The sequence below is a fragment of the Ornithodoros turicata genome, chromosome 1, assembly GCF_037126465.1.
Source record: "Ornithodoros turicata isolate Travis chromosome 1, ASM3712646v1, whole genome shotgun sequence".
Lineage (NCBI taxonomy): Eukaryota > Metazoa > Arthropoda > Arachnida > Ixodida > Argasidae > Ornithodoros > Ornithodoros turicata.
In genome coordinates this window covers 68,764,936-68,909,114 of record NC_088201.1, presented here as the reverse complement: position 1 = coordinate 68,909,114, position 144,179 = coordinate 68,764,936, and the positions used below count along the sequence as shown (strand labels likewise).

Genomic DNA, 144,179 nt, shown 5'->3' with positions numbered 1-144,179 from the left:
CAGCAACCGGAGGATATCGCCGCAACATAGGGCACGCCACGTCCAGCGATGAGAAGGGTCTTGGAGGATACCGTACTACCGAAGCCTACACTACTTCCAGTGATGAAAATGAGGAGGACGAGTATGAACTCAAGTAGATTGATTGGTCGATTCGGCGCACACGCACCGTGTGTCTGTCTTCTAATAAATCTTCGTCGATTCTGACATCTTTGTGTGACTTGTGTTTTACTTGATCGTGTTGTTGGTGCCTTTCGTTTTGACTCGTGTTTGGGTTGGACGTCCTCTATTCTTCAAGCTATTGGATTTGACTGTTTGTTTATTTCCGTTTGTTTGTTTATTTCCGGCTATGCCTTTCTTGCGTTACCTGACTTTCCCCTGACTCGCTTCCTTCTTGTTCCTTTCTTTTGTGAAGTTGTGAACCCACATGCTCTTGAATCTTGTTTGGATTATCGCCTCCCTGATTGAGGTGATTCAGGAACTTCATGCAATATCCGTATCCATACAGAAACCAAATTGCCTACAGGAGTGTCTGCTAATTAGCGGGACATTTTAGAGAGTCTGGACATTCGGAACAGTCTGTAATCTTCCGGGACACTCAGCGCAAATTTGGGACAATTAGGGACAACGAAGTTGATGAAAACCAAATGCAAACTGCTTGGCATATGCATTCTCGTAGCTGGCACTGTTATCGGGACACTTTTCGAAATCGGGACATGTCCCGAAAATCCTAGCTCTACTCATCATCATCTATGTGTATGTATGTGTATGTGTATGTGTATGTATGTGTGTGTGTGCGCGTGCGCCCGTGTGTGTGTGTGTCCCGGCTATTGTGAACGTGGAGCCTGTACTACATCCTAGCGTTCGGCCGCAATAGGTGCCACCACGGTGGGCGGAGTTTTTTTAAAACTCCAACTTAACACACCATGCGCAGTCATGAGCAATGTGGAGAGAAACAAGAAAGAATCACAAGATATGATATGAAAATAAAATGGAGAATGTGGCGCTCATGAAGCAAGTCGGCTACTCCAGTTCGATTAAATATATCCAGTAAAGTAAATAAAATGATAGTTAAGAAATAATAATCGTGTCTATCATTGGCGAACTCACGATTCACTGTGATGTCTTTAACGCTCACATGATGTGATTGACCACCACGTGCAGCACGACTGCAGCTTCAATATCGAGGTACCTTCATAAGAAAGCCTTCATTGCTATAGCCTTCATTAACAGGGTGTGCCCTAAACATGCCGTTTTCGCCGCTTCCGGTTTGGAGCCAAAACAACATCCGGTTTCACAGCAAACACGCTCTGCGCACACCACTGTGCCGATTCATACAGTTATCGCTTCTGATTTGAGGAGAGAGAGAGGGTGGTATACGCCTTTATGTGGCTAATCAAATTGCCACAAAAAGGCGTAAGCCTCCCGTTTTCAACAAATCAGGAAAGCGAAAGATATTATTCTGCATGGCGGCTGGTTCCGTGCGTCCTTAGTCGCCGAAGGACCGGAACTCTTCATGGAACCGGAAGTTGTGGCGGGGGCTTGTTTATATTTACCCGAGAATGTCATGTATGGGCCTGTTTCACGACATTTGGGGGCACTCCGAACCGTATTCTAACCGTAAGGTCCCACTTGATTTCGTATATATTTTGCCAGGATATGACCCGATGTTAGGCCTTTCATCTAACGCAAAAACTTCTTCTTCAAAGGCGTATACTGCTGATTAGCGCGTTAAAACGCGGCCCCACTGCGTACGAACGTGTCGAAGATATCTACAGCCAGAGCAAGAAGCGTCGAAGTTTGAACGAAGTCTGCGTGACAGAGCATGTTCGTCGCTTTTTATACGATACAGTGTTCCACCTGTGCGCCTAAATTTGCGCTCGGAGTGCTGTCAGGTAGGTATACTAAAGCACAAAAAAAATGCACTACGATATCTTTTAAAACTCAGGATGTGTACATGGTAAAATTGCAACAATCGAATTCAGGGCTGGATCTCTCGATGTTTTGCACGGAAAGTATTCGAACGATTAATTTTACCAATGTTGATCATCATCTGCGATGAGCGTCTAAGTATATATAAAAAAATCATGAAAATTGAGGAGGTCCATAGCACCTCCCTGTCTGAGCTAACGTGGAACCGTCCTAGAATTATGTTCTGGCTAACCTTTTCAGTGACTTCCATCTTTCAACAGTCTAACCTAACTGGCAACGAGTTCCAACTTCTATCTTTGTTCTATGTAACCTCTGTTAAGTGAATATTTGTTAAGTAAATAGTACATATGCGGGACTGGTGGTTATATACTTTCAATGTAACACTCATTTTTTTCATTGCTGGTGAAGTGAAGCATTAAAGAACCCATGTATCTTGTGTCTATGATGCAATAAAGAGTTTTCTACAATGACATATTGATTTTCTTTTTAAAAATCGCGCAAATTAACTCTTGTTTGGTGGGTAGGAGGTACCCGTAAGTGTGAATTGCCTGCACCTCGGGAAATCGTTGGGGTACGATACAGGCTGCCGATAACGGACCATTAACATCCCCGTGTTGCAAACCGTATGCCGGGCCATGGTCGGGAGCCGACCCGGTCGGATCGGACGCCGCCAGCGCGCCGACGTTGGGTCGTCGCGCTGTGCTGCCTGGGTAGCAATGTACAGTGTATCTTACGACGTGTCGCTGTCAGCATCGTAGGATTTTCGCATGGAATGATAAAAGATATTAGAGGAAGAAGAACTCGAGGAGGAGGAGTGACTTTGCGAGGGCAACAACATAGGAGGTGCGCCAGTGTTGCCAGCGGAGCAAAACAACCTGGAGCTATGACCTTCTATGCCGGTAGCAAATGAAAGGTGCTGGGGAAAAAAGCGTCCACCAAGCAAATTCAACCCTAATCTGCAAGGTATCAACGCCGCAAAATGCGTTGTTACACGTTGTGAAACAACATTGTGTCAAGGGTATTCGCGTTTTGCATCACATGTAGGTGGCGCATCTAAACTCCAACATGGCGGACGTATCCAGGTTGTCGCTTAGTTACAATTTTGAGATTTCTAAACTGCAATGTTGATTCTCGATGCGTTGAAGGCCAACGAGTATTAAACGCTGCTCATATACTGTTTGCAGGCGTAACCGAGTTGTCCAAAGAACAACAACAACTTTATTTTTGACCTTGGAGAGTGGGGAGTTTCATCGCCACAGGCGATACTCTACCCCATTGCTGGCGGGAATGTGGGGAATAAAATAACGAGCCCCTTCACAATAACGATCGAAGTCCGATGGTGTCCAGAAATGTCAAACGAAGCTTGTCCAAAGAGAAGCCTATAGTTGTCGCGTATCATTTGCGATGTTCCGGCGTGTTAGATCAACCACACTTCGTGAAGGTGAATTTCACGTTTACCGGTCGCGAGACCGAAATAGCAAGCAGCGAGTGTCCTGCGCTGCTGCAGGAATGTCAGAGACATGGAAGCCCACGCTGATACCCTCTTACAGATAAGATCTTCTAAGTGTGTAGCGCGTGTACGAATGTAGTCTAGAATTTACAGGGTAATGTTGCGACACCCGTGCGTCACCTGTGCGCATGTATTTGGGAAACCTTAACGAAACGTCGCATCCTTTCTGCATTATTTCCCAGGGGATTTGACGGGCTGATTCAAATGCACAGTTACAAAGCTGACTTGGTATGCGCTTTCGCGCTATCCCTTGGGCTTCCTTACACATAATGGCTACTCAAGTTTGAAACAAACCTATTCTGTATTGCTTCCCTTCCTGTCCTGAGCTGCACAGAAGTGTGCTTCAGAAAAAAAAAAAAAGGAAGAACATTAATCAGATATGTAGGCAGTACCGCTGCAAGAGCTCTGCCACACACACACACACAAGGATTGCTGATATAACAGGTCTGCTGATGTTGAGTCGCTCAGTCCATCTCTTCCGAGGTATTCCATGTGTGGAAAGAAGAAAACGCGGAAAGACAAACTGCTGTCCCTTCGGTGCGCAAAGTCGAATTGTGGCACAGAACAAAAGTCGTTTGGTTTAGTTTGCAGGGCGATGTGTGCACTCTTTCCTTCATCCATGATTTCAACAGCAGAATACAGGTGCAGCTCAGCGACCCATGCGAAAAGCAGCAACTTCTCCGCAAGTGAACGCGGGGTCGGCCGTGAGAACCTGGATCGGCTAGTCCCGCGAGTGTCACCGCTGTGTGGCGTCGATTTGGCGAAAAATGCGAATACAGGGCAGATAACGATATCATTCGAGATGATGGTTGGCTAGGAGCGTGCTACGCGGTGAAGTTCATTTTTAAGAGCGTAGGATGAAACTAGAAAGAATGTCGTGCGGAGATTTGAAATGCCCGTTGTAGAAGAAAAGTAAAACCTCGTGGAAGTTTCGGTTTCATATTCACACTTGATTCACCCATCTCAGTGCCGACGTTTCGTAACCGAACATGCTCCTTGTGGGTAACATCCCCTGACTCAGGAAATCTACCAACAACGAGCCTGCACCAGCTTGTTTGCATTATTTCTTAGGCCTCAAAACTCTTCTAACCTTTCTGGACACAATAGGAATTGGGCCCTCACTATGAGGTGACTCATTATTCCATTCCCCACTTCACCACCAGCAATGGGGTATATGGTATCGTCCCTGGCGATCGAAATTCCCCAATCATCGTCATCAATTAAAGTTATTGCTGTTCAACTTAAGAACAACATGCCAGTGCAGAGGCGCCATCCAATCCTCCATAATCGCCAGCAGAGCATGAATGTAACACATTCACTGAGGAAGGACGGTGTGAACAGCTGCAGTATATTTTATAGTTTTAAAGTATTTTAGCTGATCACAATGAATTACCAAATCAGGAATATCTACACGCAACCATGTACCCTGGTATAGAGATTGGGTTCGATTGGGAATAACTATACTCTAAAACGGGGGGGGGGGGGTAATGGCAGGATCGGCTAGCCGTTGTTGGCCACACAGAAGTGGGCGTCGTCACGACAATAGCAAAAAAAGAAAGAAGAAGACGGATGGAGGATAGAGGATGAAGGACGGAGATGCGCAGAGAGTGCATGAGTTCGTCGGGGAGAGCAAAGTGTTAGATGGGTCGTTGAGCAAGACCTGCCTTCTGCAGAAAGAGAATAAGGTTTCTTGCTTTAGCGGAACGTTCGGCAGAAGAACCACCGGGGTAGAGGATGTCCGCTAGCGTGCCCGAGTTGGAGCGAGGGAGATGGGCTTCGCCCGCAGAATGGTATGCTCGACAGTCTCGCAGGATGTGTTCGATTGTTTCAGGTTGTTAACAGTGGCCACAGCAGTCGTCACCCCTAGACCCGATCTTGATTAATAGTTGAGAGTTGGTGAACGCAGACCCAGTCCGGAGCCTATGGAGCATGGAGCTGTATGCTACAAGGAAGGTTTTTCGTGGGAAGAAGGGGGCGATGATGGTGCATGATGTCCCGTATCCCAGGGTGGCGCAATTCAACAAGCTGCTGAACGGCCATTTGCCTGTCAGTGTCGTCCGGAGTTGGCAAAATATTGCTGCAGCCCAGGTGTGCCGAGGACGCGAGCTGGTCCGCCCTTTCGATCGTTGCCGCCGACACTGACGTGGGACGGGATCCATTGGAAGACGATATCGCCTCCTGTTTGTTTATGCTGAGCGCACGATCTTCTGATGCTTCGCGCTAAGATGTTGTCACACATGGGGTTCATCACGTCCCATAGAGCGCTTGTCGAGTCTGTAAGTATAGGGCTGCCCTGGCGGAACCTCGCACCTGGACCGCAGCAGCTGCGTGCAGGAGAGCCTCTAAAAATAGGGCTTCACCGCATACCACGCTCTGCGCCAATCACTGCCACGAATGATAGGGTTATCGCTTCTCATTCAAAGAGAGTGGGGGCGTATGCCTTTTTGTGTCAATTATCATATATCCAAATTGACACAAAAAGGCGTATTATATCATTCGTGCCAATGGTTGGCGTAGAGCAGGCTATGCGTTGAAGTTCTGTTTTTGGAGTGTATGCCTTGTTGGACCTCATGGATGGGTAAAGCACGGCAAACGTAGATCACGGTGCTTTTAACGTACCGCCTGCAGCAGCAATGGCCGCCTACGCGTGAACCCGTGGCGAGTAAAGGAAAACAGGAGTGTTTGCCTTTGCCTTTCCCGCTAATAATAACATTGGGAGTATATTATTGTAGTAATTAGTATAGTATATATATTAGTAATAATATTGGGAGTAGATTCACACCTAAGGTAAAATACTTTTGCTCTAGTATTATTAGATCTGTATGGAATTTTGTGCTGCGAAGCATCGCAGCCACTGGTTCGAGACAAAGCTTGCTGATCACGGTTTATCACATCTGCAACAACAACAACAATACATGATGGAGAAGTGATGATGACATGGGATGTTTCCCAAACATTGTCTATGTTTGGGAAACATTCCATGTTATCATCACTTCACACTCATCACTTCAGCTCTCCCGTTGCCAAGTAAGCTCAAGAACACGTAATTCATTGATTTATAAGGGAGTGGAAGAGCGTCCTTTTGCGCTTCACCACGACCAGCCGCGACAAAAATATGCAAACCGAAATCAATTAATTACTGAAACAAATGACCCGCTTCGGTGGCAGATTTGTCTCTAAAAGGTGTCCACTGAAGGGCCCAAGAGGAGTAGTACCCATTTTAATGCCGACGGCGCCCTGTTTTAGAAGTTTTTCACTGACTCATTTGAATTTTTATTTAAATAATGAGTGCCTCCCACTCATTCGCACGGTGCGCAGCTTGTAGGTGGCATCGTACAGATACTTATAAAAAAGAAAGTTCATCGATTGGCGCACCCGTTCGCGAATTATTTAGCCCGTGGATTTAACTGAAGCACCCTGTATATGTAACCAAGAGTGAGGCTAATTTAACATTAATCTCGTAACCAATCCACGGCTCCAGACTGCCCCTTAGCTAGCAGGGAGCTTCAGTAGATCGGACTAGTAGTATGACAACGATACGATCAAGAAAGCTGTTAAGTCTAATTAAGTCCAACAATATGATGTCAGCCAGTTCAAAGGAAAAGCGCGATTGGCTTATGACGTTTTCAGAACCCCTCCCCCCAGCCCTCATCGTTGAACACCTTCCGTTCTGCTAAAACTCCCTCGATGTGTGCTTCCGGGTGGCGCCATATACTTAGGGAGTGACGCCGGTATCCCCCCCCCCCCCCCCCCCCTCGAACTGACCTCCGACCAATTCGGGTTGAACCCGATTTCTCCACGAATTCCATTCACTATAAAATCATCAAGTGTCGTTTCGACTGAAGACGAACAAAGGTCGCCACGCGTAACACATGTACGAATAGGTCACTTACATTCCCACAAATACACCCATATGTGTCAGCACTGTCTATGCCTTCAGGGATTAGCGCTGGTAGGTCACCCACAACAACAACCAAAAAAAAAAAAGGAAAAAGAATAATGAAGGACTTCATAGAAAAGAGGAGAAACAAATGCACCCGATAAGTCCGAAAAGTGCCCCTCGCTCATTTGGGGTTAAAATACGACGTTTGGCATTCCAGCGCCAGGGGCGACACGTACAGGGAAAAGGTCCATTATATCTCGATTTCTCCCCGAATTACAGATTTCAAAATTGCGCCCGATACCCCCCCCCCCCCCCCCCCCCCCCTCGAATCTGAGAAGCATTTGCCCCGGGAAGGTCACTCCCTACATATATTCAGTCATCGATGTTGCGAAAAATGGGTGCATTCTGCGATCTGCGCTATACGTGCCCTTCTGCACCTCTTCCGGTTTGTTGCCAAAACGGCATCCGGTTTCCCAGCAAACACGCTCTGCGCCAACCCCTATGCCGATTGATACAGTTATCGCTTCTTATCTGAAGAGGAAGAGTGCCGTATACGCCTTTTTGTGGCAATTCAAATTGCCACAAAGAGGCGTACGCCTCCCATTTTCAACAAATCAGGAAAGTGAAAGCTATCATTCTGCATGGTGGCTGGTTCCGATCGTCTTTAGTCGCGGAAGGACCGGAAGTCTTCGTGGCAACGGAAATTGTGACGGGGGCCTGTTTATGTTTACCCGAGAATGTCATGTATACAAGGCAAGCATTTTCTTTTTGTGACCAAGTATGGTCGACGGGACCTCCGCCACTCACAAGGTTTTCCAGACCAGCCGCGTTGGCACGCCAAGGCTGTCCTCGATATGTCGCCACCTCCAGAAAAAGAAATCGTCAAATAACGAGATTACGCGAGCAATACGACGCCTATTTAAGTTTCGCACCATCCGGATCACAACGCGATAACCACGGGAGGCGCCCCTTCCTCAGTTTTCACTGAGCCTCCTTGACCAAGATTTCAGCAACGTGAAACGGAGAAAATTATCTTCGTTTGTTTGACTCTAATTGAAGGAAACGTAATCGCAAAATTCACTGTCTTTTAGGTCTCGGTGGCTGTAAGGGTGCACTCTTAAAAATGAAATTCACCGCAGAGCACGCTCCTAGCCAACCATCATCTGTCACAAAAAAGGCGTACGCCTCCCGTTTTCAACAGTCAGGGCAGATAACGATATCATTCGAGATGTTGGTTGGCTAGGATCGTGCTATGCGGTGAGGTTCATTTTTAAGAGTGTACGAACCGCAAAAAGGCGTACGCCCCTCCCCCTCTCTTTTCAAAGGGGCTAGGGGTTAGGTGCTTAGGGGTTCAAAACCTTGAAACGGGGTTAGCTTGGGGATATCCATGGGCTCTTATAGGTCTGGTCCGAGCGGCTGGAAAAGACCGATAAAGTGGTATTAGATTATCTTCGTCCAAAGAGTTCTACCGAGAGAACGACGATTCTCGAGGGGACCAAATCAAGCTTCAGAAATTACAACATTACATATACATATGCGATTTAGAGTTTACTTTCTGCCTTCACCAGTCATTCTAAAGTGGTGGAAGGCATACTCTACCGTTTATTCGGTGCTTGAATGATGCTATTGTTTCTTTGCTTTTTGTTTTTTTTTTTTTTTTTTTGTTTTTTCAGTTTTGTTTTCTTGTCTACCTTGCTCCCGGTCTAAGTGCGAATTATTTATGCCTATTTTAACCTTCGTTCAAAGTGGTTAAAGTAGCTTTTTTTACTTCAGATTAAGTATTCAGATCTACGTGATTCGATTTGACCTGTCCAGAAGTGTGGGTAGCTCGCGTTTCTTCGCGACTCCACATTTTCATGCTCTTCCATGTTACACGTCGAAACAGGCGGTCAAGAAAGACAAGCTACAAGGGCTCAGGAAAACCATCCTTTATTATAGGACCAATCTCATTGTACTGGTTCTCTTCCCAGCCCTTGGTCGCTGGTTTCCCGCAACATGTCAGTCGTCTTCCCAATCGTCCTCGTCATCCGTTTCTTCGGGGCCTTCAGTTTGGTAGACGAAGGGATCATGCGTTTTCCGATGACATGAACCACTCTTGCAGACTCCGGGTTCTATGCCATACTGCGCAAAGGCAATTAAATTCGAAAAGGTATATTGAGCTTCGCTAATCTCCGGGTAGGGAGCTGGTGGTATTAAGTATGGCGGTAGTTTCTATATTATGATTCTCGATTTCCATATCTCATTGTCGCTCATTTTCCTGCGCAATGTTTTCACGGTTGCGTTCATCACACACAACTGTTTTCACGCTTCATTTACTGAAGGAGCGACAACAAGCCTTTATGGTCAGTAAAGTATGTCGGGAAGGCGAGGCACTGCAGCTCACCTTCTCGACGGATGCACACTCGTTTCATGTTTAACATACGCCTCGAACCGTTTTGTCTCTAACCATCTTTAGAGTCACTAACCATCTCTACGGGCAGCGTGTAGCAGCGGCCGTGAACAAGCCATCCGATCGGCACTCTTATCGAAAGCCTCCGCGTCACGGAGTGACATCAACCTCACTCATTCTCTTACAGGTTCTCTGAAGGAGTGGCGGGTTTTCTAGAGCGCCATCTACATCAAAGGCCTCCCTCGCGCCCTACTGCTCTGCTACGGTCACGAACGCTCGTTGTTGTTGCGTTGTTGTTTTTCCCTCTAAAAGCGTGAGTGGGTCGCACAAAACAAAATAGAGGCGAACATAGAGGTGAGCGCGGATAACATTGACAGTATGCGCGCTCGCACCGTACCCGCGCATATAAGATCCGCATCCGCAACCGCGCTAGTTGGCACAGGTGCAACCGCGCGGATATTATGTATACCGCACAACCGCAGTCATTGTATCTGCAGGAAAAAAGTTGACATGACGATCTTACGACTAGGATATGCTGGCTGGGTAGTTGGTGAACATCCATAGTGGGCGCACCAGCAATAAAAAGACAAACACGGGAGACAATACGACGTCTGCTTGCTCTCAACTGAATGTTTTACTGAAAGGAACACATTTTAAATAGGGGAGATCGGGGAGAGTTGTCACAGTTTTTACTTCTGACTTTGCTGTGAGGAAAGGGCGTTCGTCAGGCTGATGAACCAAACGCTGGATTTTAGCGCGATCTTTTGGCTACACAACGCACGCATTAAACTAAAGCTGGCTTTCAAAAATAGTTTATAAAAGACATTTGCGCGGAGGTCGTCAAGTGTGAGAATACGCCCCAGTAGCGGGAGGTTGTCACACGGGTTGGGGCAGGTTGCCTCAGCTGCACTTTCTCGTAATCTTTATTGCGGAGGTGTACCGAACGGAATACCATTGGAAGTGCATATAGAAAACAGACTAACTGAGAAGAGAAGAACCTATTATCTTAAGCCATACATTTTATATTTCCACGACTGTCTTAGCTGTACAGGATTCATGCAAGCTAGCCATTACTGGCTGGTAGACCGCCATTGTAAATGTGAGAGAGCGGCACTAAATTATTACACGATCTCTAAGACGTACTAAAGGAGCTACTGAAACACTTTCTCGCGGATATAGTTTGCGTTGTCAGTTGCTCTACCAGTTGAAACACGTGACAACTTACCCCACCTCATATGGGACAACTGGCCCCAACACCCGCAATGACTTTACCTCAGCAGTGGAGTTAACTGCAGAACGTATTCCGCTGAAAATCCGTGAAAATATTTCTGAAAGTAGAATAAACATTGCGAACACGTGGATTCTTTAGAGCCTTAGTATGTGCCGTGCAAAATTTGAAAATTGCAAGAATGGGAAATTTTACTTATTCGTGACGGACACAAGTCTTGTGCTGTGCGCAGCTTGCCGCACTTTCCATGACAATGAAAGTTTCTTCAGTTAGTGGTTGCTCCTGCCGCTAGCCAACAGACAACGGGATCCGGACAAAATGTCCCCGGATAAAACGGCCCCGGACAATATGTCCCCGGACAAAATGTCCCCGGCTGCCGTCCCTCACTGCGAAATTAAAGTTCCTGCTACATAGTCGTTGCTAGCTTCCGTGACAATAGATGTTTGTTTTCATTAGGGATGTGCCAACCGAATCCGCAAATCCACGAATCCTCGAGTCCTACGCAGGGATTCGAGATTCGCGAATCCGAATCTCAGTGCCCCAAACGACGAATCGAATCTTTCGAAGCCACCAACCAGGTTTGTTTGTTTATTTTTCAAACTGGCGCCTCCGGGGTCCGCCGAAAGCCTCATTGGCCGACAGACGTTTTCTTGTTTGTTTGTTTACATTGCTGTGAACTGAAAGAGCTCAGGCAGGAACTGTTACATTACAAGTTTAAAAGTAACCTGGTGTTGCTTTTGATTGTTGCTTAGTTTTATGCAAATAATCCACACTCGAGAATTTATGCATTTCTTGTAGTCGACGAACAACATGTCAAATAACTTACTTTTAAGAAGAACTATATGGGTATATTTTCTCCTGAAGTCCGTGGAGGTGCGTCCTGGGCCGACTTCTCTTAAGGGGATTTAATTGCCTTTGTAGTGCCGTTGTTAGGTTCCATGACAATAAATGTTTGTTGTCATGCTGTCTGTAGAAAATGTGCGTCGTGGGCCGACATCTCTTAAGGGGGTTTAATTCCCGTTTTATTCGGCAGCCCGACTACCCCTTTGATATTCCCCGTGCCTCCCTGTTAGTGATGTACTGCTTTGTACGCACAATCTTCACGAGGCATGATGCTACCGAACAAGGAGGCAAATAAATCCCTTTGAGAGAAGTCTGCCCAGGACGCACACTATATCCACGGGGTAGCATGAAAACAGACATATATCGTCACGCAAGTTACAAACGGCTATGTAACAAGGACTCAAATTTTAACTTTCATTTCGCAGTCAGCTGGGGACATTTTGTCCGGGGACATTTTGTCCGGGGACATTTCATCCGGGGACGTTTTGTCCGGGGATATTTTGTCCTACACCCACAGACAACTGACCCCTTGTGACAACTTTTCCCGGTCCTCCTCCCGGTACAGTCGTCCTGTTGGCGTCGCTCGTGTTTGTCTTTTTGCTGCTCGTGCGGCCAGTATTGTTATCTTACAAACGTTTTCACTTTTCAGCATGCGGACCACTCAGGAACGTTATATCATCCACAATTTTTCAATAGCATGCAGTAAAAGGTACGGCAATTCAAAGTATGACACACTTCGACGCCATATTGGATTCTTTGCGTCTCTTGTAGCTTCACCTGGGGGACGTCGATAGAGACACTAACGCTTATGTGCGGCTGAAATGAGGATATCCGCGCGAACCGCTTTTATCCGCACTTTACCCGAGCGCATTTCGAAACGTTAGATTTATATCCGCAAATAACGATGTTCTGCGAAACCGCACCCGCGCACACCTCTAAACAATAAACATAGTACCAATGGGCAAGCGAGGTTCATTATCTAGGCAATCGTTGGTTGAACCCTGGAAGATACCGTGCGTGCAGCATGTCGCCACACTAGGCAGACAAACCTTACGTGTAACATCACGGCATCAATTAGAGAGTTTTAGTATCCCGGCCATAGGCTACCGGTGGGGCCGGTATTGACGTCATGCCTTCTCTGCGCAAGCGCGAGCGGAATACCGGCCTCCCGGTCCTACCGGCCGCCGGTCGGAGGGGCGAAATACCGCGCAGCCTACCGCCAGTGTACCGCTCGCTTCACCGGCGAGATCGACAGCAGCGCCGCCGCTCTCCTTCCCGTCTCCGTGCGTCTCTACCGGTGAAATGTCGCGGTAGAGTCGCACTATACTAAACGAGCCTGTTATACCGAAGCCGGGGACTGCGGTAAGCAAGTCCACTGGTAGCCGCGGTAGCCTACCGGGCACCGGTAGCGGTATACTAAAACTCTCTATTATTATTAATATACCGTGTAATCACACGAGCGACATTTCCCAGAATACTCCAGTGGAAGATGCGAAATACGTCATAGATTTATGCTGCCACGTAAGCGAGAGCGTTCAAAGCCATGTCTTTTCGTTGCAGACGACAGGAAAAGATGTAGACGGTGTCGCCTGCTAAGTACGCACTCCCGGGATTTTCCCTCTGGTTCCTTCAGTTGTATATCGTTTGTCGAATTTATTATATGAATGAATGAAAAATAAAACATGAAAAATGAAAATGATTGATATTTGGTGAGTTTTAGTGCACCGTACGCCATCGCCTTTGCATACTAAAGGGTGACGGCGTACGATGCACTAGAAGTCACTATTCCGGCACAATGCGAGTGCTCAGCATAACACGCGGCGCAACCTTTTCCTATGAGCATTTTCTTTGTTATTTTTTGTTCGACTAGGATATTCCGTGAGGATGTCATTCGTGTGAATACGCGGATACGAGCCAACACGAAGGAGTTCAGACAGTGGCGTCACTAGGGTGGTGCGGGGGTGCAGTCCGTACCAGGTGACGCGACAGAAGGAGCTGACGCGCCGCACCCTTATGGTCGCTTCTTCTCTTTCTCTGCAGCGCATCACGCAAAAACAATACGAGGAGCCTGTAGCTCTAAAGAGCTAAATGCGCCGGGAAGAGGCGGAAAGAACATATGCTATCCGCGGATATGCCGTTAGGAGATTGACACACACGTACACACACGTCCGCAAAGGGTGACTTCTGTACTGCAACTAACTTTCAAGTTCAGAGAAAAAGGGAAAGAGCCGGGAACACCAACAAGGGATGGAATCCGACACGATGCGTGGGAGCGGCACAGAAATCGGAGAGCAGTGACAGTTTCGTTAGCGGGTGCGCGTCCCACGTGACAAACGGCCTCTAAGCAAATACATAGACAAAAAAACAACGTTAGGAATATGTGCCAGGCAGGTTAGCAGGAGAAGAAGAAAACGAAAGAGCGGTTTTTCTCCAACAGAGCCCGCTGCGAACACGTGATTTTTTTTCTTTTGGCGTGTGGTATGCTATTTCTTTATCGTGTGCCGACTGGTGTGGAAAGGGATCAACTATTTGGGGTGAGAGGGTTTGACGGAAGGAGCTCCCACACCGGGTGCCGCATACCCTAGTGACGCCACTGAGCCCAGATGAAGTGCAGATACACTTTAAAAATAGAACTTGATCGCATGAGATGCTCATTTCTATCAAGCGCTGAGAATGACATCTTTCGGTCTTCTGAATGTTGAAACGGGAGGCGTACGCCATTCTGTAACATTTTGCAGAGGCAGAGTGTTACATAAATGGCGTACGTCTCCTCATCCTCAGCAAATCAGGAGACCAAGCGATATCGTTCTGAATTATGTTAAGCCTTCTAGAGTGGAACTATCTGCTTTCTTTTTTCTCGTGCCTCCGTCCAACCCCACCTAGAAACAAAGCCTGATGGCTTAATCGACGTGACGTGGCGTTTAAATGTCCGCCAATTACGACTGTGGCCCTAGCAATGGAGACGAATCGCCATCCGCCGCATGCAGCCCGTGTTCGGAAAATGCCGCAAAACCGCGCACCCTGCACTGTTAAACCAGAACTTCGCCATATAGCACACTCCTATATAGCCAACCACCATTCCGAATGACATCATTCTGGGTCCTGATTTGTCGAAAATGGGAAGAGGCGCCTATCTGGGACACATTATACATGTCCCAGGTGGGCGCCACCCCCTGTTTGGACAAATCAGGACACAGAATGATCTCATTCGGAAACCGGAATGATGGTTGGCTAGGAGCGTGCTATGTGGTGAAGGTTGTCGGTACAACGGCAAGCCCTTTCACCATCACCACCACTTTGTCGGTTCAGCACGATCACAGTGCAGTTTACACAGTACAGAAGGCTTACCGCACATGAGAGGCCGTCCTGGTAGGTTCCTAGCTGCCAGTCGCCATTTTGAAAGCACCAGAAGTTACAGTCAACCCTTTCCGGCTGCAAGAGTGTGTCAACGCTATACGGATCAACGTAATTTTCCAAGTGTGTCAGTTTCCGTCGAAAAGAAAAGGGTGACCGTTTCCTTCAGTTTCCTTTTTCCACACTCTTAAAAATGAACTTCACCACGTAGGGAGAGTACCAAAACGGGAGGCGTACGCCTTTTTGTGACACTTATGCGGATATGTTAATTGTCACAAAAAGGCGTACGGCCCGCGATTTCCACAAACCAAGAGTGATAGAGGTATCACTCTATACAATGGTTGGCCTTCAGCTTGCTATGTGGTGAAGCTGCTGTTGCTATGTGGTGAAGCTTCTGATGATAACGGGCAGCAAGGCTCAAACGCCGCAGTTATCTGAAACAACAGTGCGGAGGAAACAGGAAAAGGCGGGGTCACCGTTTTTTTTCCCGCGGCTCGACGAAAATTCTCCAGTTATTATGCTGCACGAGAGAACGCGGCTCACGATATCCAAACATGTAATTCATTTTTCTTCTATCGAGTGTGTTTACGAGTGTATTAAATATCAAGTATGCACTTAATCGTGTGAAACAGGCCCCGCGATGTGCCTTTGCCTCAGGCCCCGCACACCACTAGCACCGGCCCTGCCTCTAGCCAATGACGGGCCCACTGAGACAAGCTCGCGAGGACCGGTTGCGGGAACATCGCGATGACCTCGTGGAGCAATCCAGCACTGAAAACATAGTGCGCACAAGAAATAGAACATTGTGGGCTTTTGAGACGGTTCGAACTGGCTATCGTGGAATTGACAAGTGTAGATGTTTAGCATTCACCTCACCTCTCGATATTACAACAAAATCCATCAACAAAATCCTATGTATAAGCGTCCCGCATTTTGAAGGGTTGATGGTGCGCGACGTCAAAATGACGTGTGGCTATTGTTGCCAGGGCATCGCAAAGCGGGGCATGAGCGCGAAAGAGCGCAGTGAATATTCGGTCGGTTCGGACGCGTTATTTACTTTTTTGCGACAACAATTTTTGTCGCCGTCAGCAATCACCGTCGACAACGTATCACAATGCATTAAAAGAAAGTTTGCCTTGCGTTCCTGTTAGTGCCCCTTTAACAGAGAACTGAGTACGCCTCTCGAAACGACGGTTCTTGCTTTTAAAAAAAAACTATTACCAGTGTAGTAGGGAATATATCTTGTGAATGAGGGTAAATACGACACGTGCTTTCTGTAAATAAAGTGACGTTGGCTTGACAAAATTCGGAGTTAAATTCAAAAAATTCAATTTTTAGCGGCTGAGAATCTATCACAGTGCTCGTATGTCACGGCAAAAGTGTGCTCAAGATAAACACTGTTGACCTTACAATTTTCAGGCAAGTCGATTTTTTAACACTTTTTTCTGACACGTTATGTAAACTCCCTGCATATTGGCATTTCAGCGGCAATTGGATCTAGTACTTTCTGTTTTCCGACAAGTGTGGGAGCACTGTAATCTTTTCCCAGTAGTATTAACCTGTTTCCAGTTGCATGTCATGACCCCAGGGAAATGCATGAAAATCCGCCTTTTTAAGGCACACTTTGCAGAGTCTCTAGAGTCAAGCGGGCATACTCTCTTGCGAAGAACATCCGACTGGACGGATAACTCACTTGCAAAAACGGCATCTGGGCTGCTCGCTCAGATTTTTATGAAAAGTATCTATCGTAGAAAAGCAAACACGCTGCAAACAAACATTATTTGCAATTGGGTCCTCTGTCTTACATGCACCTGCGCATGATCTTGTGCATGCATGTTCTTGTGTCTGTCTATGTCTATTCCGTGTTAGCGCCGCGAAGCAACTGCATGTTCTTGTGGAAATTAAATTGAATTGAAATTACACCAGTACTAAAGTGATAGGAGTAGCCTGTCCCGAATTCGTCGGGTCTCACATCTCCATATTTTTATTTTTAAATCAATCACTAAAGTGATAATGGGGCAGATGTTCCACGAAGCGCGATGAGAAAAATAAATTATCACTGAAGGGCTTCCACTTTGTTCGTTCCATTTTCCAAATAACATCTCATGCTACACCTTTAGGTATTAATAAGATTCCAGTTATGTTCTCCGTCAGTCTGTGTTGGCTGCGGTGTTTGATTGATATTTGCCCTGAGTGTGAGTTGCCTGCTACAGCGCAACTATTATAAGAGATATTTGTAATAGTGGCCTGTTGGGAATCATTTTTAGAAATAATAATACTAATTGAGAGTAGATTTACACGACCGTAAATCTTAAAACCGTAGTAAAAAAGTAAATCTGTTAAAAGCGATAAAACCATAATGCCAGGATTAAAAAATGACGAAGGACAAGTCAAGGGAACACACGCATGACACGAACTGAACTGTCAACTAAGGGTTTATTCCGGCCAAACCATGATCTTTTAAATGATTTCCCGTCTTCTCTGTCTGCACGTGCACAGGTTAAAGTCTGGAGTTGGAGTTGGACGGACTAAAAATAATACGGAGAGGTTGAACTTGTCACCTGACAAGTTCTGCTACTCCGAGAAAACAAAACAAAAAGCAAAAAAGAAAGAAAGAAAGATGACTAGGCTAGGCTGTACGGCGCAGTGCTCACGGGCACATGACCGTCAGAGGATCGCGCCACACAGGAACCAGGGCGTCACGTACAGATGAACTAGTACTGAACATCAAGAGAACAACTTGAGATGAAGCCTACGAGAGCCTTGAATGCGGCGTCTCTCTGGTTGGCGTCCCACGTCCCCAAGACCTTCTCTATGGAGAAAGCTCCGTTGTCCAGACGAGTTAGTGCGGCCCGCAATGTCTTGCGTTGGGACTGATGAGGTTTAAGTCTCTTTCTCACACACACATAAATGAATGATGATGAGATAGAGCTAATGCCGGCCGGCAGGCTAGGCGCTGCCGCAGTGCCTATTATAGATAATGAAAGATGATAATGGAGATGGTAGTTCAGCTGATCAAAGCATGGTGGAGAGGCCGGTTGGTGACATAAACGCTCAGAAGTGACGGAGACCTTGATACACATGAGTGGGACTGGACAAGGGGCCCAGCACCTTGCCGAGGGTAAAAGGGCGGTGGTCGACTGGATGCATCCTGTGCTGCAAGACCTCGCATTCCCGCTGGTAAACGGGGCAGTCCATAAGTAGATGGTGTAGGTTAGTGCGTACAGTGCATGTGGTGCAAAAGTCTGACGGCGCGCGGCGACGGCGCTGCCTCATAACTGGTATAAATGCAACGTTCAGCTGCATGCGGTGAAGAAGGGATGCGTAGTGTCGCGGAAGGCTAGGAGGAAGGGACAGTGAGAGAGACGGATCCACGGCGTGGAGCAGAGAGTAGGATGTCATGTCGTGCAGAACTCAAGTGTTATCTACCTGACAAAAAATATGTTCCTGAAAAGTATGATATGCAAGGTTCTCCTAAGCGATGAAGGCTCCATGTGGACTGACAATGTAGTCTATGTACAAGATATGAGGACCAAATGCTCCCCGAATAACTCCCACGTGTTGTCGAAGGATATGTTGTCACGGCACAGCGGGCCTGTTACCCTACCTCGGTTGAAGACGTAGTTTTGAAGACGCCCTTACCTCGTAATACCTCGGAAAATCTAATCGCCGCCGAAAACGAGAAACCTTAATTATCACATAGACAAGTCGAGATCACAAGCATAATTTTTCTTCAATATTCCTGATTATAGTGATGTGAATAATTTCGCCAGGATTGAATTCATTGACTCAGGCACTGCGTGCCATTTGTACTGCGTCAGCTTCAAATATCAAGAAACACTTACAGGCCGGTCTTCCTCTGGACATCGAACTTTGTACTCAGGGTTTTGAGCGAGTGCCGCTATTGCTGAAATATAATAACCTTCTATAAATCGCTACAAACTATCATAGCAGGTCAACAGACAACCTACCTCCTCTTAGGTTGCACCCAGTGAATGCAGGAACATGCTTGCTGTTATTAGTTAACTGCAGTCGTGCTTACATGAGTGCGACAGAAGCGCATCGTATTCTCTCATGTGAACGGGATAATTCGCTAGAAAGGCGCATCGTGTTCAATCCGCAAATCAATCGCATGAGAGGATGGATGCAGTAAGTGGATACGATACGTTTCTGTCGCTGTTATGTAGCCTGGCTCTATACTCCAGAAACAGAATTTCGTCACATAACACGGGGAAGGCCCAGAATTGCACATAGTCTAATAGTGTTATCACTTCTGATTTGAGGAAACAACGGGGACTAGGCCTGTTCGTACCCATTAACAGAAATGCAAAGGGTCCTAAAAAGGCGCACGCTTGTCATTTTCTAAAAGTCAGGAGAGAGAACGATGCTGTTCGAGGTGATTGGTTGGTTTGGAGCGTGTTATGCGGTGAAGTTCTGTTTCTAGAGCGTAGGCGACGCTCGAAACTACATACTGTAGAAAGCTTTGCATTGGCAAAGCTACCCTTCACGTCTGTTACTGTCCGGCTTTTCAGGGAAGAGTACAACAACAACAGATATATTCTGATGATACAGAAAGTCTGCTTACTCGTCGACGTGAAGTAACAACTAAGAGTCAGCCAATTTGGATCGTCTTTTCAACGGCCGTAGCCAATCACGAACGTGCTTTCAGCGGTCGTAACGATTAAGACGAGCCACCGTCGGCTTCATGGGCAGCAACTGTCGTCTGCGAATTAACGTCCCCCGTACTAAATGGGAAAAGAAAATAAAGCGCAACATGGTCTCATATTTTTCTCAAGACTGATTAAAGCGTGTTGCAGATTTAGTCTACAGGTTCGAATTTGCGAAGTTAACTGCAATCATTTGCGAGTTTCGCAGAACGGCGAATCGCGGTAGCAGATGAATTCTGACCTTATATATCGACGTAGCGAAGGAGAGAAAGGAGGCAGTAAGCAGGCCTTCTGTATCTAGGTGGCGTTGGTACAACGCTCATAACATAATTTTTGCCCATCTCAAACAATTATTCAGACACGGCACGACAAGAAGATCAAGGGTGACGTAATGCCTACTTTGTCTTTTGCAGCACATATGACAGTACGTTGCAATTTCGACTCTTTCATACTAGAAACTGAATGTAATCCTCCCTTGTAACCCCTACCACACGGGCAGGTCATCTTCATTGGTCATTGAAACTAACGATCATTGAATATGCGTAGCGCCCCCAAGTGTGTATCGTGTCACCCTGTCAGGGAATATTGCATCTGATTCTCTTTGAGAAGTTGACACGTGATACGCTAGGTGGCGCAACGCACATGTTCAATGGCCATTGATTTCAATGATCATTGAAACCAATGGTCATTGAATGTGCGCGAAGCGCCCCCAAGTGTGTCTCATGTCAACCTGTCAGGGAATATTGGAGCAATGCTCTTTGAGACGGTGTCACGTGACACGCTGTAAGGTGATATGCACATGTTCAATGTCCATTGATTTCAATGCTCATTGAAAGCAATGGTCATTGAATATGCGTCTAGCGCCCCCAAGTGTGTCACGAGTCAACCTGTCAGGGAATATTGGAGCAATGCTCTTTGAGACGTTGACACGTGACACGCTATGTGGCCCTACGCACATGTTCAATGGCCGTTGGTTTCAATAATCATTGAAACCAATGGTCATTGAAAAATGGGCGTAGTGCCCTCACGTGTATTAACGTGTCAACCTGTCATGGAATATTGGACCCAATGCTCTTTCAGAAGTTGACACGGAACACGCTTGGTGGCGCTACGCACATGTTCAATTGCCATTCGTTTCAATCATTGATTGACAATTGAAGATCGTTTGACAGGGGTATGAATGCGGAGACGGATAAGTCACGCTGCGGCTTAAGGTGTGTACTTATCATTATTAATTTTGTCACACATACACCTGTAAGTGATAGTAGCAGCTGGCCCTCGCCTGCTAGGGCCAACTTCTCTTCCTTCCCTTTTATCCCTCTCTCTGTAATGTATTTTTATTCCGTGTTGGCCCCGCGAAGCAACTGTGGCTATAAGTGACGTACACATGTGGAAGATGGAGAGAGGATAGCAGGAAGGAGGTGGGGGAAAGGGGATTAGTATGCGTCCTGGACCGACTTCAGGGGGATTGTGCCGACATTCGTCTGGAAAGTCTTCGGAAAACCCAGGGAAAACCTCAGACAGCACAGCCGGTGGTACGATTCGAACCCACCACCTGCCAGTCTTCAGCACGACCTTCGCTAGGTACTTAGAGCTTAAAGCAGCGAGTAGTAATTTCAATGGAATGTTTACAAAAATGTAAAGTAGTAAATAAATGCCCATTAAACACGTTTACATAGCGTGCATCATTCGCAGTTTACGGTCATATTTTACGCGCAATGAAAGCGTCATGATGGTGACTGGTTCGGCGTGGCATGAATGGACATTGTGATATAATGCTTAACCAATTTTTTCTGGCTTGTGGGCATTCTATTTTTATGTGCGTCATATCATCCTCACCAATCTATCAATATTCGAACGCACAAGTAAACGCTCGCCACCCAAGTGAGGGTGACATTAGTGAGTTTTAGTATATCGCACGCTATCACCTTTGCGTACGCAAGGAATAGCGCACGAATACTAAAACTCACTAGTAGCTCGCACGTTCACATACCGCCCAGCCGTCCCCCAGTAAAGGCTAGGTCACATGGCTAATATGCAAAGCAACGTACATATCAAGCCCAACAAACAGGAGTGGACAAAAATAGTTTCAGTTAACGCTGGCTCTATTGAGACCATATTTAAACGAATTTCAGACGACATACATAAGACGTAACTTCCATTTCGTAAAATACTCATGCGTACAAGTCGTCGAGGCTACAGCAATTGTCCGGAAAACGGTAGTTCATGCTATCATCGGGACATCAAGTACATGGTTTGTCCAGAGGTGAAATGGCTGAAATCATAAGCTGAAAACTCACCAAATAGCGTTATATGAACGACGACTACCATCATGTAGTGATGCTTGCTACGACATTTAGATGAATGATTCATTTACGCAAACCCCGCCCATATGCATCAACATCATCACCCCCTTCCACACACAAACACACATCCACCAATCACATCACACATCCGCCAACCATCATCACCAATTAAACTCAATTGTTGCCGGTAGCGAAGCCCCCCGGATGTGACCACATTAAGCTGTCCACAATGTGATGGGATGATTACTGTATTGTCTCAGTACAATAAATCGTGTTTCCGCAAGCTTTCATACACATTTGCGGAAATGGCATGCACAATGTACTGGAATGCACATAACATGTTTGCAGGAATGACATGACATATCAACGATACAACAATGGTTTTAGATAGGTAACTAGAGACCGGATCGTTCGGCAAAATCCCTATTTTTCTTTGCACTCCTATCATGTCTATTTAAAGTAAAGAGTGTTTCACCTAGCGTATCAAAAAATATATTTAAAAATCTACTTGCCTGAAAATTATGGAGCCAACAGTGCTTATCTTCGGCGAACTTTTGCCACCCAGGCAGCACAGCGCGACGACCCAACGTCGGTGCGTCGGCGGCGACCGACCCGACCGGGTCGGCTCTCTATCATGGTCCGGCATACGGTTTGCAACACGGGGATGTTAATGGTCCGTTGTCGGCAGCCTGTACCGTACCCCAACGATTTCCCGAGGTGCAGCCAATGCACACTTACGGGTGCCTCCTTCCCCCCACACGAGAGTTAATTTAACAACAAAAACCAATATGTCACTGTAGAAAACTCTTTATTGCATCATAGTCACCAGCTACATGGGTTCTTTATGGCAGCAATTCACCAGCAATGGTTGGTTAGTTGGTTCGTTTTAAGGAAAAAATCAAATGGAGATTTTGGCCTCGCTAATGTGAGGCCCGCAACTCCACATCACTTGCACCAGTTACTTTGGTGGAAAACTCCTTGAATGATGATGCCAATGAAGGTGAGCAGGAGGATGGCGACGATGATGCTGATGATGATGATTAGTGGTGGTGGTGATTAAGACAGAAAGAAAGTACACACACACTGAGATGTCACGTGCAGAACGCGCAAACACGCAACACGCAAACAGTCGAACAGCAAAACCCACAAAACCCACATAGGCTCAAAACTTGTTGTCTGCATCAATGTCCCGGAAAAATTTCACTATGGCGGAGAACGCCCGGTGTCTGACACTGTGATTCCAGGGCCCAAGTAATTTGGAAACGCTGAGCGGACGGCCGTCCACTGCTGCCAGCTCCGACTGTAGAAGGCGACGAGTTTCAGTGTATCGTACGCAAGACACCAAAATGTGCTCTACATCTTCCACAACACCGCACATGGAGCAGTTTGGGGAGGCTGCTTTCCCGATCATGTGTAGAAAGCTACGGCTGTATGGGACCTTCAGACGAAACCGGTGGATTAGGGTCTCCATGGACCGAGGAAGCGAGTCTGGGATCGCGAAAGAAAAGTCTGGTCTATGTTGGTCAGTGGCGGCCTTCCAGAATCACTGTGCCACAGGTCTCTGCTTAGTCTCTTCGCCAAAATAGACAACATTAAGCGGGTGTCAGAGGGAGTAAAATACACCTTACGAACCGGACCGGACTGATGTGCCCGGGAATCCGCTGCATCCGCCGTGTCATTCCCAGGTATGCAGGAATGGCCACGGATCCACTGAAGGATGATGTCGTGTCCTTGTACTACACACGCGTGGTAAGTCTTAATGGCCGATGAGCGGGAGATGCGCACGCAGTGACCGAAAATGAAGAACAAAAGAGTCGCGCAGCCGAGAATGCCAGGAAGGGACGTGCGAAGCGTGCCGCCGTTACACTCGCCCAGAAATGCGCATCAAAGAGCACAGTGATTTTAACAAGAAGTGAACGCGTTTGCAGGCGAATCCCTTGTTTCTACACGAGACCTATGGCAACCTATGATCGTTTGCTGTTGCGCCGCACGCGAATCGTGTACGGTCATAGCGCAAGGACAGCTCTTCATCCGCTGCAGTGCTATCGCATTTCGTACGCGTTTGGCAGTGCGCCGAAGAGTACAATGATTTTTTTTTTCGGAAACAAAACATGTCGGATTTTCCTAATTTCGTCACAAAATACACTCCCTACTACAATAATAATAGCGGCAAAAAAACTTGCGAAATCGAGTACCACATATGAAAGCGCTATCGTCTATATCAGTGAATACCCTTTCTGGTGTGCTCAAAACCCTTCCAACAAACGAACGCATGATCGGTACCTTATTTCGTCAACTCGTCGCTGAAGCTGCACTATTCCTTTGGTATGATTAATGCAGAGTTTTATACCTGTACGCTATTGCAGCAATTTATACTATGCGCAAAGTCGTCTATTCCTCAATGTTTCCTTCCCGGACATGTTACATGTCTGGCTCATGCCACACCAGTGGGACTGCGGGGTGCCAGTATGGCTGAAGTGTGGATGCATGCCAGTGTGGCTGAGTGGTTGATCCACGCCAGTGGGACTGAGGGGTGCCAGTATGGTTGAAGGGTGGATGCATGCCACTGTGGCTGAGTGGTGGATGCACGCCAATGGGACTGAGGGGTGCCACTATGGCTGAAGGGTGAATGCATGCCAGTGTGGATGAATGGTGGATGCACACCAGTGGGACTGAAGGGTGCCAGTATGGTTGAAGGGTGGGTGCATGCCAGTGTAGCTGAGTGGTGGATGCACGCCAGTGGGATTGAGGGGTGCCAGTAGGGCTGAAGGGTGGATCTATGCCAGTGTGACTGAGAGGTGGATTCACGCCAGTGGGACTGAGGGGTGCCAGTAGGGCTGAAGGGTGAATGCACACCAGTGGGACTGAGGCGTGCCAGTATGGCTGAACGGTGGATGCATGCCAGCGGGACTGAGGGGTGCCAGTACAGCTGAAGTGTGGATGCACGCCAATGGGACTGAGTAGTGCCAGTATGGTTGAAGGGTGGATGCACGCCAGTGTGACTGAGGGGTGCCGGTATGGCTGAAGGGTGGATGCATGCCAGTGTGGATGAGTGGTTAATGCATGCCAGTGGGACTGAGGCGTGCCAGTATGGCTAAAGGGTGGATGCATGTCAGTCTGGCTTAGCGGTCTATGCACGCCAGTGGGACTGAGGGGTGCCACTATGACTGAAGAGTGGATACACGCCAGTGGGTCTGAGGGGTGGCAGTATGGCTGAAGGATGGGTGCATGCCAATATGGCTGAGTGGTGGATGCACGCCAGTGGGACTGAGGGGTGCCATTATGGCTGAAGGGTGGATGCATGTCAGTGTGGCTGAGTGGTGGATGCACGCCAGTGGGACTAAGGGGTGCCAGTAGGGCTGAAGGGTGAATGCACACAAGTAGGACTGAGGGGTGTCTATATGGCTGAAGTGCGGATGCACGCCAGTGGGACGGGGGTGCCAGTATGGCTGAATGCTGGATGCACGCCAGTGTAGCTGAGTGGTGGATGCACGCCAATGGGACTGAGGAGTGCCAGTATGGCTGAAGGGTGGATGTATGCCAGTGTGGCTGAGTGGTGGATGCACGCCAGTGGGACTGAGGGGAGCCAGTATGGCTGAAGGGTGGACGCATGCCAGTGTGGCTGAGTGGTGGATGCATGCCAGTGGGACTGAGGGGTGCCAGTATGGCTGATGGGTGGATGCATGCCAATGTGGATGAGTGGTGGATGCACACCAGTGGGACTGAGGGGTGCCAGTATGGCTGAAGGGTGGATGTATGCCAGTGTGGCTGAGTGGTGGATGCACGCCAGTAGGACTGAGGGTGCCAGTGTGGCTGAAGGTTGAATGCATGCCAGTGTGGCTCAGCAGTGGATGCACACCAGTGGGACTGAGGGGTGCCAGTATGGCTGAAGGGTGGATGCATGCCAGTGTGGATGAGTGGTGGATCACACTCCAGTGGGACTGAGGGGTGCCAATATGGTTAAAGGGTGGGTGCATGCCAATATGGCTGAGGGGTGGATGCACGCCAATGGGACTGAGGGGTGCCAGTATGGCTGAAGGGTGGATGCATGCCACTGGGACTGAGGGGTGCCAGTATGACTGAAGGGTGGATGCATCCCAGTGGGGATGAGTGGGGATGCACACCAGTGGGACTGAGGGGTGCCAGTATGGCTGAAGGGTGGATGCATGCCAGTGTGGCTGAGTGGTGGATGCACGCCAGTGGGTCTGAGGGGTTCCAGTATGGCTGAAGGGTGGATGTATGCCAGTGTGGCTGAGTGGTGGATGCACGCCAGTGGGACTGAGGGGTGCCAGTATCGCTGAAGGGTGGATGCATGCCATTGTGGCTGAGTGCTGGATGCACGCCAGTGCAACTGAGGGGTGCCAGTATGGCTGAAGGGTGGATGCATGCCAGCGTGGCTGAGTGGTGAATGCACACTAGTGGGACTGAAGGGTGCCAGTATGGCTGAAGGGTGGATGCACGCCAGTGTGGCTGTGTGGCGGATGCACGCCAGTGGGACTGAGGGGAGCCAGTATGGCTGAAGGGTGGATACATGCCATTGTGGCTGAGTGGTGCATGCACGCCAATGGGACTGAGGAGTGCCAGTATGGTTGAAGGGTGGGTGCATGCCAGTGCGGCTGAGTGGTGGATGCACGCCAGTGGGACTGAGGGGTGCCGGTATGGCTGAAGGGTGGATCTATGCCAGTGTGACTGAGTGGTGGATGCACGCCAGTGTGACTGAGGGATGCCGGTATGGCTGAAGGGTGGATGCATGCCAGTGTGGATGAGTGGTTAATGCATGCCAGTGGGACTGAGGGGTGCCAGCCAGTGGGACTGAGGGGAGCCAGTATGGCTGAAGGGTGGATGCATGCCAGTGTGGCTGAGTGGTGGATGCATGCCAGTGGGACTGAGGGGTGCCAGTATGGCTGATGGGTGGATGCATGCCAATGTGGATGAGTGGTGGATGCACACCAGTGGGACTGAGGGGTGCCAGTATGGCTGAAGGGTGGATGTATGCCAGTGTGGCTGAGTGGTGGATGCACGCCAGTAGGACTGAGGGTGCCAGTGTGGCTGAAGGTTGAATGCATGCCAGCGTGGCTCAGCAGTGGATGCACACCAGTGGGACTGAGGGGTGCCAGTATGGCTGAAGGGTGGATGCATGCCAGTGTGGATGAGTGGTGGATCACACTCCAGTGGGACTGAGGGGTGCCATATGGTTAAAGGGTGGGTGCATGCCAATATGGCTGAGGGGTGGATGCACGCCAATGGGACTGAGGGGTGCCAGTATGGCTGAAGGGTGGATGCATGCCACTGGGACTGAGGGGTGCCAGTATGGCTGAAGGGTGGATGCATCCCAGTGTGGATGAGTGGGGATGCACACCAGTGGGACTGAGGAGTGCCAGTATGGTTGAAGGGTGGGTGCATGCCAGTGTGACTGAGTGGTGGATGCACGCCAGTGTGACTGAGGGGTGCCGGTATGGCTGAAGGGTGGATGCATGCCAGTGTGGATGAGTGGTTAATGCATGCCAGTGGGACTGAGGGGTGCCAGTATGGCTAAAGGGTGGATGCATGTCATTCTGGCTTAGCGGTCTATGCACGCCAGTGGGACTGAGGGGTGCCACTATGACTGAAGAGTGGATACACGCCAGTGGGTCTGAGGGGTGGCAGTATGGCTGAAGGGTGGGTGCATGCCAATATGGCTGAGTGGTGGATGCACGCCAGTGGGACTGAGGGGTGCCATTATGGCTGAAGGGTGGATGCATGTCAGTGTGGCTGAGTGGCGGATGCACGCCAGTGGGACTAAGGGGTGCCAGTAGGGCTGAAGGGTGAATGCACACAAGTGGGACTGAGGGGCGTCTATATGGCTGAAGTGTGGATGCACGCCAGTGGAACGGGGGTGCCAGTATGGCTGAACGCTGGATGCACGCCAGTGTAGCTGAGTGGTGGATGCACGCCAATGGGACTGAGGAGTGCCAGTATGGCTGAAGGGTAGATGCATGCCAGTGTGGCTCAGTGGTGGATGCGCGCCAGTAGGACTGAGGGGTGCCAGTGTGGCTCAGTGGTGGAAGCATGCCAGTGTGGCTGAGTGGTGGATGCACGCCAGTGGGACTGAGGGGTGCCATTATGGCTGAAGGGTGGATGCATGTCAGTGTGGCTGAGTGGTGGATGCACGCCAGTGGGACTAAGGGGTGCCAGTAGGGCTGAAGGGTGGATGCACGCCAGTGTAGCTGAGTGGTGGATGCACGCCAGTGTGACTGAGGGGTGCCAGTATGGCTGAAGGGTGGATGCATGCCAGTGTGGCTGAGTGGTGGATGCATGCCAGTGGGACTGAGGGGTGCCAGTATGGCTGATGGGTGCATGCATGTCAGTCTGGCTTAGCGGTCTATGCACGCCAGTGGGACTGAGGGGTGCCACTATGACTGAAGAGTGGATACACTCCAGTGGGTCTGAGGGGTGGCAGTATGGCTGAAGGGTGGGTGCATGCCAATATGGCTGAGTGGGGGACTGAGGCGTGCCATTATGGCTGAAGGGTGGATGCATGTCAGTGTGGCTGAGTGGTGGATGCACGCCAGTGGGACTAAGGGGTGCCAGTAGGGCTGAAGGGTGAATGCACACAAGTGGGACTGAGGGGTGTCTATATGGCTGAAGTGTGGATGCACGCCAGTGGGACGGGGGTGCCAGTATGGCTGAACGCTGGATGCACGCCAGTGTAGCTGAGTGGTGGATGCACGCCAATGGGACTGAGGAGTGCCAGTATGGCTGAAGGGTAGATGCATGCCAGTGTGGCTCAGTGGTGGATGCGCGCCAGTGGGACTGAGGGGTGCCAGTGTGGCTCAGTGGTGGATGCATGCCAGTGTGGCTGAGTGGTGGGTGCACGACAATGGGACTGAGGGGTGCCACTGTGGCTGAAGGGTGGATGCATGCCAGAGTGGATGAGTGCTGGATGCATGCCAGTGGGACTGAGGGGTGCCAGTATGTCTGAAGGGTGGACGTATGCCAGTGTGGCTGAGTGGTGGATGCAGGCCAGTGGGACTGAGGGGAGCCAGTATGGCTGAAGGGTGGATGCATGCCAGTGTGGCTGAGTGGTGGATGCATGCCAGTGGGACTGAGGGGTGCCAGTATGGCTGAAGGGTGGATGCATGCCAGTGTGGATGAGTGGTGGATCACACTCCAGTGGGACTGAGGGGTGCCAATATGGTTGAAGGGTGGGTGCATGCCAATATGGCTGAGGGGTGGATGCACGCCAGTGGGACTGAGGGGTGCCAGTATGGCTGAAGGGTGGATGCATCCCAGTGTGGATGAGTGGGGAGGCACACCAGTGGGACTGAGGGGTGCCACTATGGTTGAAGGGTGGATGCACGCCAGTGGGACTGAGGGGTGCCAGTATGGCTGAAGGGTGGATGCATGCCAGTGTGGCTGAGTGGTGGATGCACGCCAGTGGGTCTGAGGGGTTCCAGTATGGCTGAAGGGTGGATGTATGCCAGTGTGGCTGAGTGGTGGATGCACGCCAGTGGGACTGAGGGGTGCCAGTATCGCTGAAGGGTGGATGCATGCCACTGTGGCTGAGTGCTGGATGCACGCCAGTGCAACTGAGGGGTGCCAGTATGGCTGAAGGGTGGATGCATGCCAGTGTGGCTGAGTGGTGAATGCACACTAGTGGGACTGAAGGGTGCCAGTATGGCTGAAGGGTGGATGCATGCCAGTGTGGCTGAGTGGCGAATGCACGCCAGTGGGACTGAGGGGAGCCAGTATGGCTGAAGGGTGGATGCATGCCAGTGTGGCTGAGTGGTGGATGCATGCCAGTGGGACTGAGGGGTGCCAGTATGGCTGATGGGTGGATGCATGCCAATGTGGATGAGTGGTGGATGCACACCATTGGGACTGAGGGGTGCCAGTATGGCTGAAGGGTGGATGTATGCCAGTGTGGCTGAGTGGTGGACGCACGCCAGTAGGACTGAGGGTGCCAGTGTGGCTGAAGGTTGAATGCATGCCAGTGTGGCTGAGCAGTGGATGCGCACCAGTGGGACTGAGGGGTGCCAGTATGGCTGAAGGGTGGATGCATGCCAGTGTGGATTAGTGGTGGATCACACTCCAGTGGGACTGAGGGGTGCCAATATGGTTGAAGGGTGGGTGCATGCCAATATGGCTGAGGGGTGGATGCACGCCAGTGGGACTGAGGGGTGCCAGTATGGCTGAAGGGTGGATGCATGCCACTGGGACTGAGGGGTGCCAGTATGGCTGAAGGGTGGATGCATCCCAGTGTGAATGAGTGGGGATGCACACGAGTGGGACTGAGGGGTGCCAGTATGGTTGAAGGGTGGATGCATGCCACTGTGGCTGAGTGGTGAATGCACACTAGTGGGACTGAAGGGTGCCAGTATGGCTGAAGGGTGGATGCATGCCAGTGTGGCTGAGTGGCGGATGCACGCCAGTGGGACTGAGGGGAGCCACAATGGCTGAAGGGTGAATGCCTGCCAGTGTGGCTGAGTGGTGGATGCATACCACTGGGACTGAGGGGTGCCAGTATGGCTGAAGGGTGGATGCACGCCACTGGGACTGAGGGGTGCCAGTATCGCTGAAGGGTGGATGCATGCCAGTGTGGCTGAGTGGTGGATGCACGCCAGTGGGACTGAGGGGTGCCAGTATGGCTGAAGGGTGGATGCATGCCAGTGTGGATGAGTGGTGGATGCACACCAGTGGGACTGAGGGGTGCCAGTATGGCTGAAGGGTGGATGCATGCCAGTGTGGATCAATGGTGGATGCACGCCAGTGGGACTGAGGGGTGCCAGTAGGCTTGAAGGGTGGGTGCACGCCAATGGGACTCAGGGGTGCCAGTATGGCTGAAGTGTGGATGCATGCCAGTGTTGCTGAGTGGTGGATGCACGCCAGTGGGACTGAGGGGTGCCAGTATGGCTGAAGGGTGGATGTATGCCAGTGTGGCTGAGTGGTGGATGAACGCCAGTGGGACTGAGGGGAGCCAGTATGGCTGAAGGGTGAATGCATGCCAGTGTGGCTGAGCGGTGGATGCATGCCACTGGGGCTGAGGGGTGCCAGTATGGCTGAAGGGTGGATGCATCCCAGTGTGGATGAGTGGGGATGCACACCAGTGGGACTGAGGGGTGCCAGTAAGGTTGAAGGGTGGATGCACGCCAGTGGGACTGAGGGGTGCCAGTATGGCTGAAGGGTGGATGCATGCCAGTGTGGCTGAGTGGTGAATGCACACTAGTGGGACTGAAGGGTGCCAGTATGGCTGAAGGGTGGATGCATGCCAGTGTGGCTGAGTGGCGGATGCACGCCAGTGGGACTGAGGGGAGCCAGTATGGCTGAAGGGTGGATGCATGCCAGTGTGGCTGAGTGGTGGATGCATGCCAGTGGGACTGAGGGGTGCCAGTATGGCTGATGGGTGGATGCATGCCAATGTGGATGAGTGGAGGATGCACACCAGTGGGACTGAGGGGTGCCAGTATGGCTGAAGGGTGGATGTATGCCAGTGTGGATGAGTGGTGGATGCACGCCAGTAGTACTGAGGGTGCCAGTGTAGCTGAAGGTTGAATGCATGCCAGTGTGGCTGAGCAGTGGATGCGCACCAGTGGGACTGAGGGGTGCCAGTATGGCTGAAGGGTGGATGCATGCCAGTGTGGATGAGTGGTGGATCACACTCCAGTGGGACTGAGGGGTGCCAATATGGTTGAAGGGTGGGTGCATGCCAATATGGCTGAGGGGTGGATGCACGCCAGTGGGACTGAGGGGTGCCAGTATGGCTGAAGGAAGGATGCATGCCACTGGGACTGAGGGGTGCCAGTATGGCTGAAGCGTGGATGCATGCCAGTGTGGCTGTGTGGCGGATGCACGCCAGTGGGACTGAGGGGAGCCAGTATGGCTGAAGGGTGGATGCATGCCATTGTGGCTGAGTGGTGCATGCACGCCAATGGGACTGAGGAGTGCCAGTATGGCTGAAGGGTGGATGCACGCCACTGGGACTGAGGGGTGCCAGTATCGCTGAAGGGTGGATGCATGCCAGTGTGGCTGAGTGGTGGATGCACGCCAGTGGGACTGAGGGGTGCCAGTATGGCTGAAGGGTGGATGCATGCCAGTGTGGATGAGTGGTGGATGCACGCCAGTGGGACTGAGGGGTGCCAGTATGGCTGAAGGGTGGATGCATGCCAGTGTGGATCAATGGTGGATGCACGCCAGTGGGACTGAGGGGTGCCAGTAGGCTTGAAGGGTGGGTGCACGCCAATGGGACTCAGGGGTGCCAGTATGGCTGAAGTGTGGATGCATGCCAGTGTTGCTGAGTGGTGGATGCACGCCAGTGGGACTGAGGGGTGCCAGTATGGCTGAAGGGCGGATGTATGCCAGTGTGGCTGAGTGGTGGATGAACGCCAGTGGGACTGAGGGGAGCCAGTATGGCTGAAGGGTGAATGCATGCCAGTGTGGCTGAGCGGTGGATGCATGCCACTGGGGCTGAGGGGTGCCAGTATGGCTGAAGGGTGGATGCATCCCAGTGTGGATGAGTGGGGATGCACACCAGTGGGACTGAGGGGTGCCAGTAAGGTTGAAGGGTGGATGCACGCCAGTGGGACTGAGGGGTGCCAGTATGGCTGAAGGGTGGATGCATGCCAGTGTGGCTGAGTGGTGAATGCACACTAGTGGGACTGAAGGGTGCCAGTATGGCTGAAGGGTGGATGCATGCCAGTGTGGCTGAGTGGCGGATGCACGCCAGTGGGACTGAGGGGAGCCAGTATGGCTGAAGGGTGGATGCATGCCAGTGTGGCTGAGTGGTGGATGCATGCCAGTGGGACTGAGGGGTGCCAGTATGGCTGATGGGTGGATGCATGCCAATGTGGATGAGTGGAGGATGCACACCAGTGGGACTGAGGGGTGCCAGTATGGCTGAAGGGTGGATGTATGCCAGTGTGGCTGAGTGGTGGATGCACGCCAGTAGGACTGAGGGTGCCAGTGTGGCTGAAGGTTGAATGCATGCCAGTGTGGCTGAGCAGTGGATGCGCACCAGTGGGACTGAGGGGTGCCAGTATGGCTGAAGGGTGGATGCATGCCAGTGTGGATGAGTGGTGGATCACACTCCAGTGGGACTGAGGGGTGCCAATATGGTTGAAGGGTGGGTGCATGCCAATATGGCTGAGGGGTGGATGCACGCCAGTGGGACTGAGGGGTGCCAGTATGGCTGAAGGAAGGATGCATGCCACTGGGACTGAGGGGTGCCAGTATGGCTGAAGCGTGGATGCATGCCAGTGTGGCTGTGTGGCGGATGCACGCCAGTGGGACTGAGGGGAGCCAGTATGGCTGAAGGGTGGATGCATGCCATTGTGGCTGAGTGGTGCATGCACGCCAATGGGACTGAGGAGTGCCAGTATGGTTGAAGGGTGGGTGCATGCCAGTGCGGCTGAGTGCTGGATGCACGCAAGTGGGACTGAGGGGTGCCGGTATGGCTGAAGGGTGGATCTATGCCAGTGTGACTGAGTGGCGGATGCACGCCAGTGGGACTGAGGGGAGCCAGTATGGCTGATGGGTGGATGCATGTCAGTCTGGCTTAGCGGTCTATGCACGCCAGTGGGACTGAGGGGTGCCACTATGACTGAAGAGTGGATACACGCCAGTGGGTCTGAGGGGTGGCAGTATGGCTGAAGGGTGGGTGCATGCCAATATGGCTGAGTGGTGGATGCACGCCAGTGGGACTGAGGCGTGCCATTATGGCTGAAGGGTGGATGCATGTCAGTGTGGCTGAGTGGTGGATGCACGCCAGTGGGACTAAGGGGTGCCAGTAGGGCTGAAGGATGAATGCACACAAGTGGGACTGAGGGGTGTCTATATGGCTGAAGTGTGGATGCACGCCAGTGGGACGGGGGTGCCAGTATGGCTGAACGCTGGATGCACGCCAGTGTAGCTGAGTGGTGGATGCACGCCAATGGGACTGAGGAGTGCCAGTATGGCTGAAGGGTAGATGCATGCCAGTGTGGCTCAGTGGTGGATGCGCGCCAGTGGGACTGAGGGGTGCCAGTGTGGCTCAGTGGTGGATGCATGCCAGTGTGGCTGAGTGGTGGATGCACGACAATGGGACTGAGGGGTGCCACTGTGGCTGAAGGGTGGATGCATGCCAGAGTGGATGAGTGCTGGATGCATGCCAGTGGGACTGAGGGGTGCCAGTATGTCTGAAGGGTGGATGTATGCCAGTGTGGCTGAGTGGTGGATGCAGGCCAGTCGGACTGAGGGGAGCCAGTATGGCTGAAGGGTGGATGCATGCCAGTGTGGATGAGTGGTAGATCACACTCCAGTGGGACTGAGGGGTGCCAATATGGTTGAAGGGTGAGTGCATGCCAATATGGCTGAGGGGTGGATGCACGCCAGTGGGACTGAGGGGTGCCAGTATGGCTGAAGGGTGGATGCATGCCACTGGGACTGAGGGGTGCCAGTATGGCTGAAGGGTGGATGCATCCCAGTGTGGATGAGTGGGGATGCACACCAGTGGGACTGAGGGGTGCCAGTATGGTTGAACGCTGAATGCACGCCCATGTAGCTGAGTGGTGGATGCACGCCAATGGGACTGAGGAGTGCCAGTATGGCTGAAGGGTAGATGCATGCCAGTGTGGCTCAGTGGTGGATGCGCGCCAGTGGGACTGAGGGGTGCCAGTGTGGCTCAGTGGTGGATGCATGCCAGTGTGGCTGAGTGGTGGATGCACGACAATGGGACTGAGGGGTGCCACTGTGGCTGAAGGGTGGATGCATGCCAGAGTGGATGAGTGCTGGATGCATGCCAGTGGGACTGAGGGGTGCCAGTATGTCTGAAGGGTGGATGTATGCCAGTGTGGCTGAGTGGTGGATGCAGGCCAGTGGGACTGAGGGGAGCCAGTATGGCTGAAGGGTGGATGCATGCCAGTGTGGATGAGTGGTGGATCACACTCCAGTGGGACTGAGGGGTGCCAATATGGTTGAAGGGTGGGTGCATGCCAATATGGCTGAGGGGTGGATGCACGCCAGTGGGACTGAGGGGTGCCAGTATGGCTGAAGGGTGGATGCATGCCACTGGGACTGAGGGGTGCCAGTATGGCTGAAGGGTGGATGCATCCCAGTGTGGATGAGTGGGGATGCACACCAGTGGGACTGAGGGGTGCCAGTATGGTTGAAGGGTGGATGCACGCCAGTGGGACTGAGGGGTGCCAGTATGGCTGAAGGGTGGATGCATGCCAGTGTGGCTGAGTGGTGGATGCACGCCAGTGGGTCTGAGGGGTTCCAGTATGGCTGAAGGGTGGATGTATGCCAGTGTGGCTGAGTGGTGGATGCACGCCAGTGGGACTGAGGGGTGCCAGTATCGCTGAAGGGTGGATGCATGCCACTGTGGCTGAGTGCTGGATGCACGCCAGTGCAACTGAGGGGTGCCAGTATGGCTGAAGGGTGGATGCATGCCAGTGTGGCTGAGTGGTGAATGCACACTAGTGGGACTGAAGGGTGCCAGTATGGCTGAAGGGTGGATGCATGCCAGTGTGGCTGAGTGGCGAATGCACGCCAGTGGGACTGAGGGGAGCCAGTATGGCTGAAGGGTGGATGCATGCCAGTGTGGCTGAGTGGTGGATGCATGCCAGTGGGACTGAGGGGTGCCAGTATGGCTGATGGGTGGATGCATGCCAATGTGGATGAGTGGTGGATGCACACCAGTGGGACTGAGGGGTGCCAGTATGGCTGAAGGGTGGATGTATGCCAGTGTGGCTGAGTGGTGGATGCACGCCAGTAGGACTGAGGGTGCCAGTGTGGCTGAAGGTTGAATGCATGCCAGTGCGGCTGAGCAGTGGATGCGCACCAGTGGGACTGAGGGGTGCCAGTATGGCTGAAGGGTGGATGCATGCCAGTGTGGATTAGTGGTAGATCACACTCCAGTGGGACTGAGGGGTGCCAATAGGGTTGAAGGGTGGGTGCATGCCAATATGGCTGAGGGGTGGATGCACGCCAGTGGGACTGAGGGGTGCCAGTATGGCTGAAGGGTGGATGCATGCCACTGGGACTGAGGGGTGCCAGTATGGCTGAAGGGTGGATGCATCCCAGTGTGAATGAGTGGGGATGCACACCAGTGGGACTGAGGGGTGCCAGTATGGTTGAAGGGTGGATGCATGCCAGTGTGGCTGAGTGGTGGATGCACGCCAGTGGGTCTGAGGGGTTCCAGTATGGCTGAAGGGTGGATGTATGCCAGTGTGGCTGAGTGGCGCCAGTATCGCTGAAGAGTGGATGCATGCCACTGTGGCTGAGTGGTGAATGCACACTAGTGGGACTGAAGGGTGCCAGTATGGCTGAAGGGTGGATGCTTGCCAGTGTGGCTGAGTGGCGGATGCACGCCAGTGGGACTGAGGGGAGCCACAATGGCTGAAGGGTGAATGCATGCCAGTGTGGCTGAGTGGTGGATGCATACCACTGGGACTGAGGGGTGCCAGTATGGCTGAAGGGTGGATGCACGCCACTGGGACTGAGGGGTGCCAGTATCGCTGAAGGGTGGATGCATGCCAGTGTGGCTGAGTGGTGGATGCACGCCAGTGGGACTGAGGGGTGCCAGTATGGCTGAAGGGTGGATGCATGCCAGTGTGGATGAGTGGTGGATGCATGCCACTGGGGCATAGGGGTGCCAGTATGGCTGAAGGGTGGATGCATCCCAGTGTGGATGAGTGGGGATGCACACCAGTGGGACTGAGGGGTGCCAGTAAGGTTGAAGGGTGGATGCACGCCAGTGGGACTGAAGGGTGCCAGTATGGCTGAAGGGTGGATGCATGCCACTGTGGCTGAGTGCTTAATGCACGCAAGTGGGACTGGGGGGTGCCAGTATCGCTGAAGGGTGGATGCATGCCACTGTGGCTGAGTGCTGGATGCACGCCAGTGGTACTGAGGGGTGCCAGTATGGCTGAAGGGTGGATGCATGCCAGTGTGGCTGAGTGGCGGATGCACGCCAGTGGGACTGAGGGGAGCCACAATGGCTGAAGGGTGAATGCATGCCAGTGTGGCTGAGTGGTGGATGCATACCACTGGGACTGAGGGGAGCCAGTATGGCTGAAGGGTGGATGCACGCCACTGGGACTGAGGGGTGCCAGTATCGCTGAGGGGTGGATGCACGCCAGTGTAGCTGAGTGGTGGATGCACGCCAATGGGACTGAGGAGTGCCAGTATGGCTGAAGGGTAGATGCATGCCAGTGTGGCTCAGTGGTGGATGCGCGCCAGTGGGACTGAGGGGTGCCAGTGTGGCTCAGTGGTGGATGCATGCCAGTGTGGCTGAGTGGTGGATGCACGACAATGGGACTGAGGGGTGCCACTGTGGCTGAAGGGTGGATGCATGCCAGAGTGGATGAGTGCTGGATGCATGCCAGTGGGACTGAGGGGTGCCAGTATGTCTGAAGGGTGGATGTATGCCAGTGTGGATGAGTGGTAGATCACACTCCAGTGGGACTGAGGGGTGCCAATATGGTTGAAGGGTGGGTGCATGCCAATATGGCTGAGGGGTGGATGCACGCCAGTGGGACTGAGGGGTGCCAGTATGGCTGAAGGGTGGATGCATGCCACTGGGACTGAGGGGTGCCAGTATGGCTGAAGGGTGGATGCATCCCAGTGTGGATGAGTGGGGATGCACACCAGTGGGACTGAGGGGTGCCAGTATGGTTGAACGCTGAATGCACTCCCGTGTAGCTGAGTGGTGGATGCACGCCAATGGGACTGAGGAGTGCCAGTATGGCTGAAGGGTAGATGCATGCCAGTGTGGCTCAGTGGTGGATGCGCGCCAGTGGGACTGAGGGGTGCCAGTGTGGCTCAGTGGTGGATGCATGCCAGTGTGGCTGAGTGGTGGATGCACGACAATGGGACTGAGGGGTGCCACTGTGGCTGAAGGGTGGATGCATGCCAGAGTGGATGAGTGCTGGATGCATGCCAGTGGGACTGAGGGGTGCCAGTATGTCTGAAGGGTGGATGTATGCCAGTGTGGATGAGTGGTGGATCACACTCCAGTGGGACTGAGGGGTGCCAATATGGTTGAAGGGTGGGTGCATGCCAATATGGCTGAGGGGTGGATGCACGCCAGTGGGACTGAGGGGTGCCAGTATGGCTGAAGGGTGGATGCATGCCACTGGGACTGAGGGGTGCCAGTATGGCTGAAGGGTGGATGCACCCCAGTGTGGATGAGTGGGGATGCACACCAGTGGGACTGAGGGGTGCCAGTATGGTTGAAGGGTGGATGCACGCCAGTGGGACTGAGGGGTGCCAGTATGGCTGAAGGGTGGATGCATGCCAGTGTGGCTGAGTGGTGGATGCACGCCAGTGGGTCTGAGGGGTTCCAGTATGGCTGAAGGGTGGATGTATGCCAGTGTGGCTGAGTGGTGGATGCACGCCAGTGGGACTGAGGGGTGCCAGTATCGCTGAAAGGTGGATGCATGCCACTGTGGCTGAGTGGTGCATGCACGCCAATGGGACTGAGGAGTGCCAGTATGGTTGAAGGGTGGGTGCATGCCAGTGCGGCTGAGTGCTGGATGCACGCCAGTGGGACTGAGGGGTGCCGGTATGGCTGAAGGGTGGATCTATGCCAGTGTGACTGAGTGGCGGATGCACGCCAGTGGGACTGAGGGGAGCCAGTATGGCTGATGGGTGGATGCATGTCAGTCTGGCTTAGCGGTCTATGCACGCCAGTGGGACTGAGGGGTGCCACTATGACTGAAGAGTGGATACACGCCAGTGGGTCTCAGGGGTGGCAGTATGGCTGAAGGGTGGGTGCATGCCAATATGGCTGAGTGGTGGATGCACGCCAGTGGGACTGAGGCGTGCCATTATGGCTGAAGGGTGGATGCATGTCAGTGTGGCTGAGTGGTGGATGCACGCCAGTGGGACTAAGGGGTGCCAGTAGGGCTGAAGGGTGAATGCACACAAGTGGGACTGAGGGGTGTCTATATGGCTGAAGTGTGGATGCACGCCAGTGGGACGGGGGTGCCAGTATGGCTGAACGCTGGATGCACGCCAGTGTAGCTGAGTGGTGGATGCACGCCAATGGGACTGAGGAGTGCCAGTATGGCTGAAGGGTAGATGCATGCCAGTGTGGCTCAGTGGTGGATGCGCGCCAGTGGGACTGAGGGGTGCCAGTGTGGCTCAGTGGTGGATGCATGCCAGTGTGGCTGAGTGGTGGATGCACGACAATGGGACTGAGGGGTGCCACTGTGGCTGAAGGGTGGATGCATGCCAGAGTGGATGAGTGCTGGATGCATGCCAGTGGGACTGAGGGGTGCCAGTATGTCTGAAGGGTGGATGTATGCCAGTGTGGCTGAGTGGTGGATGCACGCCAATGGGACTGAGGAGTGCCAGTATGGCTGAAGGGTAGATGCATGCCAGTGTGGCTCAGTGGTGGATGCGCGCCAGTGGGACTGAGGGGTGCCAGTGTGGCTCAGTGGTGGATGCATGCCAGTGTGGCTGAGTGGTGGATGCACGACAATGGGACTGAGGGGTGCCACTGTGGCTGAAGGGTGGATGCATGCCAGTGGGACTGAGGGGTGCCAGTATGTCTGAAGGGTGGATGTATGCCAGTGTGGCTGAGTGGTGGATGCAGGCCAGTGGGACTGAGGGGAGCCAGTATGGCTGAAGGGTGGATGCATGCCAGTGTGGATGAGTGGTAGATCACACTCCAGTGGGACTGAGGGGTGCCAATATGGTTGAAGGGTGGGTGCATGCCAATATGGCTGAGGGGTGGATGCACGCCAGTGGGACTGAGGGGTGCCAGTATGGCTGAAGGGTGGATGCATGCCAGTGGGACTGAGGGGTGCCAGTATGGCTGAAGGGTGGATGCATCCCAGTGTGCATGAGTGGGGATGCACACCAGTGGGACTGAGGGGTGCCAGTATGGTTGAACCCTGAATGCACGCCCGTGTAGCTGAGTGGTGGATGCACGCCAATGGGACTGAGGAGTGCCAGTATGGCTGAAGGGTAGATGCATGCCAGTGTGGCTCAGTGGTGGATGCGCGCCAGTGGGACTGAGGGGTGCCAGTGTGGCTCAGTGGTGGATGCATAGCAGTGTGGCTGAGTGGTGGATGCACGACAATGGGACTGAGGTGTGCCACTGTGGCTGAAGGGTGGATGCATGCCAGAGTGGATGAGTGCTGGATGCATGCCAGTGGGACTGAGGGGTGCCAGTATGTCTGAAGGGTGGATGTATGCCAGTGTGGCTGAGTGGTGGATGCAGGCCAGTGGGACTGAGGGGAGCCAGTATGGCTGAAGGGTGGATGCATGCCAGTGTGGATGAGTGGTGGATCACACTCCAGTGGGACTGAGGGGTGCCAATATGGTTGAAGGGTGGGTGCATGCCAATATGGCTGAGGGGTGGATGCACGCCAGTGGGACTGAGGGGTGCCAGTATGGCTGAAGGGTGGATGCATGCCACTGGGACTGAGGGGTGCCAGTATGGCTGAAGGGTGGATGCATCCCAGTGTGGATGAGTGGGGATGCACACCAGTGGGACTGAGGGGTGCCAGTATGGTTGAAGGGTGGATGCACGCCAGTGGGACTGAGGGGTGCCAGTATGGCTGAAGGGTGGATGCATGCCAGTGTGGCTGAGTGGTGGATGCACGCCAGTGGGTCTGAGGGGTGCCAGTATGGCTGAAGGGTGGATGCATGCCAGTGTGGCTGTGTGGCGGATGCACGCCAGTGGGACTGAGGGGAGCCAGTATGGCTGAAGGGTGGATGCATGCCATTGTGGCTGAGTGGTGCATGCACGCCAATGGGACTGAGGAGTGCCAGTATGGTTGAAGGGTGGGTGCATGCCAGTGCGGCTGAGTGCTGGATGCACGCCAGTGGGACTGAGGGGTGCCGGTATGGCTGAAGGGTGGATCTATGCCAGTGTGACTGAGTGGCGGATGCACGCCAGTGGGACTGAGGGGAGCCAGTATGGCTGATGGGTGGATGCATGTCAGTCTGGCTTAGCGGTCTATGCACGCCAGTGGGACTGAGGGGTGCCACTATGACTGAAGAGTGGATACACGCCAGTGGGTCTGAGGGGTGCCAGTATGGCTGAAGGGTAGATGCATGCCAGTGTGGATGAGTGGTGGATGCATGCCACTGGGGCATAGGGGTGCCAGTATGGCTGAAGGGTGGATGCATCCCAGTGTGGATGAGTGGGGATGCACACCAGTGGGACTGAGGGGTGCCAGTAAGGTTGAAGGGTGGATGCACGCCAGTGGGACTGAGGGGTGCCAGTATGGCTGAAGGGTGGATGCATGCCACTGTGGCTGAGTGCTTAATGCACGCAAGTGGGACTGGGGGTGCCAGTATCGCTGAAGGGTGGATGCATGCCACTGTGGCTGAGTGCTGGATGCACGCCAGTGGTACTGAGGGGTGCCAGTATGGCTGAAGGGTGGATGCATGCCAGTGTGGCTGAGTGGCCGATGCACGCCAGTGGGACTGAGGGGAGCCACAATGGCTGAAGGGTGAATGCATGCCAGTGTGGCTGAGTGGTGGATGCATACCACTGGGACTGAGGGGAGCCAGTATGGCTGAAGGGTGGATGCACGCCACTGGGACTGAGGGGTGCCAGTATCGCTGAGGGGTGGATGCACGCCAGTGTAGCTGAGTGGTGGATGCACGCCAATGGGACTGAGGAGTGCCAGTATGGCTGAAGGGTAGATGCATGCCAGTGTGGCTCAGTGGTGGATGCGCGCCAGTGGGACTGAGGGGTGCCAGTGTGGCTCAGTGGTGGATGCATGCCAGTGTGGCTGAGTGGTGGATGCACGACAATGGGACTGAGGGGTGCCACTGTGGCTGAAGGGTGGATGCATGCCAGAGTGGATGAGTGCTGGATGCATGCCAGTGGGACTGAGGGGTGCCAGTATGTCTGAAGGGTGGATGTATGCCAGTGTGGCTGAGTGGTGGATGCAGGCCAGTGGGACTGAGGGGAGCCAGTATGGCTGAAGGGTGGATGCATGCCAGTGTGGATGAGTGGTAGATCACACTCCAGTGGGACTGAGGGGTGCCAATATGGTTGAAGGGTGGGTGCATGCCAATATGGCTGAGGGGTGGATGCACGCCAGTGGGACTGAGGGGTGCCAGTATGGCTGAAGGGTGGATGCATGCCACTGGGACTGAGGGGTGCCAGTATGGCTGAAGGGTGGATGCATCCCAGTGTGGATGAGTGGGGATGCACACCAGTGGGACTGAGGGGTGCCAGTATGGTTGAACGCTGAATGCACGCCCGTGTAGCTGAGTGGTGGATGCACGCCAATGGGACTGAGGAGTGCCAGTATGGCTGAAGGGTAGATGCATGCCAGTGTGGCTCAGTGGTGGATGCGCGCCAGTGGGACTGAGGGGTGCCAGTGTGGCTCAGTGGTGGATGCATGCCAGTGTGGCTGAGTGGTGGATGCACGACAATGGGACTGAGGGGTGCCACTGTGGCTGAAGGGTGGATGCATGCCAGAGTGGATGAGTGCTGGATGCATGCCAGTGGGACTGAGGGGTGCCAGTATGTCTGAAGGGTGGATGTATGCCAGTGTGGCTGAGTGGTGGATGCAGGCCAGTGGGACTGAGGGGAGCCAGTATGGCTGAAGGGTGGATGCATGCCAGTGTGGATGAGTGGTGGATCACACTCCAGTGGGACTGAGGGGTGCCAATATGGTTGAAGGGTGGGTGCATGCCAATATGGCTGAGGGGTGGATGCACGCCAGTGGGACTGAGGGGTGCCAGTATGGCTGAAGGGTGGATGCATGCCACTGGGACTGAGGGGTACCAGTATGGCTGAAGGGTGGATGCATCCCAGTGTGGATGAGTGGGGATGCACACCAGTGGGACTGAGGGGTGCCAGTATGGTTGAAGGGTGGATGCACGCCAGTGGGACTGAGGGGTGCCAGTATGGCTGAAGGGTGGATGCATGCCAGTGTGGCTGAGTGGCGAATGCACGCCAGTGGGACTGAGGGGAGCCAGTATGGCTGAAGGGTGGATGCATGCCAGTGTGGCTGAGTGGTGGATGCATGCCAGTGGGTCTGAGGGGTTCCAGTATGGCTGATGGGTGGATGCATGCCAATGTGGATGAGTGGTGGATGCACACCAGTGGGACTGAGGGGTGCCAGTATGGCTGAAGGGTGGATGTATGCCAGTGTGGCTGAGCAGTGGATGCGCACCAGTGGGACTGAGGGGTGCCAGTATGGCTGAAGGGTGGATGCATGCCAGTGTGGATTAGTGGTAGATCACACTCCAGTGGGACTGAGGGGTGCCAATATGGTTGAAGGGTGGGTGCATGCCAATATGGCTGAGGGGTGGATGCACGCCAGTGGGACTGAGGGGTGCCAGTATGGCTGAAGGGTGGATGCATGCCACTGGGACTGAGGGGTGCCAGTATGGCTGAAGGGTGGATGCATCCCAGTGTGAATGAGTGGGGATGCACACCAGTGGGACTGAGGGGTGCCAGTATGGTTGAAGGGTGGATGCATGCCAGTGTGGCTGAGTGGTGGATGCACGCCAGTGGGTCTGAGGGGTTCCAGTATGGCTGAAGGGTGGATGTATGCCAGTGTGGCTGAGTGGTGCCAGTATCGCTGAAGAGTGGATGCATGCCACTGTGGCTGAGTGGTGAATGCACACTAGTGGGACTGAAGGGTGCCAGTATGGCTGAAGTGTGGATGCTTGCCAGTGTGGCTGAGTGGCGGATGCACGCCAGAGGGACAGAGGGGAGCCACAATGGCTGAAGGGTGAATGCATGCCAGTGTGGCTGAGTGGTGGATGCATACCACTGGGACTGAGGGGTGCCAGTATGGCTGAAGGGTGGATGCACGCTACTGGGACTGAGGGGTGCCAGTATCGCTGAAGGGTGGATGCATGCCAGTGTGGCTGAGTGGTGGATGCACGCCAGTGGGACTGAGGGGTGCCAGTATGGCTGAAGGGTGGATGCATGCCAGTGTGGATGAGTGGTGGATGCATGGCATTGGGGCATAGGGGTGCCAGTATGGCTGAAGGGTGGATGCATCCCAGTGTGGATGAGTGGGGATGCACACCAGTGGGACTGAGGGGTGCCAGTAAGGTTGAAGGGTGGATGCACGCCAGTGGGACTGAGGGGTGCCCGTATGGCTGAAGGGTGGATGCATGCCACTGTGGCTGAGGGCTTAATGCACGCAAGTGGGACTGGGGGGTGCCAGTATCGCTGAAGGGTGGATGCATGCCACTGTGGCTGAGTGCTGGATGCACGCCAGTGGTACTGAGGGGCGCCAGTATGGCTGAAGGGTGGATGCATGCCAGTGTGGCTGAGTGGCGGATGCACGCCAGTGGGACTGAGGGGAGCCACAATGGCTGAAGGGTGAATGCATGCCAGTGTGGCTGAGTGGTGGATGCATACCACTGGGACTGAGGGGAGCCACTATGGCTGAAGGGTGGATGCACGCCACTGGGACTGAGGGGTGCCAGTATCGCTGAGGGGTGGATGCATGCCAGTGTGGCTGAGTGGTGGATGCACGCCAGTGGGACTAAGGGGTGCCAGTATGGCTGAAGGGTGGATGCATGCCAGTGTGGATGAGTGGTGGATGCACGCCTGTGGGACTGAGGGGTGCCAGTATGTCTGAAGGGTGGATGCATCCCAGCGTGGATGAGTGGGGATGCACACCAGTGGGACTGAGGGGTGCCAGTATGCTTGAAGGGTTGATGCACGCCAATGGGACTCAGGGGTGCCAGTATGGCTGAAGTGTGGATGCATGCCAGTGTTGCTGAGTGGTGGATGCACGCCAGTGGGACTGAGGGGTGCCAGTATCGCTGAAGGGTGGGTGCATGCCACTGTGGCTGAGTGCTGGATGCACGCCAGTGGTACTGAGGGGTGCCAGTATGGCTGAAGGGTGGATGCATCCCAGTGTGGATGAGTGGGGATGCACGCCAGTAGGACTGAGGGGTGCCAGTATGGCTGAGTGGTGGATGCACGTCAGTGGGACTGAGGGGTGCCAGTATGTCTGAAGGGTGGATGCATGCCAGAGTGGATAAGTGGTGGATGCACGCCAGTGGTACTGAGGGGTGCCAGTATGGCTGAAGGGTGGATGCATGCCAGTGTGGCTGAGTGGTGAATGCACACTAGCGGGACTGAGGGGAGCCAGTATGGCTGAAGGGTGGATGCATGCCAGTGTGGCTGAGTGGTGGATGCATGCCAGTGGGACTGAGGGGTGGATGCATGCCAGTGTGGATGAGTGGTGGATCACACTCCAGTGGGACTGAGGGGTGCCAATATGGTTGAAGGGTGGGTGCATGCCAATAGGGCTGAGGGGTGGATGCACACCAGTGGGACTGAGGGGTGCCAGTATGGTTGAAGGGTGAATGCACGCCAGTGGGAATGAGAGGTTCCAGTATGGCTGAAGGGTGGATGCATGCCAGTGTGGCTGAGTGGTGGATGCACGCCAGTGGGACTGAGTGGTGCCAGTATGGCTGAAGGGTGGATGTATCCCAGTGGGGATGAGTGGGGATACACGCCAGTGGGACTGTGGGGTGCCAGTATGGCTGAAGGGTGGATGCATGCCAGTGTGGCTGAGTGGTGGATGCACGCCAGTGGGAATGAGAGGTTCCAGTATGGCTGAAGGGTGGATGCATGCCAGTGTGGCTGAGTGGTGGATGCATCCCAGTGTGGATGAGTGGTGGATGCACGCCTGTGGGACTGAGGGGTGCCAGTATGTCTGAAGGGTGGATGCATCCCAGTGTGGATGAGTGGGGATGCACACCAGTGGGACTGAGGGATGCCAGTATGGTTGAAGGGTGAATGCACGCCAGTGGGACTGAGGGGTGCCAGTATGGCTGAAGGGTGGATGCATGCCAGTGTGACTGAGTGGTGGATGCACGCCAGTGGGAATGAGGTTCCAGTATGGCTGAAGGGTGGATGCATGCCAGTGGGACTGAGGGGTGCCAGTATGGCTGAAGGGTGGATGCATCCCAGTGTGGATGAGTGGTGGATGCACGCCCGTGGGACTGAGGGGTGCCAGTATGTCTAAAGTGTGGATGCATGCCAGTGTGGCTGAGTGGTGGGTGCACGCCAGTGGGACTGAGGGGTGCCAGTATGGCTAAAGGGTGCATGCTTGCCAGTGTGGCTGAGTGGTGGATGCACGCCAGTGGGACTGAGGGGAGCCAGTATGGCTGAAGGGTGGATGCATGCCAGTGTGGCTGAGTGGTGGATGCATGCCAGTGGGACTGAGGGGTGCCAGTATGGCTGATGGGTGGATGCATGCCAATGTGGATGAGTGGTGGATGCACACCAGTGGGACTGAGGGGTGCCAGTATGGCTGAAGGGTGGATGTATGCCAGTGTGGATGAGTGCTGGATGCATGGCAGTGGGACTGAGGGGTGCCAGTATGTCTGAAGGGTGGATGTATGCCAGTGTGGCTGAGTGGTGGATGCAGGCCAGTGGGACTGAGGGGAGCCAGTATGGCTGAAGGGTGGATGCATGCCAGTGTGGCTGAGTGGTGGATGCACGCCAGTGGGACTGAGGGGTGCCAGTATGGCTGAAGGGTGGATGCATGCCAGTGTGGATGAGTGGTGGATGCACGCCAGTGGGACTGAGGGGTGCCAGTATGGCTGAAGGGTGGATGCATGCCAGTGCGGATGAATGGTGGATGCACGCCAGTGGGACTGAGGGGTGCCAGTAGGCTTGAAGGGTGGATGCACGCCAATGGGATTCAGGGGTGCCAGTATGGCTGAAGTGTGGATGCATGCCAGTGTTGCTGAGTGGTGGATGCACGCCAGTGGGACTGAGGGGTGCCAGTATGGCTGAAGGGTGGATGTATGCCAGTGTGGCTGAGCGGTGGATGCATGCCACTGGGGCTGAGGGGTGCCAGTATGGCTGAAGGGTGGATGCATCCCAGTGTGGATGAGTGGGGATGCACACCAGTGGGACTGAGGGGTGCCAGTAAGGTTGAAGGGTGGATGCACGCCAGTGGGACTGAGGGGTGCCAGTATGGCTGAAGGGTGGATGCATGCCACTGTGGCTGAGTGCTTAATGCACGCAAGTGGGACTGGGGGGTGCCAGTATCGCTGAAGGGTGGATGCATGCCACTGTGGCTGAGTGCTGGATGCATGCCACTGTGGCTGAGTGCTGGATGCACGCCAGTGGTACTGAGGGGTGCCAGTATGGCTGAAGGGTGGATGCATGCCAGTGGGACTGAGGGGAGCCACAATGGCTGAAGGGTGAATGCATGCCAGTGTGGCTGAGTGGTGGATGCATACCACTGGGACTGAGGGGAGCCAGTATGGCTGAAGGGTGGATGCACGCCACTGGGACTGAGGGGTGCCAGTATCGCTGAGGGGTGGATGCATGCCAGTGTGGCTGAGTGGTGAATGCACGCCAGTGGGACTAAGGGGTGCCAGTATGGCTGAAGGGTGGATGCATGCCAGTGTGGATGAGTGGTGGATGCACGCCTGTGGGACTGAGGGGTGCCAGTATGTCTGAAGGGTGGATGCATCCCAGTGTGGATGAGTGGGGATGCACACCAGTGGGACTGAGGGGTGCCAGTATGCTTGAAGGGTTGATGCACGCCAATGGGACTCAGGGGTGCCAGTATGGCTGAAGTGTGGATGCATGCCAGTGTTGCTGAGTGGTGGATGCACGCCAGTGGGACTGAGGGGTGCCAGTATCGCTGAAGGGTGGATGCATGCCACTGTGGCTGAGTGCTGGATGCACGCCAGTGGTACTGAGGGGTGCCAGTATGGCTGAAGGGTGGATGCATCCCAGTGTGGATGAGTGGGGATGCACGCCAGTAGGACTGAGGGGTGCCAGTATGGCTGCGTGGTGGATGCACGTCAGTGGGACTGAGGGGTGCCAGTATGTCTGAAGGGTGGATGCATGCCAGAGTGGATAAGTGGTGGATGCACGCGAGTGGTACTGAGGGGTGCCAGTATGGCTGAAGGGTGGATGCATGCCAGTGTGGCTGAGTGGTGAATGCACACTAGCGGGACTGAGGGGAGCCAGTATGGCTGAAGGGTGGATGCATGCCAGTGTGGCTGAGTGGTGGATGCATGCCAGTGGGACTGAGGGGTGGATGCATGCCAGTGTGGATGAGTGGTGGATCACACTCCAGTGGGACTGAGGGGTGCCAATATGGTTGAAGGGTGGGTGCATGCCAATATGGCTGAGGGGTGGATGCACACCAGTGGGACTGAGGGGTGCCAGTATGGTTGAAGGGTGAATGCACGCCAGTGGGACTGAGGGGCGCCAGTATGGCTGAAGGGTGGATGCATGCCAGTGTCGCTTAGTGGTGGATGCACGCCAGTGGGAATGAGAGGTTCCAGTATGGCTGAAGGGTGGATGCATTCCAGTGTGGATGAGTGGGGATGCACGCCAGTGGGACTGTGGGGTGCCAGTATGGCTGAAGGGTGGATGCATGCCAGTGTGGCTGAGTGGTGGATGCACGCCAGTGGGAATGAGAGGTTCCAGTATGGCTGAAGGGTGGATGCATGCCAGTGTGGCTGAGTGGTGGATGCATCCCAGTGTGGATGAGTGGTGGATGCACGCCTGTGGGACTGAGGGGTGCCAGTATGTCTGAAGGGTGGATGCATCCCAGTGTGGATGAGTGGGGATGCACACCAGTGGGACTGAGGGATGCCAGTATGGTTGAAGGGTGAATGCACGCCAGTGGGACTGAGGGGTGCCAGTATGGCTGAAGGGTGGATGCATGCCAGTGTGGCTGAGTGGTGGATGCACGCCAGTGGGAATGAGGTTCCAGTATGGCTGAAGGGTGGATGCATGCCAGTGGGACTGAGGGGTGCCAGTATGGCTGAAGGGTGGATGCATCCCAGTGTGGATGAGTGGTGGATGCACGCCCGTGGGACTGAGGGGTGCCAGTATGTCTAAAGTGTGGATGCATGCCAATGTGGCTGAGTGGTGGATGCACGCCAGTGGGACTGAGGGGTGCCAGTATGGCTAAAGGGTGCATGCTTGCCAGTGTGGCTGAGTGGTGGATGCACGCCAGTGGGACTGAGGGGTGCCAGTATGGCTGAAGGGTGGATGTATGCCAGTGTGGCTGAGTGCTGGATGCATGCCAGTGGGACTGAGGGGAGCCAGTATGGCTGAAGGGTGGATGCATCCCAGTGTGGCTGAGTGGTGGATGCATGCCAGTGGGACTGAGGGGTGCCAGTATGGCTGATGGGTGGATGCATGCCAATGTGGATGAGTGGTGGATGCACACCAGTGGGACTGAGGGGTGCCAGTATGGCTGAAGGGTGGATGCATGCCAGTGTGGATTAGTGGTGGATCACACTCCAGTGGGACTGAGGGGTGCCAATATGGTTGAAGGGTGGGTGCATGCCAATATGGCTGAGGGGTGGATGCACGCCAGTGGGACTGAGGGGTGCCAGTATGGCTGAAGGGTGGATGCATGCCACTGGGACTGAGGGGTGCCAGTATGGCTGAAGGGTGGATGCATGCCAGTGTGGCTGAGTGGTGGATGCACGCCAGTGGGTCTGAGGGGTTCCAGTATGGCTGAAGGGTGGATGCATGCCAGTGTGGCTGAGTGGCGGATGCACGCCAGTGGGACTGAGGGGAGCCACAATGGCTGAAGGGTGAATGCATGCCAGTGTGGATGAGTGGTGGATGCATACCACTGGGACTGAGGGGTGCCAGTATGGCTGAAGGGTGGATGCACGCCACTGGGACTGAGGGGTGCCAGTATCGCTGAAGGGTGGATGCATGCCAGTGTGGCTGAGTGGTGGATGCACGCCAGTGGGACTGAGGGGTGCCAGTATGGCTGAAGGGTGGATGCATGCCAGTGTGGATGAGTGGTGGATGCACGCCAGTGGGACTGAGGGGTGCCAGTATGGCTGAAGGGTGGATGCATGCCAGTGTGGATGAATGGTGGATGCACGCCAGTGGGACTGAGGGGTGCCAGTAGGCTTGAAGGGTGGATGCACGCCAATGGGACTCAGGGGTGCCAGTATGGCTGAAGTGTGGATGCACGCCAGTGGGACTGAGGGGTGCCAGTATGGCTGAAGGGTGGATGTATGCCAGTGTGGCTGAGTGGTGGATGCACGCCAGTGGGACTGAGGGGAGCCAGTATGGCTGAAGGGTGAATGCATGCCAGTGTGGCTGAGCGGTGGATGCATGCCACTGGGGCTGAGGGGTGCCAGTATGGCTGAAGGGTGGATGCATCCCAGTGTGGATGAGTGGGGATGCACACCAGTGGGACTGAGGGGTGCCAGTAAGGTTGAAGGGTGGATGCACGCCAGTGGGACTGAGGGGTGCCAGTATGGCTGAAGGGTGGATGCATGCCACTGTGGCTGAGTGCTTAATGCACGCCAGTGGGACTGGGGGGTGCCAGTATCGCTGAAGGGTGGATGCATGCCACTGTGGCTGAGTGCTGGATGCACGCCAGTGGTACTGAGGGGTGCCAGTATGGCTGAAGGGTGGATGCATGCCAGTGTGGCTGAGTGGCGGATGCACGCCAGTGGGACCGAGGGGAGCCACAATGGCTGAAGGGTGAATGCATGCCAGTGTGGCTGAGTGGTGGATGCATACCACTGGGACTGAGGGGTGCCAGTATCGCTGAGTGGTGGATGCACGCCAGTGGGACTAAGGAGTGCCAGTATGGCTGAAGGGTGGATGCATGCCAGTGTGGATGAGTGGTGGATGCATGCCAGTGTGGATGAGTGGTGGATGCACGCCTGTGGGACTGAGGGGTGCCAGTATGTCTGAAGGGTGGATGCATCCCAGTGTGGATGAGTGGGGATGCACACCAGTGGGACTGAGGGGTGCCAGTATGGCTGAAGGGTTGATGCACGCCAATGGGACTCAGGGGTGCCAGTATGGCTGAAGTGTGGATGCATGCCAGTGTTGCTGAGTGGTGGATGCACGCCAGTGGGACTGAGGGGTGCCAGTATCGCTGAAGGGTGGATGCATGCCACTGTGGCTGAGTGCTGGATGCACGCCAGTGGTACTGAGGGGTGCCAGTATGGCTGAAGGGTGGATGCATCCCAGTGTGGATGAGTGGGGATGCACGCCAGTAGGACTGAGGGGTGCCAGTATGGCTGAAGGGTGGATGCACGTCAGTGGGACTGAGGGGTGCCAGTATGTCTGAAGGGTGGATGCATGCCAGAGTGGATAAGTGGTGGATGCACGCCAGTGGTACTGAGGGGTGCCAGTATGGCTGAAGGGTGGATGCATGCCAGTGTGGCTGAGTGGTGAATGCACACTAGTGAGACTGAGGGGAGCCAGTATGGCTGAAGGGTGGATGCATGCCAGTGTGGCTGAGTGGTGGATGCATGCCAGTGGGACTGAGGGGTGCCAGTATGGCTGAAGGGTGGATGCATGCCAGTGTGGATGAGTGGTGGATCACACTCCAGTGGGACTGAGGGGTGCCAATATGGTTGAAGGGTGGGTGCATGCCAATATGGCTGAGGGGTGGATGCACACCAGTGGGACTGAGGGGTGCCAGTATGGTTGAAGGGTGAATGCACGCCAGTGGGACTGAGGGGTGCCAGTATGGCTGAAGGGTGGATGCATGCCAGTGTGGCTTAGTGGTGGATGCACGCCAGTGGGAATGAGAGGTTCCAGTATGGCTGAAGGGTGGATGCATGCCAGTGTGGCTGAGTGGTGGATGGACGCCAGTGGGACTGAGTGGTGCCAGTATGGCTGAAGGGTGGATGCATCCCAGTGTGGATGAGTGGGGATGCACGCCAGTGGGACTGTGGGGTGCCAGTATGGCTGAAGGGTGGATGCATGCCAGTGTGGCTGAGTGGTGGATGCACGCCAGTGGGAATGAGAGGTTCCAGTATGGCTGAAGGGTGGATGCATGCCAGTGTGGCTGAGTGGTGGATGCATCCCAGTGTGGATGAGTGGTGGATGCACGCCTGTGGGACTGAGGGGTGCCAGTATGTCTGAAGGGTGGATGCATCCCAGTGTGGATGAGTGGGGATGCACACCAGTGGGACTGAGGGATGCCAGTATGGTTGAAGGGTGAATGCACGCCAGTGGGACTGAGGGGTGCCAGTATGGCTGAAGGGTGGATGCATGCCAGTGTGGCTGAGTGGTGGATGCACGCCAATGGGAATGAGGTTCCAGTATGGCTGAAGGGTGGATGCATGCCAGTGGGACTGAGGGGTGCCAGTATGGCTGAAGGGTGGATGCATCCCAGTGTGGATGAGTGGTGGATGCACGACCGTGGGACTGAGGGGTGCCAGTATGTCTAAAGTGTGGATGCATGCCAGTGTGGCTGAGTGGTGGATGCACGCCAGTGGGACTGAGGGGTGCCAGTATGGCTAAAGGGTGCATGCTTGCCAGTGTGGCTGAGTGGTGGATGCACGCCAGTGGGACTGAGGGGTGCCAGTATGGCTGAAGGGTGGATGTATGCCAGTGTGGCTGAGTGCTGGATGCATGCCAGTGGGACTGAGGGGTGCCAGTATGGCTGAAGGGTGGATGCATCCCAGTGTGGATGAGTGGTGGATGCACGCCCGTGGGACTGAGGGGTGCCAGTATGTCTGAAGGTGAATGCATGCCAGTGTGGATGAGTGGTGGATGCACGCCAGTGGGATTGAGGGGTGCCAGTATGGCTGAAGGGTGGATGCATGCCAGTGTGGCTGAGTGCTGGATGCATGTCAGTGGGACTGAGGGGTGCCAGTATGGCTGAAAGGTGGATGCACCCCAGTGTGGATGAGTGGTGGATGCACGCCCGTGGGACTGAGGGGTGCCAGTATGTCTGAAGGGTGAATGCATGCCAGTGTGGATGAGTGGTGGATGCACGCCAGTGGGACTGAGGGGTGCCAGTATGCTTGAAGGGTGGATGCACGCCAGTGGGACTGAGGGGTGCCAGTATGGCTGAAGTGTGGATGCATGCCAGTGTGGCAGAGTGGTGGATGCACGCCAGTGGGACTGAGGGGTGCCAGTATGGCTAAAGGGTGGATGCATGCCAGTGTGGCTGAGTGCTGGATGCACGCCAGTGGGACTGAGGGGTGCCAGTATGGCTGAAGGGTGGATGCATGCCACTGTGGATGAGTGGTGGATGTACGCCAGTGGGACTGAGGGGTGCCAGTATGGCTGAAGGGTGGATGCATGCCAGTGGGGCTGAGTGGTGGATGCACACGAATTGGACTGAGAGGTGCCAGTATGGCTGAAGGGTGGATGTATGCCAGTGTGGCTGAGTGGTGGATACACGCCAGTGGGACTGAGAGGTGCCAGTATGGCTGAAGGGTGGATGCATGGCAGTGTGGCTGAGAGGTGGATGTACGCCAGTGGGACTGAGTGGTGGATGCACACCAGTGGGACTGATGGGTGCCAGTATGGCTGAAGGGTGGATGCATGCCAGTGTGGCTGAGTGGTGGATGCACGCCAGTGGGACTGAGGGGTGCCAGTATGGCTGAAGGGTGGATGCATGCCAGTGTGGCTGAGTGGTGGATGCACGCCAGTGGGACTAAGGGGTGCCAGTATGGCTGAAGGGTGGATGCATGCCAGTGTGGCTGAGTGGTGGATGCACGCTAGTGGGGCTGAGGGGTGCCAGTATGGCTGAGTGGTGGATGCACGCCACTGGGACTGAGGGGTGCCAGTATGGCTGAAGGGTGGAGGCATGCCCGTGTGGCTGAGTGGTGGATGCCCGACAGTGTGGAGGACCGGTTGCGTGACTGCGAGGTAGAGTGGAGGCAATACCCGAAAGCCGGAATCAAGGCCGACTAGGAGTAAGCGGCGTATCGTTCCAAGCCAGTGTTGCACACATGCCCGTGCGCTTCCAATCTGGTGCACAGTCGGTCGCGGTCAGCCGTTCTCCACCATTCAAATACACGTGACTGTGATAGGAGCCGAGTCTCAGTTTGACTTTATTTGGAAGTTCGAATTAATATTTATTTCAAATTCAATGGATTGCACTGATTTCAGACAAGTATTATGTATTACATAATACAAAATATGAGTACTGCAAACCCTCTTGTAGGTAAGTACCCATCAGCTCATTTATTGCCCCGTGCATGTAATAAATGGAAGGGTACGTTGTGTGTTCCACAAGTTTTATTATTGACACAAAGTCACAAACACACATAGGTATGTACATCAAAGTGAGCTACGTGGTGAAAAATATTACCCTTATCGTATGTACCTGCAGATAATGCACCCAGACAGAACCTGCACAGAAAACAAGTTACCACAGTTGATGCAGTGCCACCAAGATATGCACTGTTTTTCCTATTTTCCATGTCCTATTTTTCTTAATAGTGCGACACACACGATGTTTCATTCAGACAGGCAGTGGCTTGTTCCTGTAGCACCCATAGGTCTTGTTCCCTGTTACTCTTCCCTCTCACCACCTGTTACTAATTTCCAACCCTCCCAGCACATGCAGTCCTGACGATTGCTGCGTCTAGACTATTTTTTGCACTGTAAGCTGCCATGCCCTTGCACTGAAATGTAGTAAGTATGCAGAAACACATATGTCACCATAAGAATAGCACAAAAAAACAGTGCAGCCTGTCCCATCCTAATAATGATGTCTAACCAACTTGGCCAATTTTCCTCTTTGTTGGTACAGATATGCGACAGGAAAAAGTGTAGCAACTTTTCCATGCTAAGGCCAAGCGAAACAGGATCCAGCATAGATGAAAAATTACTACTAATGCGAGCACTTTCTGCTAATGCCCATAACATTCGTGACATAAATACATTTTCCTTATAGCCCACACCTAGCTGTCTTTGCCAGCACAGTTGTTACTAGTCTCCAACAGAATCTTCAATTCTGCTTGTGCAACATAGGGAGAAAAGGTCGAAAAGTAGAGAATCTAACAATCCGGTGACAGGGAATGATTTCCGATACCCATTGACATACCCATGGCATTGACATATCACGAGGAGCTCTAGAAACACTGCACAGGTAGACCTTCCCCAAGCTCTTCTGAACCTATTAATTTACCTTCTAATATAATCTCTTATTAACAAATTTTTCCTGCGTGCTCACTATTTCACTGTCTATTGATCACATCCCGAACCTTTTCACTTTATTGAAAATTTAAAAAGTACCCCTTATACCTTGAAACTTCCAATATACCTCTTAAATTTCTGTTCTTTCCAATCCACTTTTATGCCAACGCACATTCAGCATTCACCAACTTCTCCCTAACAAAGCCACCCGAAAGCCAACGTTCATTCATCTTAGTTAAAGGGCCAAGCATTTAGGTTTTTCGTTGACACAAGAAGACAATACGCAATGCACTACACTTTTCTAATATGTACCTCCGACCCTTTGAATATTGGCAGCTCCTGGCCTGAGGTTTCTCTTTCAATATGGGGAGGGAAAGGGCGATGGAACAGGTAACATCACACAAAACTTCGAGGACACTGGGTTAGCTCGTTGTTTCCGCAACTCCAACTTTCCGTTGTTGGATTAGGGAATTAAAGCATAATGTGGTCTGTTCACATAGCGGCCAATTCAAGGGAGGCAATGTCTCCTTCCAGTGTAGTCACCATTGCAATACACAAAAAAGGGTTCATCCTTTCTACGCGATCTGTATTATACAGTACGCTATCGTTATAACGAAGTGACTGGAACCGGGAAAAGAATCACTATTAGTGTATCAGCGGGAATTCGATAAAGGTGGAATTGCCACGAAAACAGTGACAGTAGCTTCGGAAGTGCATGGAGGTGCATTCTGTAGAAGCCTTAAAACAAGCATTCAATCAAACGAGCAAACATTGCAAGTGAGCACATTGCCATCCTTTTAACTTACATGTAATAAAAAATAAACAAAAAGATGTAAGCTAGGTTTGCCATACACTCTAAAAACAGAACTTCACCGTATAACACGTTCAGAAGCAACTCATTCAGAATAATATCGTTCTATTTCTTGATTTGTTGAAAATGGGAGGCGAACATCATTTTTGTGGCAATTTGGATAGATGTTAACTGTCACAAAAGGAGTACGGCCCACTCTCTCCACAAGAAGCGACAACTGAATCATTCAACACAAAGCGTGTTATGTAAAGAACTTCTTGTGTGTGTTTTTTTTCTTTTTTTTATATATATATATAGTGTATGGGGCTGTTTGCCGGCACACCCTTTACCCTCAGCCGAGTTGGCTGGCTGTACACTCCAAGTTATCCTGTTTGAAACGCATGCATTTCCAGGACATCATGAAGCTTTGAATAAAGCGATTTTGGTGTAGCGAGGGTTTACTGCAGTTTATAACCTAGTAGAGAAGTCTGTGGCATCCTTACGATGTGTAGCAAAGACTGTATATCCTGTTTTCACCTTGTAGCTGGGGAGAAAATTCATTTAACCCAACTCTCACCACACGTGCGAGCCCGCCTTTAGGGCAGGCTGTTTGCCAATATGTACAGTATTGCTGCTGTAAGTACTTTCACTGTACATGTCATACGTGCTCCTTGTAAGGGAAAATGTTAAGAATCATGCGATCAGGGCAGATGATCACAACCAGCCGTATGGCGCAGCATCAATGGGTGAAAGTTTGATATCTCTGTCACCATAGACTGCACTGATATAATCCTGCAGTACAATTGCTAGTATTCTTCACCGTTAAGCAAACACTGTAGTAAAAAAATGAACCACACAAACTGATCTGAATCATGACCTGTTCAAACACAAAGTGCTTTGGAGATATAATATGCATGATAGAAAGTGTTGTAAAAGAAAAAACTTTCGACAAAATCACTTTTTCATGTTCCCGTTTGATTGGGATACATTTACTGTAATAGCATAAAAACTATGAAATGAAATGGATTATAGCACATTTCATATTTAAAAATTGAAATACACATACATAGATATATATATTGCGCATTCCAGAGCACCTTCTCCAATTAATAATTTAAATGACAAGGAAGAATATCACACCTAAGGTTTTCCTACTTCATTTTTTTACGCTCCTCAAAGTTTGAGGAGAACAGGCATACATTACAGGGCAGAAAAGATTGTCTAGAGAGCCAACATACAAGCAGACGACTTAGAGTAGACCACCAGCATATTCATCATCTTCGGACTCGTGTACGGCGCCAACAGTTTCTTCACCCTTCTCTTCATCTTCTGGTGGAATGTTAGCTCCTTCTCCTTCTCCTGCCTCCACTTGAGGGACGGCAACACTTTCAGTCTTCTTCCTCCTCGATGTTTCTTCCTCTTGCTTAGCAGCAGCTGCCATTTGTTGTTGTTGTAGGATCCTGGCTAATTTTGCAAACTAAAGGGACAAGAGAAGAGTCTAGTCAAAGCCCATAGAGAGTGACAAAGACAAACTAATAAAAATACTGGTTCAAACACGAGGCATAACTGCCACTTCCATGCATCACCAATTTGAAGCAGGAAAGATGAAGTGAGCACAAATAGTCATGAAAACAGGAAACGAGCACATTACTGAACAACAAACAAAAAAATTTGCAGACGATCACGGAAGGTTTTGCGATTTTCAGTGGCATCTGTTAGTGACTTTTGCTGACGAAACGTTTGACATTGCCGCTAAATGTTACAACACTTTCAGCAACGGTCTACAAATTTGTTCGCAAAATGCTCGTGATATGTTTGCAGAAAGGTAATTAAAGACACAGTTTTCGACACATTTTAAACTGGTTCCTTTATTTCTTGCACGTCAGAGCATACAACCCCCATTGTGAGAAGGGAGGACAAAGCACCTCAAATGCGTACGAGACGTGCGCGACATACCGGCACTACTCTATTTACACAGTAGCTATGGTGGCTTTATGGTCTGAGAAAGGATTGCTGATGATGTTGATGTGGTGAACCGAGTCCATGTTCAGTCCAGTCATCGCGAAATCTATGCAGGTGCCGTTCCGTGTCGTCGGATGGGTGACGTCGTTTGGGAACACAAATCCCATTTGCTCGTAGACGTGCTCCGTGGTAGTCTTGGATACGTCTACGTTAAAGACGCCAGGTACTATCCATAGCGAGTTTTAGCAAATGCGAAGAGCTATATACGATACAGGTAGTTATCAAATCCCGTTGATGTCACCCGCTTCAAAGAAACAGTGTGACCCACCTATTGTGTTTTTGGAATCGTTATCGTGAACATCTTCTGATATGCTAAAACCTGTTAATAGCAAGTGTTAGTAGACCATCGATAATGTCACTGGGAAGCTACCATGCCTACCGCAACCAATGACAGCGTTCCTGACTCAGAATCCCATCACTTGATTGGGTGCGGTAGACACGGTACTCCGGGAGCCACGTTATCAGGGTCTACTAACACTCACTAATAACAAGTGTTAGTAGACCGCTACCGGTAGCCCGGTTGGCTACCGCATCTACCGCACCCTATCAGCAGATAAGATTCTGAGTCACGCTCTCTGTCATTGGTTCCAGTAGGTGCGGAAAGTTAACGGCGACGTTATCAGCTGTCTACTAACAGTCGCTATTAATAGGGTGTATTCGCATGGTGTCAAATGGACGCGATTGGCCGCCATGGTGATGGTGGTCACTTTTTCGGCGCAGCTGCTGAGATTATCTAGCGTTTACTCGAAAACGAAGCCTAGAATGGTGTTTTGAAATCCGGTCGTGTTCGTACCCTTCTTTTATCCCGAAGACACTTTGTCATTGTCGTTCTCACGTTTTCTTTTACGAAAACTATGGTTGCCGCATTGAACAATCGCACAGTTTGTCATCTTTCAATGCCGCTACCACGAAAAGTGACCACCAGTGGGAGGAGCTTACGCACATGCCACGTCACAACGTGACATAGGTGGATACACTCTATAGCGAGTGTTAGTAGACCGCTGATAATGTCCCTGTTAACTTACCGTGCCTACGGAACCAATGACAAACTATGACAGAGAGTTTGACTCGGAACCTTATCTGATGATAAGGTGCAGTAGATCCGGTAGCCTACTGGTAGCGGTCCACTAACACTCGCTAAGGCCCATTTCACACTACCCGTCTTTCCCCTTCGTGTTTTTCACTGAGGCAAATCGGACCCATTGGAATCTACGGAGCTCGATTGCCTCTCGGTTCTATCTTTGAAGCATACGGACAAGAAAAACAGTAGCGTGAAATGGGCCTAATAGAGACATTTAGTATACCGCTACCGGGAGACCGGTAGGGTACCACGCCTATCACACCCAATCAACAGATAAGATTCTGAGTCAAGCACGCTGTTGTTAGGGAGATTTAGGAAATCGTAACCCCCCTCCAATTCCAATTCCTTATCGTTGCCAGTCGAACAGATATCAGCAACGTGATGTCACCCACTCCAAAGGAATCAGGCAATTGGGTTATCTTGTTTTCGGAAACGTTCTCGTGAAACTTCTATGTTTTCCTAAAACTCTCTATTGGTTCTGATAGGTAAACTGACGGTAACGTTACCAACAGTATACTAAAACTCGGTAACATCGTACTGCAATGTACTGTGAACGTGTAACGCGTGAAGCGTACGGCTGGCACGATCCGATCTATGCTAACGTTGTAGTGGATCAGGCAATTAAACGTAGACGGACAAATACAACACAGACCGCAGGCTGGGGCCTCACAAGGCCCAGTTGCATACTTCAATTGAATGATGGCAGCTGATGAAAAGGCACCAGCAGTGGGATTCAAACCTACACCCTCTGATTGCCGGTCAGAGCCCATAGATTCTACCAATTAAGGCCGACCCACGTGGCACATATGTCACACCGTGAAAACAGAGCGCATGATACGCGGTGCCTGACTACGCAGGGCGAACCACATGGTGGTGTAAATATGAGGCACTGCGTGAACGCAAGAAACTGCGAGCTCCCTGGCAACACTACTTCTTCCTCTGCTCCATCCGCGCGATACGCGGGCGGACTGCGGTTCGACTCGCAACTGCGCATGAGCCACTCTTATGCGCAGTGTGAAACACAATCTTCTTGACGCTCTTGGCGCATTCCATTGGCACAGCTGGGTCAAAGCTTTGCCCCAGGAAGGGGCAATAACTGTTCTATTGGCAAAATCGGGGCATGCTTTGAATGTTCCATTGGAGGAGCAGGGGCAAAAAAATTTGCTCCAAGAAGCAATAGTTTATAACCCAGCGATTACCTGAGCGGAACATGACTGAAAAGAGGAGGCATACGTGCGATAAGTGTGGCCATTCGAGCTTTCTTTTCTTTTTTCTCTTTGCCCGTGTATCGCGCAAAGCACGGCACACGGCAAAGTCAAAGATGTCGGCAAGCCAAAGTGTAGTTGCGGGCAGTGACATTGTCTGAAAAAGACTGTCACCTCTGTGCAAAGTCCAACTGTCTGTTGTAATGGAATAGCACTCAGTGCCGCCCGTGAAACAGCTGCGTAGCTCGGACTTGACCCGTTGCACTTCTTGTTCGTCTGGGACGACAGATCGCGAAAACGTAGTTCTGCTCGGAACGACGTATTCCGGTGCAGCAGTTCGAATTAGGTCCAGAAACCCAAGTTCTTCAACAATAGAGTACGAATAAATGCAATGAACAGTGCCATTTTTTGTCAGCAGCTTCACACGAGCATACGTGGCCTTCAGTTTTGGTTTCATGTTTAGGAGCTCAGTAACTTCTGGTATGTCTCTGTCTTTTTGGGTTTTATTGTGTCTACAAACGACAGTTTCACCTCATGCGACTGTAAGTAGCAGGATGACGTTTCAGATGACTGAGCAGAGGCGTAATGGTTGCTTTCGGTGTTTTGAACGTTGCCTTGCAGGCCGTGCATTTTGCCTCGCCTAACCATGTTTGTTCAAAGAAATCCCACAAAATACTCTGCCGTTTTCGAGGACCCGTCTACATACTGGTGTTGTCACGTTCCATTGTCCCTGACTGACTGACATTGTCACTGACTAGCGCCGATACAACGTGCGAAGCAAATACGCGGCCAGCGTCAGTTTCGCAGACAACTTTTTTCTTTCGGTCGGCAGACTGGGAGGCCACGTGACAGTGGCCTCCCAGTGACAGCCGCCGGCTTTACCTGAACGCGCCTTGGAACGAATATTCAAAAAATTATTCGAACTTTCGAATACTTTTCGAATAGTATGACTATTCGATTCAAAAAGCACTTCGAATTATGAATTATTCGAATTATTATTCGAAATTCCGAATATTCGCACACCTCTGGCTAGTTCCATCTCAAATCGAACAAGGCGTGAAATCTTGGGTCTCGGATGAACTTGAAAAAAATATATGTTATAGTTACGGGCCAGCCATGAAAAATAAACGATTTTTAAAAATTCTGCGTCACTTCGTTCGGGAGCTAAGAGAGGAGGAAGAAAATGCCTATCAGAGGTCACTGCCGTCACGTACTAGTTCGAAGGCCTCTTGCAGCGGTGTTTTTTGGCGCAGGGTACTGATTTTTTTTGTGACCACAATAGACATGGTATGGGCCACTGCATTTTCCATGTTGCAGTGATTTTCGTTTATCAGAGAAAAAATTCCAAAGTTGAGCCGTAGCATCAAAAAGCAGAGAATTCATGACCACATTGTGGGTAATCTACACAACCGATAAAGTTGAGCCTTATACCACTGCACTTGTTTATACGGCTATCGAATGGTACTCACCTTGTCGTTGCATACTGCTGGCAACACAGGCTACGCTGGCTCGAATGAGACAACATCTCGGAAAATGGAAAATTTCCGAACGCTTTACCTCAAAAACCCTACTAAAAATTTGCCCCAAAATTGGATATATTGTAGGTGAGTCCATTGACTGCACACAGACAAAAAATGGAAATGCGTATTTTATCTGCATTACTGTGGCATTTTCTTTACGAACCAACGTCACCGAGGGAGAAGAAACGTGGACGTCCCGCCGTGAATGACGCAGAAATCGAATCCTCCAACCGGAGTTCCGAGCTGAACGTCTTGCTGTCAACAAATTGCTCTCTTTTGTGTCATCCTCACCTTCTGCTTCCTAAACATTGTTTCAAACTACAGATAAATAGTGGATTGTGCAGTAGCCTCCACGTTGTTCATGGAACTCAGCACAAGCACTCATGTGCTGTGAGCCCGTGATAGTACATTCTTTCACATGTTAACATATTTATTGCACTTGGGGTCTGCATTGCGACAGGTATGTACAGGATTGACAACTGCAGTACGGTCGCTAGAATTTCCGGTGGGCCCCAGTGCGCTCTGCGCTTCAAAAGGGTGGGGCAAGACTCATGTGTTACTTATTCAAGACCAACATGCAGTAACGTAACATTCGGTACGTTAAAACTGTGAAGTTTGTGCAGACTCCAATATCCCCTTGTACACACACACAGTAATACGACTTGTCTCTGATGCGGTGATGATAAGATAGATGGTCGGTACTAATGGGATTAAGGCACACCATGTTTGCAAGGTTTCGTGCATCGTGCTCACAGGTTGCTTTTCATTATCCCTGTTGTTGCTCACGCGAAATCATGCTCTTTGCCCCTTGACTGGTGTTAGAAAGTATAGCAGCACGGGCCCATCTACGTGAATATCTATGGCAGTATAGTGTACTGCTTGCGACATGGTTGTCTGAAATCAGCACCCCGTGATTTATCCCATCTCAAATCACGAGGTGTTGCAAGATCATTTATTTCGAGTAAGAAACATGTGCAGCATATGGTCCACCTTTAAATACAATATTGGAACAACATTTTCGATGGCAATCAATGAAATATGGGCTGCAGAACTAATGACAGGGGATTTCAGACAACCGTGTCGTGAGCAGTACATCTCCGATGGAGCTAGTGCCCACTTCAAGAATCGCTTTCAGCTTTATGAAATGAAGAGCAACACTACACTGAAGAAATCTGTCCTTTCGGATCCAGGGCATGGAAAGAACGCACAGGATAGTATTGGAGGTGTAGTTAAGCATTCGGCAACTCTTCATAGCCTGCGCTCACCGGCGACAGAAGTCGTACAAAATGCAGCCGAGTTTGTGCATTGTCTTGTCGGAAAAGCTCTCAAGGGTATGCCTTATTAATTTACCGCAGAATGCGATGGAAGAGTTCAGGCAATCGAAAGAAACTGAGTGGAATTGCGTGCGCCCTGTTCCAGGTCTTCGCTCGTCATTTGTATGGGAGAAGTGTGACATGCAAGATACGTCGAAAGTGACTTCATGTGCACATGATCAACATGACCATGTGTGCAACCCCAAGTGCAATATATATTAACATGCGGAAAAAATGTGGTATTCATCTCTCAGGTGCCAGTGCTTACTCTGCAGTCCACTATTTATCTGCAGTCTGAAACAATGTTTTCGATGCAGAGAGCGAGCATGACACAAAAGAGAGCAATTTGTTGACAGCGAAACGTTCAGCTCAGAACTCCAGTCAGAAGGTTTAATTTCCGCGTATTTCATGATGGGCGTCCACACTTGTTCTCCCTCTATGACATCGGTTTGTAAAAAAATTGCCACGGTAATACCGATAAAATACGAATTTCCATTTTTTGTCTGTGTGCAGTCAATGGACTCGCCAACGAATTTTTAGTGGGGTTTTTGAGGTAAAGCGTTCGGAAATTCCAGCGTAGCCTGTGTTGCCAGTAATATGCAATGATGAGGTGAGTACCATTCGATAGCCCTATAAACAAGCAATGCAGCGGTGTAAGGCTCAACCTTATTGGTTGTGTAGATCACTCACAATGTGGTCATGAATTTTCTGCTTTTTGATGCCACAGTAGACTTTGCAATTTTTTCCTGGATAAACGAAAATCACTGCAGGCATTTTCTTCCTCCTCTCCTAGCTCCCGAACCGCGTGTCGCAGAATTTAAAGAAAATGTTTATTTTTCATGGCTGACCCGTAACTATAACATATATATCCTTTCAAGTTCATCCGAGACCAAAGATTTCACGCCTCGTTCGCTTTGAGATGGAACTAGCCCTCTGAAACACTGCGTGTCCCGCTGTGTGTAATTATATTGTGTGATTCCTAAGCAGATTGCTGAACCTCACATGGCCAAAGCAAACCTGAGAAAGCACGTGGGTCACGCATTATGTGAATCCCACTGCTGGTGCCTTGTATTCAGCTGCCATAATTCAATTGATTTATGGTATGCGAGCAGCTCTCTCTCTCTCTGACTATGCGCTCTCTCTTGGCTCAGATCTCTCTTGGCTGATTGGTTCGGATAGGCGAGGGAGTTTTGTGCCACAGACACGGCAATCACCTGAAACCTTCCCGTTAACAGCTGCCGCTGTAAAATAACGTGTTTAAAAAAGTGTCATTTTCGTATTGTATCGGTAAAGATTCTCGTTTTGGTTTCGTTCCTTGAGAAGACACAGACAGCATTTTGTTCGTGTGCTGATGATGATGCCTGTATAGGCATCAAAACATCCAACCTTTAGTCTTGTTTTTTTCTCAGTGTAGTTTATCAATACATGAACATGTCTCCTGGCTTTTGGCCTATCTTCAAGAGTCATTTTAGTATCATGCAACCCTCTCTGGCAGCCCTCGTAATTTAGTGTAAGGAAACCCGCGAAACCAGTGAAACCCGCGTATAACGACATTGAAGGTAATCACGAATTCCATCGTTATATGGGGTACATCGTTACACGAGGGTTGACCTAAATAGCGCGTCTCCGAAATCGTCGCGCGTCACCCCGTGTGTAGCAACAGAAAAAGAAACAGATGCAAAAAAAAAAAAACGCGAAGCTGTGTGACATCGCACTGCCTTGGGAAAAAAGTGACCAGAACTCGTGGAGCGAACCAGGGAACCTATCTGGACAACTTCTGGCAACATTACACGTCACCATTCCGCAAGTTGGCTTCATCTAATGGCTGCGTGCTTTAGGAGAAGCTCGCTTTAGAACACTGTCGCGTGACTCTCAGGTGGAAAGCACGTGCTGGGCCTTTCGAATCATCTCGCGAATTTGAGCAGCATTGGCCAAACACAGAGACACAAAAGCGTTACCACCGACATCGTTCACTGACAGTATTGGAAAATGAACAGTCGCTGTCTATTTTCTTGCCTCAATTTTTATTGTGGTTACATTTTTTTTATACGAATTTCGGATACGATTTTTTTCCGCTGACCCGTGAGATTCGTATCATCGATATTCTACTGTATCTTATCTGCGCGCACAGGACAGCGTCCAACATCGTTATACAAGTACCCAGAACCGCGGTCTCCATCGCTGTATGCCGGTCGTTTCCCCATAGAAACAATGTATACAAGTATTACAATGTATACATGTATTTTGACGGTAAAATCATAAACCATCGTTTTACGAGGGATACCATTAGCCGTGGGTTTTACTGTACTTGTATGCAATAATGACTGATAATTGTTTTCATTCTATTCATGTGAATTTACAGTACAAAATGTATCAAACTTAAAGGGGTTGTGACACGTTATCCCAAATAAACATGGTTATTTGCACGATGCGAACCTGCATTGAAAGTTTCACAACAAAGAGTGTAATAGAAGCAGAGAAAATGGGCACCTCGAATACCAAAGCCCATCCGGCTCTGACATCACAGCCCTCGCCGCCACCAGTGAGGCAGCGCATTAGAAGTCATGTGCTTACGGCTGCCAATGGGAATGGACGCAGCTCTGAGATCTCTGATGTCTATGCTTTGTTCGGGAGTGTGTTCGAGGGCTTGTACCTCGCTACGTACGACACATAGAAGAATAATTCCTCGGTATTCTGGCATGCAGTACAATACGTCCACGATGTAATGAACCACATCTATGTAAGTGTCCCAACTGCACACTGCCCCGTTAAAGTATGCTCCTCGTGGCATGCAAAGGGAGCTCTGTCAAAGGCTAAACTGGCATCAGTACTCAGCAAAGAATTGCCCATATGCATACACGTAAACACAAATTTAGTGTCATTCTTTGTGGTTGCTTTGCTGTGCACATATTCCATCCAACTCTTTCAAGGTGCACTTATGTGCAAAAACAACCTCGGACTACCAAAACACATGTTCACTACATAAAAACTACTGCAACCTTTGATGGCAAACACCTGATACTACGAAGTTCGCTGAGCCGTCAATTTTAAATGATTGTCTTACCTCAGTATCCATGTGTTTAACAAACGGCCTGTTCAGTGCACGTACTATAGCATCGGGATCCCCTTCGTCGTAACCATCCAATAGCTCTGACAGTGTGCACTGTTCTTCACTCTCCATGTAGCTGTAGAAAGAACACCGAATAAGTACCTTATTCCACAAAAAATCCCATACAGATATTTTTGTTTTCACATTGCTGTGACAGCATATGTACTACAGTTAGTACATACGCAGAGGAGTTCTTGAACACGCGACTCGCAGCTACCGGGTCATCACGGGCAAGTTGCACCAGGATCAGCCCGACAGCGAGGCGAGCAGCAGACTTTTGATCTTCACCCTCCAGAAGCAACTGTTGCTGGGCCGAGATGGCTTCTGCGGCTTCATCCCACCTGCACAAGTGCACTTTTATTTAAAGGAGCATGGAAGACACCTCAAACAGATCTTTTTTTGGAACTGTCACGCAAAATATTTCTTTTGGGATGCATGCATTTAGTGGAAATTTAGTTTACAAGAGCGCGCGTAGCAGAGGCGATCTCTACCAGTTTTTGGCATTTTGTGACGTCAGATCAGCAGAGCCCTCTTGTATGCTACGACAATTTGTCTCTGTGCAGGGGAGGGGTAGAGTCTGGAGAAACCACATGACGGTGTTTGTCCACTTACAAGGCAGCAATAAGGGGTAATTTGTAGGCCGGCATGGGTCCACAGAAGAAACCGCGTGCACCTCAACTTTGAAATGTTACCCCCTTATATGGGGGAGGGACTAACGAGGTCGCTCCACGGCCTATACGGGAGGGAGGGAAACTGAGGAGTTGTGCTCACAGCTGATCTACTTGCGTAGCATACTGGTGCAGAAGGAAGCAAGGTGATGGGCCAACTGCTCTGCTTCTGAAGCGGGACAGGTGATGCCAAATACAACCACAAAAAGAAAGGAAGAGAAAAAAGAAGGCACACGCGGAAGGCACAACTGGGCGGATGAGGTGATGGCGCAGACTGGCAGCCCAGGGAAGCAGCTTCTGTGGCCCGCAAGATTGAAAGCTCTCTTGCATCCCAGGATTGCACTCATACTTCTTGCGCGAATATGTATTTCAGGGCTTGTAATTCTAATTTCTACTCCTCTTGACATTTTTCCTTTTTTTTTTTCAGCTCTTCCATGCTCCTTTAACCCTTTCCAGCCAGCAATATTTTTTTTTGTTTGACGGCCATGCCACTCAAAAACTATGCTGAGCATATAGCTGATTGAATGAAAAAAAAGTATTGTAGGTACCAAAGTAGGATCGGATCCAAAGATTTTCGTTTGCTTCATAAGTTGTCTGTTGATGCTCCTTCAATGTCTTATAACAACAGTGATGATTATGTGCAATTGAAAACACACTCTTAGGTGCAGGCTAGGATGCTGTACGTGCACATAACATGCCTCCAAGGGGAAATGGTCTGAACGACATTTGCAACTCATTAGCAAAACAGACAGGCTGCACTTCATCCATTCAGTAAATTGCCACGCAATGATAATTACATAGTCGTGACTACTGACTAGTTGCTAATTAACTATTTATGACTAGTGACTAGTCAGCAGTAACTACTAACCAGTTACTACTGCCTAATTATGTCTAGTGACTACTCAGGGTAGTCACTTAGTTGCTATCCATGTTGGGACAACCAAGGATATTAGTACATTGCATTTTGTTAAGTACTTACTACTACTAGTGATGTCACAAACTTGTCTAGGTCCGAAGTTGCAAAAGTTTGCAAAATTCAAACTTTCATTCGGGAACTTCGAAAACGTTTGTTGTGGTTCGACTGCATTGCACATGTGCATCGGTCTCTTTCCCAAATTCGGAAGCATGTGTTTTAGGTCTTGATATGTTACTACATATTGGTGTCATGTCTATATAATACAGCATGTTTTTTAGAAATTCGTTACAGGATTTTTATTTTTTAAAACTAGCAGAACAAATGATGCCAATACCAAATGCCAAACAATAGATGCCGTTTCAGCAGGTGGGTTATATGGCCAGGAAGACATCCTGTAGGACAGCGTATGCAACTGCTGGACGACTAATTAACTAAAATTCATTAATGAACTTATTAATCATGTACATGTTTTCTGGAAAATATGGGATAGCAGAATTGGAGCCAGTCATTATTCAAATCCATCGTCCTTATTATACACCCTGAGAAGCGAACGTACTTCGAGATATAAATTGCCAAATCTCGCTATGCAAATGAGCCGAAACCAGAACTACGCAGTACTCGAGCACAGAAAGAGCGACAGGCAACCCCGGTGAGAGGGCACGTGCTTTGCAGCGATGGAGCTGATTGGAGTAGGCGCTAATCTGAGACCGCTCTCTGATACAGATAAGATGAAAGCCGTGTTGTTGCTGCGCTCGAAAAGCGCATAGTTCTAGTTGTGGCTCATTTGCTTAGCGAAATTTGACATTTTATATATCAAAGTACATCCACTTCACAGGGTATTTAAGAAGGACGGTGGATTTGAATAATGACTGGGTCCAATTCTGCCATCTCGCATTTCCCAGAAAACATCTAATTAATCAGTTAATTAATGAATTTTAGCTAATTAGTCGTTCAGTTGTTTGCAAATGCTGTCCTATAGGATGTTCGCCTGGCCGTATAACCCACCTGCTAAAACGATATCTATTTTGCCCTGCTAGTTTTTTTAATAAAAATTCTGTAACGAATAAGAAAAAAAAAACACCCTGTATGATGCTGTAAGTCTATCTAGTAAGTCAAAGTATCTTAATACGAGCATTTGCTAGCCAAAGGAAACGCCTAGAAAATACCTGTTATGGGCACCACCTAACGAGCTGTCGTCGTGTGATGCAACGACGACGTTGCACAAATAAACGTCTTCTAAATTTTCCTGTGCGTGCTTTATGTTCTAAACATTCGATTTCAAACTCAATTTTGGCAGTTATAAAAGCTATATCATAACAGCATTTCTAACATTCAATTAGAAAGGTGAAGTATGTGAACCTTGGTAAGTCCATACAGAAATTTGAATGTTCATCAAACCGTGCAAACCTCGGGTTCGCAAAAAGTTTGTGACATCACTGTGTACTACGCATACGAAGGGTTCGAGGCTATGAAGTGCTAAGTGAGACGTCGAGTTTTCGTTTAGCGCGCTTACAACCCGGCACTGTTTATCATGTGCACATTACTACCGCCCATGATGGACGTTATATGTGTGCGATTTCATTTCAATTCAGGCAGGGCCTCACCCTTTGGGTCTTCGATTTTCTTCGTTATTTTTTATGAGATAGCCCCCCTTGTGGCATGAACGTTGGCGTTGGCCCGGCTTTCCGAAACGGTGTGGTTTGTGAGACATAAAATAAAGAGCGTAGGTAGAGAGAATACAGGATTCACATCGCTTTGATCTTTCTACTACGTAATTACCGTGCCACAGGCTATGACCTTGTGTGATATTTATCGTCTCTGACCAGCGGAACATTTCTTTAAAAAATGCAAAACCGTTGCCCGTTCAATTTTGTGCAGTTTTTGTCACCCTGTTTGTACCAGTCATCCTAGTACCATCGTAATAAAATACAAACTAACAAAACGTTAATGTTCGCTCTTTTTAATGGTATGTAGCACATCTCCTGCCTAGCACATCTCCAGCGGGAATTTGCGCCAGAGTTGACATAGGTACGAAAATTTTGTCAAAGTTCATCAAGCACATGCTCAAAAAAGCCATTTTTTATTTGAAAAAGAAAATTTGTGATTCATGACGAATGCTTTGGCTTTATTTGATATAAAATTTAGCTCTGGTAAGCGCTCATGGGCCGAGTTACAGCGGTTAGAATCTGCCCCAGTCCACTATGTTCCTCGAACTGATGTGCCACGTATCGCTTACCGTTTTCCCACCTTTGTCTGCAACACACTCCCGTACAAGCTGACGCTTGAATCACAACACAAGTCCATGTTTCAAATCAGAACATATTGAATCAAGATAAATCTTCCCACCCATCCCCCACCCACAAAAAAATAAAAAAATAAAAAAATAAAGGGAACAAAAGATAACAATGTTAGGCTCCACTGCAGCACACTGACATGTCGAGTGACACAATTTTCATCTGCCTTACATACACATCCAGGGAAGATTATTAGTGTGTGACTTCATTCATAGTTTATGCGAGGAAGACCTCTGATTGTGCACTGCTGTCTAAAAGGCCAGATTCTGGCCGCACGGGCGATTATTCGGTTACTTTCAATACCCAGAACGATGCCACTTCATCCAAAGTGCTCGAACTACATTCTTGCTCAACAAATGTAATTCGAGCTGAAGATTTTACTCGGAAGAGACATACTCAGTGTCAAGTGCAGAAGAAGAAGATCGAGGCTCACTGGGTAAGTCACTTATGGTGTCACAAAAATACCTGGAACAGTTCCTGCACAGCGCATTGTCTTCAGTCACTGGCGTGTGCTTGGCTCAGACCTATCTTCAGTGCAGCCATGTCCAAATGATAATATAGCATAGATGCAGACGAGCTGGTGGAGGAACTCCATAATGAAGAAAGCCTGAGCTATGGGCGAAGACACAAAAACAGACACGACACAACCGGTATGAGCAGTTGTGTCGTGTCTGTTTTTGTGTCTCCGCCCATAGCTCAGGCATTCTTCATTATGGAGCCATGTTCAAACAGGAAACACTCACAAAGTCACTCTGTTTCAGTATGCACTTATTGTGTCAGAGACTATAGCTCGCACAATACACACGCTTGGTACTATAGATGCTAGCAGCCATGGATGATTCGCTGCACTTCACACTCAATATTTCAAATCTCGTGGCAAGGTCACCTTTGATGTGTACCCTGGTCTTTTTCGAAGGCGCAGTCAGACAGGCAATTCTTTTTATTGTACCGGGACTGCACTAAAGAAAACAACCTTAGGTGGTGCCACCAGGCTGTACCACTGTGCGTCTGTGGTCACGAAATAGAGATACATTACTTCAGAGTACACGGCTTATGTTTTACAATTCGAATGAGCAAGCGTGTTTCGGTAAAAATAATATTGAAAAGAAGCGCGCGTTTATAGCAATGCCCATCGCTTTGAAGAGGTATTATAAACATATTTTTGTTGTGCTGTAAACATATACTGCGATGTATTAATTCTCTCGAATCGTGCATTCAGTCATTTTCGCGAGTATTTAATTTTGCGATTCCAGGGCAGTTTCCTTTCGCGGGATAAACGTCACGCTGTGTTCGCGAGTACAATTTTTCGCGATTTTTTAGAGGTCGCGAAAATCGCGAAGATTAATACATCGCGAATAAAAATACGTTTACAGTATTTACACATCATGCACTATCACGTTCCTTATTTTTGATCATGTCAAGCAAGTGCTGAAGAGAGTCCACTTATGTGGTAAGGCAGGTGAAAAATTGTCACTCAACACATCATCGTACTGCAATGGAGCCTATAGCATCGTCATGTCTTGTTCCTTGTTTTTCTTTTCTTTTTTTTTCTTTTTTTGCAAGAGGGGATGTATCTGAATTGAATACGTCCTCACTTAAAACTTGGACTTGTGTCGTGATTCAAGAGTCAGCTTGTACGGGAGTGTGGCGCAGACAAAGGTGGGTAAACGGTAAGCTGTACACGGTACGTCACTTCAACGAACATGGCGGAGTGGGGCAGATTCTAACCGCCGTAACTCAGCTCCAGAGCGCTTACCAGAGCTAAATTTTTGTATATATGAAAATGAAGCCAAAGCATTGACCATGAATTACAATTTTTTTTTAAATAAAAAATTGCCTTTTTGAGCATGCGCTTCGTGAACTTTAACAAAATTTCCATACCTATGTCAACTCTGGCGCAATTCCCGTTGAACGGTGCAAGACAGGAGCCCGTGCAGCGTACCATTAAAAAGAGCGAACATTAACGTTTTGTATGTATTTTATTGTGATGTTATAAAGATGACCGGCACAAACAGGGTGACAAAAATTGCACAAATTTGAACAGGCAACACTTTTGCGTTTTGTTGCTCGAAACGTTCCGCTGGTCAGAGACAATAAATACAGGATGTCCGGTGAGAAAGTGTCATTAAATTTCTAAAAATAGGTTTTACTTTAGAAAATTATGAAACTACTTGGAATACACACACAGAGACTTTTGCCACAGATTGAGGCCGTTTGCATTTGCGTCACGCGTTAATTAAGCAAAGTTTGCTAATTGAACTCGAAAATCAGCCAAGCAGAGGTAACGTTTTTCTTGATGAATTCAGAGGCCAATGGCCATGGCACACTATTCCAACTGAAATCACAGGTTTTTTCAGAAGATTTGTACAAAAATTTGACAGCCGCAAAACCGTCCCCGTGCGAGGTGCGCTTGCTGATATTTACGTTTGTGGAACTTTTCGTTCCATCCAAAAACCTTCCCTCCTATGCAATTATCAACGTGCATGCCGTCAGTCCCCAACCACTGATAACGTCGGTTACCGCCGTAATGCCCTCGATCGGGTGTGGCCGTTTCCACTTTGTCTCGATAAAAGCAGAGCCAGCATTTACGCAAACTCAAATTTCATCGAGCACGCCTTGCCAAGTGACGGTTTGCGGCTGTCCAATTTTTTTAGAATCTCCTGAAAAAACCTGTGATTTCGATTGGAATAGTGTGCTATGACCATTGGCTTCAGAATTCATCAAGAAAAATGTTACCTTTGCTTGGCTAATTTTCGAGTTCAATTAGCAAAATTAGCTTAATTAACACGTGACACAAATGCAAACGGCCTCAATCTGTGGCAAAAGTCTCTGTGTATGTATTCCAAGTAGTTTCATAATTTTCTGAAGTAAAACCTATTTTTAGAAATTTAATGACACTTTCTCACCGGACACCTTGTATATCACGCAGTGTCATATCCTATGGCATGGTCATTATGCAGCAAAAAGGTTGAAGCGATGGCCATTACTGATGCCAAAATAGAGCGCTCCAAAGTGGCGAAAAAAATGCATCTGGGCGAAACCCACATTCTTTCCACCTATGCTCTTTATTTTATATCTCCAGAACCGCACCATTTCGGAAAGCCGGGCCAACGCCAATGTTCATGCCACAGGTGGGGCTATCCCATAAAAAATAATGAAGAAAATAAAAGACCCAAAGGGTAAAGCCCTTCCTGAATTGAAATGAAATTGCCCATGTATCACAATTCTGTTCTTTACTAATTTATACTCTTAACAAAATAAACTCGTGTGCCATCTGGTTTCTATCAGGTTTTGCGTGTTTGAATGATTACATTTCCCCCCTGGAAAGGAAGTCTATGCTGCCTCATTTCTAAAGGCATTACAGATGTGCATCATGACCCTTAAGGCTGGTCACATTGCTACATTTACGCTTGCATGCAGCGGAATGCTCTTTTCCTCACAGAACCAGCTGACGATTTTGCACACGTCGCCCTGTTCACATATTTGCGTTGTAACCATTGCGTTACTCCAATAAACCTTCTGCTTTTCAACTCAAAGCAGCGCACCCACTAGCGTAGCAATGCGCATTTCTCGGATTCGATTGGGCAGATGACTTGCGCTTACGTTGCTTGTGTCCATGGAGTTGAAGTTGGCTCAACTGGCTTGCGGTGCGCCAGCAAAATGGCCTTGCGGAGAGCATCTTCCCGCTTGCATGGCAATGAACCGCCGTAAGCGCAAGTGTAACGCAGCAATATTAACCAGCCTTTAGTCACTCACACACCGTAGAACCTCAACTCATCAGCGTTACAGATGTTGCTCATGTTACATCAGTACTATTTCACTTGGAATGTTCTTGGAGGGACAGTGTCTATAAGCACTTACAGCAAAGCCAGCTAATAAAGTGCTTGCAAATCTTCATCAACTTGATTGGCTGCTTGAGTGGCGAGGATCTGCGTCTACACCACTCCATGTGCCATCTGAACTGAGAGCGCAAGATACACGTACAAAGAACGGAGAAAAAGACAGGACGGGCACTAACTTCCAACTAAGTTTATTGAAGAAAATGAGCAAAAAAGCAGAAACCCTTCACAGCACATTGTCCCTTTCTGGGCGCACGGGTTCTGAGCACACCGGTTCTGAGGAAGATCAGTTCCTCTTCGGTTAGAGATACAGAAGGTGTGCTAACGCATACACCTTGAGGGTTATTTATCTTTTCTGCTTCTATTATTTCCCTTGTTAGTTTAGTCTTGTTTGTTGCGATGATAGCTTTTCCAGATGCATAACAGATGCATAACATCTCGCACCGCCTAAAAAAGATTGGTGAAAGGGCAGGAGCAAGGGTTGTCTTCTCGGCCCCAGAAAAGCTGAGTAAGCTCAGTAAATTGAGTTGTCCCCAGGCTACGCACACATGCAGTACAAAGCACAGAAATCCCTTTGTTCCCTGTGATGAAGGAGTGGTGTATAAGTTACCCCTCACTTGTGGAAAATGTTATATAGGCCAAACAGGGCGATGCATTAATGATCGCTTGCACAAACACCAGAACTATGTGAAGAACAAGAAAAGAGAGGGGTGGTTGGCTTATCATTGTAACACTCATGGATGTGAACCTATCTATCGAGATTGCCATATCATCGCAACAAACAAGACTAAACTAACAAGGGAAATAATAGAAGCAGAAAAGATAAATAACCATCAAGATGTATGCGTTAGCACACCTTCTGTATCTCTAACCGAAAAGGAACTGATCTTCCTCAGAACCGGTGTGCTCAGAACCGGTGCGCCCAGAAAGTGACACATGTGCTGTGAAGGGTTTCTGCTTTTTTGCTCATTTTCTTCAATAAACTTAGTTGGAAGTTAGCACCCGTCCTGTCTATTTCTCCGCTCTTTGTCCGTGTATCTTGAGCTCTCAGTTCAGATGTCTCATTACCAACTAGCCCAATCCTCAACCCTTCTCACTCCATGTGCCCCCCCTCCCCCCATGCTACTCAAACAGATGAAAAAGAACAACTAAACAACAGCTTAGTGAGTGAAACGACACATACTTTTTCAATTTTAGTAGGATCCGCACTGCTTGACTTCGGAAGTCAGCGGCTTGTCGTGGCCTGTCTTCAACCTGTGCAGCCAGTGAAGAATACTATAGCCTAGCAAGTGATGTGGACAAGGCAGCCGAGTCAACACTGCTTACCCCAACAATCTCGCTTGCCCTAGTGAAAAATTCGACAGCTATTTCTGGGAACTTTGCCTCAATTATCCTGCAAAGAAGCACTATTTAGTAACACACAAAAGTGGCACTTACAGTCCAATACAACTGTAATCTCAAATCACTCGACCGCTCCCCACTGTCCCTTTAAGCTTGAAAACTAGCGCGATTGGTTCTTTTACTGCTTTTCAGGGAATGTGAAAAATGCGTCCCATGTAACACTTCATGTGATACATCGAGCAATACTATGGTGTGGTCAAAGCATAGTTTCTGCGACTGTGCAAAATTCTATGACCAAGAGCTCAGCATAGCATAGAATGCAAATGGCAGTAAAACAAAAGAAAACGTTTTGAAAAAAAAAAAAGGTTGGATTAGTGCAGGTGGTCTTTTTGCTACAAACCTGTTTGTTCACTTGCCTTGTTACGGGGAACTTGTTTTGGTGACATCTTGCTAAGAAATCAGCTCGTTGGTTACAGAGAGTTTTTCATAGACTATGTCCCTACATGTGCTGTGTGGATGATTATCAGCAAGTAACTCTGCTGGTAACCATCCATGCAGCTCCCATACTCACTTAGCTCCTCGTTCAAGCACAAGAGCTGCCGTGTCAGGGCTGCGAGAATCGATAAAGAACCGAGATGCCCTGTCGACGAGACTTGATGTCTGCTTGAGGTCGCCCATGTCCCTGCTTACGAGGGCTGCCTGCTCGCACTGCCTTTGTAACCACCAGAAGCATAATGGTCAGTACAGGTTGTCTGAAACTAGAGATACTCTCTCGCTGGTCATACTCACTTTCCAGCTGAAAAGAAGCTGCAGATAATGTTAAGGGCATGCTGAACACAAGTATGCAGTTAGTGTCCTCTCATGATATGTGCGAGTGCAGCTTGGGACAAAAGTATACAGAACGCCTGGGTGTCAGGGCCGGGGGCCTAGCAGCAAACAGGAGAGGACACACATATTGAGATATGGATAGAATAGCCGGTCACTCGTTTCTTATTCTATCTCCTCCTGATAGCTAGCAGGGGGTCGCTCCGACGAAGCAATATGCCAGTGCCGTGTTCCGTAAACTTTTGTCCCAAGCTGTACATGCAGGTGTGCTGCTCTGACAATAAAGAAAATATCCGAAGAAAAATTAGTGTTATAAACACCAATACACATTCTTGCCCTCTTCATCTATGGTCTCGGGTGTGCGATTTTGCAGTCAAGCACCCAAGCATGGAGCACATTTTTCTCAATGATGGGTCGGCTTGTATTTCAAATTGCGACATGCTCCTGTGTAGTCACGGCGCCAAGTTATATCACGGCAGACGCGACAAACGATTCTTCAGGATTGCAAAACAACGTACAAGCGGGGCATTTCTTTCCTGTCATCATAATACTTCTCACGTATCAAAATAATTATTACCCACCCTCACATTAGAGACTTGCCTCACACGTTGTCGTATTCACCTCTAACCAATACCCGTTTTCGATGGCCTGGTTCCGATAAGTGCCTGACTGGAGGGCAAGGAATATTTGACTGACTGATGGGGGGGCGGGGTTACAGGCACAAGTGTTGCATACAAAAGTGTGAACACAATAATTTTTTTTTAAATTGAGATGGCGAGGAAGATTACACGGTTCATCTGTGACACTCCTCCAGAATCATTTTGCCACCCTGTTTTCGTTTTTTGTGTCTGCACTCATGTGTGCAACACGCAATACCTTGCCACCACCCAGCCAACACCACCTAGATAGAGAAAGCCTGCTTACTCGTCGACGTGACGTAACAACTAATAGTCAGCCAATCAGGATCGTGTTTTCAACGGCGGTAGCCAATCACGAATGAGCTTTCAGCGGTCGCAGCCATGGAGACGAACCACCGTCGTCTGTGAGCAGTGATGGAACATCCCCGCGTACTAAGTGGGAAAACCTCAAAATAAAGCTCAAAACGGTCCCATATCTTTCTGATGTCTGATTTGCTGGAAAGCGTGTTGCACTTTTTGTCTACGGATTCATGTCTACAATAGCAGATAAATTCTGACTATACAGGGTGTCCCAGAAAACGTGTCATTGAATTATAATAAAAAAACTACGCCACCTAGAATCATGCGGTCAACAACATTTGTTCTTATTAGGTTTTTACCACCTCCTAATGTGAATGTCATGTACTCCAAGTTTAATTATGTAGATATTTGCGAACTGAACTCGGAAATTTGCCAAGTAAAGGTCACTTTTTTCACCCCACCAATATCAAGAGCGTGCCGAATTCACTCAAATTCCCGATAATTCACAGTGATATTCACGGAGTATCCCATCGGGAAAAATAGCCGAATATCATGCTTTTCGGAGCACCGGACCATAGCGCGCAATGACTTTTGAGCATAATCGCTCTCAGTGCGACGAAAGGAGGTTCTGAAGCCAGCCCACAGAGTGATAGTAGAAAAAGTAACAGTTCCTATAATTGGGAGAGGGAAAGCATTATCCCAGCGAAAGTCGGACGTGATAAGCCATGCCTGCTTTATCTTTTTCTGCGATGTCGGGGAGGGCTGGGTTTCTAACCTCCTTTCGTCGAACTGACAAAGATTGCGCTGAAAAATTCATCGTGCGCTATTCTGTGCGACCTCCGTAGACCATGATGTTCGGCTATTTTTTCCGATGGGATAGCTCCTGAATATCCCTGTCAATTATCATTAATTTGACTAAATTAGACACGCCCTTCACATTGGTGGGGCAAAAAAGTGACCTTTACTAGGCAAATTTCCGACTTAAGCTCGCAAAAATTTACATAAATAAACTTACGTTACACGACATTCACACGAGGAGGTGGCAAAAACCCAGTACGAACAAATGCCGTTGACCGCATGACTCTAGGCGGTGTAGTTTTTTTATTATAGTTCAATGACACGTTTTCTGGGACACCCTGTATATGTTCACGTAGCAAAGGAGGGAGAGGAGGCAATCGGCAGGCCTTCTGTATCTAGGTGCCGTTCTACCCAGCCTCCCCTCGATGAGACCAACAGTGCCTTCCCTCGTAGCCCGACAGCCGGGCACTTCTCAGTGCCATAGTCGCGGAAATGGGAGATTAGTTAGAAGTGATGGCGAACAGTACACATTTACTGCACCAGACGTTCAATAACAATGTGATATTAGGGACCCCGGTGTCCACCCAAATAGTTTTTTGCTGCAATTATGAAATTTGGTTACCCCTCCCTATGTGAACTTAGTTTTATTATGTGTATTACTAGGACTCTTTTTAGACCAATAATCTTTTTCTTTTTCTGTTGTACCATTTCTTGAATTTCCATCTAACACCTTGTAACAGCGCAGACAGAAAACAAACTGCAGACCTAAAAAATTCATAACTGGAAGTGTGACCCTCAAGTCGCAGGCCCACAAAAATCCACACGTTTTTTTACATTAACAATTTGTGCCACCACTGCAATGACTCTTGGTACAACTGAAGCCATCGTTCATAAATATTTTGAGCCACTGACCGTAAGGGGGTGGCTACTAATAGTAACGAAATACATAGAAAACTGACAGGTCTGGAAAAATAAACAAACGTGAAAGCAAGCTTGATAAGGATACGATCCAGCCTTCAAGTAGCAATCGGTGGCTTTCAGATGAGCATCTTTGCACTGCTCCAGAGCCTTCGCTGACTTGAAGCAGGTAGCTACACAGGACAAAATCGATTTTCTGTATCAACTGTATGCAATGCAACAGCCCACGATTGCTGCATCGCGGGCTGTTGCACAGACCTACAGAATAAAATCAACAATAGCCTGTCATCAGAGCTGAGTCAGGAATCGCTCCGTTAACGAGAAGTCCATCAATTTACGCTGCATACTTTCTTTCACAAGTTTCATTGGATTTCAATGGTCAGTACACGAAACGTACCAGCCCTGCAGTATTCACTGGCTGCATTGTCAAAGTCAGGCTTCCACTTCAAGAATCCTGTTTTCAGACTGAAATACGTTCACAATCCGTTATCATCAGCAAGCAGATAGCATAAACATATCGGTAGCTGTCACCACAGCTTGCAAACATGAGTGGTCTAACGCAGTGAATATGAATGATCCATGCACCCTGACAGAAACTGAGAGATGTGCACTTGCAAAGTGAATGAACGACATATCTGAAACACACAGTAATAATATACTGCCTAGATAATACCATTTCTCTGCCTGCTTTATTGCATCGGATCCCTCCGCAAGTTTACGATCAGCAGACATGTTTTTTTGCAACGGCGCCCTCTCCTCGGGCTGCTTGCCAATATCTGGTCTGGTCTTCCGTTTCCGGCCTTTCACCACTTTCATTCACCTGCAGCCCTGCAGCAGAACAAGTTTCATGTTCCGACTTTTCTTATTTGATTACTCTTCGAATATGAGAATTTCGTGGAGCAATACAGATTTGTAGTCGAAATTTGCATAGCGTGGATTTGCATAGCGTGGATTTGCATAGCGGAATTCGGCAATGGATATTTTAGCGCACGCGCTCGTCTCAGATTTTTTTTTTAATTCCGTGTTAGCGCCACGAAGCAACTGTGGCTATGAGCGACGTACAGATGTGGACAGATGGAGAGAGGGCAGCAGGAAGGAGTGGGGGACGGGGGGGGGGGGGGGGGGTTAATATGCGACCTGGGCCGAATTGAGGGGGAACTGTGCCAACATTCGTCTGGAAAGTCTTTGGAAAACCCAGAGAAAACCTCAGACAGCACAGCCGGTGGTAGGATTCGAACCCACCACCTCCCAGTCTTCAGCACAACCCAGGCTACCACCAAGGAGCGGGACGCCGTTCCACGATTTTAAGCAGATATATAGAATTGCTTTCAGTGAGGATTGTCTCCCATTGTGCTATGTCGCTTTCCCACGAAATACCCTAATTAAAGAGTAAATTAATGAATTTTAGGTAGTCATCTTCTAGTTACATACTCTCCTCAAGAGGATGTCGCCCAGCCTGATAACTCAACAGCTGCAAAAACATCTGTGTGGCTTTCACAGCTCTTTTATAAAAAATCTGCAACGGATAAAAATGAACTCCCTGAATGTACTGCCTGCGACACGGTTGTCTGGAATTAGCACTCAGTATTTGCACTTATTTCTTCCTGTTGCATCTACCTTACAGATGTATCACCTGATAATAATAATCTTGATTGTCACAAACTGTGAATAGAAACATTATACGGGCACGCCAAAATCCAAGGGCTTGATTTTAAATTAATACCCTTTATTTTCATGCAGTTATAGTCTGGCTCAGCAAGATTTTTGTGCCAAAAACACTGTCTCTGCTTTTGTGTCATAATTAGAACAAACAACTTTGAATCTTTTAATCTGTTTATTAGAAATTATGACATGCACTTTGATGCACACTCTGCAGTATTCTACCACCATGAATGTTTCCTAAGTGTGATATATAACATTATACGCACAAGAGGCAAATATCACAACAATAAACGGCAGTATTTACAGCAACATGTGCATGATATTGCACGTAGCTCCTTACATACAAAAATGGTTGACAAAGTGAAACGTCTGCGTGAAAGGTGTTTTCAGCTCCTCTTTAAGTATGCCTGTACACAGAGCTCTGCCTGTACAGATGCTGCGGAACAGGAAACGCAGATATGGGACTGGTTCTGGAAATAACGCTGTGGCACTGCTCTGCTTGCCACACGGTTTAACTGTGAGAACATCCCTTTAACTGTGAAATCGCTTCAATTAAAAAGCAAAATACTGAATCACGCGAATGGGGCTCAAAGGAGCAAATTGTGTTGAAATTAGGTTTGTGCTGTCCACTTCAATGCCCTCCCTTGTTCGTTCTTTGTTCTTTTTGCCCACATTTTTGCTTCATGTTTGTGTCCTATCCGATTTACATTTGCCTATGTATCAGTATTGCTACGAAAACTTTTTGTATGCTTCATCCAACTGAAGCTAGTGGTTTGTTTCAATTACCACGCAAGTGCACATTCATTCACAGCACTGAAAAGATGCACACAGCTAATTCCGTAGCTTCATCTGCTAAACCTGAAGGCTCCTCAGAACGAATCTTATACACAAAATTTTTTTACGCAACTCTCGAGTTGTTGAATATTTGTATTATCTTTACCTACATTGTGACTGCACAGAAGACACATACATCTACATATCCCTACAGATGAACTAATAGTGCTGAAATCGTAGAACCATAAAAACTTTGATGTCGCAGCCCTTTTTACAGCTATATTGAAACACCACAGCAACAGCAAAAAGTAGTATGTACCTTCCAATTTCAATACATTTCAATACAACCTTCCCAATAATGTGCAATGAACCAAAAATGCTACAACCCAACAAAATCCATATTTGCTTCTATTGAAATAGAGGCAAAATTGACGCTGTCCTGACAAACCAAAGTTGTACGGTGCTGAGCAAAACGCTATGGAACACGGGAGCTCTCACACACGCATTATTCTCTCCCTCGGCAAGACACTGGAGGCGGACGGAAGCAGGCACGTGCACCCATTCACAGGGGTGTGCCCACTATAAAGACCCCGGAAGCTTTGATGATGACTTTAATGGGACGACAGTTATACAGGGGCTCGAAATGGAGCCATTTTCAGGGAACTTTCGTCGAGCACGGTACGTATCTTGTGCTTACCATCAACAGGGTTGGTCGGCAAATATACCTGACACAAGGAGTTTTCTCACAAAGTGGCATAACACACTGCGTGAGACAATTGTGAAGCATAAAATGTGAAGCATAAAATGTGAAGCAAAACAATCAGCACAACCGACAACATCAGGTAGAACGACAGTGAAATGTTTGTACGAACAACCTGAACTATTTGAACGTGGTTTGTATGGCAGCCATGTTTTGTAAGATTCATAAAATCTAGTTTGCCTTCAACCTGTTCTACATCTAAACGTGATTTCACAGCAAACAAGGGCAAACTGAAAAGCATCAGTTACCCGACTTTTGCGGCAAACTTACCCGTCAATGTATTCTGCGTGCTTTAGTTGCAGCCCCATAGTAATGCACTGTCACAGGGAACTAGAAATTGTGCTCATAATATAATGAATAAGATTCTGCATTTTCTGATTCCCAATTGTGTAAATTAGAAGAATCAGAGAAACTCGAATTCGAATTAAATAGGAAAGGAGGCAGGACCTCGTGAGTTTCCATTGCAAAATTTTATTACTGGTACGACAGCTCCTACAGAGCATCCATTAGGTCCTTAATTTTTCTTCCTCACATCAAAACCAGTATCCTAGTGTTTTGTGTGTTCACATGTAAACAAGGCATTTACAGCTCTTCCTAAAAATGCACGGTTCGTGTTATTGAATTGATTGAACGTACTGTAGAGTTTTACACTTCATGAAAATGCCTTATAAGGCACTGTTAGCTGACAAAGTTCCTTTGCAGCATATAATGTATAATTGGTGTAAGCTGGCCACAGGCACCAAGTCGAACAAATCAAGTTGATACAATGCCGTGCAATCTGCCACGACTCCAGATAGCCTCAAGGATTCCCAGTGAGCAAAAAGTATGTGCAGACAGATTGTAATCTTACTACACGTTTGGAGCCATTAAGATGTCGCCCCTATGTGAGATGGCCAAGTACTACCTAGATCAATGTCAAGTGCTCTACAGTCATGGAACAGCAATTTGTATAGCAGATACATAGTTGGTGAAATGAAGACTACAACAATGTCATGGAAAGGCACTAGCCAATTCACTTGCTTTAGAACTATTATGCTGCTGGTCCTCAAGCTATTTCGTTTTTCATACATTGTGACACCACTAACAGCTATAAAAGCTACCTGTCTATCTTCAGTAAATCCTACCAGAGTACGTGGGTGATGGATAAAGCTACGAGACGGTACACCTGTTGTAATTAAGTCACGTGTGTGTTGGTATCCGATTAATCAAAAATAATATCAGCTATCAGCTATCAATATGTCCAGGAACACTAAACACTGCAGCAACGAGCACACGATGCTTTTTCCCCCCCTATGTCGACAAAGCAACAAGCATGCCATAGTGAAAATGAGAACATCAATTGTGTCGCGTTAATGTAGGAATCAGTCACTCCAACCTAACACAGTGTATCCTGAACCATCTAGCCACATGTACAAATGTACAAATCACCTGCAATCCACAGTGGAGAATTAGGGAATTCAACAGCCCAGAACAAAAGAAAAGCAAGCACCTCCCGGCATTGTTCGCATAATTTCGTCATACTTGAGCACCATACTGAGTGCATTTCGACCATAGAAACATTACATAAAGAAGCATGCCAAACGTACCACGAGAATTTAATTACAAAGTTCATAGTATTCCTTTCCCTGCAAGGAACAGTACTGAAGGAGAAACATGCACATTAGATGCTGCCAAATCTAACACTATACGGCATAGTTCGACTGATTCAACTTTGATTAATTCCATCGTGTTCAAAGGTCCTGGCGTGCATCCCCAGATTTCTTGCCGCAGAAGGTTGGGCTGGTTGGTTGGAGTACATTGGAAACGCCGAAAAGATACACTCGAGACAGAACGAGACGAGCTCAAGCTTGCAACTAAAGGGAATGCAAAGTCAAAACCAGATCATCAAGGGGGAGGGAAGAGGTGGTCAGGGTTGTTGCTGGAGACCAGCGAATGCAAGCGCTCCACGATATCACATATCCTGAAGGCCTCCAAAATTTTATGTGTACGTTGTGCCTGTGCATATATTTATACAGATAAGGATGTCTCAACCCAAACGGATGTGTGTATTGGACACGGTTGCAATGTAATTAGGCCAGAGCCCTCAGAAGAAGAAAAAAAGAAATGAGGTAAAACAACAGCAATTTTATTTTGCTGATGATGACCGGGGTGTTTCATCGCCAGAGGCGGTACTCTACTCCATCGCTCGCGGCAATCTTGTTGCTGAGCCTCATAGTGAGGACAGAAGTCCTACATTGTCAAAAAAGTTTAGAAGTGCTTTTTAGGGCACAGCACTGGTGGGCTGGGTTTGACCTCAGACCCAGAAATTTTGTCATAGTGAGAGGGCGAGAGCCTTGCTGATTTAGGGACACCGTAAGTGTGGTCCTGAAAAGTTGGTAGTAGCGGGGGCAGGTGAGGAGGACTTGTTCTAGATTTTCCAGATCACCACGGTGACAGCAATTTGGAGAGTAGAGGTGTCGCAAACGAGGTAAAATCGCGTCTCAAAGGGACCGAAATAGAATTTACATTTTGGCGGTACATCTGTACAAGCCATGGTGGGGAGGGTAGCCTAGCACTGGCTTCTCTCTCCCTGTGCTAGCAATGTGTGTGTGCATGCCCTTTCTTGTCCCACGGTAGATTAACACTGACAATTTTCATGCGCCCTCTAGATTGTGCTTTTCCAATGCACATTTTAAGTGCAAGGGGCAATAGGAGATCACACTCTACTTTGGCAAATCAAAGTGACCTTGAGTTGACTTCAGATAATGCCACCTAATTTTTGTGGTCCCGTGAGGGTCGAATTCCTGAAAGTCTACTGTAGTACAGGGTTACCCAAGGTAATGTACAGGGTTTGTAAGAAGATAAACCGCATAAAAAGACCATTTTGAAGTATTCGCTCCGAGATCGAACAGTGTCGGCGCGCTGCAGAGAACGCAGAACTACCGTAGTGTGGACGCGTCGTCTGCTTTTACAAGTTTAATTCCGCGTTCAGTGCAGTATGTGGAGCACTGGGGAACCGAACAGTGTCATACCATCGTGGTACAAGTAATCTTCCAGTGAATATACACAAGAATTACGGAAAAGAACGATCAAATCCGAACATCTACCCGCATGTTATCCACACTAGAATGGTGACAGTGTCGCCCCCTATAGGTCGATCTCACAGCGAATATATATGTCGAAGAATGTATTACATGCTAAAACTTTGTATAAAATTGCCACTTTGTCCAGTTCTTCGTGGGAAAAAAATCTTAAAAATTAAAAAACTGGTAGCTTCTTAAATTTCCTATGTCCTATACCACCTAATAAGCCTCCTGCGTATGCGAGTACGCATAGTTTCACAGCAGTGAAAGGTTTTGTTACGATATTTACTTTGCTGCTTTTTAACAATTTCGAAGCATAATATGCACTTCTATTGTACCACTTTTAGTAAATATGCCTTGCAGAGTTAATTGCAACAGCCCAACAATTTGCTTACAGCTCAAGAAAATGGTAGAATATTATATTCAAAACATATGGGTACAAGTGGTTTTCAATTTTTCATAGTTTATTAAAACAAATCTGGAAGCTAAAAAATTTTTTGACACGTCATTGACGGAAGTTTGAGCGTCGGTGGTGCCAGCAGTGTTTTTTTTACAGAGTTGAATAAATACTGCAGTTTATCCTGGGTACCCCTATATGTTCTCCCCACTATGTATTTGTGTTTTGGATTCATATTAGTCTATGGTCTACCAGACAATCTTTTCTTGCACACTATAATGTTTTTGTTTGTTTTTTAAGCTTAACTATGCTAGTGCCTGATGTACCGGAATATAACATGAAACCCAAAGAATAAGACAGATAATGCCCCTAGTTTTTTTACCCCAAATACAATTAGGTGTTTTTCGTTGAAAATGTTAATGGTGACATACTATATTAAAAGTATATACTGATTGTAACCTAGGAACGTAAACAATCTGGTCCCAAAGACATTGCTTGAACTGTATTGTTGTGCCACAGATGTTAATTGTTGACAGTGTGTCAGTTCTGCATAATGCAAAACGAAAAAGGAAAAGGAAAGAAAAGAGGCATGCTTATGATGAATAGTGCAGGAATACTTATGGTGCATGATTGACAATAGATAGACAAGGTTCCTGCAAGAAGACTGGAGATGTGTGTAGATGACAGTGAGCTTGATGTCAGTTTTTCGTCGTACATATCTTTTCTCTCTCTTTTTTTTTAAACACTGTTTACAACATTTGCACATCGACAAGACTCAGCTACTGTGGCAAATGCAACACATAGTAATACTGTTTTTTTTTTAAAGATTCCGATTATGTATAGCAGTTTGCATCAACCAGCACTGTGACACTTCACGATCGATGTGTACAAATAAAACATTACAGCTCAGATGCAGGTATAACTCCACATACACACTGGCAGGCAGGCAGAACAACTGCACATTCTCCCTCATTAGCAAAGGCCTACAAGCTATATCACTCATCGTTAAAAGCATGTCGTTCGCACTGTAAATCCATATTCAAATATATTTACACTTATCGGCCTGAACACTGCCAAAAATAAGAAATAAAAGCAGTCGTGCCAAAACCATACAATGCACCTGTTGGTTCTACAAAGAGTGCCCAATATCACAAAATAACAGAATAATCACCTATTCTTAATATTTCATAAAAGTACACCGTTATATTCGTTCGCCCGTATTCTCCACCAGAATGTGCGCTACAAGTTCTCAAGCTGCCACAGAATCTACAAAAATTTCTCGACGCTCGCACCGTCACCCGCAGCTTTGCAACTCCAAGGTACAGCTTCGAAATGTTGCTCCGAGAGCTCCTGGACAGTGCAGCATTGTACCATTCCTTTCCGTTTCATTGCAAACCTCTCTCTAGCATTGATCTGACCGTTACTAGGCAGAGTTATCAGTCCAGTGTAAGATTTGCGAGAGAAATCTACACAGCATACAAATTATATCTGCCATTGAAGGTCGAGTCAATGGTACCGATGGATGTGAACGGCGAGAACCAGGAGAGGGAAAAGCGGCCAAAGACGGAGCGCACACTTCTCCAAGGGGAACGTCTCCGCCAGCGAGCCACCTCCTTCTTTAGTTGTTCGATACCCTGCGTAAGAAAGCAAAGTCATGCTGCAAAAACTTCACCTGAATGACCTTCTCCCAATTTTTATTTGCCTCTTGCTAACCAGCAAGCTTTTTTTTTTTGACACTGCTGGAATTTTCTTTTTTCCCACGTTGGAGAGTAATCGCTATGGGCTGCATTCGCGAGGAGACTTGTGCGGTAGATGTTTTAAAGCATTTGCTTCTGATCAGTTCTGAAAGAACTACTTTCATGCTACACAAAGACCGTATCACCCAGTGCATTGCTAAAGGCCAATAGCTTCCCATCTCGTTCAGAGCATAGTCAAAGTAGTAGTTTACAGTTACAGGTACACCTTTGAGGGTGACTATAACCGGTCGGTATACAGTAGAGCACTGATTGTGTGTTATGGGAGTATATACTGGAATCAGTACAAGTGCGGAGACTCTAATGAAAAAAATTGAGGGTGCCAGGTATTTTCTTCTATCTGGTGCTGCTGCGAGTTATCTCCACTGAACCACGTAATTTAGCAGGACAAGAAAAGGTGTGCAGCCAAATATGTGCCATAATGAATACTAATTACCCACGTAAGAGTACTTTCAACCATTTGTATTTTGACCATTTTGACCATTTTAGTTTTAGCTAAGTTAATGTTTTAGTTTCACTTTGCCTCGAGTTCCAAAAATGACAGGCTAGGAGAAAGCTGACCCTTATACATCCAGTGTTTCTTTACTTGCACAATTTCAAAATTACAGAAATTTTGCATCTCTACCTATTGAAAGACGGTCAATTCAGAGACCAATGAAACATAATCACACAGTGTAAGAACTGCCGGCGAACTTCTACATCACGAAGTTATAGAGCAAGCTGACTTGAAAAAGGAACAGGAACGAAACTATAAAATACGAAAAAATTAGTTTTATGAAAGAACTCGTTAACCAGATATTTTTTATATAAAGATTCCAAAGCAAAATCATTACTGCATCAATGTGGAGGGGTTGAGAGCCTACCGTCTCGTCATTCCAAATGGCTTGAATCTGGGAAGCAAACATCACCATGGTGAAGATTGCAAACAGAAGTGCCTCAAAGATGAGCAGCACCAACAGGATTACTGTCACCGCTGGTGACCCACTTGTGCATTCTGTGCAAAACATACAAAAAGGAATGCTCTGGGGCACTTCAACACATCACAGAATAGGATAGAATGTATGCACTGAGTGGGGGCACTAAATCATCATCATCGTTGTCATCACCAAATCTTCTGTTGTAATCTACCAGTACATGCGCAGGCTGCACAAAAAGTCCTGTTCAACTACGACTCCCTTTTCCCTGGTGTTCTGTAAAGTATCTGCAAAGATTACATTCTTTGTATTTGTAACTGTTTCAAGCCATGCAACTCCCCTCCCAATTTGCATTGTCGTCCCTTTGGATGAAACTCTGAAGGCCCAGAGAACTGAAATCGCAAAAGTGGAGATTAAGCCACCCATACAGGCCCTTTGGAGAACTCTAAATACTTCGCACTCACCACGGCTCGTGTTTGTGCGAAACATGAGGAGCGCCTTTTTTAAATTGTCCACCCGAAAATCGGCTCTTTCAAATGATATTGCCCAATTTTACCTTGTTTTACAGCTCCTATAATAAAATTCAAGTTGCCTCATTATCTGACCCGCGTGACCTCTCCTGTTCACCTCCTCACATGCTCAGAGACGCACTGTCACAGCACGTTAACAAACCGCTTTCCGTGATGGCTTCCATGCTAAGTGTACTGCATGAATAAACAATTTTTTTAACACTTTTTTTTACTTTGGTGGAATAATCTAACAGTATTTAGTAATACGTTTAAAGAACGCAACAAATGATAATGACAGACTCTACTGAGTGTTCAGCATGTAGCCCGTGTTCGTCTTTTGTTGCATTTCACTATAAGCAACACACTTTAGACCTACCCACATTATCATTTGTACCTACGTATGTTGCATCACAATATCTTTAACGTGCAGACAGTGTAGCAATTCCACATATCCTGAACCCATTGCTCGCATTCTGTTATGCATAAACGTGTAAACACATGCTTATTTCCACATAAATGTGCGGACATCATGCCTTTGAGGGGTAACTACAGGTGGAAACGTTTATCCTCGCAAAATGAAAGACGCAGTTGCTTTGACGCCATCACAAAAACAACGAGAGTCATCTGTTGCGTCGTTCGTGATTTATGAGCGAAAGAATCTGTGATTTACGCTTTCCTTCTCCTCCTTAAGAAAGTCGAGAATGCAGAGCGGCGTCTCATTGGTCTCCGCAAACCATTTGTCCAATCATTGCGGGAGATCATTTGAGGGGACCAATCTGAGGCCTTTCCGCATTGTCGGGCTCCTTGAGAAAGAGAGGAAGAGGGAAAGCGTGCACTGCGGTTTCATTCGCTCATGAATCACGAGCAACGGAAAAGATCACTCCCGTTCCCTTTGTTTTGGTGTCAAGGTAACGGGTATCTTTCATTCCATAAGGAGATAATTTTGTGCCCTTTTAACATAGGACTTTCTTTTTTTTTAATTCCGTGTTAGCGCCGCGAAGCAACTGTGGCTATGAACGGCGTACAGACGTGGACAGATGGAGAGAGGACAGCAGGAAAGAGTGGGGGACAGGGGGGGGGGTTAGTATGCGTCCTGGGCCGACTTCAGGGGAACTGTGCCGACATTCGTCTGGAAAGTCTTCGGAAAACCCAACGAAAACCTCAGACACGTAGGACTTATGTTGCGAATTACTATAACTACACATAGCAAATGTCACAGGAGTCGCAGAGAAGTTGGACTTCGTTCACTACAAGCCGCACAAGACAATAGAGGCACAGTACATTGGCAACACAGAGGGACATACATGAAATTCAGAAATAGGGGCATAATCTACTACAACAGAACGTTTTCTTCCTTTTAAAAGAGCGGGGTGAAAGAAGGATGTGCCAGCGCAGACGGTCACACTTATGGTGTCTTCGACTGGTCGTTCCGATACGGCGAATTGGAATGGGTCAGACTGCATCTCACTCCAGCTCCGAGTCGGAGAAATCATACAGAAGCCGAACGTGGCAGGTTCGAGCACAGGAGCGGAGGGGGAATGTTAACCCGCGTGACTTCCGGTGTTTCCCTCGTAGTCAAAACGACGACGACGCAAAACGCAGAACACGGCAGGCATGGTGGAACAGAAACACTACTCAATGGAAGCTGGCGCTGTCACTTGACCGGAACCCAATCAGATCTCACAGCCGCTTCGATGGCGTTGGTGAGAGCACCCTAGAGCGCTCCGAGTTGGAGGAAAGAGCTCCAAATGAACCAATCAAATGTAGTGAAAGTGCTCTGTTTCAACCAATCAAAGATGAAACGTCGCTCTAGAGCAATCGGAAGCAACCAGTCGAAGACACCATTAGAGTTCAACTTTTTCGGGTTAAACCAGATTCCGCCCGATTATTCCCCCTGAATCAGTTTCGGACCAAGTCGGGTTAAACCCGATTGCTCCCTGAATTCTTGTCACATATTACGTCGTATCATGTATCACGTACACGGTTTAGTAGTAATCCGAGCACACGTCCGATAAAAATATTATCTGAGGGCAACAATGAACTATGTGAAACTATTAATGTTCCATCATGTGGTGTTTGTGACTATAAATCGTGAAGAATGCATGTTTGACCAATATGTGTACCTCTAACTACGGGCTGCTTGCTGGACAGAAAGAAAAAAAGTAACCAGATTGTATCAATAGCACCCAATTCCACCCAGAATTTCAGATTTCAAAAGAGGACACCCGATCCCTCCCCCCTCCGAATCGGGGTGAGACCCGATTATTTAACCCAAAACAGTCAGACCCTAGTTACGTTGTGATAGTTGGCTTCGCTTTTAGAGCCTATGCGTCCTAAGCGAAGCACGCATCACATGTGAATCGATGTCAGCTTTCCAGTAAGAGTGGGTCAGAATACTTGGAGTTACATGTGTCCATGTGTTTACATACATTAAATTTGTTTCAGGAAATCAGGTTTGCTCAAGAGATTCTCTGTAACTGCATGATGTGCATTTGTCATACATGGTATGCAAACACATTGCATTCAACACAGCTATGGCCATTGCCATGAAACTATTCAGAATTGTACTGTTTAGGATACGGTTGTCTAAAATCTCCAGCCCGTGGCGGTGCGACCCCCTCTCGGCGATGTCGCGCACGAAGGAACTATACCATTACAGTCACCGAGGGAAGGCCGTGCTCAACTGCTCTCCCTATAGCAGACGACGCTGAGTATGCAATGGTACTCTCTCCCGTCAGGTGGCGCTGCGTAGACTTACCTTGGAAACTGTAATGCTATAGTTCCTTCGTGCGTGACATCGCCGATAAGGGACTGCTCGGCCACGGGCTGAAGATTTTAGACAACCGTGTCCCAAACAGTACAATGTGCAAGATAAATATGCAAACATATTTTTATTCACGATGTATTAATTTTCGCGAATCGCATTTGGGAAGTTATTCGCGAGTATTTAATTTCGCGATTCCAGGTCTGTTTCCTTCCGCGGGATCAATGCCAAGCTTTTGCTTTTGCATAAATTTTTTCTAGATTTTTTAGCAGTCGCGAAATTCGCGTAAATTAATACATCGCGAATAAAAATATGTTTGCGGTAGTCCACTGATGGTTCTGGACAGGATCATTAGAATGCACAAAGTACACAACAAAACAGAGCTTCTCAATCACACTAAAAAATGACAACAAATGTGTGTAACAGTGTTCACTTTCACAATGACTTTGTATATGTACCAAGCAGGAACTGTCATGATTCTGGTACTTTGGCCAGAGCATCTTCTCACATGCGGTACACATTACAAAGCAAATCCCCAACAATAAAATACAGCAGTGCTGCCATATTTTGGACAATTCTGAATTGTGTTATCATAACGCAATATAAATTTAGTTTGTTGCTTTTGGACAAGTTTATGCAGTCATGCATCACACAACCTGGAGTTGGTATATAAAATCGCCCTAGGAAACCCGAGCTACCTTAACCCAAACAAATAATCGGGGCAAGCATTTTTGGTAACAAACACAGTAAAGTGATGGGACTGGCGATGAAACTCTCCAGTCATAATCAAAAAATAAAGTTGTTGTTATTCACCTGTGGCCAGTCAACCATCCGAGTGTAATTTTGTGGGGCGCACCACATACAAACGGCAGGGAAAGGCTATGATTTCTTTCTCATATTGCAATATCTTAGACAGAGATAGCCCCTCTCTAGATTGTGATCAGTGCTCATTATCTACTTGAAGATAAACTCTGGCCAAACCAGAATAGCACAGACAACCCTGGAACAGCTGACCAAACAGGATGTCAGAGTGTGACATTTTAAAACAGCAAGGAAGTGACATTTAACGTGGCTCAAAACCCTGTTTCACTCATCAAGCAATCTATCAGAGCAACCATGCACAATATTTACGCTGTGCAGTGTATTGCTGCGCAATCAAATTTACAAAAATGCTCGGAGAAATCAGCCATTGGCCCAGCTCAATCACCTCATGTGACACCAGCGGACCTGTATGGCATCAAGCTTGGGTGGGGAGTACCCAAACACTCTCATTAAACACAGAAAATTCAGATACTATGGCTACTGCTACAGTGGCTTGGATGTGTGTGGCTATGTCATGGCAGACTTGATCGGCCCTCCCATTAGAGGATATCACAAAGTGACGTCGAGTTCCCTCATTCGCTTATGCACTCTTCAAAGGAGTGGAAAGCTTCTGGAGGGTGTGCAGATCACAGGCCTCTCTCGTGTGCGCTACAACACCAGGAAAACAAGTTTCAGAGTACCACCAGCCTTTTCCCTCGCCACCGTGATGGTTATTGGCCGAATCCACCCACGTGACCATGATCCGCCATATACCTTCCGTTTATTTATTGATTTGGTTATCTCTTGTACACTGTCTATGTCCGTATATCTGTACAGACAGTAGTTTCTGTACCGTCCAGGATCGTCTGCACAGGTAATCTCACGCGAGTTTACATAAAATTGCATTTGTCGCAGAGCGTCAACACAGCGGGCCCATTTGGCGTGGAAGGGAAACGGCAGCGCTTGCTGGTTACGTGAGGCAAAGCCAAGTCAAGCCAAGCAGTTGGCAGTACTCTGAAACTTGATTTTCTACTGCTCTAGTGTGCGTTGCAGATCACCTGTGCTCGTCGTTCCTTCGCAACATGCCACAGCCCATAAAAAGAAAAGAATCACGAAGGGGCATTTCGCTGCGCCTTTAAAGAAACCCCGGATGTGACCCCTGTAATTTGTTTGTTTTTGATTGTGGCACGTTCTGAAAGGAATAAGGTGGGCTCCTGCGAAAGAACAACAAGCGCAGGTGACCTGCAGTGCGCGCAGAAGTACTCTGTCCCGCACATTTTTAAGAATCCTCCACCCTTGAAAAGAAGGAGGGTGTGTTGTGACATCCAGTATACCACTGGCAGGGCCGATCATGTGACTGATGATGTAGACTGGCACAGTTCAAGCGGGTATAGGCGGCACATAAGCTGGGAAAAACTAAAACAAACAAACAAAGGCAGCGGGACTCGCAGATGTCACGTGATGGGACCGTGCCGGCCATCTGAGGCTGCTTTTCTTTTTATTTATTTTTTATTTATTCGTACTGTTAACCCTTTGCTGGGTGGTTACGGGAGAGGAAACAATACAGCACATACCACAAACAGAGTAACATAAGAAAGAAGAAAAAAAGGAAACGTGTAGATATAAATTTCCATAACTTAAATCAACTCACATAGCAAGCTGTAAAACTGTGTGTAACCAGTGTTTCTGGAAGGCGGTTCCATTCCTCCAGGGTTTGGACAAAAAATGAAAATTTGAAAGTATTAATTTTGCAGGGGAATGGAACGACCTGTTTGCAATGTGTTGTGCATAGATTCCTGTCGGGACGTGTTCTCGTGTAAGGCGTACTATCTATTTGATAGTGACCATTTTACAACATATAATTAGGGAGTGACTTTTTTGGGTTAAACCCGATTATTCCCCCCAAACTGACCTCCGACCAATTCGGGCTAAACCTGATTTCTTCCCGAATTCCAGTCACTATGAAACATCAAGTGACGTTTCCACTGAAGACGAACAAAGGTCGCCACATGTAACACAAGTAAGAATGGGTCGCTTACTTTCCAAGCAATACGCCCAGGTGTGTGAACACTGTCTATGCCTTCGGGGATTACCGCTGGAAGGTCACAATCTCGCAAAAACAACAACAAAAGAACAAAAAAGAGAGATTAGGAAAAGACTTAATAGACAAGAGGAGAAACAAAAACACCTGATAACACCCGAAGGCCCAATTATCGCCCGATTTCTCCCTGAATTACAGATTTAAAAATAGTGCCCGATTTTTACCCCCCGAATCTGAGAAAGGCATTTAACCCGAAAAAGTCACTCCCTACATATAATAAGTGTATCGTCTATTTATTTTTCTACGATTTTGTAGGGGTTTTATACTCGCATTTTGTACCAGTTGCGTGACCGATTGTCTTCTTTTCTACGTTGAATAAATAAGCCTAACAGCCATCCGCTGAACTCACTCTGGCACTCTGGGTTTTTGGATGTCAGTTTTTTTATGCGGGTCCCACACCTGGCTAGCATTTCCCACTGCTATCAGTATAACTGCCAACTTTTTCGGAGTGCTTTCATTTTTTAAGCTCCCATTCATTTCGTTCATGTTTTTTAAGTTCATGCTCTAAGGTAGGATGAGATTTTTAAGTTACGATGATCACTTTCAATGCCGGGACTGGAAGGTGACGCAGGTTCGAATCCCTACACCAGCTGTGTTGTCTGAGGTCTTTTCCCTGGATTTTCCAACAGACTTTTCTAGACGAATGTCAGCACGGTTCCCCCTGAAGTCAGCCCAGGATGTATACTAACCCCCTGTGCCCCACTTCCGCCTGCTGTCCTCTCTCCATCTGTCCACACGTGCACAATGCTCACAACCACAGTTGCTTCGCGACGCTAATACGGAATTAAAAAAAAAATCATTACATTTTGTGATGGAGTAAGGAGTAGGGATAGGCCAACCGATTCCACAAATCCTGGAATCCTAGGGCGACGATTTTAGATTTGGGAATCCGGTTGGCCCATCATCGAAAATCTAATCTTTCAAATCCACCGACCATGTATGTTTGTTTCTTTTTAAAATTGGCACATCCGGAGTGCGTCGAAAACTTGATTGGCTGGCGAGCGTCTTCTTGTTTGTTTGTTTACATTGCTCTGAACTGAAAGGGTTCAGGCAGGAACTCTTACATTACAACTTTAAAAGTAACATGGTTTTGCTTTTGATTGTTGCTTAGTTTTATGGAAAGAATTCAGACTCGAGAGTTCATGTATTTCCTGTTGCCTATGAACAACATGTTAAAGAAACTACATTTAAAAAGAGTAAATGGGTATGTTTTCTCCCTGAAAGTGAACTATTATTCAATTTGTTTTTCATTAAACAAAGATATCAAATTCTGCTTCAAAACACTTTACAGAAGAAGTGTTTTTTTCCCTTGGCTTTTCAAACTCTTTTTTAAGAAACGGTTCTAAAGGTTCGAGATTCGTAAGATTCGTGGATTTGCAGAACCTTCCTTGGATTCGGAAAATTCTGGATTCGTCTCTTCCCTGGTAATGAGTAATGCAACATAGCAATGAGTAACGACATTACTTGGAATGAAAACCTGGGCGTTGTCTAAATCCAGCAGTCACGAATTGTGTCTGATACAAGGACGGTAAATCCCCAAGGTGTTTTTTCCCAGTCACCTTCGTTGACCCAGCAGGTCACCAAGGAGGGGGACAGTGTCCCCCTTTTACACTGAAATCAATCTTGTCTGTTGTCACTCATTTATTATATCTCTCATCATCGCTCTCCTGTCTTGACGACATTATTCACACATAGCACTTTCGCAGAAACTCTATCTGCTAACACTGGTCGAAGTAAAAGAGTAATCGCGTCTCTTTACAGCACATGCTACAAACACCACACAGGACTGTGTTGGTGACTTCTGGGAAAATGCAATGCCAACGTAATGTCATTACTTGATGAAAGTAATGGCATTAATAATACAATATTGAGTGTGAAAAACTGTAATGAGTAACGGTAATGCATTACAAAATAAAAGTAATTTACTCAACTCTGCTCCTGATGGACAGCTCGACGAATGAAACAACGTTTGGAGCCGCGTTAAACGGCACCTCATTGTTCCTTAAAATAGCTCACTTTTCCAACTACGTATTTTAAAAACGTATTGGGCTCAGTGTCATTTCATGTAGCGGTGGCTGAAAAAATGTATAATGGCATCACTATTTTCGACCAGAGCTGTGTTTCAAGTATTCTGTTGCTTCAGATAGACCCAAAGTACGGTTTGTAACACACATGAATAGTCGCACACTTCTCCTATTTCGTTGATAGCCTTCGCATCTACACAGAGAATGGACATCCAGATTTGCTGCTTTTTTGTCATTGGTTATAGTTGAAAAAAAGATACGAATCAATTTAAGAATTACCCTTTGGGGCTTGGGAGCTTATTTCTGTCTTAAATGCACAAAAGCGTAAATAAGCATGTAGGGCAGGGTACTGCACAATACATTGTGGTTGAAGTATCAAGGAAGCAATGGGCTTTTTTTCCATTTTCGTCAGGCTGGTTACACAGGATCTTCCTATAATATGATATCTGAATGCTCCCACACATTTCCAAAAATCAGAAAAAGGCAAAAAATCAGCAACCTCGTGTCAGTACCTAGACTCATTCAGCATCGAGCTTATACATCTCCACTGTCATACACTGATTTTCTTTCACACACAAACATTCAAGCACACATTCCCGGCATCTCGCCACAGACGGGTAACTATCATACAGGTTAATGACGATCGGATGCCGACGCTCCGCATACCAGACTTACTGCTTCCAGGACGTGCAGTTCCAGATGAGAGTTCCGGCCCTGGTACAGAAGAAAGGTTGACTAATATCACGAGCAGCTTCGATACGAAGTCGAACTTGTTGTCGACGCCCATCGCACCAGACCAAACTGAATATAATGTCCCAAATTCACCCGCAATGGCAATGCGGCATTATACTAGTACTAGTTATAGCAGTTAAACTTAATTGCACCGGCGCTCAAGACCCGTTTCAAGTTGAAAATGTAAGGTGCTTACTTTTCCACTCTGTGTTGAGGCATGTGATGAAGTGGTTCACTGCTAGGAAAAGCGCATGGCTCGAAATTATGGCTATGTACATCTGAAAAGAAGGTAGGTAACAGTTTATCGGCAATCTCCACTTGTATATTGATAAAGCCTTGCATTTTAGTGTTAAACCCAGCAAAATCCGTTTGCACCTTCGAATTGCACCTCGACACCTCGGACACTAAGCACTGTGCATTCGGCACAACGCTTGGCACCTCGTGTTCATGTGAAGTGCGAGAAGTTCTCTTTCCTTATTTGCCACCTGAAAATCTGCTTTAGCACTCCATACTGCCATATTATACATGCCTATTCCTATTATACAGGCCTGCTGCCTATTATACAGTTCCGGAAATAAAAGCAGATTTTTGCTCCCCAATTTTCAAAACACGAAACCTGAACACACTACAGCAGTGCTTCCTAAGTTCTGCCACCCTGCTACCCATCCAAAAACATAATAAGCTTCTCAACTTCACTGTATGACAGTGATATACAAGACTGATGCCAAAATTAAATTTGACAGAGTTAACATAGTCTGTGTGAATCAGCTGGGCTAGAAAGCATTGCAACAGGGTGGAAAGAAAGTATGCCAGCAGGAATGGCTGTTCCTATTCATCAAGGTGAGCTGGTTTGTTAGACTTCGGGGTCTACTACCATGAGCTTTTTTGTGACGCAGAATAGTGGGTAGCGCATGGACGAAGGCCATCACTTGCTGTCCCTTTTCTGTTTTTTTTTCTCAAGTTCCTGAGCGGTTTCTACATTGCTGTTATCACATGAGTGAGAACTTAAGGGACTTACTTGCTCTCATATAGAAAAATCACGAAAGTATGTTCATGTTTGACCTCTCAGCATGAACCATGTCATCTGGGAAGGCACAGACTGGAAACATGCATAAACCGAAGAAAAGCATGTTGTCATGGGTAGATTAAGAGGAACAGGGACAAAAAATGAAAAAATTATCACACAATTATGTAATCTGAAACGAACACAGTCTAGCCCATTTATTACAATCTTCGATATAACGATAACTCCGATGTTACGATCAAATTGTTGGTTCTCCCACCAAACATGCGTTGACGAATTATCCGTGGACGAGGTGTGTTCTAATGGATAATGTAGTTCCGATGGTGAGAATACGGCACTGGATGACGAGCAATGAACGAAATCGTCGATCACAAAAAGGTGCAGAGCCTCACGTAGTAAGGGCGGTTATGTTGTCCTTGGAAAGGCTTTTGACACAAAGCTGTGTCAATAGCTGCGTTTACATGAATACGACACAAGCGTATCGAATTGAGTCAAAACCGGAGAGAACGACGATACACCACCATTTGCATGGATGCGCGTCGAGTCCGGACTGAAGACGGCGCCACGCCATGGAATATCGGAAAGTTAGAGGCGCACTTCCGCAAATACTGCCGTTTCCAGTGTCCCGCTATCTTCGCACCGAACGTCAAAATGTCGAAAAAACACAGCATCTATGCCCCATTTTCAAGCGTACTTCGAAATGACCTCTGCTCTACCACTGCAAGCCCTGCTGCTTGTGTCAGTGTAGACATCGAAAACGGAACACGACTGGGAACTCCCTAATATCACCATTTTGTCATCCTGACTAGGAGTTGCAGACGACGGAACGGAACACCCCTTCCCATAATCCTCTCCTCTTCACTCGATGTGCATCGTCTGTTTACATGTGCAATCTGAATGCGCAACCACCATCTCGATCCACCTCTGTTTAGCGGATTGAATATGATACGCTCTTCTAGCGAACTGACCCGTTTAAATGGGTGGATTCGATTCAACAACTGGATATGACACACTTGTGTCGTATCCGTGTAAACGCAGCTAATCTAGAGCTAGGTAAAATGCTTTTGTGCTCTCAACAAACCAGTGATTTATCCAGGCCCCCCGAAAATTTTGTGAGATTATGCAATATTTTGTCGAAGAGCATAAAAGTACTGGGGAGTATCCCGCATGTTGTGACGTCACCCCCCCCCCCCCTTCCCTCTATGGAGCCAGACACACCACCCAGGGCCAAAGTTCTGGGTAAACCACTGTAACAAACGTAGATGTTCAGCGGCGTTGTACTAGTACCGTTCTACTTCGATGACGTGGTCCTGAAGGACGATTCCATGAAAGCTCGTATACAGGGTGTCCCAGAAAACGTGCCATTGAATTATAATTGAGACCTCACGGTTGTTGATGGGCACCATTCAAAATAAAATATTATTATTATTATTATTATTATTATTATTATTATTATTATTATTATAAAAAACTGCGCTACATAGAATCGTGCAGTCAACGGAATTTGTTCTTACTAGATTTTTGCCACCTCCTGTTGTGAATGTCATGTATAGTAAGTTTAATTATGTAAATATTTGCTTTTGCAATGTAATTATGTATATATAAATATTTGTAAATATTGGCTATTTTTTCCAATGAGATAGCTCTTGCATATCCTGGTCAAATGATCATTAATTTGAGTAAATTAGACACACTCTTCACATTGGTGGGGTAAAAAGTGACCTTTACTTGGCAAATTTTCGACTTCAGCTCGCCAAAAGTGACATAATTAAACTTACGTTACACGACATTCACATCTGGAGGTGGCAAAGAACTAGTGAGGAAAACTGCCGTTTACCGTATGATTCTAGGTGGTGTAGTTTTTTTATTATAATTCAATGACACGTTTTCTGGGACACCCTGTATAATGACAACTCTCATATAATAATCCAATTTGCGTTCCCGTCGATATCGTTATAAACGGGCTCGACTGGATAACCAGTCAACACAAGATGCTGCACAAGTGTTGCAATAGTGTTGTTGAAATGCTGCGGCAATGTTTCATACATAAATGCAATTTCATCAGAATGTGTCTATTTCAATGTTGTTGCAGTATTTCACATGTTGCATTTTAGAAGCATTACAATTATGTTGCTGAAGCACTGTTTCACAGTGCTGCAGTGAGGGAACATTACAGTTAGGTTGTAGATGCAATGCTATTGAAGCAATATCGTAGCAACGCTAGGGTAACAATACAGGCATTATGCCAAAGAATGACAAAGAAAAAGGAAAATATACGATGCCTCAGAATGTTTAGTGTGACCATTATCATGAGGATTAATGCCGATTGTGAGAGACATATATTATGGGACAACAGTGTGGGTGCACGATGCGTAACGACTATGAACGAAAGCAGACGAGGACAAGAGACGCTAAGAGAAATTACCTAGCTGAGAACTTGAAATTCATTACAATTAGAGCCTGAAGTTTTCGGGAAATATGTTTTTCTAAATTCGGGGAAAAAAATTGGGTAAATAAACATGGGCTCCAATTTCATGTGAATTCGGGTGGAAAAACTTCCAGTATGCTAAATTTGGGGAGAAATTGGGCTCAGTTACTCAAACTAACTGTACTGGTTTGGTACAAATGGCGATGTAACTGAATTTGCTGCCAAACAAGCTAGTGTGCATTCCTGTAGATGTCTCAGTGAGGGCAATTTGCCGGGTAAAAATCGAGTTTCACCCTAAAACTTCATGCTCTAATTACAATGTAAAGATGTCCAACACCATGTATCTGGTTGGGTCATAGTAATTCAGACTGGAAATAGCACCAACCAAGGTCCACCAAAAGGAGGGTCCCGACGTTTCGAAGCCCGTTCGGCTTCTTCTTCAGGGGTGACTAAAATGGTCAAGGAAGGTGGCTTTTATACAAGCAGGCGGTCATTTTGAGGTCAGATAACACAGGCCGTGGATGTATGCACTGGGCAGCAACCTGACGGACTGGTTGACATTCCCTGGGGTTGGTTGGATGAACCAGGATTCCAAAAATTGTCTTTTCATGGGGTTGGATTCACATTACAGAATTTCGGCATTCCCAAAGTCCCGTGGTCACAGCATTGACGGTGTTCCGCCAGCACACTTCTTTCCAAGTCTGCTTTTCAGACGTCGTTCTTGTGTTGTCTTAATCTCTCCGGGAGGTTCCTTGTTTCCCCCACATATGACGCGTCACGCGTGGCGCACGGGATCTTGTACACGACACCTTGTGCTCTCTCCTTGGATGGACGATCTTTTGGCCGAGGAATGCAATAACCGATCGTGGTCACAGGCTTGTGGGAAACATTGATTCTTTCTCTTCCCAAAATTCGGGAAAGGGCTTCACTGATGCCAATCAGAGACCAACGTGCTCGCTAAAGGACTCGGATTCAATCGGACAGCTGCACGACCCTCCTTGCCCCACATGGCTGCTCCTATCAAAGACGGTATCGGATACCTAGAGTCCGGCACCCAAGAACGAGTAAGAATGCAAGCTATTGGAATTTTGTCAAACTCTCCTGCCGACAGCTGCGCAACATGTCCAAGGAAGAGGAAGAGGCCTTCCGGAACTTACGTGACGATACAACAATCGTAATCCTACCTGCGGACAAAGGAAGGGCCACAGTGCTAATGGACCACGAGGACTATGACAAGAAAATCAGTGTACTTCTTGAAGGTGGTGCCTATGAAAAACTGAAGAAGGATCCGACGACGTGAGTCCAAACGAGCACGAACAAGATGCTGGCGGAAGTGTTCAAGAAGCACCTTGAAGCAAAGCCACTCTACTTGCATCTCATCTGCAGAAATGGCACTGTGCCTGGATTCTACGGGTTACCAAAGATTCACAAGCCGGAGGTGCCCCTGCGCCCGATTGTGGATTTCAGATCCTCACCACTCTGGAGGCACTAACTTGCTACCTACACAAAGAACTGTCCCCACTCACAGGAAAGACCCAAACCTTTGTGCGCGACTCTACGCACTTCGTTGAGCGGGTCTCATCTGCGACCATCGACGCCGATGAATGCCTTGTCTCCTTCGACGTCGTCACACTATTCACGAATGTTCCTGTGCCAGTAGCGGTAACCACCGCAACAGCAGTGCAGGAGAAAGATGACCATCTTCAATCTAGGACCTGCCTCGGGATTGACGACCTCTGCCGCCTCCTTGCCTCGGCGCAACATACTTCTGCCTCAAGGGAGAATACTACAAACAGACCGTGGGGACTGCCATGGGAGCGTCAATTTCAGTCACAGCTGCAAACCTGGCAATGGAGTCAGGTGAAGACAGAGCCCTGCTCTCGTCTAACGTTACCAAGATATTCCTCCGTTACGTGGACGGCTCCTTTTTCATGTTGAAAAAGACGGAAGTCCACAATTTCTTGGACCACCTGCACGGCATTGAGCCGTCCGTTCAGTTCACCGTCGAACACCAGACCAACAACAGCCACCCCTTCCTCGACGTTCTTGTGAGAAAACACGGTGGCAACTTCGCTTTCACCGTACAAAGGAAACCCATCCGTACTGGACAATATCTCAACTTCAATCCAAACCACCAGACCTGTCACAGGGCATCTGTAGTGTCGTCTCTTCTGTCTAGAGCACATTCCGGCTGTTTTTCGCGCAAGAACACAATAGAAGAGGAAAGAAGAATCCAAACCGCGTTGAAGAAGAATGGCTACACGTGTTCCTTTGTGAAAACGATTACCCGTCGCCTAGGTTGCAGCCCGGGCTCATCACTCCGCCCTTTGGACGACCAGCCCCCATGTAAAGCTAAGGGGTCACCATCCCATATGTGACAGGCATCAGTGAAGCCCTTTCCCGAATTTTGGGAAGAGAAGGAATCAATGTTTCGCACAAGCCTGTGACGACTATCGGTCATTGCATTCCTCGGCCAAAAGATCGGCCACCCAAGGAGAGAGCATGAGGCATCGTGTACAAGATCCCGTGCGCCACGCATAAAGCGTCATATGTGGGGGAAACAAAGAACCTCCCGGAGAGATTAAGACAAAACAAGAACGACATCTGAAAAGCAGACTTGGAAAGAGTGCGCTGACGGAACACTGTCAATGCCGTGACCACGTCATCAACTTCGGGAATGCTGAAATCCTGGAATGTGAATCCAACCCCATGAAATGACTATTTTTGGAATCCTGGTCCATCCAATCAACCCCAGGAAATGTCAACCGGGTAGTTGGGTTGCTGCCCAGCGCATACGTCCACGGCCTGCATCATTTGACCTCAAAACGACCGCCTTCTAGTATAAAAGCCGTCTCCCTTGACCATTTTCAGTCACCCCTGAAGAAGAAGCCAAATGGGCTTCGAAATATCGGGACCTTCGTTTTGGTGAACCTTGCTTGGTGCTATTTCCAGTGTAATTACAGTCCTACTTAACCAGACTAAAAATAACTGTAAGGTAAGGCAACTATTGTTGGTGTGGCAACCAAACTGTTCGATTCGATGTGATGATTGACTAGCATCCTTTTGCCGAGGTAAAATGCTTGCTGTTCAATATTGCAGGTCTGCGCACACTACAAGTCTACGCTATCGGCGCAGCAAATCTACACTTCTTGTCAGCTCTGGTAAGAGGGTGTGAAGCAATAAAATTGTAACATGGTGATAAACGCAAAGAAAACACGGACGGTCAGAGGACGGCATTTTATTTGCGTTTATCACCGTGACACTTAACCAACATGCTATACGTCTTCTCGCAATAAAACTGTAAAATCGAATAAGAAATACATGCGTGGTTTCCTTTATCTCATTGTGGCTGCATGTCATCTTTATCATGCTGTGGGCGATTTCACAGTAGCGTTCCTAGAATATTGTTTCTGCATTGTTGCTGCTACATAGTACATATGTATCAAAAAGCCAACACCAATACTGCAGTGCAATTCTTCTCCAGTGTTGCTTTCATAATGTTGCTGCAATGTAACATTTTTGTAATATTGTTCTGTAACGCTGTTGCTGCAACATAACGAAGGCAGCCATTAGAAACATAGTGTCAACATAATGCTGACTGGGTATATATATACCCAGTGGTATATATATACACAATATATACTCAGTGGTATATATATACACAATTTCAGGTAGGAAATTGAGCAATCCAAGCTCATATTCTTGGGATTTCAGTCAGGAACACCACACAATCAAAGCTACTCACAGTGAACAGAACAAAAAACTTCTGGTTGTTCTGCCCAATGCAGTTGTTGACCCATGGGCAGTGGTGGTCCATCTTACGAATGCACCGCTGGCAGACACTGCAGTGGTGGGCACGCTCTGGCTTGATGCACACACACTTGTGGCACTTGTAGACCACCTGGCCATCGCGCAACCCAAGTTGTTCCACAGCTTCCTTTGTGGCAGTGCCACGAGGCACAGCGCCCTACAGCAAAGTATATACCACAGGTAAGAACATGCAGCAATAGGCAAGTAGCAAAGGACCACAACCTTTCCATCATGGGCAGTTTAGCTTGTACTTTGCATGTATTGTATAAGTAGTAATTTTCGCGAGGAACTAATTTTCGCGAAATTCGCGAGCGCTCTTTTTTTCGCAAATTTAAAGTTCCACGAAATATTTGACCCAATGACAGAAAAATATGCGAACGAAATATGTAAGAAATTTGACCCAGGATGCTAAGGCAACATATGTAAGGGGTTTTTTACGCTATTTCACTGCATTGTCTCACAAAGTGTTCAGTTCTTCGCTGCAAGTGGAGACAGTAGTCCAGCCTTCACGGATCGGGCGCGGGTGTCGGCGTCCCGCGATTCCAGTTCCTTGAAAGCCTCGATCATCCAGCAAGCGTGTATAGGTTTTAGCATCCTGCCATGCGAGTCGGCGTTTGTACAAGTTGCCGCATCACTATCGAATGTCAATTTCAACTGATCTATACGGTGACAAAAATGACGGGAGACAGGGCAATTCGGCAATGACCCAGATACAAGCCAAGTAAGGGCACCCTAAGCGCCGCCCTCTCAGCAAGAAGGGCTCAAAAGGAAGACATATGCAACGGGTTATTACCCAGTTGTGATACCTTTTGTTAACTTCTTCCAAGAAGCTCAAGGTGAAGGGCTCCTATAAGACAACTGATGCACGGTCGATGCATCGCGGTACCGCGAATTTAATGCGCGAATAATATGCCGCGAATAATTGCCTGATCCTGGCTCCTCACAAATTCGCGAATTATTGACCCCGCGAATTTAACCACTTATACAATATTTACATCTGTACATTAGTGGGACGGACAGTTTGGACGGTCAGTGGGATCAGGTCCCTTTTCTACACAGTCATACAAATTGTGTAGTTTCAAAGTGTGTTACTACGAGGAAGTGAACTACGACTTCCACTGCGTAGACATGTTCTTCCTACCTCCCATGGTCATGTTAGTAGGATTACTGGGCATTGTAATGGGAAAAATGTGTGCACTCATGGTAATGTGTGATATTATGATGGCCATCTAGGACATTATTTTCAAGAGTGCGCTTATTTGGCAGCACAATAAGCCCGATCATGGCTGCTCCACTACAAACAGGTGACTTCATCCTACCCATTATCACCATTGTTGAGCCATAAAGGTCTGACTCACGAAAATTGTCTCCCGTACCAAAACCCTGTGCATGTGGTGTTCTACCGAAAAGGAGGATAGGTCACACTCCTTGATTTTGCTCCTTTTCAGCGAAGTCGCACACCCTAAAACGATGCTAACATGACATGCACATAGAATAGGTATGTACGTGTGTGCTACCCATATATCATTATAGAAGGGTAGAAAATCCAGCAAACTGGTAAGGAAATGTTAAAGGAAATGCTTCAGGATAAGAGCCGCGGATATTTTGAACAGGGACTGTTTGAAACATTGGCGGATCTCATCCTGAGACACTTCCTTTCACATATTTCATTGGCATTATTTGAGGAATATCAGCTGCAATCGCCTTACAAAATGTTTGCTTGAAGTGTCCTTGGTTTGGTTTTTTTCTACCTATCCCCTTATTGCATAGTGAGGTTCGATTGTAAAAAAGAAAGTATCTGGGAAGAAATTTTCAACACTTTCCAGCTTATGAAGATTTCGTAGGGGCGACCCACCCCTTTTCTAGCTGGGCTTCTGTTCAAAGAACCGTTTTCTTTTTTTTTTCAAGAATGTGCGCCAATTACAGCAAAGCCTTGTAGCCTGCATGCATTCATCCACAAAATTCTGCGTTTCATAGCAGCATCTAGCCATTTAGATTACAAAAATGAAGAAGCATTTCAGTGAACTCACAGGATCTGTAAACATGGTACGGACATGAGAGAAGACGGCAAGGAAGGCTGCCACCTGGAACAGCACGAGGTGCACGGCCCCATAGTAGGTGTGCACAAGAGGGGCCAGAATCACGCCAACCACCACATATTCGGCATACAGGACCAGTCCCCATGTCATAACTGCGCAGATTATCCCACAGATGTCCCTCACAAACCAGAGTCGGCCATTGCAGCATCGCATCTGGTCATCTTTGGTCGGGGAAGTTCCCACCACAGTTGGCAGAAGGGGTTGCTGACCACCCGCAACCATGCGGTGGTGACTACGTCGCAATGGACTGTGAAGAGAAGGCGGGAAGAATCAGATGATTGGCGAGCCCATCGCACAAAACTGGTGCAAGCGTGGGGACCGCACAATTTACTCAACACTGTCCTCAACCTGCATGCTTCGGGTCCTGTTTGATACTGCTATAATGTGAAACCTAAGAACGGCACCACATGCACTGGATGGGCCACCTTCTAATATCTGTTCATAGCATGTACTACATATTAAAAAACTCTTGCAAAGCATGAGCTTAACACAAATACAACTCATCTGCCTCATTTCTTTCACTGTTTGGTTTTTCAGGTGTTGACCATAGACGCATAGAGGCACAGCCACTATGGTATTCTTAGACTGAACGTGACTGAGTGCATTTTGGTTTCTCTGCCCCATCAGCTGACACTTTTCAAAAATTCAGTCAACAACACAACATGGTAGGCGTTACTCGCAGCCCGTTACGTGAAACCAACATCGGAATAAGTATTGGGATCCAGGATATCATGAAATCCTGACTGTTCCTCACGTCCGAAAATCTCGGGACTTTCTAAAAAAATTCCAGAATTTCGGGACTTGAAGGGAATAGTACTGCGATTTTACTATGGAATAATCACAAGTTGTTCGATTTCTAGCACAGGTGTGTACGATGTACTATTCTTTGTCCTTAGCTGCCTCCCAAGCACCTTAATATCGCATTCGCAAATTTCCTTCCTTGCGCAGTGCTGGTAAGCGAGATGCAGTTGTTGACGCTTCTGACACCAGACCTCCGGGCACTGCTTTGTTCGTACAAGCAGTATCAGCGGTGTCGAACAGACTGTGTAGCGCCTTGGAGGGGCTGGAATAATTTCTACAGTAAGCAGACAAAGGAAGTAGAGCAACTTCCCACAGAACCCACGGAATTTAACTTTTTACGCGCCGAAGATGGACGGGATGCAAAGTGCAGGAGGAGCGGCAAGATATTGAAATCTTTTGGGGCCTGTGTAAATGCTCTCCACATACCTCCTTCGACACAATGCCTTTTCTACAACATTAAGCAGCTGGGGGCATTAACCTCCTGTTGCTTGCCAGGGTTTGATACTTCAGTGATTCATTTTTTTAAGTTGAAGCTTGGTTTCATCCTTGATGCAATCAATAAACGCTCTACACGATTTCTTTTTTTCTGTAGAGCGCCACGAAGCAACTGCAGCTATGAGCAGCATTCAGAAGGGGGAAAGAACCACCAGCACACCTATCTAGCATTTCTATTAAGAGAGAACAATATTTTCAGCCATCGATGTCCAAGAATCATTGACACTCAGTTTCAATAATTCTTGCACATCACATTGAGGGAATATACATATATCTGAGGCACACGTGATTTGTAACCAACACAAGCATTTACTGCTTCCAATGCCATTCATATGGATACGGTTGAGGCATACTTCTTCACCCCTGGAAACGGTGTAAACAAAATCAACCTTCACCTGGAGAAGTGAGCCTCCTGCCAGCAGTGTAGTCATAAGTGATGGGGCCTCAAGCACTCCCACCACTTTGTTCCCGCCCATGTGAAATGTACAAATGCAGTGAAACTGTATATTATACATGGAGGAAGTGATTGGTATCATGAAACCCGAATAACGTGCCCTCAACGCAACAGAAATAAGCATCATCTACGCTTCAGTATTTTCGGGCTTCGTCGTTCTTGTGTTACGCAAAAACCACTTACATGCAAAACAAATGAACACATATTTTTAAGCCGTCGTGGGGTACGGTGATTGACGTACACAGTGATTCGAGAGATCACGTGCCGATTACCACAGAGCACGTGTTTGGAGTTCTCATGCAGGAAAAACAAGCCCTTCAGATGCAAAAGAAATCCTAATCCTAATGTGCTTTATTTCAATCGGCGCTTGTGCTACAGGTACGCAAAACGACTTATTTGTGACAGTTTAGTTTCTTGACTCGAGTCTTGATCTGACTTTACATAATAGCGCTCATTTACACTGACACAGCAGTTGCAGATAATGGACAGATATATGAAGCTTTTTTCTTCTTTTCTTTTATCGTCACTATGTGCAACACTGGTTACTGTTAGTAGTCTCTCCTAGTTCTGCGTTAGCTCTCTTGTATTTCATTCTGTGATGTAGAAAGAAGGACGCAGACAGGTGTAAAGTAAACAAAACGTAAGACAAATTGTAGCATACCAGTCTAATCGCATTGCCATATCATAATTTCATCGCTGTTTCGTTTTCCTCGATTGATCGGCCATGCAAAATACTCAAAATGCAATCGGAAGTACAAGCATGCCGCCGGAAGCAGCTGAGGTCTCTGCAAGCTCTGCAATAACCAGAAATAACAAACTCGATATATATTTTCTAGAATACAGCTTTTCTTTAAAAAGTCTTAAAACGTGGTGGGCAAAATGAGAAGCAAGAACAACGGCGAAAATGTCTCATAAAAATCACTAGCACAAAAATTGCAAACCGAAACCGCAACTGAGCGCTTCGTTCCGTCTTGGTTCTACCGCGATTCCTCAAACAGAAGCAAATATTGCCGTTCTTATAACTGCATCACCTACTTTGCATTCTCCTGCCTTGTGCGTAGCAAGCGGAGTTGGCGATGTTTTTTTTTTTTCCTTTTTTTCAACGTTTATCAGACGGTTACTCGAGATGGGGGAAAAAAAAGGGGGGGGGGCCGCGCGCTATCACTCGCAGGAGGTATCAAACTTGCAAACTGTTAGTATAATATGCCATGATATCAAAAACCGACTTGTCCACGTAACAATCATACCCCTACATTTACTGCAACATTAGCATAGATTATCTTCACTTTATTCCAGAATAAACTGATCTTAAGATACGCATATTGTGAGCATAACATTTTCTTGATCCATAACTTAAAAACCCTTTATTTTCTTGGATCCATGGTATTATGGTTATACGGTGCAGAGGTTAAGTGCACGGTTAAGAACGCGAACAAGGTGGTTCCCTTGTTCCCATTCTTATAACCATGCACACGAAAACGGGACAGACAGCCAGAAAATGTGGAGTTTATTATTTGAAACGATAAAACATTGAACCGGGGTGCCTATCAACACCAAGTGAAGAGCATGGACACCTTCGGTCCCTCCCAGGATATACCAGTCGTCAGTTCACATTCTTTCGCTGAACGTTTAGCTGATGTAGCAAAGTATGCATATCTCATGCATTGGCAGTGTGAATATCATTTCATCGTGTACGCAGGTATGCGGTTATGAGTTGCGCGGTCTCTGAATAGTAACGTCTCTGAAGTAACGATGACCGAGTGCTTTCGTGGCTGGAATCCTAACGTCGGGATCAGCAGTGAGCAGTTTTAAAATGAGATCTTCGCCGTCGGAATCCAGTCCGGTTACTAGTTTCACCAAATTCTGGGATTCCCATCGTGGAAAAGTGGGCTTGTAATCGGGAAGTTTGGTCACCCCGGGCCACGTCGTCTCGTCGGGAGTCCCTATCGTACGGAAGATTCGGAAGAGCTGATCTATCTCCGAATCGCCGGGAAAAAGCGCTTTCAACGTGAGCATCTCGGCAAAAATGCAACCGAGGCTCCAGACGTCGACCGAGGTCGAGTAAAATCGGGCACCGAGCAGTATCTCTGGCGCTCGATACCACAGAGTTACAACTTCGTGTGTATACGTCCTAAGAGGTACACCAAATGCCCGAGCGAGCCCAAAATCCGCCAGCTTGATGCCGCCGTCATGGTCGATTAGTAGGTTCTGTGGCTTGAGATCACGGTGCAGAATTCGGTGTGAATGGCAATATGCAACACCCTGGAGCAACTGCCACAGGTAGCTTTTGACAAGTTTTACGCCAAGAACTGTCTTACTTTGAACTGCTTTGTCCATGTGCTTTTTCAGGTCCTCATTCATGTATTCAAAAACGAGAAACAGCTTCCTGTCGCACGGAACGACGTCCAGTAATCGGACAACATTAGGGTGATCGAGTTCCTTCAGCAGGGCTATCTCACGTAATGCTGTGCTCGGCACTCCTTCTGACTCGGTTTCCAGTCGGATCTTCTTCAGTGCGATGTATTTTCCGGTCGTCTTGTCCTTGGCCTTGTATACCACGCCATAAGTTCCTTCGCCAATTTTCTCTATTTTCTGAAATTTCTCGTTTAGCACGTTTTCCATGAATACGACAGAATCACAAAGCCGGCGGTGCGGAGTTTCGCGCGAAACTTTTGCCATGGTTGCCAGGCTTATTGAGGACTCTGACAAAACTGTCCGACATACATTAGCTTAATTGCAGTTATAGCTTCAAAAATTTTTGTTACAAAAGTAATCAAGCCTTCATTTTACTGAACCACATAATAATTTTACAAATGTTACGATTAGCAGTGAAATATTTAAACACCACGTTGGAATGCTTTGCTTTTTGATACGTCAAAAAATAAAAATCACCAGGCGCTGAAAATGAAAAGTTTTGCTGACAGTTTATCTATAGACGTTTAAATTTTATGTATTATAAAAATCGTCCACCTTTCACTTTCAAATTGTGATTCATCTTACGCCACTATGGCCTAAACGTCTTGGCTGTTTGGCGTCCGCTACGAAAACATGCAAAATCGGTCGTCGTGGTTTCTTTAAGTCGTTTAGCTTGTTCATTAGCATCATTGCGCCCAGGGCAGATGCCGCTGGAACCTTTCTTGAATGCTTGTATGAGAGACCGAAGTCATCACATGAGGAGAAAGAAGAAATCATGACACAACCCGAATCGTAGCGACCTAAACCCAAGCGCGTGTCCGCGGCACTGTGGGATATCGCAATATCACTACGTCCCACAGCGAGATGTACAGACCTGCTGTTTTTTGTACTGCCATCATAGTGGGTGTTTCGGGAACCCTTCTATTCTCTGCCGGATTTCTTCTCCAACGGCGTGTGAGCGAACATCACAGCAGTTGTGCTGATATCAACGAAACGTTCTACAAATCGACCGGCGTTGACTTGGGACTGAGCCCGACAGAATGCTGGTACCCTGCACGCTTCAAGAAAGCTGTTGTTTTGCTCATCGATGCTCTTAAGTACGAGTTTGCCGTGTACGGACCTCCGTGGAACGACGCGGAATACTATCGCAATAAGATGACTATCTTTTCTGAGCTTCTAAGTCAGAACAAGAGCAACGCTATTTTGTTCAAGTTTGTGGCTGATGCGCCGACTACAACGCTTCAGCGGCTTAAAGGATTAATGACGGGAAGTTTGCCCACTTTTATAGATGCAGGATCCAATTTCTATCAAGCGAGCGTTCAAGAAGACAGTATTGTGGAACAGCTGCATAAAGTTGGGAAGCGCATAGTGTTAATGGGAGATGATACTTGGACGCAACTGTTTCCAAAGCGATTTCATAGGGAGTACGCTTATCCATCATTTTACGTGAAGGTGAGTTCTTGGAAGTGAAGGTTGCAGATGACACGCATCTTCTTGTGAGCTTTGCGCAGCCAGGCACAACAAGCTCAATGCATGACCAACAGCTACTAAACAGATACTGCTTCATCACACTCACACTGATCACATTTTTCGGGGCCTCATGGTTTATTTTGCAGTCATGCACCAGATTGTCAGCACCATTTCGCTTTTGGCGCTCATGGTTTATTTCTGGCAGGGTATGAAGTGATGGTCTATCATGGTCAAAAACTGTACAACATATTCCAAAGGAGGATTGGCTAAGCAACCAACGTGATTTGGCACTATCGCAACAGACAACAATTATCACTATCCACGTCACTTGAGTGCTACACACAAAAAAAGACAACACAATGACAACGATAGAGCGCAAAACACTGGTACTCGCTACCAAATAAACTGTATTTGGAGCACTGAAACATTGCTATAACGTATCTGGCCGACCTGCACTCCCTGGTGTTTCCCCTCAACACATAGGATAAACCTGGTCACCAGTGGGAAATGCTTGATAACATTTCTGTCTATTTTTTGTCTGTGATTTTTTCCGAGCTGATACGCTCTCCCTCGTTTACTTTTATGTGCATTGCCTCCTTGAGTTCTCTCCCATTTTTTAAAACCTGGATTATGAGCACCAGCTAGCCAAATCGCAGTTCCCACCCAGTTTTGGAACAAAAATTAAAGGGTCTTTCAAGGACCTTTTCAAGGGACTATCGCATCCGGGAACGTATGTATGAGACCGATACGGTAATACTCGTCACCTCTTCACAGTCAACTTGGCCAGGTTTCTCTTCCCAGAAAAGCTTACCGTATTTTCACGCGTATTAGCCGCACCGCAGATAAGCCGCAGGACTCGTTTCTAGATACATTTTGAAAATGTTTTTGCAGATAAGCCGCACTCGCAGATAAGCCGCGGGTAATACGACGCGACTGCTTTGTGCGCTAAACCAGTGATACACAAACAAAATCAATAGAGACTCTCAACGCTCGTCGATGCCGTATTCCCTGCCAGCTGCCCTGTTCCCGTACTGGTCCGCGACGTCGACGACTTTTAGTTTGAAGCCGCTGTCGTAGCTGTGCCTCCGCGTTGGAGCCATGCCTTACCTCTAACTGCTGTGCCCGTGTCCACGAATGCTGCTGCTCAGGTCAAACGAGAACTGACGCTTAGCTGACCACGTTTTATCCCGATGTCAGGTGTATTGAACCCTTCCTGTGGGTCTGCCGACGAAGGAGACCGTAGGGAAGGCCATAAACCCTGTGGTCCACATTCCGGTGTCGGCATGACGTATAACAAAGGAGGTCAGTTCTAGTGTTCTACTAAGATCGGATTGTGCCCTTGTTGCGTGTTTTTTGTGGATTGAGGAGTTAGTGGTGTTCCAGGAGACATTAATCACTGTCACCCCTTTTGTTAAAGCTGCATGGGGGAATGTATTCGGAAGGTCAGTCCACTCGAATGTGGACCCACCCCTGTTCGGTATTGTTCGTGCACTGGCAGGGCGGTCCTGTTCCGAAAAACATGAGGCACTGTCAGCCCTTTCGTTTAATCCGGGGTATGAGGAAAATACCAGGGGAAAATAGCCATCAGATAAGCCGCACCCGTGGATAAGCCGCAGAGCGTCCGCGAAAAAAAAAAATCGCGCATAAGCCGCGGCTAATACGCGTGAAAATACGGTACATATTAAATAAACAGGTTTTAAAGATTCCCACTCCCTCTGCAGCTAACACTGTGACGACGTAATCCAGGCACACGAATGGGAGCACAGTGCAGGCGGTACTCTCCGACGTCGTCTGCTTGGCGTTCGCATAGCAATATAGCAAGTGAAAAGCCCTCGGTAAATGCGCCGACTTTCGCTTACCAGTGTGAGTTGTGACATGGCCAAGTTGCACGGAATACTGTGTTACGCTCCCGTCTGTATGAACACATCCGACGCTAAGCAGAAACAGCATTCCAGTCCCACGAGCCGATCACAGGTTCTGCGACCAGCAGACGCCGTCACCTCGTATTCCCGTTTGCCCGCCAGCCTGTTGGTCGATCAGTTGCCAAGACTACCAAGGTCCCTCCAGCCGCTCCCTGATTGGTCCCGTCGTCAAAGGGCGCTCACTGATTGGCCTTGTCCGGGTGACATTTCCAGAGAGGGAATACCGGAATACTCTCAATATGCGTCGTCTGCCCTTGACATGTGTTACATCTAACTGCACAGCCAGATTTTCGGCGTTATTGTCAGTGACGAACACTGAGTAAAACGGCACTTATTGTTTCGGAATCGACCGGGACGGATGCGATAGCCCCTTTAAGGCTCGTCTGCCATTTTGCCCGGGATATAAAATGTGGTTTATGGCCAAGTCTTCAATATTTCACAAACATATTTATAAGCTACAGGTATCACACAGCAGAACACATGGGGACTGCACATGCTCCGTCCACTGAGGACTCCTGAATGTGAAAGATCACAAGATAGAAAGGCTGATGAGTACAGCAAAGGGTGGTGTTTATTTCTTATACTTCCGGTTTCCGCTACAGGCTGCTACTGCAATTAGTGCTAACTCTTGTGGTTTTCAACTGGTTATAGTTAGGGCCTGACTTTTTCCAGTGATATTTTCAGCAACGTTGTGGGGTAAATATCAGGTTATATGTTGCTTCAATAGTTTGGGTGTAACTGGGTCAAGCTGATCCTGATTGAACCCAATTCTTGTTCAATCTGATTGAATCAGGTGTAAATCTTTACTCAGCATAGTACACATGACACGCCAGCAAACACGGAGTATCACAAGAGAGAAACTGATGTTCTGAGGCTGGAACAAACATAGAAGGGACAGATACAAACAAAGCCTCAAATTGCCTAAGAAATCAACGATGAAAGATGAAAGTCACTGAAAAGGTTAGCCAGCTGTAGGGATCGAACCCACGTCTTCTGGATTACCGGTCCAGGGCTCTACCAAGGCTCCAGGCTCTACTCCAGGCTTCCAGGGCTCGTCCCTTCAGATGACACACCCCAAAAGTCACTGGAGAGGCGTGTTAGCTTAGCTCAATTGGTAGAGCCCTGGACCGGTAATCCAGAAAATGTGGGTTCGATCCCTACAGCTGGCTAACCTTTTCAGTGACTTTCATCTTTCAACGGAGTATCAATTTTTGGTCCATGCATCAAGAGGCAGCAGGGTTTCTATTTTGACAGTTTGTATGAGCATATATATATATTTACAATACAGTTTCCAAAGTTGTGCATTAGTTGTGGTGACTTGGGATCCCCCTGGTTCAGCAGTTCGGAGAAATATTGGGTTAAACCTAGATTTTGCTAATTTGAATTGGGACGTAAATATTGGACGAAATTGGGTATAACCCTAAAAAGTCAGACCCTAATTATAGTCAGGGTAAGCTAAACTAAGTATTTAAAGAGATTTAAACATTCAAATAATTTGTTTTATTTTACTTTCATTTATTATTATTTCCATTAATGTTTCAATCTCTTTAAATACTTATCTTATTCACTCGCGAGTGCTAGACTTTTCACGTTTTTGCCTGTTAGTTTCCAGGGAAAGGTAACTGAAATGGAAATGGTATTATATTTGAAATATAGCAGGTAATGGAAACAGATATCACACACTCGGAATACCTGAAACCATAGGTGGGCATTTTTCTGCGGCCTCACTCATCCTCACCTCACGGAGCACAGACTTTATTGGCCTCACACACCCTCACCAAAGTTTCCTCACCAGAAACTAAACCTCAGTCGCCCTCACCCTCACATTCCATTTTAAATTTTGCCCTCACAAACCTCACCTCAGGGCATCGGGATCCCGAGAGGCCTCACCATCTTCATCCTCACATGCCTTCACCTCATGAGGGTCCACATCCTCACGTGTCCTCACCTCATGAGGGCCCTCATGTCCTCACGGCGCTTCACGTACTTTCGTTTAATGAGGACCCACATGGCCTCACGTACCTTCTTCTCATGAGGACCCTCATGGCCTCACGACCCCTCATCCTCACGAGCCCTCGCCTCGTGAATACCCTCATGGCCTGACGTGTCTTCAAGTCACTAGGAGGCACATGAGCCTCAAAAGAACTTTCCGTCATGTTCACATGACACGTCGGCGTTGAACTACTGTGTCGGTAGTTGGTACTAATGATACTGCGCCGCATTAAACTGTTTATAGGGTTTCGTGCTGTGCTTGGATAAATTTGGTAACAGTTGTTACTGTCACAGTGAGGTTTAACGTTAGTGTTTGGCATCAGCAAAGAGGAGACCGAACCCATCACCTCATCCGTGAGGCCCCTCACGAAAGGTCTCATTGCCTCATTCGTGAGGTCCCTCACGAAAGGCTTCATGGCCTCATCCGCGAGGTCCCTGACGAAAGGCCTCACAGCATCATCCGTGAGGTTCCTCACGAGAGGCCTCAAAGCCTCATCCGTGAGGTTCCTCACAAAGGGCCTCACGGCCTCATCCGTGAGGCTCCTCACGGAATACGTTGTACCCTCACGTATTGATGGCCTCACGACGACTGGCCTCATGAGGGCCCTCACCTTGGGCCTCATGAGGGCAATGCCTCACGACTGTCCTCGTGAGGAACATTCAGCGTGGTCTAGCCTCACTCACCCTCACCTCATCGTCGTGAGGTGAGTGTGAGGCGTCTTCATGAGGGTCCTCATGAGTGAGGACGCCCAGCTATGCCTGAAACAGAAATGGAAATGAAAATAATATACGGCAATAATTCGGATGCTGCAGGACCCTAATTATCGCAGTCTTTTACTATATAATTTAGATAAATATATGAAATAAAGCTGAGTGAGGCGAACTAAAATTAACTGAGGAACTAAAACTAAAATGACCAGCTCGCGTAGCGTAGCAGTTAGGATGATTGCCTTCCAAGCCAAGCCTGGGAGGGGATGCAGGTTCAAATCCCTTCACTGGCTGTGCTGTCTGAGGTTTTCCCTGGGTTTTCCAACAGACTTTGACAGACGTTGGCACAGTTCCCCCTGAAGTCGGCCCATGATGCATACTAACCCCTCTGTCCCCCACCCCTTCCCGCTGTCCTCCCTCCAAATGTCGACATCTGTAGGCCACTCATAGCCACAGTTGCTCGTGGCACCGACACAGAATTTAAAAAAAAACTAAAATGAACTATTAAACTGGAGCATACTATAAGTAAATGGTATATAGTAAACAGAAGAAGCATAGTTCTTATATATTATGGTGAGTTGCAAGCATGAGTAACATTCATGAAAACCATGTTCATGTAGTAGGTGTTCAAAGAGACCACGTACTATATTTTTGAATAAATGTTGTCTGTTGTGTGCAGGTATCCCTAAAGTCCTCAAAATGGATGTCAGAATATATACGTAGAGGTATTAAGTTTTGTCACGGTCACAAAGCTTACGCAAGAAAAGGAGGAAAACAGCAAACGGAGGGTGGGACGGTACTAAGACTGAAACGAAAACAGCAATGGTGGTAATGGTAACTGAAGCAGAAGCAAATATGGGCCAGTAACGGAAATGAAAAAGATTCTGTTACCGTTCCCTGGTTATAGTTCTGACTCTGGATAAGCAAAATTTGCACTGCCGCGCAACGAGAATAAGAAAAAGATGCAAACTCGAGGGTTTGCAAGGGCTGCAGAAAATTCCAAGGTGTTTCCAAATTCTGGGGTGTTCTAGGGTTTCAAGGACCTGTGGGAACCATGCAAATGTTGTACCTTACAATTGTGACAATGACTGCCCCCCCCCCCCCCCCAAAAAAAAAAGCTAGGTTACACATTAGTTTTCCCCTCTCCCCTCCTCAGTAACATGCTTCAACAAAGAAGCCACACCACACCTGAAACCAATGGTCTGGATCTGCCACTGGCTACAGCCAGGATTTTGGAAACCATGTTCACTTGAGAAATCCAGCTCTGTGTCATGTATATTTGCTTGATCCACATGAAACATAATGGAATTTCAGTTAAATAGAGGATTAGTCATGTAGCTGCATGAGGCAGGGCAGCCGTCAGAAAAGCCTGACATCAGCCGGGCGTGAACCCCCACCATTTCATTACCGATGGATGACTGAACAGTTAACACTTGTTTGTCACTTAGCACTTGTTGTTATTGCATATACAAAAATGAGACTTCACCAGTTAGTGTATTGAAAATTTGATTCAGGTGTAAATCAAATTTCTGCTGAAAGTACATTGTGAGGATAATACAATTTACTTCTGTTCAAGGACCTCCACACGGTGGACAATGCTGTACTGGAACACCTTTATCCAGAGCTCCACGAGCCCAACAATTGGGACGTGCTCATTGGCCACGTCTTGGGGGTGGACCATTGTGGGCACTGGTTCGGCAGGGATCACCCCAGCATGGCTGCAAAACTTAGACAGATGGACCAGGCAATACGGTAAACTATACTTGTCTAACTTGGCTAAAACTCCTAAATGACAGGGCTCCTAGCACCAAATTCCTCAGTATAGGAAACTGTATGAAAAATGTCTGTGACACAGATGTATCGCCCCCCCCCCCCAAAAGCATAGCCTGGTTCAGTTTTCGTCTCTTTCCCTGTGACACTCTCAAGAAGAGCGAAAAGGGCGCACCCCAAACTTGTTACTCATAAGGCTTCCCATCGTCTAGCATACCAATCCTTCCCCCTCCCCCCTCTCGCACCCAAATGGATAGCGACTGGCTAAAGGCTCGCAGACATCGCCCCCCCCCCCCCCCCCCCCCCAAAGTACTTCGCTGGGACTGCCTCTGCGCTCTGGAAAAGGAGTGACACCGTTTAGTAAAAGGGAGCGCACTCCGTACGCTCGGGAGCCACCACATAACCCGCCCAATGAGTAACAATATTACACCACACGCAGAAAAAAAAAAATCACATGGTCGCAGAACTTCCCTCACGTTGTCTTTGCCGTCATCATGCCGCAGAGAAAGAGAGGAAGCGGTGGTACTGGTGCGGTGCGTCACCCAGTGCAGACCGCAATCCTTGCAACCCCCTAGTGATGCCATTGCTTGAACATGATTAGCTTCTTTCCTGTGCCTTCTGCCTGCTTGCTGGCAAATTGTAATGGTTGTTACATTACACTGCAGAAATATAACGAGTCTGCTGGGTCCTGATACGTTGCTGGTGATCATGAGCGATCATGGCATGACTGCGGACGGTGACCATGGTGGTGACACAGAGGACGAGGTGGAAGCAATGCTCTTCCTTTACAGCGTTACACCATTCTTGCAGCATCGCACCGTCACTGCTTTGGTGAGATGATTGGATCCCCATCCATTTAACATGTGGATTTTGCGCACAGGTTTGGAAACATAGACGACGGTCTCCAAGGGATGGTCCCATAGACCATGAAGTCTCCAGAACGTATAGTACTATTCTATTCTATTTGTTGATAATCAGTGGCGTAGCCAGACCGCCGAGGTAGGGTGGGCTCGATACGAAAACTCGCCCCCCCCCCCCCCCCCCCCCCCCCCGCTGATCTTGGGTGCGACAACAGAAAATACTTGTGCACACCGCAAAATGCGGTAATTGATTTGGGCGTTCACAATACGATTACGCAGTGATGTCCAATGAGGCGGTGTCACGAGATCGGAAGGATTTTGAAAATCGTATACTCTGAAAACCATTCAAGAGTGCCGATTAGATAGGCGCCATGAACTGTAAGAACTTTCGCGATCGTCACACTGCCCCCCCCCCCCCCCATATATTATTTTCTCCTCGGATATGCGCGATTTGCGTGGGCCCGTCGTGGCAGGTAGGGGGGGCTCGAGCCCCCCCTAGCCCCCCCGTGGCTACGCCACTGTTGATAATGCAACAGTGCAAAATTATCTTGACCCAAAAGGCCATAGCTATTAAGTAAATAAATAATATTAAGAGGGGATATCACCGAGGAGCCATCTCCGATTCACGACTTTGTCGCATGTAGATGGCGCCACACAAACATCCGGGTCTCATCAAGGTGAAAGCTCTAATGAATACCCCTGTTACGAGTTTCTCCTCCGCGGGATTGTGTAGTTCCATAAACACGTGTGACCTCCTTGGCTATTCAGGTGCAGGGATCTCCCGTCTTGTGTGGGTTGCCAAGGTCAACTGAGCTAAAGGAAAAAAGACAGGTCCGACCAAGGCGAATTCTTCTTCATTGTCCCTTTGTGGACAGCATCTCCTGACTTCTGGGGTTGATATTATCTTAGCTTTCCTAAGCTTTCCATGTCTGAGTTCTTCGACACCACCACGCAAAGTCGAAGTGTTACGTTTCGTTCGCCGCGCTTATTTCTTTAAAATTATATTGACCTGCTGATGTTTCTTTGGCTGGGAGTTGCAAAACATTTCGCAGATAGAAGCTTGGCTTTCGTTAAGCCAAGTGCTGTGTATTCACAGAAAAAATGTGGTGCATTGATTGATTGATTGATTACATTACCATATAGAATTTCTCCAATCTGCAAAGCACACACGCAAGCGAACCTATGCAGGGCACACGCAAGGGACATTTTGTCCGGGGACATTTCGTCCGGGGACATTTGAACCCACAGAAGAAAAAGAAAAGGCCATGGCAGTAAAAGAGTCGCAGTCGGTAAAAATGTGAGCGATATCGTTGGGTGAGCTCCTGTCCGATGAGCGATTGTCGGCGCCCTGGTGAACTTCATTCCGATAGAAATTAATTCGCAGCGGCACTACATGCGAAACGAATTGTAAATAGCTGTATTCGAAACGAATATGCGAAATTTTTCTTCTTTTTTTTTTGTTTGTTTGGTTTTTCAGCTGAAGAGGGCAGACCACTGGTTATTTTCATATCTTTGTCATTCACGAACAGCACAGCGGAATAGAACAGTGCGGAACAATCACGCATACCAGTAGGACACATATTGAAAAAAAAAAAAAAAAGACCCCAAGCTGGGAGCAACCTCTACATTTTCTGGGCACCTTTTTCATTGGTAGGGAAAGGTCTGAAATGGGATAGCGATAGTGTGCGCGTAAGCTACCCGAAATCTGCGGGTGCTACGAAGATAATTTCGTCATGGTACAACGAAAAATAATGAATTAACAGCCATATAAAACCTTAGTTCAACGTTGTTTATAGTATGCATCTGCAGTCTTTTTCGATTTTCGGATTCGGTGAATCTGCGTTTGATGAAACGTTCATTCGACGTTCATTCAGCCTGAGTTGGACCGTTCTTCTTTTTTAGTGACTCTAGTTCTACTATAGCAAGCGGAGGTCATTGTAATAACGTTCTGGAATCTCAGGGTCGCTCTCCCAAATCCCTTCCTACACCAGAGGTGTGGTACATGAAGCTTTTGGGGTTTAGTGAGTCATGGGGAAGTTCCACGCAATGTTCTCCCACAATCGGGTCAATGGCTTCCGGGGCCATAAATACAGTAGCCGTACAGATCTACCTTTTCTACGCGTTTGCGTTTTTTGCTGTTCTTCAGCTGTTCCGCTGTTGAACAGCTTTTTCTTTTCCTTTTCTTTCTTTCTTTTCTTCTTTTTTTTTCTTGAGGCACACAAGGACGGGTATAATTTGCGTGAATGTAGAGTAACGACCGGAGTAACGCGTTACTTTTCTACTCGTTACTCAATCACATTTGGAGTCGAGTAATTGGTAGCGGTAATCAATTAGCTTTTGCGTAGAAGTAAGGGTAACGGTAATCAATTACTTTTGTCGAGTAACGGGCACAAGACTGCTTGAGGGGCCATTTTTTGTCGACCATTTTTTTCTACACCCGTAGGCAGGGTGTAGGAAAAAACGGTCCCGGAAATAACGGTCCCGGAAAAAACGGTCCCAGAAGAAAGGGTCCCGGAAAGAAGGGTCCCACTGGCAAAAGGCGGAAAAAAAGGTCCCGCAGGCATGGAATGGTTTTGCCATCGCTTGTGCACAAAAGCACATCTTTGGTGTGACAGATGATGCTCGTCAGACAGAGATAGTTATTATGTATTGTGAATACGGTGTTTTATTTGCTCTTTTTTTTTTTCTTGCTTTGAATTGCCTAGTTGTAGGACCTGACTACCCCGCTTGACTAAAATTCCTACCCCAAAGTCGGCAATAACTTGATCGGTAGCTGGCTTAGGGTAGTAGCTTCGGTTGGCGCTTACACTTGACGTCATTCTCTTTTCCGGCTTTGGCCGGAGTTCTTAGACCTAGGTCAGTGAACTTTTTGTCTGTATAACCTACTCTAGCCTAAGCATGGTACTGGTGAAAAGCTTTCTGTCCTTCGGTTAGCGCTTACACTTGATGTTATTCTCTTTTCCGGCTTTGGGCGGAGTTCTTTTTGTCTGTGTAATCTACTCTATCCTAGGCGTGGTCAGAAGGAGGCCTCCAATAAAAGTATGCGGGTTATACCAGTCGAGTGGGGGGTATATGTTTACTGAAAAAAAAAATACTAATAATGATAACTACAAGGAAAGGTCAGCCAGGTGCGAAGCCGGTATGCAATAAAAAACTTGTTTCAGCACTAGTTCATAAACTGTTCATGCACGGTATGCACGAACGTACTAAGAGTATTCAGAAGAATGTGCGGGAGAAAGAAAATAACGGCACCATTTTTTCCATTCCGCCATTCCGGTACCTTTTCTTCCTGTCTTACTATAGCAGTGTGACATGTAATTGCCCGCTGTTTTTGTTCTTCAATAAATCCAAGCGTATTTGTGCACTAATGTCATCTGTCCCGCACCGATCGAGTGTAGTCATATGCTACTACTGCACAATTCACTACGCAATTTATAATTTGTAATGTATTGAATGTCTAAATAAAGCACTCATCTATCTAAAAATTCAAAGCAAAAAAAGAAAGAGGAAAATAAAACATCGTGTTCACAAAATATAATACATATATCACTGTCACACCAAAAATGTGCGTTTAAGCGATGGCAAAGCTATATCGCCTGCCTGCGGGATCATTTTTTCCGCCTTGTGCCAGGCGGGACCCTTCTTTCTGGGACCATTTTTTCCGGGACCGTTTTTTCCGGATCCCCCGTAGGCATGGTATCCACCACATGCGAAATCATTATTCAGCATGAAACGGACGTAATCTTTAAATTTCCTTATCAACTTAGCTTATCTTGCTACAATTTACCTAGACGTTTTGTGTCCTCCGTTGCTTTCCATGCTGGAGCAGCGCTCACATTATTTTATGCCCTCTAGTCTAACGTGTGCAGCTTCGACCTTATTGAAATGTTTCTCCCTGGTTTTCTTTTAAATAATCAATCAATCAATTATTGAAATGTGTTCGGTTTGGAAGAAACATCGATGCGATTAGGAATTCGAACGTTGAATTTCATGTTTGATTCGGAATTCAAACAGAATATACGACTACTGGCTTCGGTTGACCTTTCCTTTTTTCCCTTTTTCTTTAATTCATCTTCATATCCCCCCCCCCCCCCCCCCCGTGTTTATTCACACTGTAACAAAAAGCCGACGTCCAAAGTGAACAATCCCACGCGCATCAATATTGGATGTCCCTCAGGGGACATTTTTTGTGTGCACATTTCTTCCAGCTGATAATTTTTTCAGTGACATTTTGATTATTTGGGGGGTGGGGGCATTTTTTCCTAAAACCCTGCACCGGAGCAACTAATAACAAAAGCAGTGCCGATTTTCATACTCAGTGCAATTAAAAACTTGTATGCTTTCAAAGACAGCACCATATAAAAGTAGGATACATGGTCCCTTCACCGAAAAATTGGCGGCCACTGTGCACAGAAAACAAACAAGGGTGATCGACATAGCTGCAGACTTGCCTGCCGGAAAACTTGCATTGCCATACCGATCAGGTCGGAAAAACCCTAGGCAGGGAACAGACTGGGAGATTGCGACACACATACTACTATCTCCAACAATCCCAAACAGCAGACGCTTTTGTCATTCCCTTACCTAATCTCCCATAAAGAGCTGTTTCAAAGACTTCATCAGAGGGAATAGGTTCAGGTTCAGGGTAGCCTCGTCCCCTTTTGCATCAGGGCAGGCACCGAAGCGGTGCCACAGGCTAAGAGAGAGAGAGAGGCGGAAAGAAGGAAGAGGAATCATGGATGAGGGGAGAACGAAACTGAGTGAGGGAGGGTACAGGGAGAGAAGTAGTGAGGTCGGGGTGATGGAAGCAGAGGGCGTCCTCAGAATTTCTTAGAGAGAGGGACTGAGGAGGGAAAATGCATCTCGTTTCGCTAGAGTCACTACGTTTCGCATGTCTGCATGGCTGCATGGCTTGGTACAGTCTGGCTTGGCTTGGCTTGGTCTTTGGGTCTGGTCTACCTCGACACTGGAGGTGTAGCAGGCGGGGTGGAGCTTCTCCGTCGTTATCTTGGTGATACAGGGATGGTCGTGGCTGCCTTGGCTTCGCTTGCCTCCCTGGCTGTGTCTGTCATTTCTGTGGGCGCCGCTCCTTCTTCGGCTTCTCCATCTGGGTTGGTGGGGTTTGGTTGGGTTCCAGGCGTGACGTTCCCTTGTGTTTTCTGTGGGCTCCTTGGTCGGGGACGTTGTCCGTCTGGTTTTGTCCTTGATGCTTTCTCCCACTCTATTAGGAGGTGCTTGGTCTCTCCGATTATTTGGATGTCGCTGTGGGTTTGAAAGCCTAGCAGCACTTCTGTCTGTTGTGGCGTTGTGTTTCTTGCCTTGTGTAGGGCCGGGCAAACGAAGAGAATGTGTTCGATGTCCTCATCCTCTCCGTTGTCGCAGAGGAGGCAGGTAGCGCTGTCGTTCCCAAAGAGCTCCTTCAATCTTTTCCTCGTTGGGAGGGAACCCGTTCGTGCCTGGAACAGGAGACCACTACCTTTGTCTCCCCTGTAGATATTCTCAGGCGCTGGGGTCGTCTTGTGTCGTCTGTAGAACGCCATGCTTTCTTTTTTTGACACAGCCGAGAGCCACCTTTCCGTTTCAATGAGGTCCATTTCTTTTTTGACGAGGCCATTCCATTCCTTTTCAGATTTGGCGGTGTTCCTTTTTGTGTGTCTGCTGTATATTCTGTCTATTTGACTGATCCTCTTTATCCAGTTGGTCTGGATATTGGCAAATCTGAGGAACTTGAATAGTCGGGTCGTGTATGATTCTTCGCGTCCGTGGATCAGTCTTCCAAGGTATCTTGTCTTGGAGCGTGCTTCTCGGTATTCGTACGTGGACCACCCCAGTTCACCCTGAATGGCTGGGTTTGGGGTGGCGAAGGATCCTTGTAGAAGCCATCGGCCGATTTCTCGTTGTTGCCGGTCAAGTTGTGTAATTGTTGTCTTGCTGAGGCATACTACTTCATTTGCATATGTTGCCACTGGGACAGCGGTGGTCTTCCAGTGGAGACGTCCTATTTCGTAGGGGTGGAAGGAGTGGCGTGCTATGTGCCACGTATGGCCTTTCCTGCTGTTCATTTTTCTGAGGAGGTTTTCCTCGTACGTTTGTAGATAGTTGTCCCTGTCCTCGAGCAAGATTCCAAGGTAGATGTATGCTGTGGTGACGTCGACTTTTGCTTTTTGCAGTGTAAATGAGGGAAATGTTGCGCTGTCTCCGATCTTCATTACGTTGGTTTTTTCTCTACTGAAAAGCATGCCTTCCGCTTCTGCTATCTCAGAACATATATCTAGGAGGTCCTGCAGTTTTCCCGGTTCATCGGCTATCAGGACGACATCGTCTGCAAAGGCTAGGCACGAGATCACGGTCTCCTCAAAATTCCCGTCCACCTTCTGTGTGCGCAGGTGAACTCCTTTCTCCGACTTTTCGAGGGCGATTAGGAGATCGTTGATGAAAATGTTGAAGAGAGTGGGTGAAAGTGGGCATCCTTGGCGCAGTCCGATTTCTTGTTTGATTCTGTCCGACGTGTACGGGCCCAAGGTGAATCTGCTGTAGATGTCTCTGTATAGAAGATCTATCAGAGTCGCCAAGGATGGAACCTTTCAGGAAAGGGAATCTAGGATAGGGTGTTGGATTTACGCTGCTGTGTGGCGGAGGGATTCTTTGTACCCCTTTAGCCCGCGATATGGCGCCACAGGAAGGCGCAAAATGCAGCGCGTTACCAACCTTCACATTTTATCATATATCGAGAGAACAGATAATCGGATGTGGATGATCCTCGTGTTAAAATGCTCTAGAAAAATTTTTGCTTTGCCGCTCCAGGAAAATTTCCGCATAGGTCTCTTAGTTTTTTTATCAGAGCTTGTCAAAGCTTGAGTATCCAATTTTGGCAATTTTTTGTACTTCAATAACGCGTTTAGAAAAATGTCTTGAGAAAAGCAATATTTTTTCCTGAAGCGACAAAGCGCATTTCCGAATACTATCCAAAAAGACCAGTCTCGTGAAAATCGGTTCATTATTTACCGAAAGAGACTGCAAAGTTTGTCCCATAGAAAATACATGGGGCCGCCGGAGGTGGTATCCCCTCTTAACATAGCTTCATACGAGCTGTGCTGGCAGCAACAACATCTGCTACGTCTCCCCGCAAAATCATGCTCGATGTTCTTCCAGGAAGCGGCCAAAATGTTAGAGGATTGCTGGGACAAGTGCATTTGACTTCGAAGAGAATACGTCTAAAAATGATGTAGGAACATTGCCAGTTTTTACTACGGAAATGCGTCAGGGCTGGAGCATAGGGATCAACCCTTGTATAATCTGTCAGTGTGACCATTTCAAAGGCAAAAGGGAAAGATGACTGCACCTAAACAACTGCTTTCCGTGAACTAGACAAAAACATTGAAGGTCTGGGAAAGGAGACCTGTGTCAAATTTGGGGTGGTGTCTGTGCGACACTGACTGCAAGCAGCTGTTTTGACGGTTGTCTTGTTCATTGGTCCATCCAGTTAAACGTCAGCGTAATGGTTTTCGTGATTTTGTGAGAGTACTGTGTTCACCCCACTCAGCATCCAGTGTCTCCTATTAAGATATATATATATCTGCAAATTTACTTAAAACTACTTCATTAATCCAAATGGAATTTCAGGATCGGCAGACCTGTACGAGAACATTCCTTTGCTCCTAGCAGAAATCCATCTTGCCCCCCCCCTCCCCCTCCCTACACGCCCACCCTTTCTTTCATTTTCTTTTTTGTTACGCATTCGCTAGCCAGATGTAGTAATTGGCAACCAGATTGTTGGCTTGGGCAATCTGCCATGGGATGTCATGAATGTGCTTGGCTCTCAGCTGGTCTGGCACCACATATTTTATTTGTTTATGGCGAAATTTCTTAGATAGAGTGTCTTTTCTAACGTACTGTGACTATAATATTTATAATTTTCCCATTTTCATTTTTCTTATGTTGTATTACTGTGTTCCTTTCATAAGGTAAATGTGCTGGTGTCCTGATGTGTAGGGACTGATATCTCCACTTTATTATATTCGGCATTCACATGCATTTCAGCTCCTAAGGTGATGGATGATGAAATGGTAGCTTGCCTAAACTACAACTGTAAATTTTTGGTGCTATATTTGGCGCATTCAAAAAACAGCATTGTTCTGGCTACACAAGTCAAGCAATGGCATAGTGCTGCTCACATTTCCTTTCCTAAGTAGCAATAGTGCCATTCGTACCGATTTGTAAAAGTGATGTCATTTGACTACAAAATAAAAGTAGCATACCTAGTACTTTAGTATACTTCGAGACAGTGTTAACTCCTACAGGTCAACTCCGCCCACAAATCCAAAGATGGCTGCAATTGGCTTAGGCGGGCACATGACGCCTCCATGTCACAACGTTGCATGCCCGCATGCGTCAAACTGTTGCTAGTACACTGACCATGTTGCGAAAACTCTCGTCGGAGACTGCTTTTAAAGAAAACACTACCATCAGTGTTGAAACGCCTCAGAACCTTTGTGCCAGTACTAGAAAAAAAATAGGGAATACACTTTGTACAACACTGCAAAAAGACTAACGTGATATATGTTTCATGAGGCCATTGAGTGCATTGCACAATGTTTTGGCTTTGTTGGTGCCTGCAAGGGAGGATCAAGGGAGCACCTTTCTCTTCTAGTCTTGCTGAAATTTAGAAGGAAGATTTTTACGAAGGAGATCACACTTTCCACCCGTTCTACGGCGATGTCTCTACATTGACCAGCCTTTGGAATAAATCTTTTGGAGTGCCATATAGTAAACGACATCCAGTGGCCATATTCTGGTGGCACAGCTCGGTCTGTATCCCCAGATGCAGCGCAAGACTGAGGAAAAAGGCTTCGTGTTCGTGTGTTCTCAAACACCTTTAGCAGTTGCACATAAAATTCATTTCACGACTGAGAAAACACAAAATAACATCCCAGATGTATTTTTATTCCAGGCCTGACTCATAAACAATAGACGTTCCGGCAGTGAAATTGAATTTTTGTTGTTTTTGTTTTTGTTGCACAGCCTCCGGGAGATGACACGGTGGAGCAATTGGATTTCGCATCAACATTTTCACTCCTTTTGGGTGTCCCCATTCCTTACTCCAATTTGGGAGGCTTCATTGAACCTGTGGCCCCGATTAGAAATGTCCAAGAGGCATTGCCACTGTGGATTAATGTGCAGCAGGTAAGTTTGAGCCTGTTACTAGGTGATCAGTCTTGGATATCAGAGAGGAACAAATAACTTATTTATCTATTATCAACACCCTACCGCTTCACTTCAGTGAGATTATTAGGGGAAGAGGGAACAGAACGTGAATGGTCGACACTTCACCACGTACTGTCAGCACGCAAACAATGCACAGAAATGCCCCATTATATCTTTGTGACACGTTTGTGTTCTCTTCCACGTAGGTGGCACGCTACTTTGCCGAAATGAAGACCCTAGGTGATCCCAAGCACCAGTTATCTCAGCTGCAGGCATTATGGGATGCTTGCCTGTCCAATGAAAAAGACTCGCTCGATAATTTTGTCGGTGCAGCCCGCACGTTCCTCAAAGTGTCTCGCACTACAGCACGCAAGTAAGCCCACCTTTCCTTTTGAAGGTGTTTTCATTATTATAGACAGCAGTTGTTTGATTCCTTGCCACATTACTTATGGGTTGTTGACTGTCATCAGTGTGTTTACTTTCGCTGACACAAATCATATCACCTTTGAATATTCACCCTTTCCAGCTTTCTCATGTTTTTCTCTCTTATTTGAAATAATTAAGAATGTTTAATCCATGAGCGTGTCCGTGAATGAGCTCAGGCACAATGACAACTCATTGCGTTATTTGTAACCATCCTTCCAGGGCCTGGACAACATTTGACCTGCGCCTAATGACAGGTGGACTGTTCGTGTCCTGCTTTTCCATCCTGCTGATGCTTGCGGCAGCAGGATCAAGTTTCCGTCGGCTACAGCATGAGATGTGGGTGGGAACGGCTGCCTGCACTATCTTCTGGGTGCTGGCCCCGTTTTCCAACAGCTACCTGATTTATGAGAACAAGGTACAAACACTAGCGTGTGTTAAGGGAAGTGCCTCAGGGTGAGAGCTGCCAATATTTTGAACATGTATTTTAACACTATTCACACATTCAACATTAACAAGTCACAAGGACCTTGGAAACACTTCACAAATAGAACACCTCCAGACATTTCCTTCCTATTATTTTTCTCCATCGTCTGTCAATGCTGTTATGCTTTGCATGGCCACTACTATTGCACTTTATTACATGCCACAATTGTGTGTTACAAATATATATTTAAAAAAAAAACTTGTATGCTTTGGAAATTTCCCAGGTAACCGCTAACCTCCTTATCTTTTAGAATGTTTGTTCATGTCTGCTTGTCGTCCTGTTTCATCCCGTTGTCCACGCGCTTCACTGTGAACTTAATATCTTTGTCCGGCTTTATTGTAAGGATGTATTCATTCACATACTCCCCTTCCACACTCCAACATAGCACCTTACGGATGCAGTTTGTTCATCTGTGTCTTAAGAGACTGGATAGATTTTTCCTGTCCACTGAGCTGTTGACCTACAATACCCATGAACACTTAACATGTCATCCGAAACCCTTTAAATGCCATGCTCATGATAAGGATGGTGCCCAGAAGAAGAACAGTCTCTGCTCAAAGTATCGGCCACTCATCTTCTACTACAAACACTAGCCTACTTAGCCTACTTATTGCTTCATCATCATTTCTTCATCACTTGATCAGTTTGACGTAAAGTATTTTGCATATCGACTATAGACCACAGTGTACTGGCTTAGGTCAGTTGAAAAGGAGGTCTTTGAGAATTTTTGTGAAGGCGTAATATTTCATGGTAGTAATCTCAGCCAAACAGGAATTTTGGGGATTTGTGGAAGCAGGTTGCATAGCCTCAGACACCTCTCTTCACTACTACATAACACAAGAGGAGAAGAAGAGAGGAGAACACCTGGAGGTGAATACATAGGTTGCATGCATGAGTGGGCATTGTCATCTGCATATGCTTTCACTGTAGATATTTGATAGGCATTGTAGTCACTGGCATTTGTGGGAGGTGCAGACAGTGTGGCCTTGGAACCTTTCAGTGCCTTTCTTTTCATTCTGGGCCCGCTTGCATGAAATAGCGCTCAGTGTGCATTGAGTGGAGTATTGCACTTAGTGCACACTGAGCACAATAGGCCAGAGTGAAACACTCGTTGGATGTTGTACTCAAAGAGTTTCGTGCAAGTGAGCCCTGATGTCTTCAATCAGTTTACCTCAAACGAACTTGTAAGCAGTTTTTCAACTAATCATTAAAACTGGGTGTACTATCACCAACAGCCACACCCAGCACATCTCTCTCAGTGATGTCTACCTCTCCCACTGCTGTGGAGTACGACATATAGTAGGATTACATTCAGGTTGTCGACCGCGCTTCCAACACTACAGTCAAGGGTCATTACGGATGCATTGAGTCATGAAAGCTGCACTTTTGCACCAGGGCCAGTGAGACGGGGGGGGGAAGCCAGGAATGGAGCCCCGGGGCCACTTCAGGGGCCTGCCCACCCTAAGGCCCTCATGGTTGCTAGCATCAGGAGATGTGAGAAGGGGGCCCAGGCAGGACTCATCCAGAGTCATCTCTGGGGCCCTTCATTTCTCACGCCAGCCCTGTTTCGCATATGTGCACATGCGTGACAGTGGTATCCAAAATGGAGTAAGATTCACCAGAATGCATCCAAGAGATCAAGCTATTCCTCTATAAAATCTAAAATACTGCACATGGAAATATACATTGCTCTGTAGGGCACCTGATGAGACAGTGAGTTTGTTCAAATCATGGAGACAGTTGGAATTTTGTGTTTCCAACTTTTTTTTTTATTCCATGTTAGCGCAGCGGAGCAACTGTGTGGCGATGAGCGGCGTACAGACATAGACAGATGGAGAGAGGACAGCAGGAAGGAGTGGGGGACAGGGGGCTTTCCAACTGTATTTTGGATGTATCATGGACGCATTTTTCAAAATCTATGCAGTCCATCGGCAAAACATACCTGGAGTCTTTATAGAATAACATAGATACTGCAGGAAGAGAAAAGAAATATAGATAGTAATTCGCAGCAGGTGTTCTGAGGCAGCCTGTAAGTTGTGATGTACAGGTTGAAACATGTACAGTGCTTGCATTTTGACTGACTGATGTAACATGCATATCTGTATCCTGGAAAAGTATGTTTTTGTACTTGAGAGGCCTATCACACCAAGACATGTCCACAGGACCACATGCACATGCATAGTTCATAACCATAAGCAGAAGGCGTCTATGTATACGTTACATCGTAGAATTAAAGCATTCATCTGTGTTCATTCATTTGTAGCGGAGCAGACATTGATAGCTTGTGAAGCTTCTTTCACTATTTTGGGTACAGGCTTCGGGGAAAATGACTACGTGATAATTCATATTGATTTTATAGTGCATAGATATTCGAAAAAATGTTTCCCCTGTGTTTTACCTCAAACTCAAGTCAATGTCTACGTCAGCAAGCTAACACCAGCTAGCTTGCCTACTCCTGTTGTGTTCATTACTCTATTATATCTCCCTTGTGAAATAGACTGAGAGGTTAAAGTTTGTAAAAACATGTGCAGCATGTCACACTGCAGGCAGGTCCACAGCTCAAAGCAATTTCTGTGGCTTTTCAGTGCCTGGAAAGATGACAGCGCAATTGTTGATATCTAAACATTGGTGCTACTTTTGCACACTACACGGTGCATTCACATTGACCCAGCTTCTTGCATAAGTGTATAAACATGATGGAAATGCTTAAACAAGACGGCACTGAAGATCGTAACCTAAATATGTGTCTCAGAGCGAAATAGTTTTATAAATGTGTCTTGTTAGGTGACACTGTTCTTGCTGCAAAGCATGCTGGTGATGTCGGCAGTGAGACGTTGGCGCCACGTTAGTCTACGAGGCCTCTTGGCGACACTGGCCATACTGGCTGCAACCCGATGTGCATCTTTCTTTTGGCGGTGTCGCGATGAACATGCCGGCACTTGCGATCCGGATCCATTGATGGCACCTTTGGACACCAGTGGAAGTGAGGTGAAAATATTTTCTGTCTCCACATATTTTGTGTTTGTTAAAGTATGTGTTTGTTACTCCAGGCTAAAATAGCAAAACGATCTTGGTTATAATTAGAGCCTGAAGCTTTCGGGAAATATTTTTTCCTAAATTCGGGGAGTTAAAATCGGGTAACTAAACATGTGCTTTAAATTCATGCAAATTCGGGTGGAAAAAATTCCCGTACACTAAATTCGGGGAGAAGTCGGGCTCAGTTACTCAAACTAACTGAACTGGTTCGGTACAAATGGTGCTGTAACTGTGTTGTGTGCTGTAACTGTAAGAAAAACAACAACGACAAATAGCAAATAAATTGCATGTCACTCTATGTATCAGCAGTAAAGTGCTCTGTGATGGCCTTTCCAAAACTTAATTCCTTAACCATGAGCTATTGGGGCTATTGGGGAATTTGTGTCGTTGCATTATGAACACCCGAGAATAGAATGGTATATGCTCTGAGGAGGTCACACTCCTCAGCTAAAAGTAAATTATGGTATACGAAGCAAGTTTGGAGAGGCCATTAAGCTCTAGGCAATTCCTAACGGATAAAACAAACAAATTTTGGTGGTTATGCCAATAATTATGGACAATCTTTAATGGCTGCTAGATTTACACGTTTTCCATTTTTGCATTGAACCGTATGTCTTTAGTGCAGCACGGTGTAAAGCATTGTGTGATTTTCTTTAAGTTGCATATTCGCCTATTTGCACATCGCAGACTATAAGGCAATAGAGTATACTTAGGGTTCTTCGTTTTCGGGTTTTATGATTTTTCAAATTTGGGGGGTAAAAATCGGGTGCTATTTACACACGACAATTCGGGGAGAAACCGGGCACTACGATCTCTGTTTGATATGTCATCGGGAAATTTTCGGGTGAAACGAAAGGCATATGAAACGAGCCATGGCTGTAACACTTGGACGAGAAACAAGAATCTTTATATTTCCGCTTGGAACTGGGGCGGTGAATGACTGTGGCATTCAAACACTTGCCACTTGTCTTTCACTCCTGCAGGAGGGGATTATAAAAGGAGTACAAATAGGTTGTCACAAATAGCTCTCTTTACTGATGCGGTACCTAGAAGATGCGGTGTCACGCATTGTTCGTACACCACCAAAGCCTCTGCAGCGTTCTCCATATCGTGTTACGATCCCGCAAAGCTTCTAAGTACGTGGCAGTGTGCCTTCCGTAGGGCTCTTCGTTGCTACGACATGTTTCGAACGAAGCGTTTCCCTCACGCGCGCAAGGGCGCCTTGCGTCTCGTACTCTTTTTGTCCTGTACTTGACTGGAACCGGAAAGTTCAAAACCAGCGTGAGAAGGAGAAATCACAGAAGGAAAATCCCAAACCTTCCACCTTCCAGTGACTCGGACTTCCTTTTGTAGACACCAGGTTCCTCCCGACAGCTGCTCTTCTGGGGGTCATTTCCCAACTATTTCTCCCTTTATGCTATGCTGGATACATGTAGTAGAGAACAATGTGTCTAATGTCCGACGCTTTTTCGTGTGTGTGTATGTGTGACAAGTCTGTGGTTATGGAGTTTGTAGACTGAGTTTATTACTCAAGTATACTCTGGGCATGCTGATATATTTTCTCTTGAATCAATGCAGGGGATCATGCGAGTTGTGGTGGGTGGTGCTACAAACTTGGCCGTTGCTGCCTGGTGTAGCGTGGGACAGGTGATGACTCGGAAGGGCAAGCCTTCCACCCCAGGCCCGTTGTGGGGCTCCCTTCGAGCGGCACTTGTAGGAGCGGCCCTCAGCATCTCCGCCTATTGGCTGGTGCAACTGCGCCCCCCACATGTACTCGAGAAGATGCTTGGATCTAATCAGGTGACCATCTAACCATTAAAGGAAACAAACTCCAGAAAGAAAGAACAGCTGCCTGCCTTGCTTATCAAGAATTATAGATGCATTAAGTTTTTACTCGTATCAAAGTTTTGCATATCCAACGGCATCTTGGTGATACGATGACTGATGATTGGGACCGGAAATTTAGCCACTAAAATCGATGGAAATAGGCAGGCATTTAGGCCCTCAAAAAGCCCAAAAGAGGCAATGAAATGCAAAAATAGACAGGTTAATCTGGTTGGTGTTTCAGAATGCTCCATGCAGGAAGACTTGCTCATTTAAGGGCGACTGTACCGTACAAGCTTGGACTTCTGGCACACGAATGCTCACGAGTGCCGAAAATTCCGGGCCCTACTGATGATACACATTTCTTAAAAGTCCCGGCCTTATGTATAACTGGAGCCTTGTGTTGTTGGGTTAAACCCGATAAAACACGTTTATAAATGGGTTTTACCAGGTTTACTGCTATCCTACTATAGTAGGATGTGGTCCAATTAAGCCTAAAGTGGTCATCCTTTATCAATAGGCAAAAGATATAGAGCGCAATTGTTACCTGGCCGGAAACATTTGCATGACACTGTAGATGATGTAAACATTTCATTGTTTTTTTTTTTCTTCCTTGACATACCTTGTCACAGACTTCATAAAGCTGGTATGAACTTCATGCAGGAGTCTCTAGTGAAGGTGGCTCACCTGCTCTGTGGCTGCGTGCTAGTGGTGATTATGGCATGTCCAACGATGGTTCAGAGGAAAGCATGGCGACTGAGTTTCCTTATGGCCTCAGGAGCCCTAGGCCTGGTGATCGGTTCTCTTGCGGGAGAGAGCTATGCTCCAGCCCTAGGCATCCTCGCTGCGGCAGCAGGGACCTACTTCATGCTCCTGCAGAACCACGAAAATTGTGAGTTTGCTGGTGTTTTTCGCTGTGCCACACGAGACACAGTGGCCCTCGAAATGAAGCTCTGTTCATACTTTCAGCAGCCCTTGTTCGTTGCGAAAATTGTGTTTACTGTGTTGCTTATCTTCAGAATGTAAAATTAATTCACATAGAAGGGGTGAAATTATGGTTTAAAGCATGGTACAAAATGCAACATTACAATCACACACACACACACACTGCTGGTCTGCAGAAGAAAGAGAGATCCGCCCGAGAAAGAACTCATCTGCACTTCCGCGCTCAAAAATTTGCTTGATACGCACCTTATTGTTGATGCCCTGTAGTTGTGGCTTCTTGCGTACAGGCCTTCCCAGAGGGATTCCATTGGACCAGTGGCAAGCACCCAAAATGTTGTTTCATGTGAAACTGTTTTGGTGATACTAAAAAATGAGGACAGTTCCTCTTTAAAGGACCCCAGAAAGCCATCCAAAGATTTTCTGTTGCTGACGCATTATGAAAGGATGTGTCTTGGCTTGACAACCAACACACACAAAAAATATCTGTTCGCAACATTTTTCTTAGAAAAAAAAAAAAAAAAAGTGCCCCCGAACATCAACATGTGTGTTCCGAGCTCAACTTGCTCTGCAAGGCGAAACGAGGAGAGAAAAAAAATGTCACCGGTGATGTCACTATGGCTACAAGTCTGGGCCGGCGCTTTCCGCACTTCTTTTTTTTTTATTTGTTTCTTTCAGAGTTCTCACCCTGTGTAGCAGACGACGTTTCTCCAAAGCTCCAAACCAGTTAGCGGGCCATACCTAGGGCCTGACTTTTTAGGGTTAAACCCGTACCTGCCCGATATTTACCCCCCGAACGAAATCTGTAAAATTCGGGTTTAACCCGAATCTACCCGGAAACATCCGGGTCGCGTGGCACACTCATAAGCGTGCATTAAAATAAACTTTGATAACATTGCTAAACATTAGTTCCATGTTAAGACAAATTTTTATTAAACAAAAAAAAATCGCCCGAATACACCCGAATTCCTGACGACAGAATATGCTGTAACGGGATTTAACCCGAATACACCCGAATTTTCAAATGAAAAATATCACCCGATATTTACCCCCCGAATTTGGCCAAAAATAAAACCCGAAAAAGTCAGGCCCTAGCCATACCGTAGTGACATGAAAGCGACTCGTGCGGCTAGTTGCGGGCATTGACACCGACATGCACGGTCGCAATTTTTAATATCGAATTCTGCAAGGTTTGTGCATCTGTCGAATGAACCACTTCACATGGTGCATTTTTGTAGTCAGGTTAATGGCTTAGTTTTAAAAAAAAGGTTTGACTGAATTGCTTTCTTTGCTGCTTTAATATCTACATTCCTGGTTTTATCATGTTGATTGTCTATTATAGGGCTGTGCGAATATTAAAAGTATTCGATATTCAGGCCGAATACAGCAATTGTGCATTTGACGTTCCATTTGAATAGTATTTTGTCGAATACTTGGAATTATTCGAGTCATCGATCACTCACTGCAATGGCATGCACATCTGGCAGTTTCGGTTTCTACAGGCTAAAATTGGGCAGATTTTATGTTTCAATGTTGTCAAGATTGGGGCGAATCAAGTCCAATCCGATAAAAATCCAAAACTTTTATGGGGAGCTGGAGCATAGTTCTGCATGCAGGTGAAGATTACACCTCGTGTGTGCCTTATTTCCTGGTATATTATGAAACGACTCTAGGCTATGCCATAATATTGTGCGATTAAATGGCATAAGAAGCGCTAAAGAGTGGAACATATTTTTCTACCTCAAAACGCAACCAATCTGTTGTGACGACATGCGTCATTTCAAGCATGTACAGGGTGACTTTAGCAAAGGTTACACGTTTCGATTGGGTTGTAAAAATAAAAGATAACGGCTCTTGCGCTTCAAACTTTACAGACTGATAGTCATTCACCTGAAGTTTTATCCATATTTTTTTCAAATGCTATCGCTTTGCAGAAACAAAGTTAGAAGCAAAGCAAATTCTCACCCCATGCATTTCCTATGGCCTATATCGCCCCCAAACCTCCATTTTTCCCTCTGTCTGCTTCACATTCACATCACCACGTATAGGTGGCGCTGCCTGGAGACGAAGCAAAACCAAAACCAATGGAACAACCAACCACAAGATGGGCCAGATTCACGGTTTCGAGGCAGCGCCACCTATACGTGGGAATGTGAACGTGAAGCAGACAGAGAAAAACATGGAGGTTTGCAGCCGGTATAGCCATAGGAAATGCATGGGGTGAGAATTGGCTTTGCTTCTAACTTTTTTTCTACGAAGTGATAGCATTTGAAAAAAAATGTGGATCAAACTTCAGGTGTATGACTATCAGTCTGCAAAGTTTGAAGCGCCAGAAGCATCATCATATATTTTTACGACGTGACCCAAATGTGTAACCTTTGCTAAATTCACCCTGTACTTGGAAGTATGTACAGCTTTTTAGGCTACATTTCTTTTGCGTTTTGGTTTAGAGCTAGAGGAAACCTGAAAGCAGTTACTGGCAATGACTACATAACGCGGTACAAAAATCTAGTACAGTGTCGTGCATGTTCAAAGTAACAACGGTTGGTCAAGTCTAGCCGCCAGTGGAAACTCACTAATAGAAGCAAGAGAGTTATGCACTAAGTTTGTGGCCACTTGTTAGTGAAAGCTATGAATGAGATGCAATCGATTTTCTGCGACTTATGCAAGTTTTCTGTTCTTTTCACGACATCTATTATATCATATATAAGAAAAGCACGTTCACTGAAAAACTGCACAGGCTTTCTGGTGATCTTCTCTTTCTATTTTCTTTTCCTGTTCCGAAGTTACGCAAGTTTACCGTTAAAACTGAGTCACAGAGACAAGTTAATTCTTGTTCTCCATAATTCAAAATGTCATTACATGTGGAATAGTTTCCCTGCACCCAAAGGATATGCAGCAGCTATTGGAGCACATCACAAGTGTGACAATGGCTATGCTGATCGATTATGTGAATGCTGACAGAAGATATTTTTCAAGCCGTTGCTTTCTACGTAATAGTAGTACATATAGCAATACGTATGCGAATGTATTTGATTTGTTATTATTGGAAGAAATAAATATTCTATTCGTATTCGATTCAAACAAAAATTTCACTATTCGCACAGCCCTACTATTGAAGGAAGGAGTTTTGTGTACTGTAATGGGTAGTAATTTCCGCAGGGCTGAACTTTTTGTGAAGTTTAGTACTGCAATTGTTTTGTGAAATCTTGGTCACAACAACAAAGAATAGAATAAGGAATAAATTAGTTTCACAAAGCCAATGTAACTCACTGTGTGCAACGCATAGCCCCCTCACTGTTTTAGCACACCTGGCAGCCAGACCTCCAATTTGCCTCCAGCTGTCCTAACAAAGGCTCGAAGTTTCAGTGCTCTGATGCCGAAAGAGCTCTGTGCTGTGACAGCAGAGAGCATGTATCGCAAAATTAGGGTCCCACAAAATATTTCTGAAATATGCCTTTATCCAAATTTACGGATTCCTAAAACCACGAAATTACCTGCGTTTTCTCGCAACAGCAGGTTGGACGTCTTTTTCTTTTTAGAAAAGAATCTATCAGTAGCAGTGGGTGCACAAATTGCAGACATGCAGTGAAGTCCCCAGTGTACGATTATAGATTGTACGATTCCTGGTGTTACACAATTTTGTCCCATCAGTCTCCCCCTAGAAACGATATATATACAGTCATGTCTTGATTATCCGGACACCTCAGGAGGTTGCCCCTTTTCGTCCGGATAGCGAATTTCCAGATAACCGAACCAAGCAAATTTCAGGGGGAACCCGAAAAATTTGGGAGACCTCCTTCTAGCCCCAGAAAAGGAAACAAGGCAAAGATCGTTACTTCAAAAATTAATGCCAAGTGAGCTGCTTGAAATAGTAGGCACGCGTGTGACAGAATTTTGATAACAGCCAGGGCACCCGCTGCGTCACCCTGCTGTTCAAAGAAGGGTAATGTCACAGAAAGTTTGTCCGCGCACATGTTTTTGTTTTTTTGCAAATGCCTTTGGCATATGCCAGATGACAAGGTGATGTTTTGGAACGGCCTGGACATTGACCCTTACATGTGGATTTCTTGCCCCCTGTGGGTACAGGGCACCTCTTCCGTTTATCGTCTACCATCGCTACCGTGTGGCCGCACACGTAAAAAAGGAGTGACCTCTGAAGAAAGGGGAGTCAAATAGAGAGTACAGAATGCCCCAGTGAGATGTGGCCCTTTTCTGGAATCATGCGAACACAGCACATGCCAGGGAGCAGGGACAGAGGATGTTGACACTTTTCCGGATATGCGAATCAGAATTACCCGCAGGTCCTGGAAGATTGTTCCCCGTACTTGCTGTCCGGATAAGGATAACAAATTCCGGATAACCGAGACAATTCCAATGGTAGCAGGTTCGTTCCCGGCAGTGTAGTCTGGATAATGAGTTTTCCGGATATCTGAACTCCGGATAAGCGAGACATGACTGTACATTCTTTTTCTTTTTTTCATGGTTGATATGACTTGCCAGTGCACACGTTTCCAGATAGCAAGACTCACAGCGAAAGACCAGACATGAAACTATGTGCTCAGGAACACAGTTTTTCAATGTGAGAGAGAGACTCTGACTGAAAGACAACACAATAATGTATTGACAGTGTGTAATGGTGCAAATGTGCATGCATGCATGCTGCTAATAATGACAGTGCATGTGCAACATTTGGAAACCTCCTCCAAATTTACAGTTATTTGTAGTGCTTGTGGCACAATGCATACCATCTGGCATGTTTTTTCACTATACATGATATTCTAGAAGTAAATATAAAAACTGCGATCACACGGTAGGTAACGGGTAGTGAGATGAAACTAAGTGGCCTCTGTAGAAAGCATTAAATGAAGCCAGCCTCACTCAAAATGTTCGTAATCCTTTCAGTAACACCTCCGTGGTGGCATCTCAGTCTGTGCTGGCTCCTCTGGGGTCAGCTGGGCTTCTTCAGCACTGGCCACCAGGCCACTTTTGCTAGCATCCATTGGAAGTCGGCAATGGTTGGGGCCACGAGTAGCCCCACCATGCAGGGTGCAGCTGTACGCACCCTCATCAACACCTTCTCAGGGCCACTGATTGCTGCTTGGGGCCTGGCTCCTCTGGCAGCGTTGCACCACCAGTCCAAGGGTATGCCCAATTATGTGCTCAAGGACCGTGCATTTCAGTTCATTGCACGTTACTGGTGTTACATCCTGGCACAGGTGAGTGATGGTTTTTAGGATGGACCTCGTCTGAGCGCCGCAATTCAAGGACTAGCCAGTGAAAATTTACTCTGTCACTAGTCAAAAAGAGTTACAGGCAACAGTAGAGACATGGCTTACTGTGTGAACAGTGATTTATCCAGAACCCCCAAATGTTTGGCAACACCCCCTGTCTTTCTCTCTTGTGTACCCCTTACAGGTGTGCTTAAACGTGTGTGGGCAGTGGGGCTTTGTTATTTCAGCTCCAGACACATGTCAGCAAAGCTACATGTGTCTGGCATATACAGGGCATATGCCCTGTGTGCAAAGCTACATAAACCTGTCACAAACGCAACTATAATAATGACCCCGCCCCCCCCAGTGCTTGCTGCGATGCTGGGTAAATCACTGCTCCGGAAGTTACTACACTTTTACTGGCTGGCCAAGAATGCAAGAGAATTACAAAGATTTGGAACACTAATAGTAATTAGTAGGGCCCAGGACTTTATGCACAAAAATCCTCAAAAATATGCATGCAAATATCCAACACGAAACGTCTAAATGCATATGCACAAAATATGCAGAAATATTATGGTTCTGGGAATGTTGCTGCGGAAGCTTTTGCAAAAATAGAAAAGCTGTGAAAAAAATTCTACAAATGAAAATGCACATTCCTTACTGAAAGTATGTTCACACATGCATGTTGGACGTTATTCCGACAAATTCGCTAGCCGCCTAGCTCATCTACACTATGTGCAGACAGCTGTTCATTGTGCTGTTCCTTGCCTTCGAAAACGGTGCTGACAGACTGCAATACTTTGAGGCCCTTATTTTTATCAAGCACATCTTCAAGCATCTCCAAGAGACAAAGCTTCTAGACTATTTTTATGCAAGTAGAAGAAATTTGAGATCAGCATGACTGGCCGCAGAGGCATTTTTCACAAATGCCTTTAATGTGTTCAAAAAGGTGTTGGAACATACAGATGCTTGCACCATTTCTTTTTTTATCCACACTTGCTGAATACCTGTTGCGCAGTCTCTTTTGAGAAGTTCGTTCTGGACGCTAGTGGTGTTAGCCGAATCCACTGATTGCAAAGCACGAATCAGCCTAAAAGCAGTGTATAGCATAGATCCGTAGCCCAAACACGTGTTTTGGGCCCAGGACTTGCATTTTGAAATAACGCGAGCAGTGGTTAAAAAAAGGGAGAGGCAATTGTTAAAATGTTCAAATGCTTCCAAAGTATGACATAATATGCAACCATCATATAGGGACATCAAACAAACATGTTTGCAGTCATGGTGGTGGCCACTTTTTCGGCACAGGTCCGGAGATGACCTAGCGTTTGCTCGAAAACGAAGCCTAGAATGGTGTTTTGAAATCTGGTCGCGTCCATCCCTTCTTTTATCTCAAAGACGCTTCCTCATTGTCGGTCTCACATTTTCTTTTATGAAAACTATGGTTGCCGCATTGAAAAATCTGGCAATTTGTCATCTTTCAATGCCGCTACCATGAAAGATGACCACCAGTGATAGGGCAGGAGCTTATGCGCATGGGGTGAATACAGTCCGTGATATATGACGGTCAAGAAGAAATATGCCGAAATATGCAATTATATAACACATGAAACATGCAAGATTTACGTCATTGTGATTGGTAATGTGTGGAGAAATATTAGGTTATCATTTAGAACACATTCTAAAAATATGCATTGTACATGAACTTCTGGGCCCTACTAATTAGATTCTTTGAACATCACTGGTGCTTAATGTGGTGTTCTATATTTCGAAGTATAAGTGAAGAAGCAGCCCGTCAAGGTCCCTTGCCAGCTGTGTGCACACTGCCAAATATTCTGCCCTTGTCTTCTGGGAAGCCTCGTTGAATGAATCTAATTAACCATATTTACAAATCAAGTGAAGGGTCATAATAAGAAACACTACTTGACATCAGGGCTGGCGAGAGGGTGGTGCAGCCGGGGATGGCGCCCCGGGGCCTGGAACACTTCAGGGGCCTGCGGGACCCAAGGCCTGTTGTAATCATATAAAGAAGAAATACTTGGACTGTGTTATCGATACGTGAGGGGGGGCCCGTAATTGCTCTCGCCGTGCTTGACATACTTCACTCTTGAAGGAGTACAGAGGGCAATCAAAAAAAAATTTCAGGTTAAGACGTCTGATGAAAGTGTGTGTGTCATTGTACCGAATAGCGCGAAAGGTTTTGATCTGTGCAATTTGTTTCCCAGAAAAAACTCGCATAAACATGGCTCCGCGCGTTCACCCTTAACTCGCCACTCCGGGTATAACGAGGATGAGGAGGTGTGATGCCACATCACCGATGACGGTATAGGGAGACTCGTTCTGGTTCGCCGGTCAGTGGGGGACAGCACCTTGTCCCTTTGCCGCCGTAAACCGGTTTTGCCAGTTCTCTCGGATGATTGGGGATAGAAGGAGCAGCCGTATCATTACCGAGCCATGAGAAAGGCTTTTTCAGAACCCCGAACAGCCGAGTAGCAGACGACAGCGGAGTAGCAGACAACATTTCTCTAGACCAATCAGCGAGCGTGATCCTTGTAGCGTCAGCGCGAGGTCCAGGCAGATCACAGGCTGGTACTGCTCTCCAAATGCCGTTGCGCACAGTCGCTTTTTGTGGCGTACTTTAAATTCAATTTCTGCGATAATTATGACTCTGTGGTGTGAATTACTTCACATGGTGCATCTTACTGGCCTACTTAACAGTTTTAGGGGAGGAAAACGGGGTGTTAAAAATGACTTCTGTCCTACTTTAAAACAGAACTTCACCACATTTGTGACACTTATGCAGTTATTTCAAGTGTCACAAAAAGGCGTTCGCCACGTGGTTTCCACAAATCAGGAGTGATAACGGTATCACTCTGTACAATGAGTGGCCTTCACTGGACTATGTGGTGAAGTTCTGTTTTAAGAGTGTTATGTCACATGTGCAATTAGTGCATATTAGCTCATATTTTATTTGTTATATGATGACGCTTTGATGCCATTAAAGGGGATGTGACACTTCGCTACAAGTTCCACCGTAGAAATGTAAAAAGATGAATTTTCATGAACCTGCATTCCAAGTTTTACAGTAAATGGGGATAGACACGTAAAAAAGTAGAAAACGCATTTGGTTGTGTATCACAGCAGGCATCTCCGCCAGTGGGACTGCGGGCTCTCACACGAAGTGATCAAGGTAGCGTGCACATAATAACCAACAGGAACGGCTCATGTTTGTCTGTCTGACGTCTGAGCTTGATCCCCACATGTGTTCGAGGGTTTGTATCTCGCTAAATACATCATGTAAAACTGCCGTCTAATGTCCATGTCACTATAAACCCTGAAAACAAGGAAGCCTACATTGATTCAGCACAATGACAAAGGCTTTGTTGTAAAAGTTCCAGGCACATCTGCCTACTGACTGAATATAAGCTTACCGTACAACTGAAACATACTAACCATTCACCTTTTCTTCTTTCACAGTTATGCAGCAGCATGGCAGCCTGTTATTTGCATCGACGACACTTGATGGTTTGGGCAATCTTCGCACCACGCTATATGTTCCAAATGACTTCAGCCCTCATGTCTTTAGTTGGCACATTAATGGGCATAGTCATGTTCTTGAGGCTCACCTACGGAACACGGACCGTACATTCCTGATCAAAACTTTCTTACTTTTCGTAGAGCGAGCGTGAAGTTAGCAGTATAATGCCAGTCTGTGGCCTATGGAGCCAAGGACAAAGAACACATTGTCTAAGGTTTTTGAGAATGTGATCAAAGTACAGTTACAAATAAATAATAGTTATTGGACAAAGCTGCGTGGTTACTTCATTGTACAGCTTTTTTTTGTAACCGTTACAGATTTTTTTTAAAAGATGTGAGAGCAGCACTGATACCATTTTTGCAGGCGTGTTATGTGGCCAGGCGGATATCCTGTGCATGTATAACTACTAAGCACGTATAACTACAGGATGACCTATTACCTAAAATTCATTAACTTTTTTAATTATAAGTATTAGTGAAAATGTAAGACAGCAGAATTGGAGG

At 47.6% G+C, this 144,179-nt stretch overlaps 6 protein-coding genes and 1 long non-coding RNA gene across 13 annotated transcripts in view; 2 read left to right on the top strand and 5 right to left on the bottom strand.

Moving 5' to 3' along the window:
• LOC135400284 (uncharacterized) overlaps positions 1-206 on the top strand; it is a 6,828-nt gene extending 6,622 nt beyond the window's left edge. Inside the window, exon 4 of the mRNA XM_064632085.1 lies at positions 1-206. This exon is cut by the window's left edge and continues 58 nt beyond it. Coding sequence (XP_064488155.1) covers positions 1-137 — 137 coding nt within the window. The 3' untranslated portion in view covers positions 138-206.
• A 9,029-nt stretch (positions 207-9,235) lies between these two features.
• LOC135400281 (uncharacterized) lies at positions 9,236-15,682 on the bottom strand. The gene is made up of 2 exons (XR_010424574.1): positions 15,131-15,682; positions 9,236-9,443 (listed from the first exon to the last, which is right to left on the bottom strand). It is a non-coding gene; the product is annotated as an uncharacterized LOC135400281 (long non-coding RNA).
• A 35,544-nt stretch (positions 15,683-51,226) lies between these two features.
• LOC135366842 (splicing factor 3A subunit 2-like) lies at positions 51,227-52,117 on the bottom strand. The gene has a single exon (XM_064599824.1). It carries the CDS (start codon positions 52,115-52,117, stop codon positions 51,227-51,229), a length of 891 nt encoding a protein of 296 aa, XP_064455894.1.
• A 4,107-nt stretch (positions 52,118-56,224) lies between these two features.
• LOC135378370 (gamma-soluble NSF attachment protein-like) lies at positions 56,225-79,271 on the bottom strand. The gene is made up of 10 exons (XM_064611403.1): positions 79,181-79,271; positions 78,905-78,972; positions 78,596-78,680; positions 75,818-75,835; positions 75,600-75,740; positions 75,014-75,080; positions 74,871-74,941; positions 66,153-66,311; positions 65,926-66,046; positions 56,225-57,197 (listed from the first exon to the last, which is right to left on the bottom strand). The coding sequence occupies exons 1-10, from the start codon at positions 79,237-79,239 to the stop codon at positions 56,970-56,972; spliced, it is 1,017 nt and encodes a 338-aa protein (XP_064467473.1). The 5' UTR covers positions 79,240-79,271; the 3' UTR covers positions 56,225-56,969.
• Positions 79,272-85,837: 6,566 nt separating this feature from the next.
• LOC135378369 (palmitoyltransferase ZDHHC3-like) lies at positions 85,838-108,619 on the bottom strand. Of its 6 annotated transcripts, none has more exons than XM_064611396.1 (7): positions 108,534-108,619; positions 106,054-106,369; positions 103,959-104,180; positions 96,958-97,039; positions 96,696-96,830; positions 87,780-87,910; positions 85,838-86,796 (listed from the first exon to the last, which is right to left on the bottom strand). In XM_064611396.1, exons 1-7 carry the CDS (start codon positions 108,551-108,553, stop codon positions 86,629-86,631), a joined length of 1,074 nt encoding a protein of 357 aa, XP_064467466.1. In that variant the 5' UTR covers positions 108,554-108,619; the 3' UTR covers positions 85,838-86,628. The 6 variants fall into 6 exon arrangements, with proteins under 6 accessions (XP_064467466.1, XP_064467467.1, XP_064467470.1 ...); XM_064611397.1 differs by having other exon boundaries at positions 96,705-96,830; XM_064611400.1 differs by having other exon boundaries at positions 96,696-96,743.
• A 743-nt stretch (positions 108,620-109,362) lies between these two features.
• LOC135378371 (cyclin-dependent kinase 2-like) lies at positions 109,363-110,565 on the bottom strand. Its single transcript, XM_064611404.1, has one exon. It carries the CDS (start codon positions 110,549-110,551, stop codon positions 109,580-109,582), a length of 972 nt encoding a protein of 323 aa, XP_064467474.1. The 5' UTR covers positions 110,552-110,565; the 3' UTR covers positions 109,363-109,579.
• A 316-nt stretch (positions 110,566-110,881) lies between these two features.
• On the top strand, positions 110,882-143,940 carry LOC135378367 (GPI ethanolamine phosphate transferase 3-like). 2 transcript variants are annotated; one of them, XM_064611395.1, is made up of 11 exons: positions 110,882-111,739; positions 117,956-118,131; positions 118,815-118,980; positions 128,031-128,192; positions 128,420-128,586; positions 128,859-129,054; positions 131,908-132,111; positions 133,738-133,959; positions 134,647-134,875; positions 139,831-140,070; positions 143,616-143,940. In XM_064611395.1, the coding sequence occupies exons 1-11, from the start codon at positions 111,152-111,154 to the stop codon at positions 143,825-143,827; spliced, it is 2,562 nt and encodes an 853-aa protein (XP_064467465.1). In that variant the 5' UTR covers positions 110,882-111,151; the 3' UTR covers positions 143,828-143,940. The 2 variants fall into 2 exon arrangements, with proteins under 2 accessions (XP_064467465.1, XP_064467464.1); XM_064611394.1 differs by having other exon boundaries at positions 139,831-140,144.
• Positions 143,941-144,179: the final 239 nt, after the last annotated feature.

What these genes read in the sequence shown, in the direction of transcription:
- LOC135366842 (XM_064599824.1), bottom strand. Translation starts at nt 52,117, where the DNA reads ATGCATCCACCCTTCAGCCATACTGGAACCTCATTCCCATTGGCGTGC.
- LOC135378367 (XM_064611394.1), top strand. Translation starts at nt 111,152, where the DNA reads ATGTACAGACCTGCTGTTTTTTGTACTGCCATCATAGTGGGTGTTTCG. An exon ending in TCTCGCACTACAGCACGCAA is followed by an intron (nt 128,587 to 128,858) that starts GTAAGCCCACCT and finishes CCATCCTTCCAG; the next exon opens with GGCCTGGACAACATTTGACC. An exon ending in CCTGCAGAACCACGAAAATT is followed by an intron (nt 134,876 to 139,830) that starts GTGAGTTTGCTG and finishes TAATCCTTTCAG; the next exon opens with TAACACCTCCGTGGTGGCAT.
- LOC135378369 (XM_064611396.1), bottom strand. Translation starts at nt 108,553, where the DNA reads ATGGCAATGCGATTAGACTG. An exon ending in CCTCAACACAGAGTGGAAAA is followed by an intron (nt 96,831 to 96,957) that starts GTAAGCACCTTA and finishes CATTATATTCAG; the next exon opens with TTTGGTCTGGTGCGATGGGC. An exon ending in TCCTGGAAGCAGTAAGTCTG is followed by an intron (nt 87,911 to 96,695) that starts GTATGCGGAGCG and finishes TGTTTTGCACAG; the next exon opens with AATGCACAAGTGGGTCACCA.
- LOC135378371 (XM_064611404.1), bottom strand. Translation starts at nt 110,551, where the DNA reads ATGGCAAAAGTTTCGCGCGAAACTCCGCACCGCCGGCTTTGTGATTCT.
- LOC135378370 (XM_064611403.1), bottom strand. Translation starts at nt 79,239, where the DNA reads ATGTCTGCTGATCGTAAACTTGCGGAGGGATCCGATGCAATAAAGCAG. An exon ending in ATAAAGCAGGCAGAGAAATG is followed by an intron (nt 78,973 to 79,180) that starts GTATTATCTAGG and finishes AACGTATTTCAG; the next exon opens with TCTGAAAACAGGATTCTTGA. An exon ending in CAGTGAATACTGCAGGGCTG is followed by an intron (nt 78,681 to 78,904) that starts GTACGTTTCGTG and finishes TGTCCTGTGTAG; the next exon opens with CTACCTGCTTCAAGTCAGCG.